Source organism: Pan troglodytes, chromosome 15, assembly GCF_028858775.2.
Source record: "Pan troglodytes isolate AG18354 chromosome 15, NHGRI_mPanTro3-v2.0_pri, whole genome shotgun sequence".
Taxonomy (NCBI): Eukaryota; Metazoa; Chordata; class Mammalia; order Primates; family Hominidae; genus Pan; species Pan troglodytes.
In genome coordinates, this window is record NC_072413.2 from 74,560,540 (window position 1) to 74,703,427 (window position 142,888).

The window sequence follows — 142,888 nt, forward strand, 5'->3', positions numbered from 1 at the left end:
AAAGCAACAGTGAGGATGCGTGGGCAGCTGGAGCAGATGCAATGCAAAGGTGGTAGGTCTGAGAGCTGCACAGCATGGGCCTCTCCTGGACGTCGCCTTGGCTCTGTTCACAACCATGCACTTGGCTCACAGCTTGGCCGGTGCTAAGTGTCTCCAGGCAGGAACTGAATGAATGAAACCGTGATAACAGCTACCATACACAGCATAGAGAGTGCCCTCGTAGGCACTGCACCAAGTTCTCTGCACACATTGCGTCACCCTTGCCATGGTGCTGAGAGTTAGGCACTGTTTTTATAGCCATGTCTCCCGGGAGGCTGCTGAGGCACACAGTGTGGACTGTGATGGAGGTGGGTGTGGCCTTGAGGTCTGATTCTAGATTTCTCACTTGCTCACCCCTCTCTGCTTTGGCTGGAACTTCCATAACGACTCCAGAGAGTCACTGTTAAATGAGAACATATTTTAATGACCATTTGAAAGATGAAAACCTGAGGTGGAAAGTGAGTGATCACTATGATCACATAGCTAATTAGTGACAGAGAGGAGAACTGCCCACAAGATTTTCCCACCCCTCTCTTCTTGTTCCACTGGGTTACTGGGTGGGGAAACAAGTCAGGGGGCTAAGGCATCTGGCCAGCAAGCTTGGAGATGCCTAGCGTAAGGTCCTTGCCCTGGTGGCATCTATAGTGAAAGAGGAAAGGGCATGGAACCAGCCCTACAGCTCCTGCTGTGTGCTCAGCAGTAGGTTAATTCCTTTACCTCTCTCTCTCTCTTACTTACATTTACTAGTTTATTATAAAAGATACAACTCAGGAACAGCCACATGGAAGAGATGTGTAGAGCAAGGTATAGGGAGGAGGAGATGGTGCACGAAGCATCCGTGCCCTCTCCAGGCACACCACCCTTCCAGCATCTTGATGTGTTCACCACCCGGCTCCGCCTCAATCCTCTTATTTAAAACCTGCAGTAGCTCCAGAATTATGTTTTCTCACCCTTGTTTTACAAAGGAAGAAGCCAAGGCAAGGAGAGGTCCACCCATGGTCCTGCAGCTGGTTTGGGCACTAGCAGCCCAGTCTGACTCTGGAGCCGTGTCTTTGGGGACATCAAGACTCCTTCTTCTCCCAGTTCAGATGGGGCTTGGGTGGGAGGTGGGGCTTGGGAGGAGTAGGGAGCACACAGACCTCTTGTGTGCACCCACAGTTTCAGATGGTGCATTTAATTTTGGGCAAGTATGATTTGGGGAGAGGTGAGCAGAGGTAGAACACCTGGGTGCACCTGTCCCAGCTCCAGCGGTGTAGACTGGAGAAGAACCTGGCAGTGCTGGGCCCTGGCCCTCCAGACAGTGCCTGGAGGTGGAAGGTAAGTGGTGAAACAATCGCTCCCTGCACCACCTGGTTCAAGGAAGACAGGCTGGAGAGTGGCACAGCTCTGGGCGAAGCAGAATTCTCTGAATTTTTTTCCTCCCATTTTTCTATCCCCTCTTCTAAGACCATTTTCTTGCTCGGGCCGCATCTCTCTCATCCCTTCCTGCTGACCTTGGACTTATTCTACCGTTAATGCTGCAGCCCTGTCCCCGAGAAATCAGAAGCAGCCATCTTCCCATTGGTAAATGGTAAAACGAGGAGAGTGCGGACCCTGCCTGGCTCTGACCTGCAAAGCCCAGGAACTGTGGGCAGGAGCCAGTGGCCGGCTTTGGCCATGACTGCCTGGGTGGCCCGGGAGGAGTTACTCACGCTCTGGAACCCCAGCTTGCTTAGGTGTAAAATGTACATAATCCCAGCAAGCCCCTCCAGGAATGAATGTGAGGATGAGTGATAGATTCTGCGTCCGTGGGGCTGGCCGAGCTTAAGCGCTCTCTAAACCCTGCTCTGTGCTCCTGATAGTCCTCACGCCAAGGGATAAAGCCTAAGGAGTGACTTCTTCCAGAGCTGTGTAGACACAAGACTGAATCTCTAACTGTGAAATTTCAGGAATCAGTAAGCAGATGACACCTGTATTTTAAGAAGCAAGAAGAGCTTTTTGTTGCTACTCAATTAATGCTACCTACCAGCCCTGGTCAGGAGAGTCCCAAGTATGTAGAATAATAATAATGATCAATGCTTAAGAAGCACTTAATGATATGCTGGGTTCAAGCCAAGGCTCAGCAAATGTCAGCCTGGGGGCAAATAAGGCCTGCTGCCTGTGTTTGTAATTTGAGTTTCGCTGGGACACAACCACACTCACTGGTTTACATTTTGTCTCCAGCTACTGTCCCACTAACTTTGGCAGAGTTAGGTAGTTGCAACAGGGACCGTGACCCCTGTTCTAAGGACTTGGTGCATTTAATTTTATTTAATCCTCATCATATTCCTAGAAGTAGGTAATATTGTTACTATTGTTATCCCCATTTAAGAGATGAAGAAACTGAGGTCGGAGAGGTAATGGTAACTAGTAGCTCAAGATCTAAGCGTAGGCAAAGCAATGCCGGAATCTGGAATCATAATAACTACACTGGGTGAGGACTTTCTCTCGGATAGAGTTGCCAAATTTAGCAAATAAAAATACAGGACACTCCGTTAAACTTAATTTCAAATCAACTATGAAGAATTTTTTTTAGTATAAGTAAGTTCCATGCAATATTTGGGACATATTTATACAAGTATCTATTCATTGCTGACCTGAAATTGAAATGTAACTGGATATCCTGTATTTTAACTGGAAACCCTTTTTTAGGCAGATGGAGGACTCACAGGTCAAGTGGATACCGTAGCTTTCAGGAGAAGCCAGTGTCCCTGGGAAGGTCTCTTCCCACAGCCAGATCTCTTCCTGGGAGGCAAGGGGATGGGTCCACCCATGCGTCTCTATCCCTTTATTCCCCCATAAGTTCTCAGGGGTTCTTGGGACCCACTACTCTGTTACCTATAGGCCTAAGCAGACAAGAGCAGAGGGAAGGCCTCAGGGGAAGCACAAATCCCCTCTCTCCTGTCCAAGGTTTAGTGCCCATCTCCCTTCCCCTAGCAACCTCTGGCATCTGCTTCTCCTTCTTTCTCCCATCCTCCCCATGGATGGCCCCATCGATAGATTCTCTCTCCCTGAGATTGCACAGGAGTTGTTTAAGGAAGAGGGAAAAAATAAGGCAAGCCAGAGTGATAGAAATCTAGGGTCGGGGTTTGGGGGTGGAGGCTGGGGGAAAGAGAGAGAGAGGGGAGAGATGGGAGATGGGAGAGAGCCGTCTAATTTTTTTTTTTTTTGGAGACAGTCTCGCTCTGTTGCCCAGGCTGGAGAGGAATGGCACGATCTCAGCTCACTGCAACCTCCGCCTCCCTGGTTCAAGAGATTCTCCTGCCTCAGCCTCCTGAGTAGCTGGGATTACAGGCGTGCACCACCACACCCGGCTAATTTTTGTATTTTTAGTAGAGATGGGGTTTCACCATGTTGGTCAGGCTGGTCTCAAATTCCTGAGCTCGTGATCCACCCGCCTCGGCCTCCCAAAGTGCTGGGATTACAGGCGTGAGCCACCGCGCCTGGCCCCTGGGGCCATCTAATTTTTAATAGACTGAGACATAAATGCAGCACGATTCACTTTGAACAGGCCACCTGGATTAGATGGAAGTTAATTAAAACAATCCCTCATTTCTCAGCCTTTAAAACTTCTTAAGTCTCACTTGGGGAAGGGTGCGTGCGGCAGGACTTTTTATTACTCTTAGATGGTGTTCAGAAGGCCCATAAATACATCTCCTCTTCCTGTGATCCCATTAATCTTGCCGCCTCTCCTGCTCCTCTCTGCCAACAATCAGATCCCAGTAAACAACCTCAAGTGAAATTTGCAACTGTCAGATAAACATTAAAAATGCTTCTCTTGTCCTTTCCCATTGATAGTCCCATTAATATTGTAATGGAACAAAAAGTTATGAAAATGAATGCATGCTGGTTTTGGAAATGAATGATGCTGGGATATAGACACACATGCATATGGATGGGCTAGGAAGATCGCAGATGCTGCCCACATCAACAGGAGGCTGCGTGCCGACAGGACTAGCCACGTGCACGCCAGGGACCAAGGACACCCTCACACAAAGCTGGGTACACGTGTGCACACACATGTCAGGGTGGAGAGGCTTGTAAATGGAATAAAGGAATTTCACCCCAGAAAGGAATTCCACACTCACCACCTGGCTTTAAGCAGAGTAAAATATTGCAGGCTTTTCTATTTTATCATTACGTTTCTCTTCCCTTATCTATCTGCAGTCAGTGGCTGGGATTCTCTCTAAAGATACTAAGATACCCCATTTGATACGGCTCCCTTGACATTTCTTCCTCATTTATTTTCCATGAAGAGACCTTTTGAATACACATGCATGCTTTCACGTGTGTGTTTATCTATCTGACGAATGAGCCCTTAAAATCTGAGGGTACAATACATAGGAACTTTATAAGAAAAAACTTCTTAAGGAGTATTTTGGGTCGAAGAGTCACATTTGATGCAGGAAATGAGTACAAGTGTACGTGTATTTAAGTTCAGTAGGAGAGGAGACAGTGAAACAAACAAACAAAAATACCCTTTAACTGAAGTCTTTAGTAGAGGGATTTGAATAACCATCTCATCAAGGCCTTGCCTTAGTCTCCAGGTGGACAGGGAACACTTTGTATCTGCTTCTGATTGTAACCAGCCCTTGGCATAACATCTGACACTTAGTAGAGGCTCAAGAAATGTGACGCTAGACACAGTGACTCACGCCTGTAATCCTAGCACTTTGGGAGGTCAAGGCAGGAAGACTGTTTGAGACAGTCTTTTTGAGGCCAGGAGTTTGAGACCTGCCAGGGCAACATAGGGAGACCCCCATCTCTACAAAAAAAAAAAAAAAATTAAAAAAATTTAAAAATTAGCTGAGCATGGTGGTGTGTGCCTGTAGTCCCAACTATTCAGGAGCTGAGGGTGGGAGAATCTCCTGAGGCCAGGAGTTCAAGACTAACCTCGGCAACACAAGGAGACCCCATCTCAACAAAAAATAACTAAATAAATTAGCCAGGTGTGGTGGCATGCCTGTAGTGCTAGCTACTCAGGAGGCTGAAGTGGGAGGATCACTTGAGCCCAGGAAGTCAGGGCTAGAATAAGCTATGATCTTACCACTGCACTCCAGCCTGGGTGACAGAGTAAGACCCCGTCTGGAAAAAAAAAAACAAAAAAAACAAAAAAAACACATGACCTTGCCCATGCCTATGTCCTGAATGGTATTGCCTAGGTTTTCTTCTAGGGTTTTTATGGTTTTAGGTCTAACATTTAAGTCTTTAATCCATCTTGAACTAATTTTTGTATAAGGTGTAAGGAAAGGATCCAGTTTCAGCTTTCTACATATGGCTAGCCAGTTTTCCCAGCACCATTTGTTAAATAGGGAATCCCTTCCCAATTTCTTGGTTTTGTCAGGTTTGTCAAAGATCAGATAGTTGTAGATGTGTGGTATTATTTCTGAGGGCTCTGTTCTGTTCCATTGGTCTATATGGGATCTAGAACTAGAAATACCATTTGACCCAGCCATCCCATTACTGGGTATATACCCAAAGGAATATAAATCATGCTGCTAAAAAGACACATGCACACGTATGTTTACTGCGGCACTACTCACAATAGCAAAGACTTGGAACCAACCCAAATGTCCAACTATGATAGACTGGATTAAGAAAATGTGGCACATATACAACATGGAATACTATGCAGCCATAAAAAATGATGAGTTCATGTCCTTTGTAGGGACATGGATGAAGCTGGAAACCATAATTCTCAGCAAACTATCACAAGGACAAAAAACCAAACATCGCATGTTCTCACTCATAGGTGGGAACTGAACAATGAGAACACTTGGACACAGGAAGGGGAGCATCACACACCGGGGCCTGTTGTGGGGTGGGTGGTTGGGGAAGGATAGCATTACGAGAAATACCTAATGTAAATGATGAGTTAACGGGTACAGCACACCAACATGGCACATGTATACATATGTAACAAACCTGCATGTTGTGCACATGTACCCTAGAACTTATATATATAAATATATATAAAACATATATAAATATATAAATATATATAAATATATAAGTATATATAAAATATATAAATATATAAATACATATAAATATATATAAAATATATAAATATATATAAATATATATAAAATATATAAATATATATAAAAATATATAAATATATAAAAAATATATAAATATATATATAAAAAAGAGAGCGAGAGAGGAAGGATATAAAATGAATACAGAATTACATTAAGTTCTTGCCTAGGAAAGAAGATATACACAAAACTTGAAAGAAAACAAGGTGCAATCCTGTAACACGTAATTGGAAGCTGCAGGTTTCCCTGAAATCCACGTGATGTGGATATACAGGTAACAGACTTCATCACCAACCCTTTTGAATTGCGGAAGCATAAACATTATAGCAACCATCAAAAGATTTAGTGTATCCCAAAAAGGGCATGGACCTGGTGATAACTTCATTGTCAGTAACCTTAGCTAACCGGATGTCATTGCCTTCCAAGAGATACATCGTTCAACTACAGGAAAATTTACAATTAAATAGAGATACATTTAAGGGAATCAAAACTATATTTTTGCATTAATGAATCTGTAAAATTTTGTTTTGTTTTGTTTTGAGACAGAGTTTCACCCTTGTCCCTGAGGCTGGAGTGCAATGGCGTGATCTCGGCTCACTGCAACCTCTGCCTCCTGGGTTCAAACGATTCTCCTGCCTCAGCCTCCTGAGTAGCTGGGATTACAGGCACATGACAGTGTGCCCAGCTAATCTTTGTATTTGTAGTAGAGATGGGGTTTCACCATGTTGGCCAGGCTGGTCTTGAACTCCTGACCTCAAGTGATCCGCCCATCTCAGCCTCCCAAAGTGCTAGGATTACAGGCATGAGCCACTGCACCCAGCCTGAATCTGTAAAATTTTCAAGTGCTACATACTTGGAAAGTTTAAGGGATTTTGGCCTTTAAGAGTAATAGCTTTCAACTCTAATTTGCAATGTGAAATTAAAGAATTAAGATTTGGGATTTTACATTGTATGGTGTTGGAACATTTAAGAGAACTTTATGCTCACTTTATTACTTTAATTTCATAAATTTTTGATAATTATTTCAGTACTTGAAAAGGTTTTATTTATTAAGTCAGGATATCGAAGTACTTAAGAAGGAAATAAAATATGTTACATTTATAAATAGAGTTTAAAATACTTGAAAGTATTTAATGAGCTGAATTTTTAAGTGGGACAAAATAGAATTCAAGGGCCCCTTAAAATGATTGCTAAAATGAGGGTAACAAGATTTATCAACTGACTTATAAATAGAATAATGTAAGCTGATCTTAAAAGCCTACCAAAAGATTCCAACACATGTTATGACATGGATGAACACTGAGGACATTACATTAAGTGAAATAAGCCAGTCACAAAAAGACAAAGACTGGATGATTCCACTTTAATGACATCTCTAAGGTAGTCAGATTCATAGAGGCAGAAAGTAGAATGGTGGTTAGCAGAAGCTGGAGGGAAGGAGAACTGGGAGTTGAATGGGTCGGGGTTGCAGTTGACTGGGTGCAGGGTTGCAGTTTTGCAAAATAAAAAAGTGCTGGTGTTTTGCTGCATGACGATGTGAATATGCTTAACACTACTGAACCGCACACTTGAAAATGGTTAGGATGGTAAATGGATTGTGTGGGTGTTTTTTTAATGACAATTTTTTAAATGAAAAAAATCCTACAAAGAATTATAACTTTTAAAGTACAATGTTGGTTTATGGCACATTAATACTGAAAACCCTAAATAACTATTTCCTGCATTAAAAAACCACCCTCAAAAACATAAAAAGCCTCACACCAAACATCTATACGGTGGGGCTAAGCAGGCATGGCTGCGGGATCACTACGAGGATGAACGGGGACAGAAGTGAGAACACAGCTCCTCTGCAGTGTCTGGCTCAGACGAGGTGCCCAGCAGAGGTAGCCCCTATTCGTCCTCTTCCTAGAAGGAGCTCTTCCAGGAAGGGTTGGGAAACACACATGAATGCACCCTTGGGGAACACACATGAATCTCCCAGACGTCTACAGAGAAGTCTTCCCACTGCCCCAGTGACTAGCCAAGCCTGGGTGGCCAGCGAGGTTTTGTGGAGCAAACTCCCCTAGTCCCCAGATCTGAACTGTGCGTCCCTGCACAGCAGAAAAGGAGAGGAAAGAAGCAAGGGGCACAGCCACCGCTCAGACGCCGAACTGGACGCCAGAATGGAGAGGTGAAGTCAGGCTGCCTAGGGAGGCTGATTCTACTGTGTACGGTACTGTGCATGGGGAGACGTGGAAAATGCTGGGCTGCAGGGAGAGGAAAAAGAATTAGCACTAAGAAGGAAGCAGAGAGAGAGAGAGAGAGAGAGAGAGAGAGAGAGAGTGTGTGTGTGTGTGTGTGTGTGTGTGTGTGTGTGTGTGTGTGTGTAGAATCTCTAGAGAACATGGCTGCTTTGATTCCCATCAGCATTCTACTTGCCAGCTCCAGTATCTCAGAAGGTCCAGCTGCACTCCCTGCTGTTGGTTCATTAGTTCATTCCACAAATATTTATTGAGGACCCACTACGTGCCGGGCAGTGTACTGGATGAGGGAGACAAAGTAGCAGACACAAAGAGACAAGGTTGCCATCACATGAGGTTATGTTCCAATGTGTAAGACAGACCACTGATAGGTACAAAATAAATGGACTAGGTCATTTTAGATTATGAGAAGTGATAAAAAGAAAAGAAACAGGGAAATGTGATGGTGAGTAATCAGAGGCAGGCATGAGGATGGCCTGCATTGGATAGGGGTTAGGGTACTCACTGAAAAGAAGACAATCTTTCCTGGGACATTAGCGGTATGAATGAGTCAGTTATGTCAAGAGCTGGCAGGAAAAGTCTTCTAGGCAAAGCAAACAGTAAATGCAAAGCCTCTGTGGCAGAAAAGGGCTTAGGTGTTGTGAAATTTCACTGTATTCTCTCAGGGCTCTCTCTCTCTCAAGAAAATGTGAGTGAGTTTCTGTTGCTTGTTGCCAAATGAGGGCCTAAAAACACAATTGCTAAATGAACAAACAAGGGTTGCATTTAAAGTTTTCTATCAGCTTCATCCCTTCCTGGTCTTCAGCCTTCTGGACCCTATTTGTGTGCACTTTCCAATCACCCACCGTAGCTCTTCCTTTGTGAGGTACCTTAGTAATCACAACTCTTTCAGTTGCAAATGACGGAAATCCAACTCAAGCAGTTCAAGCCCAAAGGAAATTTATTGGCTTATTGACAAAGCATTCAGGCACAGCTGGATCCGGGACTGTAGACTCATCGTCAGCATTCTGCCCATCCATTTTCAAATCTTTCCTCTGGTTTCCCTGTGTTGACTGTATTTTTATAGCTGACTTTCCCCACATTGTGGCAAAAATGGCCACCCGGAGTTCAGGTTTACATTAAACCAGCGCAGCAACCACTGGGACAAGAGAGGTTCTTACAAACCAAACTAAACCAAATGAAAATGAGTTTCCTTGGATGAACTTGAGTCATGTGCCCACACTTGAGCCAGTCACTGTGATAGGCAAGATGAAATATTCTGATTACCAATTGTGGTTTATTCATGTCTCCTTCCTCTGGAGCTGGGGTGGGGGGTGGGGGTGGTTTTCCAGAGGAAAATCAGGGTGTTGTTACCAGAATAATGGAGGAAGTATTCAGGAAAGCAACTGTAACCAATCCCATGACAACACTCGTCTCTGTCTCTCTTGTACTCATCCTTTCTAACACTGGATTCATCAGAGCTGTCATCCTTGTAGCTTTTAGGTAGCTCCTAGTATTCTTCCCCTGTAGTAGCCTCTTCAGCTTCCCCATATGAAAGAGGAAATGAAGAGGTGCATTTGTTGGGAAGCGCATTTGAAGGGAAACACCTACAAAATGCCTCCAGGGTTGGCAGCACCCATTCTCAGATGGCAGGCTGTTTGTTCACCACCGTCACTATTAAGGCAAAACAACCAATACTCTGAGAATATGTGGTGATCTTCCAAGGCCAACTGAGCAAGTATTTCCATAGCCATAACTTTTAATTTGTAAATATATATTTATTGCCTATTTGAAAAACTAGACAAATAAATTATTGGAATCCAGAGAAAGGAAGTGCTCTCTACCCAAACATGTTGGGACATAGAGGGAGGGAGATGCATCCGGGTAGTTCTAGCAGGAATCAGGAAATTATGACTGACTGGCTAACATCTGATATGTGCCAGTTACTATTCTAAGTGCTTTATGTAAAGTAATCTACTTACTCCTATGACAACACTTTGAGTTTTATTATCCTCATTTCACAGGTGAGAAAAACATAGTCTCAGAGTGGTTAAGGGATTTGCCCAGGTTACATGGCTTATAAGTGTCAGGACAACCTGGCTACAGAATCCACACCCTCTTGCCTCCTTGGCTGGACCATTCCTTTATTCTCTCTTTGATGCTGAAAGTAAAGCTCAGAGAGATTAAGTGACTTGACCAGGCTACACAGCTGACAAGTGAAAGAGCTAAGGCTTCAACCCGGGTCCCCCTGTGCTAAGCTCTTGGCAGGAATGTAAACCCAGGAGTTTGGGGTACCTCAGCCATAAATATGCCTTCTTTCCACTCATTCTTGATTTGCAAGTCACCCTCCTCCACTCAAAAATCTACATTTCGCCACTAAGGTCCAGTCGTGACTGATTTTCAGAATCCATAGTGACAAAAGAAAACCATGTTACTATTTAGTGCAGTGATTCTCAACAATGGCTACATTTAGAATCACCTGGGTGTTTTATAAAATATGGACGCCAAAGCTCCATCTCAGACCAACAAATCAGAATATTTGGAGGATATGAGTATTTTATAAAAGATAACCAGGTGAATTAAATGTATGATCAAGGTTAAGAACCACTGATTTAACTAATTCCAAACACACACTCAGAGGATGCTGCCAAATGTTTATTCCCTTTCCCCATTAGCTTGTCTTTCATCTCACACAAACTCTACCTTAGATGGGCCCCTGGGTGTCTCTTATTCCTGGCTCCTGTGTTTGTTCCCTTGTCTTATCCACTCCACCCCATCACTTCCCACCAGAGTTCCTTGCTCCATCTGGAAGGCGAAAGTGGAACCTCACAACAGGAGATGAATTTGCCTTTTACAGTCTTCAGTGTGAATCAACTATAAGACAGAGTGTTTGCCTTTTAGAGTCTTCAGTGTGAATCAACTATAAGACAGAGCTTTCTCTTGCTAATACTCACAAGTGAGGATGGGATGAATGCTAATACTCACAGGGATGAAGAGGTACAGGAGAAGAGAACATCATCCTGCTACAATTACAAACTGAAAAGTGCTACGAAGGGAAAGTGGAGAGCAACACATGCAATGACAAGTCCAGCCAGGGCCGAAAGGCCTTCAGTGCCTCCTCTGGGTTCATATTCTTAACTATTAAACCAGACTGCAACAACACCTAGTCACATGTCTTCACTCGATGGACGCAAACAAAACCACTGAAAATGTCACCAGCTCCTTTCTTCTGCCCCATCCTTCACAAGCACTTTGCCATGTGCTGGTGCTGGTTTTCTTCAATGTGGAGATGTTTTCATACTATCTGTAAAAGGCTATGATGTGGGCAGAAAGTTTTAGAACACAGTCATCTTTTTATTTTGTTTTATTTTATTATTATTATACTTTAAGTTTTAGGGTACATGTGCACAATGTGCAGGTTTGTTACATACGTATACATGTGCCATGTTGGTGTGCTGCACCCATTAACTCGTCATTTAGCATTAGGTATATCTCCTAATGCTATCCTTCCCCGCTCCCCCCACCCCACAACAGTCCCCGGAGTGTGATGTTCCCCTTCCTGTGTCCATGAGAACACAGTCATCTTTAAGATAAAGTAGGCAAGGGTGGGGACACTTGAGAGAGCTGCAGAAGCATGATTCATAATTCCACAGGCATTTTCTGACCCTCTACTTGGAGGCAGATACTATGATGGAAGAAAGAGGCTAAATCTGTGCCCTAAAACATACCATATAGAGGAAGAATTCTCGAATACTGTCTTAGGGGCTGCTGTGAGGGTCTTCTAGACAGACTGGTCCTTTGAAGTGGCAAGGACTATAAAACAATAGTACCACCCTTCTGTTTCTGGAATGGATGATAAAGGAAAACACTGTTTTTCTACACTGTCAACACTTCTGACACCAAATGTATGAGTTATCTACACCAAGCAATTCTCCAGTTCTTTGCAGACACCAACTGGGTATCCTACAATTTAACTCTATTCTTACACTAACTACCTGGAGTTAGCACAGACCTCACAGGCAAGGGCTTAGTCCCACAAGACTGCCTCCACTTCAAAGGCTAATTGCAAGCAGCAAGTCTTCAGGGTTCCCACACTTCTGCCTAAGTTGAATATAAATCAGGGGTTCCCATGATCCTCTCCTCACATTTGATAATTTGCTGTAACAGCTCACAGGATTCAGGGAAACACTACTTAGTACCAGTTTAGTATAAAGGATACAACTCAGGAACAGCCTAATGGAAGAGATGCATAGGGCACGGCATGGGGAAGGGGCACAGAGCTTCCATGCCCTCTCCAGGCATGCCATCCTCCCAGCATCTCACTTCAGCAACATGGAAGTTCTCTGAACCCCATTATTCAGGGTTTTTGTGGAGGCCTTATTATATAGGAATGATTGATTAAATCATTGATAATTGGTGATTATCAATCTTCAGCCCCTCTCTTCTCCCTGGAGGTCAACGGAGTGGACCTGAAAGTTCCAGCCCTTTAATCACACGGTTGGTTCCCCTGGCAACCAGTCCTCATCCTCCAACACAGTCACCTCATTAGCATAAACTCAACATGATTGAAAGGGTCTTATTATGAAAACAAAAGACATTCCTCTTACCTCTATCACTTAGGAACTCTGCACCAGGAACCAGAGACAAAGACAGAAATATATATTTCTTATTATAGCACAGATGATAACAAGACATTTCATATGAGGCAGTGTCTTTCTTCCCAGCTTTCCTTTTATATTCCCTTAGCAGTAACTGGAAATTTGGATAGAGTAGACAGATGGGTCATGTAATCTCTTGTCAACTGAAGCAATGTGGACCCTGAAGTTTAAGAGACATTTCTGCATTAGAGCCCAAGTTGAGGCCCTCAAAAGTCCTCATGGAAACTACAATGCTTTCTGCCACATTGCAAGTTTCTCACTTCCAGTCCCTGAAGAAGCAGAGCTAGAGATGTGGGGCTAACTATGGACAGCTTTAGGAAGTCATGAGGTTAAAGAGCATTCATGTAGCAATTGTTCATAGAGGGGGTTCTAAGCTTCACAACAACTCTCCAAAGTCAGTGGTGATCATTATACCCATTTTACAGATGACAAAAGTAGGTTCAGTGACTTAGATGACCACAATGAATTAACTTATATGCAACTTATCCTCTTGCCAAAAACCAGTTAAAAAATTAAAAATATATGAAATAGCTAATTTCAGGCTTTAGATAACAGACTCACAGGAATCAGAAAGAAAACAATCACTCCAGTTTTCTGCTTGGATTTATTTTCCAGATTGTAGTGCAGAGACAGAGTATCCAAGCAAAAAAGAACAATATTGCTGAATTCAGGAAACTGAGATTTGAGTTTAAGGAGGCTGAGGTGGCTGGAATTTGAAGGGCAGAGTATCAAAGATAAGGGAATATGCAGAGAAAGAACTCCAGAAATATGCTTTAGAGTCCTCCTTAAGACTGTTCATCACATAGTACAGGGAGTTGTCAATTCCCAACTAGCCAGAACAGGGAGACCTCACTGTCTCCCTAAAGACCCTATGGGGTAATCCCTTAATAATATGGGTAAACCAGTCTCAAGTAAAGGCTACTCTACACCCATCCTAACAAAGCTTAAAAAGAAGCCTAAAAAGGATCAAGATGATTCAAAGAAACGTGACAATCAACTAAAACAAACTTTTTTTCTCTTTAAAGGAAGACAACAAAATCTAGACATTCAATAATGTAACATCGAAAATGCCTAGCACCCATCCAAAAATTACAAGACATTCAATGAAGCAAGAATGAGACCAATAACCGGAAGGAGAGAAAAAGTCAAGAGAAAGAGACAAAGAAATGAAGAAACAAACCATTAACAGACAAAACTTTTAACGTTTAAACAGCTAAAAACATATATTATAAATATCCTCAAATATTTAAAGGAAAACATGAATATAATGAGAAGAGAAATGAAAGATATGAAAAAGAATTAAATGGAACATTTGGAACTAAAAAATATAATATTTGAAATAAAAAATCTATTGAATGGCTTTTTAGCATATTAGACACTGAAAAATAAAAAATTGAAAATATATAGCAATTAAGTAATTAAACATATAGCATTAGAAACTACACAAATTGAAGCAGATAAAGAACAAAGGTTCTAGAGACTTCTGGTTCTAAAATGGCAGTGTAGACACAGGCTGACTTCACTCCCCACAACAGAAAAACCGAAACAAATATACAGTGCTGAGATTATTACCAGCAATATCCCAGAACTATGAGTCATTTCTGGGGGGCTACAGAGAAGTGAAAAAAAAACTCAGAGCAGACTGTAAGAGAATGGAATTTCCCATATCTTGATGCCCCTCCCCACATTCTGTGTGGCACTAAGCCTGTGAAAAATCTTCCCCAAATCATGGTTTCTACATTGGAAACGTGAGGGGAAGGTGGCAACCAGCTTCCTTACCATCCTGAGTTTCCTGGCAAAAGGCTTATTCATGCCTCAACCCACAGGAGGCATCATGAGTGGCTCAGAGACAAAGCAGGGAGGCAGGATTAACATCCCCAGCCCTGGAAACTGTGCTCTGTAACTCAGTCAAAAAAGATACTAAATCAGAGTAGCTGTTCTGCGGCATCATGTTGTAGGAGGTATGTTTCACATGTCTCCTGGGCGTGAACTCAGGAGGCAGGCAGATCACCTAAGGTCAGGAGTTCAAGACCAGCCTGGTCAACATGGTGAAACCCCATCTCTACTAAAAAATACAAAAATGTGCCGGGTATGGTGATGTGTGCCTGTAATCCCAGCTATGCCGTAGCCTGAGGCAGAAGAATCACTTGAACTCAGGAGGCAGAGGTTGCAGTAAGCCAAGATCATGCTACTGCACTCCAGCCTAAGCGACAGAGTGAGACTCCATTTCGAAAAATAAATAAGTAAATAAATTTAAGAATTAAAAAAGAATAAAAGTCCTAATATACATTTTATATATAATATATATATACACACACACACATACACATACAGAGTTTAATGATCTGCGGGAAAATACCAGCTACAGTCTAATATGCAAATACTTGAAATCCCAGAAATTGGGAGGGGAAAACATATTTGAAGAAAATTTCCAAATGTGATGGAAATTATATGCCCACAAATCCAAGAAGCTAAGTAAACCCCAAGCGGGGCAAACACAATGAATAGCACAATGAATAGCACTAAAGCACATTATAATCAAATATCTGAAAATCAGGAGTAAAGAGAAAAATGTTAAAAGCAGCCAGACAAAAAAGATCTATTACATACAGGAGGACAAAGATAAGAATGATGATAGACTTCCTGTTCAAAACACTGCAAGTCAGAAGACAATGGTGTGACATATTTAAGTGCTGAAAGAAAACAAAAATTGCCAGCCTAGAATTCAAATTCTACATCCAGTGAAAATAGCTTTCAAAAACAAAGAACAAATAAAGATTTTTTTCAGCCAAACAAAGCTTACCTATACTGCAAGGACAGTCAAAGGAATTTTACAGGCTAAAGGAAAATGATACCAGAAGGAAACTCAGAACTATAGAGAGAAATTGAAGATTGCTGGAAATGGTAGGTATTTAGGTAAATATAAAGCTGTTTTATTTATTTAAAAGACAATTAATGGTTTACAGGAAGAATAATTCCTGCTTGGGAAATGAAGAGAGGAGGAAATATTGCAAGCATGGGCAATTTAACCATCTCTTTTATTTCTGTCATATTACTTTCTGCTTATCGTAGCCTACTGGGTAGTACCCTTCTTTGCTCCTACCTACTCACCATAGATGTGATCAATAAATAATCTTCCTGAAGCTCAGCCCTCAACCCCAAGCAGTATTCAATCTTTACAACCTTCCCATTACATATGTGGTAAAGTCTATAGTCCCTAACCCAGCATTCTAAGCCTACTGTAATCTGGACTAAACCCACCCACTGGCCGGACACAGTGGCTCACGCCTATAATCCCAGCACTTTGGGAGACTGAGTCAGGTGGATCACTTGAGCCCAGGAGGTAGAGACCAACCTAGGCAACATGGCAAAACCCCGTCTCTAAAAAAAACTTAGCCAGGTATGGTGGTGCACACCTGTGGTCCCAGCTACTCAGGAGGCTGAGGTGGGAAGATCACTTGAGCCTGAGAGGTTGAGGTTTCAGTGAGCCAAGATCACACCACTGCACTTCAGCCTGGGTGACAGAGCAATACTCTATCTCAAAAAACAAAACCAAAAACTTGCCCACCCTTATCTACTGCCTCTACCATGCACAAATAATGTGAGTCTTCTTACCTCCTCCTAGATTCTTTTTTTTTTTTTTTAATTTGAGATGGAGTCTTGCCCTGTCACCCAGGCTGGAGTGCAATGGCGTGATCTCTGCTCACTGCAACCTCCACTACCCGGGTTCAAGCAATTGTCCTGTCTCGGCCTCCCGAGTAGCTGGGATTACAGGTGCATGCTACCACACCCAGCTAATTTCTTGTATCTTTAGTAGAGACAGGATTTCTCCATGTTGGTCAGGCTGGTCTCAAACCCCTGACTTCATGATCCACCTGCCTCAGCCTCCCAAAATGCTGGGATTATAGGTGTGAGCCACCACACCTGGCCCTAGATTCTTATCTCTAAGCCTCTACTCACTTTCCTTTCTCCCTGCTATGTCCTGCTCCTCCCCACTCCCCACCCTCCCCCCACACACTTTTTCCTGTCTTCCCTCACCTTTAAGACCAGGCTGAAGTCTGACATCCCTCCCACCTTGTTCACATTCCCAAGGCCATGATTATCTACAGAAAGACCATGGGCTCTGGAGTCAGGTGAACCTGAATTCCAGTCCTGCCTCCACCACCAAATAGGTAAGAGACCTTGAGGACTGGCTTAATTTCAATTTCCCCATCTTTTAAATGGGGAGGGGTGAAGGGATAATTGTCTTAGGTTATTGCATTGTTGTTAGGCTTAAAATGAAATAATGGTTGTTAAGTGCCAAATACTTGTATTAAGACACCTAATTGTTAACTCACAGCCCACCCTTTTCTTTTAAAACCTGAGATTCAGAAATGAAGATAATATTCTAGGAACTGCATAGGAGATCAAATGACCCTCATTTTCTTCATCTAGGACACTGTTTCTGTTAGTGCAGGTTAAGATCTTAATGGCTTCATACTGCAGCAGCCCCTAAATGTTTTTCACATAAGGTTTTGCTGAATTGTATCTTCTCTGGTCTGCTCAGTTGATTTTGTTGAAGCTGAGAACTAATTTGTCCCCAAGTTCACCTCATACACAGAGTTCCCTCTTGTGTGCCTATCCCTCACCTCTGAGGAAAGGGGCTGCCTGCCTGATTCAGGGAGCTCATCCCCAGGTGGAGAAGTCACTGCTTTGTCTGGATGCAATTGAAGGTTTTTGCCAAAAGCCTCTGCTGTTCCCAAATGACCACTATCTGCCTATAGCTCTAACCAGCAGAGATGTGGGTGTTGGATGAGACACTAGGTCTTCAGTCTGCTTTTCAGATGTAGAGTTTTGAATTTAGATATGGAAAGAAACGTGGGAAGTAATCTAGCTCAACCTCATTTTACAGATGATGAAACTGACACCAGACAAGTGCATTGTCCAGGCAGTGGAATTTCTGATTCCAGGTAAGTGGTCTCACCAAGTCAGGAATGGCCCAAAAAGTTTACTCCAGACTACAGGGTGATCTGTGTTGTTCACCACTATATCTCCGGTGCCTGGCACCAAGGTTGTCACTAGTAATCACTCCCCAAACATTTACTGAGTGAATGAATGAATCTTGAAGTACTAACACTAATCAATTAGCGTCCAGAACTTTGAGGCCACTCACAGGCTTAACAGAAAGCTTGTGAGACCTCTTAGTGATGTCTGCCATGAGTGCAGCAGGGGAAAGGAGTGGAACCCCTAAAGTAAACTCTGCAGCTTCTCATATGTAATGGTAGACTCAGGGAGCCACTGACACCTTAGTAAGAATTAGTTTACAAGCCATAGAGAATTTATGTACATCCCAAGGGTCTGAGAAAAAAGTAGATAGGACTCTGAAATTATTGGCCCAGGAAAAAGACTCACAGGTTTGGGATCTAGATGTTCAAGCAATAGGGTCAGGGGTGCAGGACACGCTGTCCAAGGCAAGCTTGGATCAAGGTTGGCACTCACCCAAGACGTGCCAGGCACCTCGCACTCTCTTTCCAATTATCTGTAAAGAACAGACAACAACCTAAAGAACATTTTCTGCTTTTTTTAAAAGAAGAGACAGGGTCTGACTCTGTGGGCCAGGTTGTAGAGCAGGGACACAATCATAGCTCACTACAGCCTTGACTTCCTGGGCTCAAGCAATCCTCCTGCCTCAGCCTCCTGAGTGGCTGGGACCACAGGCACATGCCATCATACCTGGGTAATTTTTCATTTTTTGTAGAGATGTGGTCTCACTATGGTGCCCAGACTGGTCTCAAACTCCTGGCCTCAAGTGAACCTCCTGCCTCGGACTCCCAGAGTGCTGGGGTAACAGGCGTGAGCCCCCATGTCCAGTTGTTTGCTGCATTTTAATAGGGATCAAAACCTAAGCTAAAGAAGCACCAGTCAGCAAGTAAAGGAGTTTCAGACCCAGTGAAGCCTTTGCAGGTGTATTCGTTTCCTAGGGCTCCTGTAACAAAGTACCACAAACCACATGGCTTAAAATGACAGGAATGTATTCTCTCACACTTCCAGAAGCTAGAAGTCCAAAATCAAGGTGTCAGTAGGGCTATGTTCTTTGAACTCTCTAGTAAGGGAGCCTTCTCTTATCTCTTCCAGCCTCTTGTAGCCCCAGGCATTCCTTGGCTTGTAGCATCATCACTCCAATCTCTGCCTCCCTCTTCACATGGTTGTCTTTCCTCTGTTGCCCAGGCTGGAGTGCCGTGGCACGATCTTGGCTTACTGTAACCTCTGCCTCCCGGGTTCAAGCAATTCTTCTGCCTCAGTCTCCCGAGTAGCTGGGATTACAGGCACCCGCCACCACACCTGGGTAATTTCTTGTATTTTTAGTAGAGACGGGGTTTCACCATATTGGCCAGGCTGTTCTTGAATTCCTGACCTCAGGTGATCTGCTCATCTCAGCCTCCCAAAATGCTGGGATTACAGGCATAAGCCACCGAGCCCAGCCTTTTCTCCTCTTCTTATAAGGACACCAGTCATATTGGATTAGGGCCACTCTAATTCAGTATGACTTTAACTTGATTACACCTGCAAAGACCCTGTTTTCAGATAAAGTCACACAGGTACCAGGGGTTAGGACTTCAGCATATCTTTTTGGAAGAACACAATTCAACCCACAACAGCAGGAATTCTCATCCCCAAGACAACTTGGAAGATGAGGAGAGAGGCACTCGTCACTGGGGTGAGGCCAGCTCTGGAAACCTCAACCTGGCAAGAGCTGTGCTGCCACGTCGGCTGCTCCCTCCTCCCTTCTTCTCCACATGAAGGTCCTTTCCAATGGGTCCCATGCCAGGATGTCACAGTTCCTCTCTAGAACTGATGGCATTGTGATCAGATAGAGGTGACTCCTGGTCTCAAAGTTTTCTCCCAACCGTAGAAGCCAATTGCGGGGACACTGGCTTCCAGAGTTGGGAGAAAAGGCTCACGGTCATTATCAACCTCACTGACATGGGAGTCAGGGCCTGGTGGGAATCCTGGAGCCACGGCTCTCAAGCTGTGAAGCCTGGGACAAGTGACCAAACATCTCTGAGCCTCAGCTTCCTCCTCTGGAAAGGGGACCTCACAGAGATAGGTGTGGTTTTTGTCCTTAATAGTGTCAAGTTGAGGCCCTGGAACCATCTACCTGCTTCTTCTGAGCCAAATAAAGAGAGCCCAGAAATGCAAAAGACCTCAGAGGTGATGGGCCCAGGTTCATCCCCCACCACCAGGAAAAAAAAAAAAGGAAGACAAATAAAATGGCCATTTTAACTTATATCCTCTGCATTAATTTTCACAGTTAACTGCTGAACTGACTAAATTCTTTTCTTTTCTTAAGGACCTTTATAAATTCTATCATTAATAAAATCAGACATTCAATTAGAAGGAAACTCTGATTGGTAACTGATCATTTCCTCGATACCTTTCTCTCCCTCTCATTCTCTGCAAAATCCCTGAATTTTCCCGGACTTTTCCCTGCCGGTGCTCCATTTCCCATTTGTCCCTCTTCTTCCCCCAACGCCTGTCAGCACCCCCAACAAAAGCCAGAGAAGAACAGGAGCTGATTCCATTAACCTCTGTCAATGCTTAAATCTCTCTCTTAATTAACATGAGTTAATATGATTAATCAAAATAATGAGACAAACCTATTAAATTAGGGGACTCAAATGACAGAACTCAGCAGGAGTGGTAAAGGCAGGAGGAGGTGATCAGAAAGGCCAGGTTGGGGGTGGCGAGTGCAGAGGTGAGGAGGGCAGGGCTTTGGGCAGCCAGCCCAGTCCAGCCCAGCCCAGCTCTGGGCTGGTGGAAGATGTGGGCAGTAGCCTGGATAAATCGCCTCTGAGGAGGTGGTTCAGTGTTTGTGCCATTCTTGTCTAGTTACAACCAGTCCTTGTACTTTCCTGGGGCCTGCCCAGCTCCTTTCTAGGCACCCCCAGGTTCTGAATTATTCATTTTTTTAGAGAAGAGGTCTCTCCAGGTTGCACAGGCTGTTCTTGAACTCCTGGGCTCAAGCGATCCTCCCATACAGCTGGGATTGCTGGCACACACCACAGTACCCAACCCTCTCCTATGTTGCCCACGCAGATCTCAAACTCCTGGGCTCAAGCAATCCTCCCGCCTTGGCCTCCTGAGTAGCTAGGATTATAGGCACACACCCCTACACCTAGCTTTGAATTCTTTTTTTTTTTTTTTTTTACCCTTCTAAGACAGGGTCTCACTCTGTAGCCCAGGCTGGAGTGCAGTGGTGTGATGATAGCTCACTGCAGCCTCAAACTCCCAGGCTCAGGTGACCCTCCCAACTCAGCCTCCCAAGTAGCTAGGACTATAGGCATGCGCCACCATGTCCAGCTAATTTTTGAATTTTTTTTGTAGAAATGGGTTTCACCATGTTGCCCAGACTGGTCTGGAACTCCTGACCTCAAGTGATCCACCCACCTCGGTCTCCCAAAGTGCTGGGATTATAGGTGTAAGCTACCGCACCCTGCCTCAGGCAGCCTTCGAATTCTTGATATCTCTGCCTGGGTGATCTCTATCTCCAATGGCTATATCATCTCCCTCTTGAAGCCAGGCTCTTGGAAATAGCCGCGTGTCCTAAAGCAGAATGACTCAAACCCCAGCTCTGACCCCTCACAGGATATGAAACCTGGAGAGAATTATTTTACCTTTGAGGCTCAGTGGACCCACCTGCAGGAATGGGAATAATCATCCTGAGTTTGAATAACTGCTGGAAGAATTCAGAGAAACACTGTGTAGGAATACCTGCCCCAGCACCACGGTGGATCCCCAGGAAATGTTCCTTCCTTCCTTCTTCCCCCGGTATGACTATGCTAACACCTTAAGATTCCACAGTGCTTTTTATTTCTAAGCATTTCCATATATATCATTCCACCGAAACTCTTAGATAAGCAGACAGACATTATTTACAGATCAGTGAGGTTTTGCAAACATAACTGAGCACCTATTGTGTGTTGGCCACTGAGCAAAATCACCGAGATCCCACAAAGGTGAAATGGCTTATCTGGGGTCTCTTCCGGACAGACCCGGGTCTCCTAACTCCTAGGACAATGGGATTTCCATTGCCTCAACCCCAAGTAACCAGGAACTCCCATGGTGCCCCAGGGCTCCTTATTTTCACCCTGGATTATTCTCAAGCTGTGGTAGCTTCCACCACATGCAAGTGGTTCCGTGGCCTCCAGCAGCTGAGTTGCTCAATCGGAAGTCCATTCAAAGGAGTACAATGTCTCCCCAACGCAGGACATCTGACATCTCACAGATGACCTGGGCTCATCCTCAGAATTTTGAATTCTAGGAAATCTAGGCCCTTGGAGCCTCTTCTGTGCTACCTCAAGTGCTCCCCAGGCAGCAGGGTGGCCCACAGTTACACACCTCTGCAGGCACAGTGCTCAGGTGGAGAAGCTCTTAGGAAAATCCCTGGGGAGAATCCTATTCTGGGCCTGGGACCACCTGACACCGCTATGGAATGATTTTCTCTTTTCACTAGAAGCAGATAAGAGTCACACTAAGATCTAAGGGTACCTTCCCAGAGATGGGCTGAATATTGGCAACGAAGGAGAAAGCGTATCTAAACATCTCCTGCTAAAAGCCCCACTTTCTTTAGATTCATGTTCACATCTTTTTATGTTTCTGTAAAAGAATAAATAGAATCATGCCCCTCATGTCCCAAACGAGGTAAGAGGAGTGACTGGATGACACCACAAGCTCCCAACCCTGTCCTGCCCCTCCCCCACACACAGAGGGTCAAAGCAACCACTCCCCACCTTCCTCTCCAGCCCTAACACTGAGTGGTTTCCCGGTTGTTCTTGAAGAGCTTGGCTGTGCAAAAAACTTTTCCTCACATACCCATCACTGAATGAGCCAGTCCAGCTCCCAGGACCCCCCTTCAGACAGCTCAACAACCCACCTTCAGACACAGGGCTGCAGACCGTCATTCCTGAGCAGCAACCCTTGGCATTGCACCTCAAAGGGAACAAAGAGGGAGTGGGTGAGACCCCGGAACTCGTTTTGTCTCCTGGCGTCCTGTGATATCCACTTCACGATGAGGAAAATGATAACAACAATAATATGTAACAAAAACAGCAATAGCAGCCAGGCACAGTGGCTCACACCCGTAATCTCAGCACTTTGGGAGGCCGAGGTGGGAGGGTCACTTGAGGTCAGGATTTCGACACCAGCCTGGCCGACATGGTGAAACCCCATCTCTACTCAAAATACAAAAAATTAGCCTGGTGTGGTGGTGGGCATTGGTAATCCCAGCTAATTGGAAGGCTGAGGCAGGAGAATCACTTGACCCTGGGAGGCAGAGATTGCAGTGAGCCGAGATCACACCACTGCACTCCAGCCTGGGCAACAGAGCAAGACTCCATCTCAAAAACAAAAAAATAGCAATAGCTATTTGTATTGTATATTTACTGCTATTTAATATATAGCAATAGCTATATATATATCTATTAATATGTAGCAATAGCTATATATATATCTATATATCTATATATATATAGCTCTGTTGCCCAGGCTGGAGTGCAGTGGTGCGATCTCAGCTCACTGCAACCTCTGCCTCTCCTGCCTCAGCCTCCTGAGTAGCTAGAATTACAGGTGCCTGACACCATGCCCGGCTAATTTTTTTATTTTTAGTAGAGACAGGGTTTTGCCATGCTGGCCAGCTGATCTCGAACTCCTGACCTCAAGTGATCCAGCCACCTTGGCCTCCCAAAGTGCTGGGATTACAGGCATGAGCCAGCACACGCAGCCTCCCACTTTTTGGAATTGGATCCATCAACTCTCCCGTTTCTCCTCTTTGTCCATTTTGTGTCTTTAATCTCTTTCTCTTCTCTGGAATCTCCCCCCTTAACCCTGAGTATCCATCATCCCTAAAATAAAATCCACAGCTGCATGTAACAAAAAACCCAACCAAAATGCTTTAAACAATCATAAACTGTATTGTCTCATTAGTGAGAAGCCTGGGTCTCAGGCAGTCTCCAGTGGCTGTCAGGAGCAGGGTCAGCATTCTGTCCTCACATGGCTTCCCTCGTGATGGTTATACGGTGGCCAGCAGCATCACGGCCACACATTTCCTTATTCAGAAAAACTGTTCCCTCGATCAGTCTGATTGGACCATGAAGTCAAGTGCCCATTCCTGGACAATAAATCAGTGGCCAGGGGAACACCCCGCACTGATGGACCTAAGCCAGTGTTCCTAAGCCAATCAATGGCAAAGAGGCATAGAATTGCTGAGATTGGCTTAATCAGCATCCATCCCGGCAACTCTGAGTCAAAAAGGTTTCATTGGAGTGGGACAAAAACCTTAACAAAACTGGGGTTCTGTTAGGAGGTAAGAAGTGAGAGAACAGGGGCTTGGAAGATAAGAAACAGCTGTACCACTCCACTTTCTTCTACTCCCTCTACTGCCCTCTCTCCTCCTCCTAACACCCACCCTCCTTCAAGAGCCACTGCATTGGCTGTCATTGCTAACCAGTGCACTGCTTCAGATCCCCACCCTTCCACTCTACTAGAAGTGCACTTGCAAATATCAGTGGTGTCCTAATTTGGACTCTGTGGGCTTTGACACCTCCAATTCCCTTCTTTACCCTCTCCATCCATCACCCTACTCATGACCTTCAGATGATCAAGACATCCTCTTCCATAACATGCTCCCCATCACTCATCAATGTTTATTCCACAAACACGTTTTGAGCATCTACCATTCTGCACCTAATACTTTGCAAATTCCTCTGGAATGCACAGTTTAGTTGTGTCATTGTTCACTGCAACAATTGCAATAACTTCCTAACCAGCCACTCTGCCTCCAGTCTCTCTCCACCCACAATCTGTCTTCCTTGGTCACAAGGGTAATCTTTCCAAATGCAAGTCTGATTATCATACTACCCCGCTTGCATTTCTCCTACAGGAGAAAGCCTAAAGTCCCCAGCATGGCATTTAAGCACGGCCATGGCACCCAGGCCCCACCAGCCTCTCCTAGGGTGTAGCCCATCCTTTCTACTCTTATAATGTCAGCTCTGAGAATAATGAACTACTATTTTCCAAGCAGATCATGAGCTTTCTTAATTTGGAGTTTTGCTCATACTTTCTTCTTAACTAAAATGCCTTCCCTTGATTTTTCTGTTAGGAAAAACCCTACATTTTTCAAAACCCAGGCTTCATGAGACCTTCTCAGTAAATTCTTCTCCAAGGCTGAATGAAGCATGTCCTCTGTGGTTCCATGTCAATCATAAGCAATTCTCATGGCTTACTACTATTAGGTTTATACTCGTGAATTCTTACAGGGGAAGGACAGGATCTAATTCACCATTCTGTACGAAGCACAAATACCCGGCAATGCACACTCAATATATGTTTGAAGAACTAAAGTAAGCCGAGCGCGGTGGCTCACGCCTGTAATCCCAGCACTTTGGGAGGCAGAGGCTGGTGGGTCACGAGGTCAGGAGTTTGAGACCAGCCTGGCCAACATGGTGAAACCCCATCTCTACTAAAAATACAAAAATTAGCTGCACGTTGTGGCCCATGCCTGTAGTCCCGGCTACTCAGGAGGCAGAAGAATCGCTTGAACCTGGGAGGCGGAGGTTGCAATGAGCCGAGATCGCGCCACTGCACTCCAGCCTGGGTGACAGAGTGACACTCTGTCTCAAAAAAAAAAAAAAAACTAAAGTGAGCTACTTATTTCAACCTCCTCTCTTCTCAGACGGGGAACCTGAGGGTAAAAGAGGAAGTGACTGACAATGGTTACTCTGTGTGTTTAATCAGTGTTCTGTCAGTTCAAGTAGGAAAAAAAAAGTCTTAAACAAAAAAGGAATTTATTTGGTGCACTGAATTTAACTGTCTCTCCTCAGGCACAATTTCAATCTGAAGATTCGAGAAGTATCATCGAGACCTAATTCTCAGCTCCACTTTCCTCTTTATCAGCTTCATTCTCTGGTTCTGTATCAGAACAAAATGGCTGCCAAGAGCTCCAGCCTAAATTCCCCCACCTCCCTACCCCAGTTCATATCAGTGGAAAGAGAATGTCTTTTTGTGGTCCTGTAAGCAAAAGTCCCAACGTTTGTTCTGATTGTGACTTGAGTCACATGCAATGGCCTGATTGGCAAGTTGCAGGTCACATGTTCATCCATGCATCTTTGGGCAGTCAACACCATCAAGCATGTGAACTGAGAATGGGAGAGCAATGATTCCCTCTAGATTAATGCTGTCCAATAGAATGTTCTGTGGTGAGTTCATGGAAAGTTCACAGAGTGCAGCTTGGGTGGCATCTCTGTGGCCATATTATTATTCTGAGTCTCAGAGTTTCTAAAGCTACAGAATACAGGAGATGTCTACCTTTCTCTTTCCCTCCCTCTCTCCCTGCCTCCCTTTCTGTCTTCCTTCCTTCTTTCCTTCCATCCTTCCATTAGCCATACCATGAGCACCTCCTAGGTATAATTTTCTACGCTAGATACCTTACATTATTGATTCATGTATTCATTCACACATTCATTAAATATCTTTTATACACCAAGCGTTCAGCTCTAGGAATTAAAATCTGAACAAGAAAGACAGGTTCCCTCCTGGAAAGTAAGACAACACTGAGTAACTATTTACCAATACTACAGGCATTAGAAAGGGAGAGGACAAGACAGTGGTCTTCGGCATGTCTAGAGGAAGCCTCGGTGACATTAACCTGAGACTAGAGGAGGAAGAGTGAGGGGCTGGGTGAGGGGGTGTGGTCCGGGCAGAGGGACAGCAAGGGGCAATAAAGGGTTGGAAGCAGAGGTGTGACGTGCTCAGATTTGCATCTTAAAAAGATCCCTCTGGGAATTATGCTAGTAAAAAAAAGCCAGTCCCCAAAGATTCCATACCGTATGATTCCATTTATATAACATTCTTGAAGTGACAAAATTACAGAAATGGAGAACAGATTAGTGGTTGCCGGGGTCAAAGATGGGGTGAGATAGAAGGAGAAGAGTTTGGCTATAAAAGGGCAGCATGAGTTGTTATGGACTGAATGCTTGTGCCCCCAACCCCCGAAATTCATATGCAGAAGCCCTAACCCCCAATATGACTCTATTGGAGACAGGGTCTGTGAGCAGGTGACAAAGGTTAAAAGGGGTCATAATAGTGGGGCCCTAATCCAATGGGGCTGTTGCCTTTATTAAAGAGGCACACCAGCGTTCTCCCTCTCCATCATGTGAGAACACAGCGAGAAGGTGGCCATCTGCAAGCCAGAAAAGGGTCCTCACCAGGAACTGAATTAGCCAACACCTTGAACTTGAACTCCTAGCCTCCAGAACTATGAGAAATAAATATCTACTGTTTAAGACACTCAGTCTGTGGTATTTTGTTATGGCAGCCCGGGCCAACAAATGTACTAGTGTCATGGGTTGAATAGTATCCTCCCAAAATTCACGTCCACCTAGAACCTCAGATATGAGCTTGCTTGCAGATGTAGTTAACACAAGGATCTCAAGATGAGATCTTTCTAGATTAAGATGAGCCCTAAATCCAATGACTGATATCCTTATAGAAAGAGAAGGGAACATGCACAGAGAGACAGGGAGAAGAAAGGAGGTGAAGATGCCGGCAGAGATTGGAGTTATGCTGGTATGAACAAAGGAATGCCGGGAGCCACCCAAAGCTGGAAGGGATAGGAAAGGTTCTCCCCGAGAGCCTTCAGAGAGAGGATGGCCCTGCCAACACTTTGATTTCAGACTTCTGGCTTCCAAAACGGTGAGAATAAATGTCTATTGTTTTAAGCCACCACGTTTATGGTCATTTCTTACAGCAGGCCTAGAAAACTCATACAACAAAGGACCAATGTGGCACCAGAACTGTTTTTTATTTTATCCATGTTGATATCCTGGCAGTGATATTATACTGTAGTTTTGCAAGACATTACTATTGAGGGAAACAGGGTGAAGGGTACATGGGAGCTCTTTGTATCATTTCTCACAACTGCATGTGAATCTACAATTATCTCAAAATAAAAAGTTTAATTAAAAAAATTTCCTCTGAGAGCCATGTGGTAAAAGGAGAGGAAGCTGAGAGACCAGTTGGTGCCATTGAAGTCATTCATGGGCAAGATAATAGCAGGTAGGCCAGGTGGTTACCAAGGAGACAGAGAGAAGAGGATGGGTTGGGGAGAAAGTTAGAAGGTTGAAGTGATAGCACTTGGGGACCAACTTGGTGATGGGAGTGGAGGAGTAAGAGGTGTCCACGATGACTCTGGCTCGTACAGCAAAAGTATGATGGTGGCTTTAACAGAGGCCTCTGGGCAAAGAGCAGATTTGGGGAGAAAAGAATGGGAACCACAGCATGTTTCAGACAGAACAGTTCAAATAACCAGGCTATCCAGCTTCCTCTCAGAAATGGCCATCTGACCTCATTCTGTCTTTATCTCACATTTTTACTCCACAAAAGAGATTCTAATTGAGTCAGCTTCCTACATTCCAACACGGAACAGGGCAGCCATGCGCCAGGCTACCTCCTGGGCCCCTCTTGTGATCACTGTATACTTGTCTTCTTTTCCTTGGAAACTGATCCTTGGTCTCAAGGCACAAGACATGGCCACTTCATTCAGATAGACTGAGACTGTGGTATGGCAAGAACTTAGAGTTTCAGGTGTCTCCAATACAGCCAGTGGAGCTTAGCAGAGATGGTCGAGGATGGAGGAAGATTGCTCCTAAAAAAATCTCTCAACTCAATGCCCAAGCAAAGAAGGAAGACCAAGCCGGGCACAGTGGCTCATGCCTGTAATCCCAGCACTTTGGGAGGCTGAGGCAGGTGGATCACGCGGTCAGGAGTTCAAGACCATCCTGGCCAAGATGGTGAAACCCCGTCTCTACTAAAAATACAAAAAATTAGCCACCTGTGGTGGCAGGCGCCTGTAATCCCAGCTACTCGGGAGACTGAGGCACAGTATTGCTTGAACCCAAGATGCGGAGCTTCCAGTGAGCCGAGATCGTGCCACTGCACTCCAGCCTGAGCGACAGAGTGAGACTCCGTCTCAAAAAAAAAAAAGGAAAACCAGAACTCTTCACATCAACTCTAGCTTTGTTTTCTGAGGAGAGGGAAGGTTGGAGGAATCTTTCAGAACAAAGTTGGAGGACTAACACAGCCTGATCTCATAGCTCATCATAAAGCTACAGTAATCAGAATAGTATGAGATTGGCATCAATACAGACAAATAAATTTGCGAAGTAGAATAGAGAATCCAGAAATAGACCCACACACATGATCAGCTGATTTTTGAAAAAGATGTAAAGGCAACTCAGCGGAAAGAGTATAGTCTTTTCAACAAATGCTGCTGGAACAACTGAATATTCATATGGAAAAAGTTGAACTTCGACAAATACCTTACACCATATACAAAAACAAACTCAAAATTGATCATAGAATGAAATGTTAAACCTAAATCTATAAAACTTTAAAAGAATGCATAAGTGAAAAACTTTTGTGATCTTGGGTTAGGCAAAGATTTTTTAGGTAAGACATTAAAAGCACAATCCATAAAAGATTATGTTGCAATCTGTCAAAATTTAAAACTTCTGGGCTGGGTGCCATGGCTCACGCCTATAATCCCAGCACTTTGGGAGGCCGAGGTGGGTGGATCACGAGGTCAGGAGATCGAGACCATCCTGGCGAACACGGTGAAACGCCGTCTCTACTAAAAAATACAAAAAATTAACCGGGAGTAGTGGCGGGCACCTGTGGTCCCAGCTACTCAGGAGGGTGAGGCAGGAGAATGGCATGAACCTGGGAGGCGGAGCCTGCAGTGAGCCCAGATCGCGCCACTGCATCCAGCCTGGGCAAGAGAGCGAGACTCCGTCTCAAAAAAAAAAAAAAAAAAAAAAAAATTCTGGTCTTTGAAAGTCTTTTTTTTTTTTTTTTAATTATTATACTTTCAGTTTTAGGGTACATGTGCACAATATGCAGGTTAGTTACATATGAAAGTCGTTTAAGAGAGTGAAGAGGCAAGCCACATGCTGGGAAAAAATATTTGTGATCTTAATATCTGATAAAAGATATGTATCTAGAGAGTGGGACGTCCGGCTTCAGAACGGGAACCTTTGTTGCCCCAGCGATGAAACAGAGAATTAAATATAGGTGATGCTGAGAAAGGCAAGATTTTTGTTCAGAAGTGTGCCCAGTGCCACACTGTGGAAAAGTGAGGCCAGCACAAGACTAGGCCTAATCTCCATGGTCTCTTCGGGCGGAAGACAGGTCAGGCTGCTGTATTCTCTTACACAGATGCCAGTAAGAACAAAGGCATCACGTGGGGAGAGGATACCCTGATGGAGTATTTGGAGACTCCCAAGAAGCACATCTCTGGAACAAAAATGATCTTTGCCGGCATTAAGAAGAAGACAGAAAGGGCAGACTTGATAGCTTATCTCAAAAAGGCTACTATTGAGTAATAATGGGTCACTGCCTTATTAATTACAAAACAGAAATGTTTCATGACTTTTTTATGTGGACTATAATAGATCTCATACACCAGAATTCAGATCATGAATGACTGACAGAATATTCTGTTGGGCAGTCCTGACTTAAAACTAAGGCTGGCTTGTGGTTAAATGAGTATGTTCAGTTTTTGAATTTTAATAGTAATTCCAATTCAGTAAATGCTATCACTGTTTACCCCTTCTAAAGATATGATTAGACTTCATTAGTAGTGTTCAACTTTTCACAAAGATGTTGAATGCCATCTTAAAACTTACTGGAGATTGGTTTTATATTTAGATTTATATAACTGGTTATGTGAATATATTTAAATACTGGGGAAATTCCTTCACTGTCTCAGAACCAAGCAAGATTCACCTGTGTTTTGTGTTCATTTGCCTCTTAAAGGCAAGGGTTGAAGATAAATAAGGGAGCAATGTCTACTTTATATTTTTGGCCTTAACTGTGCCAATCTAATTAGAATTCTCTGTATTTAAAATGGTTCTTTTTACTTATTGAAAGGCATTTAAGTGTGGTTTATGTGTAATATCAAAGATTATTTAACACTTCTCACATTTTATAGATGCTCTACAAGGTCACATGCTTTTAAAATAGTAGCAAGTTAAACTTCACTTTTTTTTTTTTTTTTTTAGAAACTGATGTTTATTTTCCATTAACCATTTTTCCATGTTGCTTAAGAGCCTATGCAAGAACAGCTTAAGACCATTCAGTGGTTGCTCCTACCCATTCAGTGGCCTGAGCAGTGGGAGCTGCAGACCAGTCTTCCATGGCAGGCTGAGTGCCCCAGTCTTCAGTAGGGAACTGCTGAATAGGCACAGAGGGCACCTGCACACCTTCAGACCAGTCTGCAACCTCAGGCTGAGTAGCAGTGAACTCAGGAGCTGGAGCAGGCCATTCACCCTGAAATTCCTCCTCGGTCACTGCCTTTTCAGCAGCAGCGTGCTCTTCTTTTTCAATCTCTTCAGGATCTCTGTAGAAGTAGAGAGATCAGGCATGACCTCCCATGGGTGTTCACGGGAAACAGTGCCACGCATGCGCAGAACTTCCCGAGCCAGCATCCACCACATCAAACCCACTGAGTGAGCTCCCTTGCTGTTGCATGGGATGGCAATGTCCACATAGCGCAGAGGAGAATCTGTGTTACACAGAGCAATGGTAGGTAGGTTAACTTAAGATGCCTCTGTGAGAGGCTGGTGGTCAGCCCTGGGATCGGTAACCACAAGAAGCCGTGGCTCCCGGAAGGCTGCCTGGATCTCGTTAGTGAAGGTTCCAGGAGTGAAGCGGCCAGCAATTGGAGTGGCTCCAGTGCCAGCAGCAAACTTCAGCACAACCCTCTGGCCAGTATTCCTGGAGGATATAACACTGACATCAGCAGGGTTTTCAATGGCAACAATAGCACGAGCTGCCAGCAGAAGCTTCTCCCAGGTCCTCTTCAGATTTATGATATAGATGCCATCACTTTTCCTTTTATAGATGTACTGTTCCATCTGGAAGTCAAGATTGGTGCTACCTAAGTGGGTTCCTGCTGCAAGGAACTTAAGGACATCCTCCTCCTTCATCTGCAGGACATCAAGGGCTCCGGACATTGTGAAAGTTTCCCTTTAAGTTACGACGGGAATCCAGAACAACGCCGTATGGATCCCTCTGTAGGTAGTGTGGAAAGGAAACTTCACTCTTTAATTTTTTACAATCTAAGTCAAACTAAGTTATAATTTAGGATTGTCGGGGGGTTTTTTATTTGTTTTTTTTGTTTTTGAGACAGAGTTTTGCTCTTGCTGCCCAGGCTGGAGTGCAATGGCACGACCTCGGCTCACCGCAACCTCCACCTCCTGGATTCAAACTATTCTCCTGCCTCAGACTCCTGAATAGCTGGAATTACAAGCATATGCCACCATGCCAAGCTAATTTTGTATTTTTAGTAGAGATGGGGTTTCTCCAGGTTGGTCAGGCTGGTCTTGAATTCCCGACCTCAGGTGATCCACCCACCTCGGCCTCCCAAAGTGCTGAGATTACAGGCGTGAGCCACTGCACCCATTCAGAAACATAAAACTGTAGAACTGCTGTATATTTGTGATTGGGAATGGTGCTTTTGCCAACTTAAAAGGATTAAAGTAGAGGAGATACACACAAATTTTAAAATTATGTGTGATCATAAGCTTAAGATAATTAAAAAGAAAACCACAGATTAAAAAAAGGATACGTATCTAGAACAAAGACCTTTCAAAACTCAATAAAAAGAAAACAACACAATTTTTCAAATGGGCAAAAGATTTGAACAGATGTTTCAGTAAAGAAGATATAAAAATGGCAAATACACACATGAGAAGATGCTTAACATTATCAGTCATCAGAAAATGCTAGTTAAAGCCACATATGTATTAGAATATCTAAATGTGAAGGGCTGACCACATCAAATGTTCACAAAAATGTGGAACAAGTGTGGAACAAGTAGAACTCCCACACACTGTTGGTGGGCATATATAATGGTAGAACCAGTTTGAAAAAGAGTTTGGCACTTTCTAAAATAAAAAACAAAAAAAAAAAACTTGATATATGATCCAGCCATTCTACTCCTAGATATTTGCACAAAAGAAATAAAAACATGTGTTAATACAAAAATGTATATGTGAATGCTCATAGACACTTTATTTGTAATAACCAAAAACTGGAAAAACCCCAAATGTCATCAACAGGTGAATTGATAAACATTTGGTATATCCATATAGTGGAATACTACACAGCAATGAAAAGGAATTGGTTATTGATGCATACTAAGATGAATCACAAAGTAATTATGCTGGATGAAAGAATAAGACAAAAAAGAATATGTATGGTATGATTTCAATGATCAAAAAATTCTGGAAAAGGCAAACTAGTATTTAGTGATGAGAAGCAGATGAACAGTTGCCAGGAGATGGAGTGAGGAGGGGAAGGGGTGAGGAGTGATTACAAAGGGGCACTAGGGAGTGACAATGCATATGTTTATTATCTAGATTGTGGTGTTTAAATATGTCAAAACTTGTCAAATTGTACATTTTAAATGTGTTATTTTTGTATGTCAATTATACCTCAATAAAATCATCTTTTTAAAAAGGAATCCAGGACAGGTGCTGTGGCTCATGCCTGTAATCCCAGCATTTTGGGAGGCCAAGGCAAGTGGATCACGAGGTCAGGAGTTCAAGACCAGCCTGGCCAAGATGGTCAAACCCCGTCTCCACTAAAAATACAAAAATTAGCCAGGTGTGGTGGCGGGTGCCTGCAATCCCAGCTACTCAGGAGGCTGAGGCAGAGAATTGCTTGAACCTGGGAGGCAGAGGTTGCAGTGAGCCAAGACTGCACCACTGCACTCCAGCCTGGGCAACAGAGCGAGGCTCCGTTTCAAAAAAAAAAAAAATGGAATCCAGGGGAAAAGCAGTGCCTTTCTTCCCTTGTGTGTTCCCTGCCCTCTCCTCATCTTTCACAGAGCCCATCTGCTTCTGAAAAGTAGGGGCTATGCTTTCTTCTCCCACAAGCCATTCACTTATAAAAAGCAGTCTTGTGGGGGATGAGCTCAGCTGGGTAAGAGGAAGAAGACTGGCAAAAGAGTCATCATCAAAGTCAAGGCAATTCTTTTTTTTTTTTTTTTTTTTTTTTTTTGAGACAAGGTCTTGTTCTGTCACCCAGACTGGAGTGCAGTGGTTCACTCCGGGCTCCAGCGATCCTCCCACCTCAGCCTCCTGAATAGTTGGCACCACAGGTACATGCCACCACGCCCAGCTAATTTTATGTGTGCGTGTATGGAGAGAGACAGGGGTCTTGCTATGTTGCCTAGGCTGGTCTTAAACTCCTGGGCTCAAGCAGTCTTCCTGCCTCAGCCTCTCAAAAGTGCTGAGATTACAGGCATGAGGCACCATGCCTGGCCAAGGCAATTCCTTAGCAGTCATTGTTCCAATGTGACCAAGTGCCCAAAGAAACAGGAAGGGACTACACAATTATAATGCAGACAGTAAGTCTCTGCAATCAGACAGATCTGGGTATAAATTCTGGCTCCATGACTTAGCAAGTTTTTGATTCCTAACCTCTTTAAACCTCTGTTTCCTCATCTGCAAAATGGGATCATATGCCACACAAAGGATGCCAGGAGATTAAGTGAGGTTCTATTTACAAAGAGATTAAGTGAGGTTCTATCTACATCAGCCAGGCACAGAGTAAAGGCTTCCTCTACCTGGGAGACAGCATCTAGACAGGGAAGAGCACAGAATCCAAAAAAGAAAATTCTGAGTTCTAGTCCTAACTCTGCTGCCAATCGCTTGTATGGCCTTGCCACCAGTCTGTATAAGCCCTTCAGCACTGGGGATGGAGAGAGGAGAACAGTGTTAAGAACACATTCATTCTCCATTCCACTAGCTTCTCTGAGTCCTGACTGAGGATTCAGTAAAATCTGGCCCAGGGGCCAAAGGCAGCCCACTACCTGTTTGTGCAAAGTCCATGAGCTAAAGCTGGTTTTTACATTATTAAATGGTTGAAAATATCAAAAGAGAATAATATTTTGTACTGTGAAAATTATATGAAATTCCAATGTCATCGTCCATAAATTAAGTTTTATTGAAACACAGGCCAGGTGCGGTGGCTCACACCTGTAATCTCAGCACTTTGGGAGGCAGAGATGGGCGGATCATCTGAGGTCAGGAGTTTGAGACCAACCTGGCCAACATGGTGAAACCCCGTCTCTACTAAAAATACAAAAATTAGCCAGGTGTGGTGGTGGGCAGCTGTAATCCTAGCTACTCAGGAGGCTGAGGCAGGAGAATCATTTGAACCCGGGAGACAGAGGTTGCAGTGAGCCGAGATCACACCACTGCACTCCAGCCTGGATGACAAGAGTGAGACTCCATCTCAGAAAAAAAGAAAGCCCTACCCATTTGTTTATGTATTGCCTGTGGCTGCTTTCCCGATATAGTCAGAATAGAGTTGTTGCAACTAAGACCATATGGCCTGCAAAGGATAAATTACTTAATATCTGGCCCTTTAACAGAAAAAGTTTGCAGACTCCTGGGTTAGATCATCAGAAGAAACATAATTGTCTGCTGTTCTCTTAGCTGCCCACAGAAAAGTATTCAGTGTGTTAAGATTAAATCTTATGTCCTTAACTTTTATAGGGGTTCATAAGAAACATCCATTTGATTGGAATTTGTGTCTTTTGCAATAAATGTTTCCTTGAATTTTATGCCAGGAAATAAGATGGTCTTCAATTGACCTTATATGCATTATTTTATTATTCCACTATGTAACTGGCATATTGTAAGTAGCCTATAGACTAATTTTACTTATTTTAGTGATATTAACAGACAAGAATTCTTAATTTTAATGATATGTACTTATCTGTGTCATTATCCTCTATTTGTGGTTAGTGATGGTGGTTTTCCGTTTACAAAAATATCAAGTTAAGATTTTTAAATTAAATTTAATAATTGTATTGATTTTTTAAAATGTCAAGTAAGTAACAATTTTGCTAGAACCACAGGAAAGGCAAAAATGTTACAGTTGTTCAAGAACGATGGAAGTTTAGGAATAACATATTGGACAATAGGAACATGTTTTCCTCTTTACCATGGTTGCTGGGAAGCTCAGGATTAAAGGCAGTGGCATTTTACAATAGTATCCACAGTTCTGTAATTTACCTCATTGGACTTCTTTGCAGCTGCCTTTAATAGAGCACTGACCACATCGTGTGGTTTCTGTTGGCTCATGTGACTATCTGCCAAAGGAAACAGGAGCCGGACTCACCAGGCCAGAACTTGGGAGACCCATTGGGTTGACCTGTTCCATTTCTTCTCTGCCTGTTCCTCTTGAACCCACCAACATCTGGCTCTCACTTCTTTCCAAAAACTATTCCCACAAAGGTCATTAATTACCTCATAGGGCCAAATACAATGGCTTCCTTCCAGTTCTCAATCCATGGGGCCTCTGCTCAGCACTTGACTATGTTTATATATGGGTTATTACACAGCTCATTTATGAATTATTACATAGGCTACTATAGTAAGCTAGTGATATCCCCATCCACTCAAGTGCTCAAGCCACAAGTTGCTACCTCCTTCCTCTGCCCCCACCCTTCCTGCCAAGCTCTTGACCAGCGCTGTCCTTCCTTCCACTGACATATTTCTCAGCCTTCTCTGCCCCTCTTAGGGCTTTATGGCCCTTGAGACCTTTCCGTTGCTTCCCTAGGTGTGACATTCATGTCCCTGTCTTCACTTGCACCCACACCAGTTAACGTGGTTAACTTTCTAAACCATGAGTGGGCAGGTTAAGGTCAAACTAAAATGGGCCAAGTCCAGCCCCCTCCACCACCTGTTTTTATAAGTGGTTATGTTTAGCATGTATCCTCAATTTTCCTCTTTGTACACAAAGCCTAAAATCTTTACTGTCTGGTCCTGTCCAGCAAAAGCTTGCCAACTCTGTTATGAACCCACAACTGGCTGCTGTCCTGCTTCTCCTTGCGTACCCCAGACTTCCCTACACATTAGCATACCCTGAAGGGACTGAGGAAATGCAGATTTCTGGGCCCCAGCAGCTAGAGATTCTGATTCAGTGGGTCTGGGGTGAAGCCTGCAATGTTCCCACACCCCAGATGGTTCTAATGCAGGTGGCCCAAGGTCCACACTTTGGGAAATTCTGCTGTAATCGCAGAGCCAGCCTGAAGTCCCTGAAACATTATGGGTACTGGCCAGCGAGGGCCAGTGCTCTGTGCTCCCTGTTCTGTCTGCCTGGAAAGCCTTGGAAAACGCCTTTCTCCTCTGCAAAAGTCATGTCCTCTTCCCAGACCTCCCACTCCCATACCAGACAAGCACTGTCACCTTCTCCTCTCCTGCTCCATAAAGCACCTGTCCCTCTACAACCCTGATGATGTGCTTGTGTGTCCGTCTCAGTAGCCAGACTGGGAGCTCTTCCAAGATGACATCATTTCACTGCCCCCAGCCCTTGCATAGAAGGCCTTAAATCAATATTTGGTGAATCAATGAATGAACAGATGGACTTGCTCCAAATTGCTGCATAAAGCAATGCAAAGTCAGGACTGAGTCCAAACACTGGGATCCCCTGTCGGGTAACCTCCAGGCTGAGCCATCAGTTGCTGGAGCACAGTGGTTCAGAGCAGAGCTGGCCTGGGTGTGAATCCAGCTCTGTACTTTGCTAGCTCTGTGACCTTGGGCAGCTTATACAAGCCTGATTACATCACCTCTAAAATGAGAAAGATGATGTTAATAGCACTTACCTCACAGAGTTGCCCTGAGGTTTAAATGAAGTAATCCATGGAAAGCTCTTCAGCACATAGGAAGCATTTAATACATGTTAATTATGGTTTTATTCTGTCATATCTCTTTGTCCACGCCAGGCATTTGCCAAGGTGGATCCTGACAGGAAGCCTCAGCCTTTCTATAGTGAGGGCACAGCAGGGACTACTCACACTCAAGTCTCAGGGTCAGCCAACCCCATCTCTCTTGTCACTGGGATTCTACTGGAAATCGCCAGCTGTGGGAAGTCCTGCCAGGTGGCCCAGGACCCTGGAAATAGGCAGATCTTAGAGTTCAGCTACTAAAGCTCCTGCTCCCTCCTCCCAGCCCAACTCAAGAAACCTACCCCGCAGCACCTTATTCTCTGGTCACCAGCCAGGAGGGTCAAGGTAGAATTGCTTCAGGAGACGGATGACACTGAGTAGGCTGGAGGATGTGGCAAGGGCTGGGCTACACGGAGGATGCTGGCAGCAATGAGTAGCACCAATACTGAATGTTAATTGAGCCCTAATCAATAAGTACTCTCCTGGGGCAAATGTGACCAACCCCAGGGAGAGAGTTTGATGAGATACAGCAGGAACCCCAGTGGACCACAGAGTGGACCTGCCACACACAGAGAGCAACAGCGCCCGCATCCTTATGTGGCAAATCCAGGACAGGGGCTTCCAAAGCAGGAAGTCCTCTGGGGTTGTGGAGATAAGATTACAGACCCATCTGCAACAGCTGAGGTGAGGTGATGGGGTCACTGTCTCAGAGCCCATGGGACTACAGAATCAGAAAGAAGAGTGATGTTTGGTCTAATACGCTTTTTCTTTCTTTTCTTTTCTTTTTTTTTTTTGGGGGGGGGGGGGACAGACTTTCATTCTTGTTGTCCAGGCTGGATGGAGTGCAGTGGCTGATCTCGACTCACTGCAACCTCTGCCTCCCAGGTTCAAGTGATTCTCATGCCTCAGCCTCCCGAGTAGCTGGGATTACAGATGCCCGCCATGATGCGTGGCTAAATTTTTTTGTATTTTTAGTAGAGACAGGGTTTCACCATGTTGGCCAGGCTGGTCTCAAACTTCTGACCTCAGGCAATCTGCCCACCTCGACCTCCCAAAGTGCTAGGATTATAGGCATGAGCCACCACGCCTGGCCAACTCTTTTTAAACCATTCCTCAATTGCACAAACCAAAAACCTAGGAATTGGCCTTGACAACTGTCTCTCACTTAATCCCCCCAACCTGATCCTTCATCATAGAGCACCGCCATTTTTATCTTCTAAGGATCTCTGCCATCAAGCCATCCCGATTCCCGATCTTGCTTACCCTCTTCAATTTCTTTTTCTTTTTCCATTGCACATAATACTTTGCAATGTATTTACTTATTTATTATACTTACTGTCTATCTCCCTTCTCACTAAACCTGGCATGTAGTAGATGCTCAATAAAGATTCGAGGACTGATTCTGCATGACCACCTTCTCCCGTCTGAATGATAGCACTAGCCTCCTGTCTGGCCTACTGCTGCCTACTCCGGTTCATCTTCAATCCATTGCCCAGAACGGTGCTTTCTCAAAATGCAAATCTGGTCATGTGTCAGCTTTGTGCCACCGACCCCTGCACGCACAGACATCAGACACATCAATGGCTTTCCACAGATTCAGGGTAAAGCCTAATCCCCCTCATGTGGCCCACAAGGTCCTCCTTTGCCTTCTCCTGCCCTCCTCTCTGGCTTCTGCTGCTCCCCACCTCCTCACTGTCTCTGCCCCAGACCACTGGCATCCTTTTGCCACAGTCACGCCCACCAAACTGCCTGAGCCCATGAAGTTCCTGTGCAGTTTCCTGTGCATGGGTGGCTCTTCCCTGCCTTCGGATTCCAGCTCCAGCAGCCTTCCCTGACATGGCTCTCCACCCTCATGAGGTCAACTCTTCCCATCCCAGGATCTCAGATGCCATTTGTGACTTCTCCATAGAGCTCGTCATGGTTGCATCTTTAGACTGGTACATGGGCTGTTTGGAAGCGTCTTTCTTCCTGACCACACTGAGAGCTCCATGAAGGAAGGACTGTCTTTGTTGCTCACTATTTTAGCCCCAGTTCCTAGTGGCGTGCCAAGCACCTAACAGGCACTCAATAAACACGTGTTGATTAAATGAAATAAGTGAGGAAACCCAGGCCCAAAGAGCCCAGGTGACTTGCTCACCGTGACACAGCTTGGAGATGGCCACTGCAACACAGAGTTCAGGGCTCTGCCAGAATTCATGCCACTTCTCTTTGGCAGGGCAGAGACAAGGGTCCCCCAGCCAGTGGGGAGCCCTCGCTGGCCAGTACAACCAGACAGGGGGATGGAACCTGGGCCTGCCTTGCGTCTTCTCTGGGAAAACAGCTCCAAGCCGGGAAGACAGAAGGTTGATTCCACGCTAAATTCCCCTCGTGGCCATTATAATTCACATCCTGCATATTGAAGGCTCTGAAAAGTCCCCAGGTCAAAAAGAAATTTTCACAGTACCAAACAGAAGATTTCCTTTTCCCAGAGGGAAATGTTTCTGCACAAACAGAAGCAGGTCTCCCTGAAGGTCAGCTCCAGGCACAACCAAGCAGACACTCATTTTTCCTAAGAACATTTATCAAAGACCTACTCAGTGCTAGACATTACAAAGCACGAGGGAAGCTGCAGAGAGGAGGATGGGCAAGGCCTCACCCTCAGAGGGTTGCATATAAAAGGCACTGTTCCCCCAGGAACATCCCAGGAGGGAAAATGCCAAACGTGAAACCAAGGAAACACTGAAACAACCATCTAGCCACAGAGGGACCTCACAGTGAGTGCAATGAAAAGCAGATGCAGGCTGTGGCTGTTTGGGCTGGGCTCTCTGAGGACGTGACTACACGGCTGACAGCTTGTGGCAATGGGGCCGGTGTGACCAGAAGGCCAGGGTCTGATGGTCCAAGCTCCTAGCAAGCCCACCCTTCTGTTGCGAATCTGCTCAAGAAAAACTCGAGTCCCCTCCGACGCACTTCCACGTGCCTCTCGGCAACCATCCGTGTAGAGAAACCGCAGGTGTGCCAGGTGATGACCTAGGGACGGTGACATGGGGACTCCTTGTTGTAAAATGTCAAGCACTTTGGTCCTGAATGCCAAAGCACACACACAAAACACTGTCCCCCTTCCTTGGCCTAATCTCAAAAGCCAAGCAAGATCCGTGTCTAAACTCTCATTGAACGCGCTAAAATGTTTCTGAAGAGCACAGGAATTACTTAAATGAAAAATAATTGTTGAGGAGCCATTATTATTATTCAAAATGTGTCAAATGACATTGAAGTGTTCTATTTAATGTGTGGTCATTACTATCATCTTTTAGAGAACATGAAAATAAGCGTTCGTCTGATTACCTGAATGCCCACACCTATTTTCCTCCTAATGTCTTATGACCATCCACCTGGAATTCTCCAACCTTGGGAGCTTTCAAGAACACAGCCCTCACAGCTGAGGCAGGGGAGGCCACCAGCACGCAGGTCCTGGATGGGTCGGAGGCTGCTGAAATATCTAAGTTCCTGCAATGATTTCAGAGCGTGCTGCTCAAATGGAGGTGCTTTCTTAGCAAGCAATCTCTCTATTTCTTGTGGAAAGATGAGGAGAAAATCGGCTGTTGGGTCCGCGATCCCAGCTGACAGCTCACCCAGATTGACCCCCGCCAGTGGAGCATGGAGCATTTCCCAACAGGGAAAGGACTGCGGGGCGCCGAAGGCCCCAAGCCGCAGAAACATGAGGCTTGCCTGACCCCTTGTGGTGTGAGGCTCTCAAAGCCCGCTCCTTGCTGTTCAGACAGAAGGGGCAAAGACTGGATTCATTGTGACTGTGAGTGCTTGTCGTGGATTGAATGACACCCCTCAAAAGGTATGTTCCCCCAATGTGACCTTATCTGGAAAAAGGGCCTTTGCAGATGTAATTAAGGATCGTAAAATGAGAGCATCCTGGATTACCCAGGTGGGCCCTAAATCCAATGACAATTGCCCCTTATAATCCACAGAAAAAGAAAAGCCACAAACATACAGAGCAGAAGTCCACGTGAAGACAGGCAGAAAAGGGAGTTATACAGCTACAAGCCAAGGAGTGCCGAGGCCCCGGCAGCCAAAAGAGGCTGGGAGAGAAGACATATCTGCTGTTTGAAGGCACTAGGTTTGGGGTCATTTGTTATGGCATGCTAGGAAACTTCAATATGGGACCAGGGGCTTCCAAAGCCTGGTCTGTGGAGAGAGTGCATCAGAACCACCTGGTGCACTTGATTCCTTGATTCTGATTCAGAGTCCCTACGTTGGGGCTCTGGAATTGTACATTTTACAAGCTAGCCCTAGTCAATTTTTCTGCACACCCAGTTCTGGGAGCTGCTGTTCCAACCAACTCAGTGATAACCTTTGTAGCAGTTATTAGTGCTGTTCACCAAATAGCTCTCTCTCTTTACCTTCTAAGCACAGGATACGATTGCGCTTCCTGCCCTGCTGTGGGCAGATGGGGTCAAGGGACTAGTTTTGACCAATGGGTTGTGGGAGAAGTGCTGTGTGTTAAATATGAGCTGAACTGTAATTGCCAGTGCAAGACCCCCCACCCCACAGCTCTCTTCGCTGCAGTATTTGGGGTGGTGGCTGCTCTACTAGCCTGGACCCCTGAGGGACTGAGTAGAATCCACCTGCCCACCTGTGATGCACACACACCCGGTGCTTTTAAAGCCTCTGAAATGCCAGGTTGGTTGTTACTGCAGCATAACCTAGTCTATCCTGACTGATTGAAATATGGAAATGTTTTGTTTCAACTTCAAGTCATCCGCTAGAACCTAACTTGGATACAGACACATTTTTTAAGCTTTGCAAACAATTTGCTTAACAAGATTCAGTCTCATCATAGCAGCCACTTTTCATATTATGGGGGTCACTGAATTGAACAAAATCAGTATTAACACCCAAGCAACTCCAGAGCTTGTTTTTCTTGCTATTTTATTAATTCGCTAAAACTAATCATTTTCTAACTAATATCAGACTTTACTGTGCATACAAATTACCTCAAGATCTTGTTAAAATGCACAGTGTTACAATTCAGAAGGTCTAGGATGAGGTTCTGCCTTAGTCAGTTTGGGCTACTAAAACAGATACCACAGACTGTGTGGCTGAAACAACACTTATTTCTAATGGTTCTGGAAGCTGGGAAGTCCAAGATCAAGGTGCTAGCAGATTCCGTATCTGGAGAGGGCCTGCTTCCTGGCTTATAGGCAGCCACCCTCTTGCTGTATCCTCATGTGGCAGAGAACAGAGATCATCTCTCTCATGTCTCCTCTTATAAGGGAACTAATCCCATTCTGAGGATCCCACCCTCATGACCTAATCACCTCCCAAAGACCCCAACTTCAAACACCATCATATTGGGGATTCAGGCTTCAACACAGAAATCCTGGCTGGAGGCAGGGGGTGGGGCACAAACTTTCAGTCCACAGCAGACTCATTCTATAGCTCTAACCAATTCTGGGGTGATGCCAGTTCTGCTGGTCTGTGGACCACACTTTGAATAGCAAGATTTTAGGTAATGCTTTTCTACAAAATAAATTATTGAACTAATGGGTAAGTTAATTTCATAACATCCATAATTATAATAAACTACATCTGTAAAGCCATCTCTAGTTTCACATGTATTCAACTTAAGCCTCATAATGGCCCTGTCTGTGAGTGAAAGCAAGCAGATTTTTTTTTTTAATTTTGTTTTTTGAGATGGAGTCTCATTCTGTCACCCAGGCTGGAATGCAGTGGCGTGATCTCGGTTCACTACTGCCTCCACCTCCCAGGTTCAAGCGATTCTCCTGCTTCTGAGTAGCTGGGACTACAGGTGCCTGCCACCACACCCGGCTAATTTTTGTGTTTTGGGGGTTTTTTGGGGTTTTTGTTTGAGATAGAGTCTCACTCTGTCACCAGGCTGGAGTGCAGTGGTGTGATCTCGGCTCATTGCAACCTCTGCCTCCCAGATTCAAGCGATTCTCCTGTCTCAGCCTCCTGAGTAGTTGGGACTACTGGTGTGCGCCACCATGCCCAGCTAATTTTTTTGTGTTTTTAGTAGAAACAGGGTTTCGCCATGTTGGCCAGGCTGGTCTCGAACTCCTGACCTCAAGTGATCCACCTGCCTTGGCCTCCCAAATTGCTGGGATTACAGGCATGAGACACCATGCCTAGCCGAAGGCAAGCATATATTCTTATCCCTACTTTGCAGATGATAAAAATAAAAGCTGAGAGAGCTTGAGACTCCCTGAGGGTCATCTTGTTCGGTAATGTCAAAGATTAGACTAGAAAACAAATCTTGTCTTTGCTCTACCACTGCCTAATAACAGTCCCCAAGATTTCATCAGTGTTTGAATGCCCAGCAAGATTCTAAACATGGTGTGTGTGTGTCTCATTGGAAACCACCTCAAATCCAAATGCTGTGGTCACTTTCAACCTAGCCTCTCAGTAGCACCCTGCACTTTGGCTTTGGGATGGCCTCCTACATGGAGGAAACATTGCCACCTAGTGGACTTCCAGAGCATCAACTCTTAGGACGCTGAGTCTGGGTTACATCTTGGGTTACATCTTTCCAACTTTGGCCTTCATAGCTCTGGTTCTTCCAGTCAACACAAATGCTAGACTCTACATAAGAGATGCAGATGTAGCACTGTCATGGCCTTTGCTTCTAGGAGCTCTTGAGGTAGGTGAAGAGACAAGATTTTTTTACACAAAATAATTAGTTCCTTGTTCAAATTTCGTGATCAGAGGACATGGTTAAGTTTTAACCTTTAGTAGTTGTGTGATCTTGGGCAAGGCGCGTGACCTCTTTCATCCTCCATTTCTTCATCTACAAAGAGAAGATACAATAGTCTTGCCTCACTGGGTCATTGGGATGAAGACGAGAGATTCGTATTAAAAACCAGCAGGGCCTGGGAATGGAGATGTTATGGGGAATGGAGGTTATGATTTCTAGATGGCACCAAGATTTTGAGCCTGGTTGACAGGAACAATGATGATTCCATGGGGAGAGATAAGGTGGACAGCTATTTGAGGTAAAAGATGGCAAGTTTAGATTTACCTATGAGTCTAAAATGTCACTGGGACAGATGTGGGACAATATCCAAAGCAGTTGGAAGGGGCTGTGGAATGAAGACCCAGGTTTGGAAAGGCAGGAGAGTACAGTGGTCAGGTGCATGGGTGTGGGGCCCAACAGCGCGGGTTTCACTCTCAACTTCACTGCTTCCCAGCTGTGTGACCTCCAGCAAGTTGTTTAACCTCTCTGTGTCTTGGACTGGTCACCTATAAAATGCAAACAACATGGCCGGGTGTGGTGGCTCATGCCTGTAACCCCAGCACTTCGGGAGGCTGAGGTGGGTAGATCACTTGAGGTCAGGAGTTCGAGACCAGCCTGGCCAACATGGTGAAACCCCGTCTCTACTAAAAATACAAAAATTAGCCAGGTACGGAGGCACACACCTATAGCCCCAGCTACTCAGGAGGCTAAGGCTGGAGAATCACTTGAACCCAGGAGACGGAGGTTGCAGGGAGCGGAGATCATGCCATTGCACTCCAGGCTGAGTGACAGCAAGACTCTGTCTCAAAAAAAAAAAAAAAAAAGCAAATAACAATGGTTGCTGTGAGAATGACATGAGTTAGCATAGCTACATTAATATCTATTAGGTACTTTCTGTAACTTTTGCCTGAGTCAGGCTTGAGTGCACAGGTTGGAGGGGAGGCGGTCAAGTGTATGAGTTGATTATGAACTGTTTATATATTCACTGGAATATAGGCTCCAGGAGGGCAGGAGCTTCTATGGTTTATTTCTATCTCCTGGTGCAGCACAGATGCTTCGTAAGTAGTCATTGAATAAATGAGTGAATGAATGAATGAAGTAATTGACACAGGCCTGGTGAAGAGTGGAGTCAGGAGAGGCTGAAAGGGAAACCAGTAGACTGGGCCTTGCATGTGACCCAGAGGTAGGGGCTGAAGGCCACTCTCAAACCGTGCTCTTTTTAGAAGTGTGAGATGGAAAGGACTAGGTTAGTGGTTCTCAACCCAGGCAATGTCTGGAGAGAGACATCTCTGGTTTTCGCAATTGGTGGGTATAGGGAAAGTAATCCTGGCATCTAGCAGATGGGGGACATGGTTGTTGTTAAACATCCTACAATGCCCAGGACACCCCACAAAACAGAAAATGATCTATCCCCAAATATCAACAGTGCTGAGCCTTAGGTGTCCAAAAGATCATTCTTTTATAACTTTTTAAACTGTTACATAATAGTTGTGCAAATTTTGGAAGTACATGTGATATTTTGATACATGTACACAAATGTAATGGTCAAATCAGAGTAATTGGGCTATTACCTCAAACATTCATCTTTTTTGTGTTAGGGACATTGCAATTATTCTAGCCATTTTGAAAATACAATAAATTAGTGTTAACTGTAATTTCCCTACCGTACTATGGAATACTAGGTCTTATTTTTATGATCTAACTGTATTTCCAAAAGATGATTCTAATCCCTGCTGTGTTTCTTAATAGTTCTGTGGCCTTATCAGCCAAGTCCTTGATTTCCCTGAGTTTGTTTCCTTATCTGTAAAATGGGAACATGACTACCAGCGCTATTCATATTGTGGATACGTGGTGAAGAACAGAATACTGTGTTCATGGCACCTGCCACATGGTGAGTCCATGTTCAATCCTACTATTACTCTAGTTATTGCTCTCATGCTAAGATGCACAACAAAATAAAGCCTCATCTTCTGGGACTATGGATTCTACTAAGGAGCTTGACAGTGTCACTTTGAAAAGATTAAATGCACTCACTCTGAGCTCCCACCATCCTACACACAAAAGCAATTCTGCTAATAGTGGTCTTGCACCTCCTTTCATCTGTCCTGAGGAGATGGACGTTGGTGTAGTGTTGAGAATGACCCTGGACTTGCCACTAGCACTAAAACAGGCTGAGGCTGCTCTACTTATAATCAGTCCATAATCAACTCATAAACTTGACCCCTCCCCTCCACCCATGCACTCAGGCCTGACCCAGGCAAAAGTTACAGGGCTGAGTCTTCCATCAACTACACGCCATGCAGTTCCCAATAAAGTGCACACTTATGGGGATTACGGTGAGGAAGAAAGCAGTCACCATCCTTGCTGGACCTCTATCACTCCATTAGCAGAATTTAAGTAGCCGTTATGCCCCAGGCCTCCCCTGGTCACATGTCTTCCCCCCTTCCCCACACACCACAGGAGTGCTACCAATTTTAACCTAAACCCATCTGGGTAAAGATGCTTGGGGAGAGGGAAATTGGAGTGAGAGGCAGCACATGTTGTGATGGGCTTGAACAGGTTCTAGAAGAGGCATGACATGAATATTGCCAAACATGGCCAAAGGCTTATAGAAGACCTGGCTTTGCAGCAAAGAAAACAAAAGTCTGGGTAAAAGATTGTGAAGGCTGCATCTACTTAGACATTGCTGTTCATGAGTGTGCAGATGGATGGCCTGGCATGCACATGTTGTGCACACTGAGCTTCCAGCTCCCCTGAACACACCCACACAACACTCGCTAACACTCAGGGCTGAATCCCAGCTGTCAGCATGGCATCTCTACCCAACATGTGGCCTTTTTTCCTCTCTGGACTGCTCCAGCCTCAGCTGAGAGATGATTCTGGCCTGATAACTACAGCTTTGTTTTGTGAAAACAGAGACGCAAGCATCAGTTCCTTCTTCTGCCCAGAGGTCTAAAGGAGTTTGGACAGGGGTATCATGGGGGCAGGGAACACAGGGAAAAAGAGAGAGCGGGGAGGAAATGAGGAACAGGTAAGAAATGCATTGCTGTTGAAAAAAAGAGCTCTCTTCAGCCAATAATAACAGCTGAGGTTGTCTGAGCACTTACTTTCTCCCAGGCACTGTGCTAAACACGTGTTACTCAGTCCTCAGACACTCCCGTGAGTTCAGTTTAAGAATTCCCATTCCACAGAACGTGGGAAGGGTGCTCCAACAATTATGTTGCTGCAGATTAGCTCATTCTCAATCTAACCAATAAACATGACCCTAGGGTAGAATGTAAAGTGATTTAAATGGAACACCTGCCTTACAGAAGATCCTTTCCACTCAGCATTTGGGAGGGGAGAGGATTTTTTTATCCAATTTGGATGGCTAATTAGTTATCACAATGACTGAGGAATGGGAAGGTGCCACTGGCATTTAGCGGAAGAAGTCCAGGATGCTAAAACATCCTATGCTCTAGAGAACGATGCTCTAGTCAAGAAACATGAGAACTGTATGCCCCTTGGCTCCCCTATCTCTATAGTGTGGACATCACCTGCCTCATCAGCTTATAATGAGGATTGAATGACTCACCATCTGAAAGGTACCAGTTCCCACAATTTAGCAGAAGCTGTCAGTGCCCCAACCATACCCTTTGGCTATGTACTGTTTCTGAGCAGGCTGGCCTGACCTCCACCAGCCAGCATCTGTATCTCCCTTTCCACAAGTTTTTCTGGCCATGAAAGCACATCAGAACCTCCCATCACGAGACAAACTCAAGGCAGCCTGGGGCCCTCCACCAGTGGCTGGTGGGAGTTGGTGTATAAACACGCAGCTACCTCACTCTTTGGAGAGACAGAGCTGAGACTCATGTTCTGCACTGTTTACAGAGTTCCCCAGTAGGATTAAACTCCAGTTTCCTACAGTGGTAACCAGCTTCCTTTCCTTCTCTCTCAAGCTCACCACTCTCTATGGTGCTCTCTGGGACCATTTCCCAGTTAAACCATTTGCTTACAAATCCCTGTCTCCAAGTTGCTCCTCAGGAAGCTGAATCTAAGACACACAGTGAACAGTGAACTGTGACCCCCTTACTTCTGTGCCCTGGTTAGTTTGTATGTTTTTTTCAACCTAGAGCGCCCATTATGTGTGTGTCTTCTTGTGCAGGTCTGCTCATTTTAATAACTGTGTACTGTGAATTATGTTGGTTCCTCTCTCTGGCTCGTTAGCAACATTATTGAAAATTGGGTAGGGAGGGCAGCCCAAGAAACCTCACAAACAGGAGGTGATTCTTTCCCAGACAATGCAGGCACTGCCATTTCTGCTTTGGGACTGAGAAACTCCCCCACCCCCAGCCCCCACCAGCCAGGAAGAAGAGTGGATCCTTGTGGTACAACAGCGAAAGGGACGTGCAGGTCCCAGGAAGCTCAGAGAGCTATGTTTGGGGAGGCCTCTGTCTGACCTCACATAAGCAACAGAGCTGTACTGCCCAAATAGTCCCTCCTGAACACAGCAGGGCTAGAAGCTGGCTTGGGAGAACATCAGAAGAGGATGAGGGCCCTGCCCTTGAGAAAGGAACCAAAGCACTAACTAAAGGGACAATCAAGCAACTGTGCAACCCAAAACCCACGATTCCCCATAGTTCACAATGAACAGCACAGCTGCATTTAGGCAGTGCTTGTTTCAAAGCTGGTCCTTTGCCTCTTCTTTTTTTTTTTTTTTTTTTTTTTGAGAAAGGGTATGGCTCTGTCACCCAGGCTGGAGTGCAGTGGTGCAATCTCATCTCCCTGCAACCTCTGCCTGCCAGACTCAAACGATCCTCCCACCTCAGACTCCTGAGTGGCTGGGACTACAGGCGGACACCACCATGCCCAGCTAATTTTTTGTCGAGATGCGGTTTCGCTGTGTTGCTCAGGCTGGTCTCAAACTCCTAGGCTCAAGCAATCCTCCTACCTCGGCCTGCCAAACTGCTGCAATGGTCCTTTGCCTCTCGAATTTGTGCCTAATTTACTTTCATTCCCACCCCTAGAGCTGTTTTATGTCTTCCAAGTTTATGCCCTTCATGGGGAAGTGAAGCCACATCCAAATGGTTGGGGAAATGTCCTGAAGAGCTGAATATCTGCCACCTCACCTGCATGGCTCTCATGCTCGCAGCCAGGCCACAGGACTCCAAAGCCACCCCTGGGAACCTCTGAGCCCTTGTTGCCTATGATGTGCGGTGGACACTTAAGGAAATTGCCAATGGACAAATCTAGTCATCTCACATTGACCTGCTTTGCTATATAATCCATCGGCTCCAGGCCTGCCCTGCACTTACACTCAACGAGTCCGTGAGCAAGACACCTCAACTGCTAAAGTCTCACATTCTGCAAGTGCAAAGTAGGATTCTTTTTTTTTTTTTTTGAGATGGAGTTTTGCTTTTGTTTCCCGGGCTGGAGTGCAGTGGCATGATCACTGCTTACTGCAACCTCTGCCTCCCAGGCTCATGCAATTCTCCTACCTCAGCCTCCCAAGTAGCTGGGATTACAGGCGTGTGCCACCACACCTGGCTAATTTTTTTTTTTTTTTTTTTTTTTTTTAGTAGAGATGGGGTTTCACCATGTTGGCCAGGCTGGTCTCGAACTCCTGACCTCACGTGATCCACCCACCTCGGCCTCCCAAAGTAAGATTCTAATCATAACCACTCCTTAGCGTCATTTTGAGGATTAAATGAGATAATATACAGAAGCAGCAGACATGAGTTCCTGATGTGTAGGATCCAACTAATAAACATTAGCCAGGAGTAAGAAATAGCTTGAGCAGCAATGGTCACAGCAGCAACAGAATGGTAGGGGTAGTTAAGAGCTTGGAATCGGCTGCTTTCCTGTATCCTCTCTAGCAGCTGGCACAAACTCTGCACAAAGTGCACACTCAATAAATATTTGCATGAAAGCATTGAGTAAACCAAGCCAGGCTGAAGATGTTTAAAGCTACTATTTACTGTGTCCTTATCAGATACCAGGCCCTGGGGTGAGCACATCATTTAGATTTCCTCACATGATCTTTTAAAATCACTCCCCGGCTTCTGTGGTTTCCTTCCATGGGGAGCGAGCTCAGCCTGCTGAGACACTCCCGGCTCTTCACCTCAGCACATCTTTAGTGGGAGAAGCATCTGAGTGGGGAATTGGGAGGAGAAACTGGGCATACACGGCCCTCCCTCTTCCCACCACCTCCTCCCCTTTGGGGGCTTCATTGTCTCACTCTATGAGCTTTACAGGGGCTGTGAAGATCCAGGGATCCTGGCGGCCAGGTAGGTCTGTGAACTCTGGGGCTACACGTCAGGGAATCCCCTGGCCTGTAGAGGTAAGCTACGTGTTATACAACCTGGCCTTTGTTGTAAGGAAGGTGATTTGGGACCTCCATATGCTGGCTCTTTTATCTTATTCAAGAATTGGTTCAGACCCAGGTGGGGAAGGGTGGTACTATCTTTCGACTCCCTATAACGTAATTCCTATACCAACTCCACAGGTGAGTAACAGCATCCCGTATTTCCCCATGTAGTAGGTTAAATGACTTGCCCAAGGTCACACAGGTGAGCTACCATTCAGACCTGGGTGTGTTTAACGCCAAAGAATGGCTCACACCTGTGCTGTCCCTGGAATGTTGCTGTGCCCACAAATCACCAGCTGAAGCACGCATTGCCAGTCTCATGAGAAGAGGCAAAGAGGGCCATTTACCTAGGAGACCTAGACCTGAGCCTGCCGGATGTGCTTCCCGTTAGCCCTCGACGACAGTCATTCCAGCTGGCTCCCTTCATGGGCGGGGTCTTGCTGGAAGCTTTCCTCCCACTCTCAGGACTTTCGCCCATCTTCCTGTTTGCTTCTCCTCTCCACTTTTCTCGTTATTTGGCAAAAAATATCCCAAGCCCTGAAAGACATGTAATTCCCAGAGCTTCTTCCCTGAGCATGTTCAAGTCTCTCCTGGTTGGCTCTTTTATTATTTCTTTCATTTATTCCTGGAAGCCCTCATGATGACATGGGTTTCAGACTCTACTTATTTCCCAAATGACTTGTTGGCACTGCTGTGTGGCACTGGGGTCAGTAAGGGAATGCACCCTCACCTCTTCTCTATAAAATGCCTCCTTTGGTATCTTGGCAGATATTCTCACATGCCACATTCCACCAGGTGTCTGTAGAGGCAAGGAAGTTAGAGTCTGGAAGGGTCTCTACCTCCTCCTCCTTTTCCTCTCCCTCCTCCTGGTTATTCTTCTACTTCTCTCTCAAACAACTGCCTAGTTGTCTGCATTTGAAATACAGTACCTGGTTGTAAACTCCAGAGATTTGGAACTCAAGGGGACCCTGCTTTTCTAATATTATAGATGAGGAATTAAGGCACAGAGAGGTTAAGGGACTTGCCTGAGGTCACACAGCAAAATAGTGGCTGAACTAGACTAGACTGTCAGTTTCTTGACTCAGTCCAGTGCTCATCTCAGAATGCCGTTTGGTTAAATTGGTCCACTGGGTTTATAGTGCTAAGAACCACATAGTTAAGTGAAGCAAGCACATCCATTCCCTACCTTACTGAAAGCCAGTTCTATCAGATCTGTTCTGTTAGAGTCTGACCGTGTCAACTCCCTCTCTGCCCTTCATTCACTTTTCTTACCATTGTGCAAAGCTAGTTCCCGCCCTGGGACCTTGGCACTTGCTGTCCCCTTGAGGTGAACACTCCTCTCAGATCTTCCAAAGCTCTCTCCAGATTGTTCAGGTCTCCGCTCAAGTGTCCCCATCTGACCTAAAACTGTCCCCTCCTCTATCATTCTCTGCCTCCTTCCCTGCTTTGAAATTTAGAGCACTTACCACTCTCTGAAATATTGTTTGTGCTTGTCCTCTTGTCTTGCCTGCCTCCCACACAGAAATCTAAATTCCACACAGGCAGGGACTTTGCTTTGCTCACCACTGTATCCTCAGCACCTGGCACTTGGTAGATGATTGATAAGAATGAATTTGTTTGCTATTAAGATATTATGGATTAATAGTGGTTAGGACCAAAATATACCACAGAGGACAGGGTGACAGGCAACCCAGATGGCTGCCATGGAACCCAGGAGGAGATTACACATCCTGAATCTAGACGTGGCAACACTGTTCTGAGTGTATTGGATTTTCAACTTCACAAAACCAAACACTCTGCAGAGCACAGCATACCTGGCTCCTGAGGGAAAAGAGCAGGGTAACATCTCCTCCAATTCAAGGTCAACAGGCTAAAATGCAGGCACCGGTTTTGGTCGTCTCTCTTGCAAGGAACTGCTCTCCTCTCTCCTTTTTTCTGTCTATTAAACTTTCAGCTCCTTAACCCACTCACATCTGTCCAAGTTCTGAATTCTTTCTTGGCAAGAGACTACGATCCCCATGGTATATACCCCAGACAATGTAGCTGTTTCAGTTGGGTGTTCTCATCAGGGATCGAGATGAGAATGGAAGGTAGAATCATTGGTGTGAGTCAAGGAAACTTATTTTGAACTAATTATGGCCTTTAATAATTGAGTAAGGTATACTCCTGTGAACAAAATTTGGAGCATGTTTGTTTCTCTCTACCTGGTTCCTCCAGAATTTGGAAACCATCTACTCACCGTTCTTATTCCTGTGAATCAAGTGGTGATCTGCAGCTTGGAAGAAACAAAAAGTGATGCAACATCTGGTGGAGGCAAACCAGTGTTACAAGCCATTGGAATGGCTGACAGCAATCAAACTCCAAACAGTGCTGCAGACCAAACCACGCATGGACACGCCTTTCTTCCGAGGACCCTTAGATCAACCCCAGGAGGAGCCCCAAGTGCTGTTCCCCACATTACGCCCCTTTTCAGTAGGAAGTAGCCAGGAAGAGTCATCACCGAACACCCCCTAACACCAGTTAGTGTTACCACTCCAGAGGGGGGAATGATATAGGAGTTAAGAAGAAATCACTTAGGCAAATAGTAAGGGTATGTGAGTCCTCAGTAAGGCTTTTCTGTTTAATGAAAAGCAGCTGCAAACCATTTTCTAACACAGAACCGCCTGTAAAGTCTAGCTGCAGACATAGCTGGGAGCTTGCACAGGTGAATGCCAGCAAGAACTAGGAACTAGACATGTTCAAGATGGTGGCCCCACCTTCCCTTCTCTGTCAGCCACGTGTAAAGAGCAAACAAGATGGTGGCGATCAACTGGAAAGCCCATTTGCATAATAAGATTAGGATGGGGCAACCTGCCTTCCCCATGTGCTATGTAAATGTCATACCTGATCGAACCAATCTGTGAGCCCAACATAAATCAGACACTGCCTTCTCCAGCCTGCCTATAAAATCTGCCCTGGCACACTGCCTTTTCCTTTGCAGACCTTTCTCTCTCTCTCTCTCTCTCTCTCTCTCTGGCAAGGAGAGAGAGAGAGACTGTCTAATAAACTTCCACTGTTTAACCCAAAAAAATAAAATAAAATAAAATGCAGGAACCTGGCAGACCTCAGAGGAGCCCAGGCCTGATCAAGGTGCTCCTTCCTGCCTCCTGTTCTTACCAGATAACTGATTCTCTCCGTGATGAGATGCACACTTCCTGGGATCCCATCCCCTCACAAGGATTCCACAACTTATCAGAACACATGGTTGCCCTTTTCTCCCACTCACCATCTGAGAACCACATGTTGTTGGCAATCCATCTTCCACCTACAAAAATAAGAAAGTAACTGACACCCTCAGGTGTGGAGCCCTGTTAACCCAGAAGTCAGCAAAGAAAAATGATTTGCCTTCTGATCATGGAATGTGGGATATCAGTAAGCAAGGGGTATAGTTTCAGGTCTAGTGGTCTCCTTTTCTTAACCTCTAGCCTCACAAGCCAATAAAAGTCACAGAAATCCTTCCCCTGCCTCATTAACCCCTCGGTCAAGTGAGGAGGCAGTCGCCCCCAACACCAAGGTAGCCTTATGCTTTCCTGTCCTGCACTAGCACTGAGATACTCAGATGGTACCCAGACCTCATCCTGCCATTAGCCCAAGCCAGGAACAGCTCTGTCTGTGGAGAGAGTAGAAGGCAGTCAAGTGCTTGGGATACACCGTCTCTATTCTACAGTGTAACCTGAGAACCCCAAAATGCCCTGAGGCAGCCCAATCCTGCCCATCCCTCAAAGATGGCTTCAATATTCATGTTTTATCATATTATATAATTTTTTAATTAATAGAAAAGGAATGTTAACACAGGTCATCTGGATCCAGAGCTCCATGCTCTTAAGTTTTTAAGGCTATGAATTTTCCTCTTAATATAGCTTTGACTACATCCCTTAGTTTGCAGTTTGTACTACTTTCATGTTAATGATTTTCTAAACATTCTGTAACTTCAGCTTTGACTTAATTCTTGACCTAAGGGTTGTTTAAAAGAGAATTTTAAAATCTTCAAATGGTTTGAAGTTTGTTTATTCTTATGAGTCAGAATTCTCTGATTGCAAGGAAAATAACCCCAATTGACTTAAGTGAAAGATGGGAATTGTTATAAGGATATAAGGACCTTGTGTACTCCAAGAGCAAAAATGCATTGAGACTCTTAAAAGGGCATAAATCAGCAACTGGTAAATCATCGGGAGCTTCTCTCTGATCTCTGCTCGCTCCTACGTATCTATTTCATTGTTTCTGGGTTTGTTTGTTTGAGACGGAGTCTAGCTCTGTCACCCAAGCTGCAGCGCAGTGGCACGATCTTGGCTCACTGCAACCTCCACCTCCTGGGTTCAAGCGATTCTCCTGCCTCAGCCTCCCAAGTAGCAGGAGCTACAGGTGCCCGCCACCATGCCTGGCTAATATTTGTATTTTTAGTAGAGACAGGGTTTCACCATGTTGGCCAGGCTGGTCTTGAACTCCTGACCTTAGGTGATCCACGTGCCTCAGCCTCCCAAAGTGCTGGGATTACAGATGTGAGCCACCATGCCTGGCCTATTTCATTGTTTCTATAGTGGTTTGGGGTTTTGTTTTGTTTTTTGCCAACCAGTTTCTTCTTTCTTGAATTCACATGGCAGATCACAATCACTGATAGTTCTCAAATATAGTTCTCAAATTTGTAGGTCCAGCGACCTGAGAGATGATATTCCTATCTCTGTGCCTCAAATTCCAGATTTTCAGGGAAGCAGGTCTGGCCCATCTGGATCAGGTGTCCAATCTTAAGTCAATCAGTCAAGGCCAGGGAAGTGGGATCATTTTGTACTAAGTTGTTGCTGAAAACCAAAATGTGGGAGGAGTTATGGAAGAGAAGGGACAGGGATTCGTTACTGTGAACAGATTGGACACATGAAAAGGTATCCACTACTGTTTAGTTTTGCTTATTTATGTCTGGGTTTATTACATTGTGGACAGAAGATGTAGTCTGTTGTATTTCAACCTATAAGAATGTATAGAAATTTTCTCAATTATAGTTATGTTCTCATTTGCTTTTATAGAAAAAGAAATGTGGTAAAGTTTCCCACTACTGTTGTTTCTGTCAGTTTCTTCACATGTTAATACTATATTGTTTGGCACATGAAGTTTCAAGTATATCACATTCAACTTGAGTATATTACAATTTTCTGGAATGCTTAGTTAAATCATAGCCTCCTCAGGGTTGCAAGAGACCATAAAGGTCACTTAGTTAATTCCTCCTTCAGAAGCTTCACTGCTGTCTAACAATCCCTCAAGCGGCCATTAGCCATGTTTGAGCTCTGCATTCCATTATTAGACTGCTCTGACAGCCAGGGAGTTCTTTCTCAAATTGAACTGGACTCTGCCTTTCTGTCACTCTGTCACTTCTAACCATTGGTATCCCAGTCCTAACACTGAGTATCCTCTCCCCATATATCACCCCTTCACATTTCTCAGGTCAATTTCCAGAAACACAAAACCAGAGCCCCTCTTTCTGAATGCCTTTTCTGATAGCTTTGAATATACTAAACATTTCACAAACTTCAAAATGCCAGTTGGGAAAGAAATACCTTAATCCCAAAAGTCTTCCTGTTTCTGCCCCTCACTTTTTAAGGGATCCTTGAAAAACTTAGTGATGGGGGATTTTGCCTCAGTTTCTCTCAACTTCATCAGAGGGTCTAGAAACAAGTTTGCAAACAATTCTGATGAGGCAGGAGGAAAGAGAGGGAGGGAAGAATGATGTTTATGTGTAGGAGGATCCCTTCAGAGCCCTGGTGGGGTGGACTCTATGCTGGGAAACAGCCATTTGGTAAGAGCATTGATCATTGGTTAAAAATTGCTTGTGTCTTGTCCATGGGTGAAGCTTTTGGAGGCAAAAGGAAATGTCATAGGGAGAACTGCTGCTGCCCAAGCTGCCACTGTCACGGGTGAACATTCGTTTTGCTTGTGTGTGCCTGTATCTCCCAACTAGGATGTAAGCTCCATATGTCAGGAGCTTTTCTTCCCCTGTCTTGCTCACTTCTGCATCCTCGAGGCCTAGAACAGTGTCTGGCACATAGTAGGTATTCAATAAATATCAGTTGAATGAATAAATCAATTCATGCAGCTCAGCTTTCTTAATTTAAGTATCACCCTCCCCTTTAGTTAACAAGTCATCTGGTTGTTTCTCTTCTCTTTAATGCATGAGAGAGAATCCACTTCAACTATCCATGCCCTCTGGATTCTTATTTGAGCCATATTGTTGGACTTTGTCAGCAGCTTCCCAGAGGGAGGGCACTATCTATAGGAGAAAAAAATGGAAACATAGAATTAAAGAATTTTTGAGCTTCCTTGGTTCTACCCTCGAAAATGTAAGGCTCTCTAGTCCCTGGAATTCCCATGTTACTAACTTCTTTGGGTAAAGACACTTGCATTAGTTTTTTAGGGCTGCCGTAACAAATAACCACAAACTTGGTGGCTTAAAATAACAGAAGTGTATCCTCCCACTGCCCTGGAAACCAAAAGTATGAAGTCAAGGTGTCAGTAGGGCCATGATCCCTCCAGAGACTCTAGGGGAGAATCCAACTTCTGGTGGCTGTCAGCACTCCTTGGCTTATAGTCACATCACTCTATTGCTTGAAGGCCAGCGTCTTCAAATTTCTCTCAGCTCTGTCTTCAGATCACCTTTTCCTCTCACATGTATTCCAGTCTCCCTCTGCTTCCCTCTTATAAGGATACACGATTGCATTGAAGGTTCATCCAGATAATCCAGGATAACCTCCCTGTCTCAAGATCCTTAATGCTCATTACGTCTGCAAAGACCCCTTTTCTTTATGAGATAACATTTACAGGTTTTAGAAATCAGGACCTGATGTCTTTGGGACCCCTTATTCAGCCCACTACAACACTGAAGGCCACCAGTTGAATATTTGTCCATTCAACAGACATCCACTGGGTATCTATTCTATGCCAGGCACTGAGCTGGTCTCTGGAGACACATAGTGGAAACAAGAGTGATGTGTGTCCTCCCCGAGCCCACACTCTAGTGAAAGATACACACAGCAGGCAAGCCATAGACCCCCAGTGCTCATCAGCCAGTCACCTAGCAAGGTCTTCCCTGAATAAAACCCAGGATAGATAAATGTGGACATTTTCAGAGGACCAATGCCTTAGGGATTTTGCTGGGGGATGGAGGAGGAGAGGCCTAAATAATAACTACAATCTACTCAGCACTTATTACACACTAGGCCCTGTGCCAAATGCTCTAATACATTATCTAATCTAGTCCTTAGAATAAGCTCAGGACATAGATCTGATTATCCCCATTTTACAGACTGAGAAAACTGAGGCTCGGAGTAAAAATAATTTGTCTAGGATCTCACAAGTAGTGAATGGCTGAGCTGAGATTTGGGCCTAGGTCTGTTACACTCTAGTGTTCTTAATCAGGCATGACCCTGCCTGAGCCATCTGAGGACACTGGGGACCAGGTAGACTGTGGGCTGAAAGAGCGGGAGAGGCAGTATTGGGCCGTGGGAAGAGCTGAATTCTGCGTAAGGTCTGTGTGTCCTTGGGTAAGTCCCTTCACCACTCCAGCCTGTTTTCCCATCTGTAACATGAGAGAATGGGAACAACTGAGTTCAAAGTCCCCATTTTCTGTATCTGCATCTGAAAGGGCTGACAAAAAATTTCGTTATCCTCATGCTTTTGCTTGGAACAAGGGCTCATATCAGGCACCCAGGAACCCCCAAGGCTAAAAACAAGTAGGCACAGTGGAGCTAGTGGGCCATAGAGCCCCAGATTGGAGCTGCATCAAGATTATCAATCACAGGCTGGGCACAGTGGCTCACGCCTGTAATCCTAGCACTTTGGGAGGCTGAGGCGGGTGGATCCCTTGAAGTTAGGAGTTCAAAACCAGCCTGGTCAACATGGTGAAACCCCATCTCTACTAAAAATACAAAAGTTAGTCGGGTGTGGTGGCACTCACCTGTAATCCCAGCTACTTGGGAGGCTGAGGCAGGAGAATCTCTTGAACCTGGGAGGCAGAGGTTGCAGTGAGCCGAGATTGCGCCACTGTACTCCAGCCTGGGCGACAGAGTGAGACTCTCTCTTAAAAAAAAAAATATATATATATATATATATATATGGATTACACAAGGCCAGTAGCCCAGGAGACCAGCATAAGGAGTTTGGAGATGACTCTGCAGGCCATTCTCTTGCTCCAGCCTGGGTTCTGAGCTCACAGGCTCTTATGATTTCACTGAGCACACAGGTGACAGGCAGATGGCTTCTCTTCCTGGCTCTCCATGGGGAAAAGGTCTCTTGGGGAAGTTGCATGAGACCCTCCAGCAACAGAGGGGAAATGGAGACCCAGACACACTGCGCTAACCTTCCCTGCTTGTAGGATGTGGACAGGTGGTTGGACCCTATGAAGGGTCACAGACCTCTTTGGCAATGTATTAAATCTCAGAATTCTGTCCCCAGAAAATTTCTTGCAGACATGTACACCGCCAGCAACACTGCCGACATGCTATGAAGCCCATTCATGGACAGCAGTTTCAGAACCCCGGTGTAGAGGGTGTGCCCTCTCTCCGAGAGAACTTCTTCTGGGAATAACTCACCCTCGAGGGATGAGGAGAGTCAAGGCCACTCAGAAGTCACTTTGTTTTCAAGTCATCTCATGTGATTCAAAAGCTGAGGTTTATGTTTGGAGGGAGGGGGTCTAAGAGAGAGAACGAGTGAGATTTGAAACCCACCTGCATACCATTCTCAACCAGCTACGTTCTTCCCTTTACATCTATCTTTCTTAATGTTGAATTTAACATTATTTCTATGTCCTTGGTGATCTGGAAAATCATCTTAAATCACAGATCTGGCTAGGCACGGTGGCTCACACCTGTAATCCCAGCACTTGGGGAGGCCGAGGTGGTTGGATTGCTTGAGCTCAGGAGTTCAAGACCAGCCTGGGCAACATGAGTGAAACCCCATCTCTACTAAAAATACACAACTTAGCCCGGCATGGTGGCGTGAGCCTGTAGTCCTAGCTACTTGGGAGGCCCAGGCGGCAAGATCACTTAAGCCCAGGAGGCAGAGGTTGCAGTGAGCCAAGATCGTGCCACTGCACTCCAGCCTAGGTGACAGAGTGAGACCTTGTCAAAAAAAAAAAAAAAAAACAGATTCTAGGAATGATATTGGTCTGCCAATGGCAAGAAATGTCCCCTCTCGCCTGCGATGGCTTTCCTTGCATTCCAGTAACTCCTGGGATGTCCCTCCCATTCTTCTGGAAACCGTGTTTTCTGACCCACATACACAGGGGTTAGAAAACCCCTGTGTTCGTACACAAAGTACATACTCCATACTCAGAGCCAGCCAGGAGTATTGGAAATTGGTGAACAGGGTACCCCACCCAGCACAGCAAGGTCAAGTTTGGGATATCACAAGATTTGGCACTGAGAAATTTGAAATTTTTCCATTCAATCAGTGGATCTTAATCCTTGGGGGGTCACTGATGCCTTTGAAAATCTAATAAAGCTACACACACCCACCCACCCACACACACACAATGCACATAGAAACAAAAACTTGCCACCAATTTCAAGGTGTTCACAGCCTTCCTGAAGCTTCCCCAAGGATTCTTTAGAGCTGCCCTATCCAAGATGATGGCTACAAGCTACTTGTGGCTACTGGGCCCTTGAAATGCGGCTACTCAGGATGGAGATTTACCATAGACATAAAATACAAGCTACATTTCAAAGACTTCATTTGAAAAAGTAAAGAATGTAAAAATATTTCAATAATTTTATATGATTACAAGTTGAAATGATAATTATTTGGATATATTGAGTTACAAAAAATATATGATTAAAGTTAATTTCACCTATTTCAGGATGGGTGTGTTGGCTCATGCCTGTAATCCCAGCACTTTGGGAGGCCTAGGCCAGTGGATCACCTGGAATCAGGAGTTCAAGACCAGCCTGGCCAACATGGTAAAATCTTTTCTCTACTAAAAATACAAAAATTAGCCAAGCATGGTGGTATGAGGCTGCAGTCCCAGCTACTCCAGAGGCTGAGGCACAAGAATCACTTGAACCCAGGAGGCAGAAGTTGCTGAGTGAAGATTGCACCACTGTACCCTACACCCTGGGCAACAAAGCAAGACTCTCTCTCAAAAAAAAGAAAAAAAAAAGGTTAATTTCACATGTTTCATAAGCCTCAGGAAAGGCTTCCCAGGATTCTCAAATTATAAATGTTCGCTTTAGGTCCTGCCACACCCTACTCCCCACTGGCCATTTCCTGATACAGTCAGGATGGCTGTGTTAGGCCGGGCTCCCAGTGCCACACTTCTCCTTCCTTAGCATCAGCCCTCATCCCCCTGCGACCGAGGAGGTGCCTTCCCAAGGGAAAAGGGCCCCTGATCAGGCAAGATGTGGCAGTCTCTTGGCAGAGGCAAAGCAATGAGCCCTCACCAGCCCACTACCCTCAAATGGAAATCCTTAGGCCCAGTCCCTGGGTCTGCAGCTCTTAAGGACCTGGGCCCAGCTGTCCATACAAAGAGTGATCTGCTTTCCTGAAAATATAAGAATGTGCAGTGGTTTCCACTATAGCCCCCTACGTGAATTCTAGTTCTGGGCAACATCAGCTAAGAAGAATCAGAAATACCATCTAGTCCCTCATCTTACAGGTGGAGAAACTGACGTCTAAATAGGTCAAATAACCTGTCTGGCCACACAGTTGGTTAGTGATATCACCAGGGTCTAGCTCAGAGCATGGCTCAGAAAACACGTGCAGCATAAATGATCCAGAGAAGAAATCGATTGATCCAGGGAAGGAAGCCAGATCTCTCACTGTAGTCCAGTGTCCCTCTTACAACCCCCACTGACGTACCCTCATCCCTATTCAGAAAATGGGGAATTTACTTACCAGCTGATAACAGCAAGGGGACCAATGCAGAAGAAAAACAGAAGAAGCAGAACAGAATTCCAAAGGAGAGCTTTGACTCGAGAGTGACTGTTTAATCATTCGACCCTCCTCCGTGGCAGATTGTGGGTCTTTGCAAGCCCGAGGCATTCTCACCCCACTCCACTGCCTAGCAACCATATTCAAAGACTCACTTATCCTACATTAAGTCAAATTTATACCTAACTACTTAAGAGTTTAGTTGCAATTAGCTAGTTGACATGTTGTGATTTAGAGACATTTAATTAAAACATTATTAACATTCATATTTCCTTTTGTTTTGTTGAGTCTTAGGCATTTTCATAGGACCTTGTAAAACTCTGAACCCAAAGACAGAGCAAATGGTCAGCTGGTGCACCCTAGTATAATTGTACTTTTTGTTTACCTCTGGTATCCATTTTAATTGGTCAGGGTCTGTGCTTACCAGATAAGTCTCTTGATCATTATCCCTGCCCAAAGGGTAAAATGGCCCTGCCTCCCAAGGGCTTACTTTGTCATCTTAGTTAAGCAACAGCCTTAATTAACAGCCTCCATTTGATCTTTTGCAGAAAAAAAGAACAAGTCATAGAGGATCCTAAATAGTAACAGCAACGAATTCCAGAAATCCGAGGGCCAGTTGGGTCCCACCTTCGCTGTGTTGGGATCCCACAGTCATTGACTACACAGTTGTTGACACTGCTCGCTAAAAATGATCATCAATGGATACACATAGAACACATAGAGTTCACGGCCGGGCGCGGTGGCTCACGCCTGTAATCCCAGCACTTTGGGAGGCTGAGGCAGGCGGATCACAAGGTCAGGAGATCGAGACCATCCTGGCTAACATGGTGAAACCCCGTCTCTACTAAAAAAATACAAAAAGAACAGCCGAGCATGGTGGCGGGCGCCTGTAGTCCCAGCTACTCGGGAGGCTGGGGCAGGAGAATGGCATGAACCTGGGAGACAGAGCTTGCACTGAGCCAAGATTGCACCACTGCACTCCAGCCTGGGTGACAGCGAGACTCTGTCTCGGAGAAAAGAAAAACAAAACACATAGAGTTCACAATTTCACAAACAAACTTTTGTTAATAGGGGATGGAGAATATGATTGTGCAACTGCTGTCACCCACCTCTTCTAAGACCCAGAAACTAAAGTCCTGGTGCAAACATCTGGGTCCCTCATCAGGGGCTGGGAAGGTCACACAGCCCCTCCCTCAGGCAGGTGAAACATCTGGTTCATCTAGCATGTGGGGCTGTGAGCAGGAGTGTGCCCTGAGAGGACAAATTCTTGAAGACTCCATCCCTGTAAAGAATGTCACACTGCTGTTGCGTATGGCTGTGGTGTAGTTTGGATGTTTGTCTCCTCCAAATATCGTGCTGAAATCTGATCCACAGTGTTGGAGATGGGGCCTAACGGGAGCCATTTTGGTCACAGGGGTTAATCCTTCATGAATAGATTAATGCCCTCCCTGGGTGGGGGATAAGTGAGTTCTCACTCTGTTCGTTCTTGTGGGAGCTGGTTGCTGAAAAGAGCCTAGCGCCTCCCCTCTCTCTCTTGCTTCCTCTCTCACCATGTGATCTCTGCACATGCCAGCTCCCCTTCACCTGCTGTCATGAGTGGAAGCAGCCTGAGGCTTTCACCAGATACCCAATCTTTTAGACACCAGAACTGTGAGCCAAATAAATTCTTTTTTTAATAAATTACCCAGCCTCAGGTATTCCTACTATATAGCAACACAAATAGACCTAGACAAGCTGGTAATAAAGCCCTCAAGGGCTAATGAGAGAAGTATGTGCTTTGGAGTCAGAAACTCCTGAGTTTTAGGCTTGGCTATGTCACTTGCTAACTGTGAGACTTGGGGAAGGTTATTAGATCACTCTCCCATTTCCTCATCTCTAAAATGGGAGACTCCTCCTACCTCAAAGTGTTGTTGTAAGAATTGAGTGGGATATTGTTTGTAAAGCACCAGCCCTATAGTGGCCAAATTACTTGCATTCCTGTTCAATGTTGCATGTTTCTCTGAATACTCCCAGTTCATCCCAGAAGTGGAGGTACACACAGAGTTAAGCAGGTAGAGTCAGTAGGGGAGAGGACTGGATTTGAATTCATGCTCTGCCATCTATTATCTGTGCGACTTTGGGCCAGTTACATACATTAAGGGTGGATAGCAAGATTAAATGAACACAAAAGTGTTTGAAACTGAGCCAGGCACATAAGAAACCCTCATTAGCTACTGGCTATTGTTATTTTTATAGTAGATGTTCAATAAATGTTAATTGAATCTAAATTGATCCACAGGTGACTTGGGGATGAGATGGAGGCTCATTCATTAGAGGTAAGTGCCCTTTCCTCCAATAAAGTTCCCAGTGTATTTTCATTACTTCAAAATGTACACTTTTCTGATAGAAAACTCAAAGGAGTATCGAGGCCAGAATGCTGCTGGTTTGTCCTCAGCTGGGCACTTTTTATGTGATTTACTGACTTGTATTTCTTATCTTCATGACCCTAAAAGGAACTTAAAAGGTAGTATATTATTTCATTTCCATTTTTCAGAAAAAGAAATGTCATCAAACAAGACATTGAATCTCTTTTCCTTTCATAATTCTTTTTCATGAAGCTCCCAACTCTACCCTACTGAAAAAGAAGCCCCCACACAAGATGACAAAGGAAAAAGCAAGGAGGGGCCTTGAAGAAGTGTGACCTGGTGAGGATTTTCAGCCTGATGGGGATGATCAGTGCCCAGACCAAGGCACCATAGTCTAGAACTTCACTGCTTAAAGTGTGGTCTGTGGGCCAGCAGCATTGGCATCATCTGAGAGTTTCTTAGAAATGCAAAATCTGCCCGGGTGCAGTGGCTCACACCTGTAATCCCAACACTTTGGGAGGCCAAGGCAGGTAGATCACCTGAGGTTAGGAGTTCGAGACCAGCCTGTCCAACATGGTGAAACCCCATCTCTACTAAAAATATAAATATTAGCTGGGTGTGGTGGTGTGTGCCTGTAGTCCCAGCTACTAGGAAGGCTGAGGTACGAGAATTGCTTAAACCTGGGAGGCAGACGTTGAGGTGAACCGAAATTGCACCACTGAACTCCAGCCTGGGTGACAGAACAAGACCGTGTCTCAAAAAAAAAAAAAAAAAAAAGAAAGAAAGAAAGAAAAATGCAAAATCTCTGGCCCCATCCTAGGCCTCCTAAATCGAAATCTGCATTTAAACAAGATCTCCAAGTGATATGTTTACACATTAAAGTTTTGAAAAGCACTGTTGGTAGGTGTGAGATCTGGAGAATTGTGTTTTCATCCTGGTTCAGCCACTCACTAGTTACATTACCTTGAAAATTTACTAATCATTTCTGAGTCTCCATGTCCTCATCTAAACAATTACAGAAAATTATAATGCCCTCCTCCAACCTACCTGCTATTGGAGCATGTGTGTTGAGACATAAATTTGGAGCATATATGTGGAAGTGTTTTGTAATGTATTAAGCGCTAAATAAATATAAGATTTCATTCTTTCCACCATATGCATTTTCTTCAAGTAGATCCAGTGGTCTATGGGCTAAGAGGTCTCCATCCTATTCCTCTTTTGACTTAGAGCAGCAGAGTCTGCCCAAATATGAGCCTACTCTCTTTGAAATTATGACAACTGCACCCAAAGCTGCTCCTGTTTTGGTGAGAATTCTCACTATTTCCCAAGGCTTCCGTGTAGGCTAAGACCAGGCAGTTTCAATGATTCAAGCTGTCCACAAAATTCCTGGGAGACCTGCCACAGTGATAGTTAGGCCATAAAGAACTCCCTAGGATAGTCCCCCCCCAAAAAAAACCATGGGCTTTGGACACACATATCTGGCTCTGCCACTCCCTAGTTGTGACCCTGAACAAGTCAGCCTGGTTTTCTAAGCCTCAGTTTCTTCATCCATACACTAAAGATTAAAAACACGTACTTTGCCAGACTTTTGTAAGGATGTTGTAAGATGACGTGTGTAGGCTGGGCATGGTGGCTCACGCCTGTAATCCCAGCACTTTGGGAAGCCGAGGTAGGTGGATCACCTGAGGTTGGGAGTTCAAGACCAGCCTGGCCAACATGGTGAAACCCTGTCTCTACTAAAAATACAAAAATTAGCCAGGCATGGTGGCACACACCTGTAGTTCCAGCTACTCAGGAGGCTGAGGCAGGAGAATCACTTGAACCCGGGAGGCAGAGGTTGCAGTGAGCTGAGATTGCGCCACTGCACTCCAGCCTGGGTGACAGAGTGAGAGTCCATCTCAAAAAAAAAAAGATGATGTCTGTAAAGCATCTAATATAGCACCTGGCACATAGATGCTCAATAAATGATGCTAGTATCCACAGTTACTGTTATAGTAAATGAGAATGATTAAAATTTGTCTTATAGATGTCTAGTTTCCCAGTGATCATGAAGAGCTTGTCCTAGGCAAATATTTTGAGCCTGGAATAGCCTGGGAGAAGTATTCAGTCACTGACTCATATATTCAAGCATTTAAACTCTATCTATATGCAAGGAAGCTTTATATAATAGAAAGAGCATAGACAGTTTTAATCTCCAGGGTTTTAATCTGAAGAGCTAACTTTTAATCTCCAGGGTTCCTCAGTGCTCTAGGATTCTAGAATGCGCCATGTTTCAGTGTAGAAGGGGAGAGAAGAATACCCCAGAGCAGGATCAACCTTGAGTGTCACCAAATCAGGGAAGATTGTTCCCTGCTTAGGGAAAAAGCCAGAATTGGAGGCAAAAAGAATGGAAGAAAAGGGAGCACCAGAGAGCCCCACTTCACAGAGAGTCAAGGATAACTCAATCTCTAGGACAGAGCCCATAACATAGTCCCTCACCCCAAACCAGGGTAATGTTTGATGTATATTCTTCGAGCAGCCTGAAACCTACCAGAAGTTGGGATAAGGCCTTCAGCAGTAATTCTCAGAGTTACCTAGAGAGATTGTAAAATAAACAGATTACTAGGTTCTAGCTCTGGAGAATCTGATTCAGTAGGTTTGGGAATTTGCATACTTAACAAATGTTTCTGATGCAGGTGGAAGAAAGTCTGCAATGGAGACTGAAATCCAGTTCTTCCTCTGACTCCACATCCTTTTTTTTAATTTATTTTTTATTTTTATTTTTATTTTTTTGCGACAGGGTCTTGCTCTGTCACCCAGGCTGGAGTTTTGCAGTGGTACAATCATAGTTCCCTGCAGCCTTGCCTTTCAGGCTCAAGCAATCACGCCCAACTAATTTTTGTTTTTTGTTTTTTTTATAGAGACAGGGTTTTGCCACGTTGCTCAGGCTGGTCTCGAACTCCCAAAGTGCTGGATACTGGCATGAGCCACCACGCCCAGCCTCAAATCCTATTATTTTTCTATCATATTAAAGAACCCTAGATGATGGATGGATGGATGGATGAATTTACAACAAATATATGACAGTTTGCCTCACATAAGTCCACAGGGCTATAAATAGGCAATAGATGCTGGGGCCCTCAATTTGTTTGTCTCTACTGTCTCATTATCACAATTCCTGAGAAGGGGCTGAGCTTTAGAGTGCTGACTGGATAATTCTGGGACACTGATTAAAGCCAGCTTAGCATGGTAGAAAGGGCAAGAGCTATGCAGTCAGAAGACATGAGCTTGGGTCTAAGTATTAGTACTCCCTTGTTGTGTGACCATGCGCAATTCTTGACTTTATTAAACTTTTATTTTCTCGTTTGTATAAAGAAGATAAAAGTGTCCAACGTACAAGATTGTTAACTACTAAAGTATAATAAATGCTATCTTATTTCTCCAGCTAAGGACACATCCCCAGTCTCACTCCATTTCCCCTCATGATCAGAAATCCTTAAGGGGGATCTACTAACTCCTCACATTTATGTACACATTGCTTTTGGGTACATAGTCCCATTTGAGTCTTTTTTGTGGTAAGTGGGGGTGTGATTCCTAACTGACCACAGAAAGCTGAAGCAATCGGAACACAGAGAAGTGGGGTTACTTATCCAAAGTGACCCTGCCAGCAGTTGAGGAACGACAGAACGCCAAGGCATCTTGTGGTTCTAAGTCCAGTGATCTTTCAACTGCCCCTCTTACCCCTTCCTGATGACGGTCATCTCACATTAAACCCTAAAATCACATTTGACAAGTCAGTAGTGGGGAGGAGGGATCAGTTAAAATTAAATTAGTCCCTGATATTAAAACTAAAAGATTATAATGGGAAACATTTTAATTTTTAACTCGCATGTCTATATCTTGCTGTTTAAGACTGGTCGGACCGAAGCCATTCCTTGGAACACTCTTTCCTTTTGAATTTATCTCTTCAGTCCACTTCAGGGACTCTTTACCCCTCTGGCCTTCAGAAGGCATTTGCATCCTGGTTTCTGATAGAGGAGGCTCTGTGAGGGAACAGAGTCTATTTATTCTAACTTGCTGTCGTCCCTAATGTACTGTCACACAAGTGACTTGCTGTACAATGCTAGAAAGGAAACAATAAAATGCACGATTAAGAGTGTGGCTAATGCCTCCCAGTCAGGTTCTCTGGAGGTCACATTTCCAGTGAATTCATTGCCCACGGACGGTTTCCCCATGGCCTTCAGAGGAGCTTAGCTGTGGGACTGCCTACCTTGCCCGTTTCCACATTTCCATGAAGATTTGAAAATTAGGTGGGAAATGGGGAAGGGGTAATAGAGAAAGTAGCTGGAGTCCGCTCTACCTGGAGCCCCTCCAAGGTGAGAATGAACCTACCCTGCCCTTTCTGTGAGAGCTGTCTCTCCTTGTCCTGTGGTCCAACCCTTGCTTTCAGGAGCCTGTCCAGCTCCAGTTTCTATGACTCAGAATGACCTGGAACAAATATATTCCATTGTGCTATGATTTTTCTGATTTTTAAAGTAAGTCCAAGTCTTCCTGGTTCTCTCCTTTTTGGAGACACTGAAAAATTAGGGTCTGTTTTTGTTTTTTTTTGAGATGGAGTTTCACTCTTGTCACCTAGACTGGAGTACAGTGGCGTGATCTCAGCTCACTGCAACCTCCGCCTCCTGGGTTCAAGCGATTCTCCTGCCTCAGTCTCCTGAGTAGCTGGGATTACAGGCGCCTGCCACCATGCCCAGCCAATTTTTGTATTTTTAGTAGAGATGGGGTTTCACCATGTTGGCCAGGCTGGTCTCGAACTCCTGACCTCAAGTGATCTACCCACCTTGACCTCCCAAAGTGCTGGGATTACAGGACACACCCAGCTTTTCTGAGATTATTTTAACAAAGCCATTTGACTTGACAAGAATGTCACTTCCCTCCAACCACACAGTCTGAGAATCAGGGCAATATTAACCCCATATTGTCAACAGATGGTGACAGAAATGCAGACATAACAGAGTACTCCAGAGAAACAGAAACAGTAGGCAATAGACAGATAGATAGATAGAAAGATAGATGATTGATAGATAGATAGATAGATAGATAGATAGATAGATAGACAGACAGACAGACAGACAGACAGACAGAGACAGACAGACAGACAGGCTGTTTTACTCTAAGGCATTAGCTCACATGATTATGGAGGCTGACAAGTCCGAAATGCTGTTGAACAGGATAATTCTCACTGTGGGAGGGCCACCTTTTTGTTCTTCTCAGGACTTCAACTGATTGAATGAAGCCCCCACACTGAGGAGGACAATCTGCTTTACTCCGTCTACAGATTCCAACATTAATCTCATCCAAAAACACCCTCACAGATAAACCAGAGTAACATTTGGCCATCATCTGGGTACCTTGGGGCCCAGTCAAGTTAACACATAAGTCACCCTCTCCATGGAAAAAACCTAGGAAAAGAACCAATATGCACTTAATGTAATCATGTGCTTGGCATTATACATGGCTGTCTCCAATGGCACACAGCCGAATGTGGTAGGTGCCTAGTCTGGTTGACTCTACACGCAGTGGTTTTTCCACGGTGCCTGCCTTGGATGATTCCAAATGCGGCCTTCTCCCAGGAAGCCTATGAGGTAAGACGATGTCCAATGGCAGCAGATACCCAGGGCACCATTTGAAACAGGAGTGTGTGACACAGACCTGCTGGAGACTGTAGTGCCAGCATCAGACCTCACTCAAGAAGTTGCATCCAAGTGCCTGCCTGGTTGTCCTGATTGCTTCCTCTTTTCAGGGAGCTTATATGCAGAATCCCACATCAAAGGCACACAAGGAAAAGGCAGATACTGGGTAATTTGTCAAGTGGAAAAGTCAGGTTTTAGCTCCTTTGCCCTCTCAAGCTGAGAAGGCTCACACTTCCTCTTGACCCACTTGTACCCTGTTGGCATGCCTGTCCTGTTCCTCAGGCCTTTAAGGTACCAGGTGTCACATGGCTTATCTAACAAACTCACCTGAGTTCCTGGAGCTCAGCGAGAACCAGGGAAGCAGCATTAAATGAGGTTTTCTAGAGCCAAGATCAGCACCTGGCATGCAACCTTCAAGTGATTCCTACCCTGAGAACTTCAAGCCAAGGGGCATGGGACCAGCCCATAGGAAGAAGGGACCATTTGGTATCCTTCAGATCACATTCTGGCAGCACTGGGAACCACACTTCAGGCTCCTGTGACTCCAACCTGTTGGCTTTTGCCTTAAAGGAATTCCCTTACTATCACTTACCCTCAAACACAGGCTCCTCCCAGGCTTGAACAGAGAGGTGGAATCTTTACTCCCTCATGCAGCCAGTGACAGCTGTACGAGTGGCCCCTGGATAAGTGCCTCTAAGATTTCACTTCTTTGGAGCCTCCCACTTTATCTCATCCCCTACCCTTGCTACGACCACCATATCCAGATGTGAGGAGGTAAGAACTTAACCCTGTTTACAGGAAAGACAAAGAAGGTATTTTTCAGGAGCTCACCTGGCCTCACTCCTTGAATGCTGGTTATAAAGAACTCACCCTTGAGGCTGATGTTGAGCAGAGCCAAGGCCGGCCTAACTGTGGGATAGAAGCAGCTTGGATCTAGGGGTAGGAAGAGTTCTAGCAGAGCAGCTGCTCAGCCCTGAGCTGGAGAAGTGTTCAGAAAGAAGAGGGAGGGAGCTTTAGAACAGTGGTCCAGTCTGCATGGACATCACAGGTATCCCTTGCATTATGACAGAGATCAATTAGGAACTGTCTAATGCATCATAAAAGAAATCTTCACTTGATAAAAAGGAGAATGACCAGAACGTTCCCTGAATAACGGCCACCACCACTCTCTCCAAACCCCCACCCACTTAAAGCACATTCCAGCTTTGGGACAACCCTCAAGACAGCATTTTCACGACCACGCACCCATCCTGTTGGATCTCTCAGGAATCTGCGGACACCAAGAACGTTTTAGGATAAGCCAGCCTGGGTGGATCTCAAGAAATGGGCTCTGCTAAACAAACCCAGAAGGCACTTTCCATAAGTAACAGCAGAAATGCCATAATGCAAATTGTGACAAATCGGACCAGCTACTGTGAGACTGGGAGGAGTGTTTTATTCTTTCCTTTATGTATTTCATTTTTGAGCATCTCAGTCAGCCTAGGATGGAGCTGAGCTGACAGTGGGGTAGAAGAGATGGTGGGCAAACAACTCAGAGCCAAGGATAGAAAGTCGAGAGGAGGGAGCTGAAGGAGAAACAGCTAGGGGGAAACAAAAAAGCCAGGGACTGTGTGGGGCTTGCTGCTCAGGAGCTGAACTTGCAGCTTTGACAAAGCTGACTTTAAGCCGACCTTCAGCGGCGCTTCTTAGCAATGTACACCGGGCAATCGCTGGTAAATCTTTATTAATTTTAATTGGCGGCACCCATTTATAAGAACCATTAAAAAGGATAAATTGAGCCCATCCGGCGTAATGTCTTTTGTTAATTAGTTTGTCAGCACTGTTTTAATATCCCCTAATGACTTCATATTTCAGACCTGACATTAAAGGAGACGCTGTGAGAAAGGAAATGGTCTTATCACAGTGTACTGTACCGTTTTTCTTTTTTGAACAAAAAGTGTCCTTCCAAATGCTGACCAAGGTTAGATGTCATTTAATTCTCAAAGGTAGGTGCTTGAGGACTTCTGAAGCCCCCAATTCTCTCTCCAAGTCCTGCCATCCCATCATTTCTCAATTTTCCTCTTTCTCTTAACCATCTCAGGCATCCCCAACACACTCCTTCATTTCTTCTTTCCTCCTTCATTTACTCTACAAACATCTATTGATCTATTGAACCCCTCAGAATCAGGGAGATGGGAGGGGAGGAAGTCAAGCAACATGCAGATATTTCTAGAAAAAAAGACCTAAAAGCTTTACATTTTCTATTCCACTGAAGGGCTTTTATTTATGTACTTATTTATTTTTTTATTTTTTCAAATTCAAAGCCAGCATATTTCTTTTGGCAGGGAACAAAATATGAAAAGGAAGAGAAAGAAAGACAAAAGCGATAAGGTGGGCCTTAACTCCTGGTTCCAAACATTTTTGCTCTAATGAAAACCAAAACTGACACCAAGGCAGTCTACCATGGTAGGAGCACAGGTCTTAGGGTGGTGGGGAGAGAAAGGGAGTGGGGGAAGAGAGAGAGAGAAAATGCCCTGTGTTTGGATCTTAGGACCACCGCCATGGGCCTCAAAAAAGGGGGCACAAGATGATGCACTGGAATGCTGGAAGCCTTTTTTTTTCCCCGAGATGGAGTCTTGCTCTGTCACCCAGGCTGGAGTGCAGTGGTGCAATCTCAGCTCACTACAACCTCCGCCTCCCCGGTTCAAGCAATTCTCCTGCCTCAGCCTGGCTAGGATTACAGGCATGTGCCACCATGCCTGGCTAATTTTTTTATATTTTTAGTAGAGATGGGGTTTCCCCATGTTGATCAGGATGGTCTCGAACTCCTAACCTTGTGATCTGCCCACTTCAGCCTCCCAAAGTACTGGGATTACAGGTGTGAGCCACTGCACCCGGCCCCCTGGAAGCTTTTAGAACTATTCACCACTTGTCAAATCTAAACAAAAAGAAGGAAATTAAGTTTGTCTCTCATTGTCCCAGGGCCACTGAGACTTGGGGTAAGGAGCAAGGGAGGGGCCTTAAAGAGCGAGCTGCAGTACCTGCGCTGGCATGTTGGCCAATTGCAGTTATCTTTGGCTGGTTAAGTGAATTTACAGGCAGTATTATCTAGTTTTAACTGAATTGCCCTCACAAAGAGGACAATTAGAAATTGTAGCTCAAACTGCAAGTTGACATGAAAAATGACGGAGCTGAAACTTCTCCCACTCCCACTACAAGCTCTTTGTCAGCCATCTGATGAGGTAAAAATAATGTTGATCTAATCACATCTGACAAGCAATTGCCACCCACTCCCCCCAAAAAGAGTAAAAAATTATCAAGAAGTCTATTTGAAATGTGGATTTACATCCACTATTATTCACAGTAAACTTTGCCCTGGGCACATTCTGTGTCTTGAGATATTAACTAACAGTCACGGTACTAATTTATGCTTTATGGATAAATAGACGGAAAAGGAGGCACATGCATGCTCAAAAAAATTCTTATCGATAGAGGAATTATGTGACTGTAAAAGTGTGTCTGGAGACCTCCCAAGTGTGGGGCTCTTGACGTACGTAACTCCCTGGATCCTCAATTTTCTCTACTGTAAAATGGTAATAATTCCACCTACTTTGTAAGGTTGTTCTTTTTTTTTTTTTTTTTTTTTTTTTTTTGAGACAGAGTCTCGCTCAGTCGCCCAGGCTGGAGTGCAGTGGCGCGATCTCGGCTCACTGCAAGCTCCGCCTCCCGGGTTCACGCCATTCTCCTGCCTCAGCCTCCCGAGTAGCTGGGACTACAGGCGCCCGCTACCACGCCCGGCTAATTTTTTGTATTTTTAGTAGAGACGGGGTTTCACCGTGTTAGCCAGGATGGTCTCGATCTCCTGACCTTGTGATCCGCCTGCCTCGGCCTCCCAAAGTGCTGGGATTACAGGCGTGAGCCACCGCGCCCGGCCAAGGTTGTTCTAACGACTAGAGACGAAGCATCTAAAGTGCCCATCACAGAGCCTGGTACTGGATGTAGCTGTCATCATCATCACAGCCATCGTCATCATCATTCTCATCATTACACCATCCTCATCACCAGCATCATCATCATCACCACTGATATAGTTTGGAATATGTATCTGTGTCTCTTCCCAAATCTCATGTTGAATTGTAACCCCCCGTATTGCAGGTGGGGCCTGGTGGGAGGTGACTGGACTATGGGGGTGAATTTCTCATGAATGGTTTAGCGCCATTTCTCTGGTGCTGTCTGCCAGGTAGTGAGTGAGTTCTCCTGAGATCTGGTTGTTTAAAAGTGTGTGGTGTCTCATTCTCTCACTCTCTTGCTCTGTCTCTCACTCCTGCTTTCACCATGAGACTTCCACCATATTTGAAAGCTTCCTGAGGCCTCCCCAGAAGTGGATGCCAGCACTATGCTTCCTGTATAGCCTGCAGGACCGTGAGCCAATTAAACCTCTTTTCTTATAAATAATCCAGTCTCAGGGATTTCTTTATAGCAATGCAAGGACAGCCTTCACCATCAACACATCATCATCACCACCATCATCACCATTAACATCTTTATTACCACACCCACAAGCAATCTTCTGTGATCCCTTTCAACAGTGTACAGCAATCAGTGAATCACTGAAGTTGTTTTTTAATTACAAGTCTCCTTAAGAAAATCTGTAAGAGCTTCTTGCATGGCACAGAGCTCTCTTGGATGCACTTTCTCCTTTTTCATCCCTCCTACACTTCATGCATGCTGTAGAGCAAGGCCTCACCAACTCCAACAGACAGATGATACATTTGAATGAAGCGAGTCACAGGGACCGGGAAGAGCTTCAGAATGACAGCCTGTTTAAAGGACCAGCCTGAGAAACAGAGGGAGACCATGTCTCAAAAAACTAAAATAAAAATAAAAAATGAAAAACAAACCAAAAAAATTAAGAGTGGCTGCTTCCCAGCACCATGCAATTGTTGCCATATAGGAAGATGGGCACAGTGAGGCCATAGCATCCAATCTCCAAGAAAATCCAGAAATGGGCCAGGCGCGGTGGCTCACGCCTGTAATGACAGCACTTTGGGAGGCCGAGGTGGGAGGGATCACCTGAGGTCAGGAGTTCAAGACCAGCCTGGCCAACATGGTGAAACCCCATCACCACTAAAAATACAAAAAAAAGGAAAAAAAAAAAAAAAGAAAGGAAAGGAAAATAACCGGGCATAGTGGCGGGCGCCTGTAATCCCAATTACTTAGGAGGCTGAGGCAGGAGAATGGCTTAAAGCCAGGAGGCGGAGGTTGCAGTGAGCCAAGATTGCACCATTGCACTCTAGCTTGGGCGACAAAAGTGAGGCTATGTCCCAAAAAAAGAAAGAAAGAAAAAGAAAAACCAGAAACGGAGACACTTTTCAGTGAAATCTTTTTTTTTTTTTCTGCATCAATCTGTTACAGTGCCTAAAATAGCACTTTGGAGTTGTGTTTCTTGAGTTTTACAAGCTTTTCCACCTTAGGGGGTCCCCTGTTGAAAAGAAAATGTCCATGAGGGAGGAGTACATTAGGTCTCAACTGACATCTAAAAAGAAATTTACATGTCAGTCTTTTGAGAGTGAGATACAAGACAAGAGAGGTGGGGGTGGGGAGCAGGGCTAGATAGAGTAGGCGGCAGGAAGGGACCAAAAAACAAACTGAGGGGAATTCCAAGGGTCTGTTTAACATTACCTACACCCCGGCTTTGCTAAGACTGGCTTTTACTCTGGAAAACGGGATTATTTGCTTTTGAATATCTACACCTTCTCCTTTTCCTCTGTACACTCTCCCCACTCATCCCCTCCAATCTCCTTTCCTCAGCCTTTGTGTGCATGCATGCAGGTGTATACACACACACACGTGCACACACACACACACACACACACCAGAAAACTCTGAATTTAAGAAAATATTAGGATAAAAACAAGAGTTGAGGCCAGGCATGGTGGCTCATACCTGTAATCCCAGCACTTTGGGAGGCCAACGTGGGCGGATCACTTGAGGTCAGGAGTTAGAGACCAGCCTGACCAACATGGTGAAACCCCATCTCTACTAAAAATATAAAATTAGCTGGGTGTGGTGATGGAGGCCTGTAATCCTAATGTTAGAGGTGTTTGAACCACAGCGACTCCATCTTGAGTGAGGGCTAGGAAAATGAGACTGGGACTTGCTGAGCCGCATTCCCAGAAAGTTAGGTATTCCTAGACTCTAGATGCTTACAGTTAAAGGAACAAATTGATCATGTTTACTAAACAGACTCAGACTTGAGAGTATCCTAATATTCTGATACCTTGGGAACAAAGACATTCCTAATTTTGCTTTAAAGATATGATAACATCGATTCTTGCAAAATACTGTCATTAAGAAAATTAATCCTCTATCACAAACCCTTGTAGCAGAGCACATCTCCCCAGGATCTTTTTTATCCTATATATACAAGCATTGTACCTAGGGTGGACGTGTTCCTCCTCTTACTTTCAGGAATGCCCTACTCTGTCTATGGAGTAGCTGTTCTTTGGTCAGAGGTGTGTGAACCAGAGCAACTCCATCTTGAATAGGAGCTGGGTAAAATAAGGCTGAAACCTATTGGGCTGCATTCCCAGATGGGTAAGGCATTCTAAGTCACAGGATGAGATAGGAGGTCAGCACAAAATAGAGGTCCATACAGACCTTGCTGATAATACAGTTTGCAGTAAAGGAGCCGGCCAAAACCCACCAAACCAAAATGGCCACGAGAGTGACCTCTGTATGTCCTCACTGCTACACTCCCATCAGCACCATGACAGTTTACAAATGCCATGGCAACATCAGGAAGTTACCTTGTATTGTCTAAAAAGGGGAGGCATGAACAATCCACCCCTTGTTTAGCATATCATCAAGAAATAATCATAAAAATGGGCAACCAGCAGCCCTCGGGCCTGCTCTGTCTATGGAGTAGCCATTCTTTTATTCCTTTACTTTCTTAATAAACTTGCTTTCACTTCGCACTGCAGACTCACCCTGAATTCTTTCTTGTGCGAGATCCAAGAACCCTTTCTTGGGATGTAGATTGGGACTCCTTTCCTGTAACACTTTCACCATTTTACTTTCTTAATAAACTCACTTTTGCTTTGCACTGTGGACTCGCCCTGAATTCTTTCTTGTGCGTGATTGAAGAACCCTCTCTTGTGGTCTGGATTGAGACCCCTTTCCTGTAATATCAGCTATTCCGGAGGCTGAGGCACGACAATCTCCTGAACCTGGGAGGCAGAGGCTGCAGTAAGCTGAAACCGCACCACTGCACTCCATCTTGGGTAACAGAGGGAAACTCCATCTCAAAAAAAAAAAAAAAAAACCAAGATTTGGAAAATTACTAGACTGTAATATAAGACAAATCTGAAAGGAAAATAAGCTGTGTATATGCATGTGCATGAGGATATGTATGGTTTACTACTTTTCAACAACAATTAATCCCCTCATCACCCTAAAAGAAATCTTTATTAGCACATACTATTAACCAGACCATGTGCTAAGTGCCAAGGATACTAAGATAAATAAGAAGATTGTTAGACATGAGTTCTAAATTTCTCTTCAAAGAATCAATGTCAGTGTGTTCAATTCTTTGCCTTCTACTTTTAAACTTAACTTCCTCGTAAAGCAACCTTTTCAATCACCTGCTCCACCCTGACTCATTCCGATTACCTGCTCATTCTCCACCCTGACTCATTCCGATTTCCTGCTCTGCCATAATCATTTTTCCTGTCAAACCACTCACCCCGTCACTCTCTTTAAATTAGCCAATCGGAATTAGTTTAGCCTATGCGGTCTAACCCTAACCAACAGGGGAATGACACAGCAGCAGGGGCCACGTGTGTCAGGAATAAGACCCCCCTTCCCCTCCCTTGTTCGGGTGTGCACTCACCACTGCTCCATCTGTGAGGGCACACCCTTCTATAGAAGTAATTTGCCTTGCTGAGAAGAAAAAAAGAAAATTTTATATTCAAGTGCTATTTCTTTTGCAGCACCAAAACTTTATTTATAACAAAAGCAATTCCTGTCTTCAAGGATCTCGCCATTTAGGTGGGAACACCAACAAATATACAGTGATGGATAACTTGCTAGAAGTTTTAAAAGAGGTGAATCTGTGGGAACATAAATAAAAGGCGTACCCACCTGTTCCTATGGAAAGTCAGTTTTGTGAAAGCTTCATAGGGGAAATGTCCCATAGACTAAATATTTCTTAAAGCTTTTAAATTATGCGATGTACCATACAGAAAATAATATAAATGATGTATATGTACCATTTAAAAATAGTAAACACCTGTGAACCCACCACCCAGCCTAAGAAATAGAACAGCTTCCACATCTTTGAAGTACCTCTCTGACCTCAAATGTTTTGTTTTTCATTCCTTTGTTTTTACTTTTAATTTTCTTCCTGTATATGTGTCACTAAACTATTAATACATACTTTTTTGGTTTGTCTGGTTTTGAATTTTATGTAAATGGGATAATACAGTATTATTATTCTGAGACATGATTTTTTTACTTGACCATATGTTTTTGAGAATGATCTCTGTTCATATACACAGTTACAGTTTATTCGTTTTTAGTGGTATGTAGTTTTCTGTTGTATGAACACATCCTAATGTATAGAGCTATTTTACCATCGATAACTATTCCATTCTTTTCCATTTTTTTATTATAAACAAAGACACAATGAAAATTCTTCTATAAGACTCCTGGTAAATATGTCTCCTGCAAGAGGAATTCTTGGATTGTTGCTGAATGCAATTGGCTTGAATATTGATTTTGTGTCCATTAACTGTGCTAAATACTCTTATTAATTCTAAATTTGTATCTGTAAAAAGTTTGGTATTTTTTATAGCCATCGGTATCATTTGAAAATGGTGGTAACTTTTTTCAAATTTTGTATACATGTTTTTCTTATCTTACCACAATTACGAAGACTTCTAATATGATATTGTATGTAAGTGATGGTAACTAACATTTACGTCTAATTCCTGACCTTAAACAGAATGCTTTCAACATTTTACCACTAAGTATGCTTTGTACTTTTCCGAAAACATATAATTAATTTCCCTCTGTTAGGTTAAAGATGATTTCTTCTATCCATCATTTGCTAAAAGTTTTTTATCATGATCTAATTTTTAATATTGCCAACAGTTCTTCACTTAAAAAAATTGTATGTTTACTCCACCTTTAATCTGTTAATATAACGCATTACCTTATTCAGTGGTCTAACATTAAACCAACTTTGCATTCTTACGATAAGCCTAACTGGTCATTATCTGTGTTAATGCATATAGCTAGAATTAGTTTGTATTAAAGTATAGTATTTCAAATTGTCTCAAAGCCTTTTAGTCCTAGCCAGCAGTGCTTTTGCCAATGTAGTTCTCATAAAGACTTTGTGGGTTTCCAGTTTATCTGATTCTGGTCAGCTTCATGCCATAGAGCCACATTTAAAATTCTTTCCTAGATAGCCTCTTGCTAATTTTGGCAAACTAAATCCCTTTTATCTAGTTGAGAGGATCTACTAGGAGCCACCATAAATCTTATCAAGGTCTTATCTAAGGATCCCACAGTTACGCTCTTAACTAATTCTTTACCCTGAGGCCACTACTTACTTTGAAAATAATTTACTGGCTTGAAACACCAGAATTAAGAAGTAGTTTTGGTTTTCAACCCATTACTTTATGACTTCTCTATAGTTACTCAACTCTTGTTGCAAACTGAACAATTCTTTCTGTAACTGATCTCTCTCTTCCCATACCTTATCACAGGCAGCTAAAACATTCTAAAACACTTTCAACATTCTTCCCAGAAATCACCTTGTCAATGTCCACAAGTTTATTAGATTTATTTTCTATTATACAGTTACCATGGGCAACAACAGCTTTGTCAAATGTTACTACTATTCAACACAGATCCTCAATTTCCCAGCCTTCTAGAGCAGTTTCCTCATTACATTCCAGCCTCCACACTGTTTATTTGCAAATTTTCCAAGCTTTGGAAATAGTTCCCTCGCTGCTTTTCTATCCTCTGTCACTCAGTCCTAAAGACAATGGCTCATGTTTTAGGTTTTTAGGTTCAGCAGCACCCCACTTATAGGTGTCAATTTCTCCATCAATCAGCTCCTGTTGTATAACAAACCACCTCAAAATTTAGTGGCTTAAAACAACAATCATTTGTTCAGCTCAGAATTTTGTGGATCCACAATCTGGGCTGTATTTAGCCAGTAGGTTCATCTGCTGGTGTGGGCTGGGCTCACTCATGCTTCTACAGCCAGCTGCTGGTCAGCTGGATGGCTTGTTTCCAATGCTTACCTGGCTGGCCCTTTGGGCATAGAGACAATTGAGCCCTACATCTATCATTGAAAGACAAGCCAACAGAGGCTTCTTCACACGGCAGCCATGGCAAGGGTCTCTAGAACAATAAGAAAGACTGAATGCACAGGTGCTGTTCACATTTCTGCTTATGTCTTATTTGCTAATGTCCTACTGACAATAAGGATTACAACATGCTTTCTTGATTCATCCCTTTTCTATTTATTTTCCTTTTTTCAGCTTTAGAGGTATGATTGACAAAAATTGTATATATTTAAGTAAAATGTTAGTATTAATTATAGTCACTATGCTATATGTTAGGTATCTAGAACTAATTCATCTTATAACTGCAAATTTGCACCTTTTGACCAGCATTTCCCATTTCCCCCACCTCTTTCCTGGAAACCATCATTGTACTCTGTGTCTCTGAGTTCTACTTTTTTATGTGTAAGTGAAATCATGCAACGTTTGTCTTCCTGTGCCTAGCTTATTTCATCTAAATGTGATATATTTCATTTAAAATGTGATATGTATGTATATATGTACATGTATATACATATATATATCACATTTTAAAAATCCATTCATCCCTTGATGGATACTTGGTTTGTTTCCATATCTTGGCTATTATAAATAATGCTGCAGTGAACATAGGAGTGCAAATATTTCTTTGATATAGTGATTTTATTTTCCATGAATATATATCCAGAGGTAGAAATGCTAGATCATATGATAATTATATTAACTTTTTAAGGAACCTCTGTACTGTTTTCCATATGACTGTACCAATTTACATTCTCACAAGAATGGAGAAGGGTTCCCTTTCCTCCACATCCTCACCAACATTTGTTATCCTTTGACTTTTTAATAGTAGCCATCCTAACAAGTTTGAGGCAGTATCTCCTTGTGGTTCTGATTTGTATTTCCCTGATAATTAGAAACACTGAACACCTTTTTTATGTATCTGTTAGCCATTTGTATGTCATTTTCAGAAAAATATCAATTGCCCATTTTTTTTAATTTTTCTTTTTTTTTTTTTTAAACAGGGTCTCACTCTTGTCACCCAGGCTGAAGTGCAGTGATCCTTCCACCTAAGCCTCCCAAGTAGCTGGGACCACAGGTGTGCACCACTATGCCCAGCTAATTTTTGTGTTTTTGTACAAACAGGTTTTCACCATGTTTCCCAGGCTGGTCTTTGCCCATTTTAAAATGCAGTTATTTGAGGGTTTTTTCTACTGAGTTGAATAAGTTCTTTATATGTTTTGGATATTAACCCCTTATCAGATATATGGTTTGCAAATATTTTCTCCCATTATGTGAGCTGTCATGTCACTTCGCTGACTGGTTCTTTTGCTGTGTAGAAACTTTTAGTTCAATGTAGTCCCATTTGTTTATTTTTGTTTTTATTGCCTGCTTTTGGTATCTTATCCAAAAATCATTGCCAAGACCACTGGAGATTTTCTCCTATGTTTTCTTTTAAGGATCTTATATTTTTAGGTCTTAAGTCTATACCTTTAATCTATTTATAGTTGATTTTTGGTGTATGGTGTGAGATAAGGATCTGATTCCATTGTTTTTGGTTTGTTTGGTTTGTTTGATTTCTCAAGTGGATATCCAGTTTCCCCAAAGCCATGTATTGAAGAGACTATCCTCTCTCCATTATATATTCTTGCTACCTTTGTCACAGATTAGTTGATCACATATGCATGTGTTTATTCCTGAACTTTCTATCCTGTTTCATTGATCTATGTGTCTCTTTTTATGCCAGTGCCAAACTGTTTGATTGCTATAAGCTTTGCAATATGATTTGAAATCAGAAAGTGTGAAGCCTCCAGCTTTGTTTCTGCTCAAGATTACTTTGGCTATTTGGTGTCTTTTGTGGTTTCATACCAATTTTAAGATTATTTTTTCTATTTCTGTAAAAAAAAATGCCATTGGAATTTTGATGAGATTGCATTGAATCTGTACATCACCTGAGTAGTATGAACATTTTGACAATATTGATTCTCCTATGAATTTGTCTGTTATTATTAACTGTTATATTTGTCTCTTCTTGGATAAATGCAAGAACCTCAGAACCTTTTAAATCCATTCCCCCTCCTGATTTATAGGCCATTGTTGTAATATATTTTAATTCCATATATATTTCAAAATGAGTAAGTTCTATTATTATGATGTCAATATTTATTTAGATTTACCCACTAGTTATCATTTTCATTGTTCTTTATTCCTTCTGACATCTCTGAGCTTCTTCTGGAAAAATACCTTTTGCTTTGTTTCAGGTTTTGTGGTAACACATTCTCTGAAGTTTACTTGTTTGTTTGTTCTTTAAGTTTACTGAGCTATAGCTGACTTATAATAAACTCCTAATATGTGGGGGGAGGGGGGGAGGGATAGCATTAGGAGATATACCTAATGCTAAATGATGAGTTAATGGGTGCAGCACACCAACATGGCACATGTACACATATGTAACAAACCTGCATGTTGTGCACATGTACCCTAGAACTTAAAGTGTAATAATAAAATTTAAAAAAAACACTTATAAAGAGAAAAAAATGAATAAATACTGTTTCACAAATTTAAAATATATATATAACCTTAACTTGATTTTACCCTAATGTCTCACTATATATTCTTATATATAGCACAAGCTAACTGCAACTAAAATATAGGAAGAGTAATATCTAAACTGTTACATGACAAATAAATTTCATTTGTTTACCTAGGTTCCTGTTTGAGAATAATCCATTTATTTTTGCAAAACTGTTGAGGAAGACCAAGCATACTTATATAAAATAGAAAGATTCTTCATTTGGGAGAAAATATGTTTTATCTTTTACTTCTTCAATAAAATTTGTAAAAGACCAGATATTAAATTACTATCTCTTTCATAAAAAGACAAAAAAGATAAACTGCTAATATGTAAAGAGTTTGATATGTTTTGACACATCTACACATCTGAGAACCTATCACTGCAATCAAGATAATCAACACAGTCATCACCTCCAAAGCTTCCTCATACCCCTTTGTGATCTTTTTCTCCTTTTATTGCTGAGTAGTAGTCTATCATAAATATGCCCCAGGTTTTTTTATCCACTCACACTTGTTTGTGGCCATTTGAATTTTTTCCAATTTTAAGCTATTATAAACAAAGCAGCAATGAACATTTATGTGCAAATTTTTGAATGCACATAGGCTTTCATTTCCCTTGAATAAATAGGAGGGAAATGGGGCTGGATTATATTCTATGTGTATGTGTAATGTTTTAGAAACTGCACAGCTGCTTTCCAAAGTGGTTGTACCATTTTACATTCCTCACAAGGTCTGAGAGTTCCAGTTGCTCCACATTCTTATCAATACTTTCTAATTTTAGCCACTCTAAGAGGTGTGGTGGTATATTGACATTTTAATTCACATTTCCTGAATAACTAATGACGTTGACAATCTCATCATGTGTTTGTCATCTGTATATCTTTGGTGAAATATATGCCCAATTTTCTACCCATATTTTTATTGTTTGTTTTGTTACCACTGAGTTGATTTTTTGTTTTGTTTTGCTTTTTTCAGAGATAGGGTCTTGTTATGTTGCTCAGCCTGGACTGGAACTCCCAGGCTCAAGTGATCCTCCCACCTCAGCCTCCCACATAGCTGGGGATTGCCCATGCACACCACCATGCCTGACTTGTTATTACTGAGTTTTGAGAGTTCATTAAGTAATCTAGCTACAGGCTTTTATCAGATACGTGATTTGCAAATGTTTTCTCCCAGTCTGGCTTTATTTTTCATTTCCTTTACAGTATATTTTGAAAAGCAGAAATTTTTTGGATAAAGTTTAGTTTATCAATATATTGTTTTGGGTCATATTTTCTTGCTTCTTTGCACGCTTAGTAAATTTTGCTTGGATGCCAGACATTTTCAGTAAATAATGCCACTTTATACTAAGCTTTAAATCAAGTCATAAGTCCTCCAACATTATTCTTCTGTTTCAAAATTATCTGAGCTGTTCTAGCTATGTTACACTTCCATATGGAGTTTAGAATCAGCTGATTGTCTCCAGGTTTGGCTATAAAAATAAAGGAACCATGAATAATCATATACAGGTTTTTGTGTGGACATGTTACAGTAGGTAGCTAGTCAGACATAAACAAGGCAGGAAAGGGTTCCCCCATCACACACACACCAGGAATGTCAGGCATCCATCAGGTGATGATTAGGCAGTTGCCAGCTGTCTCTCTAAAATAATATTTGGTCACAGCTTGCCCCAGGGAAAGGCAGTGTCCGAATAGATAGAAAAAACCTGAAACTGGTGATCAGCAGCTTCCTGATAAGATCTCCAGAATTGGGCGAGTGGGCTCAAGCATGTGCACTAAGAGGCAAAATGGCAGAGTTTAACTCTAGGAATGCTAGACTGATAAGGGAAGAACACCTCAAGTGAGCATGCGTACAACACCAGCAAACACACTTCGCACGCGCCCCCTCCCAAGTGCTACCAGGCCACTACACATGCTTACAGCTCACCGCAGGGGAAAAATCAGGAAAAAAGCCAGGCAAGACCCTGAACGTATGCCAAGGTATACAACTCCAAGTCAAAGGTCAAACAGTGCACTGGATCTCTCTACTCGCCTGCTTGGCCCTCTTCCAAGTGTACTTTACTTCGTTTCATTCCTGCTCTAAAGCTGTTCAGTAAATTTTCACTCCTGCTCTAAAACTTGCCTCAGTCTCTCCCTCCTTATGCCTCTCCATTGAATTCTTTCTTCTGAGGAGGCAAGAATTGAGGTTGCTGCAGACTTCTATGGATTTGTGGTTGGTAACATACTTTGGTGCCACATGACTCAGTTACATTCTGCTGCTAACAGACTTAAGTTTTTATTTCTCTGGGATAAATGCCCAGGAGTGCTATTTCTGGGTCATATGGTAAGTATATGTTTGGTTTTTTAAAAAACTGATCAAGTATTTTCGAGAGTGGCTATACAATTTCACATTCCCACCAGCCATATATAGAAGATCCAGTTTCTGTGCATCCTCACCAGGATTTGATATTGTCACTTATTTGCATTTGAGCTGTTCCGATAGATGTGTAGTAATTTCTCATTGTGGCCTTAATTTGCATTTCCCTGAGGCCAGTGCTATTGAACATCTTTTCATGTGCTTATTTTCCATCTGCATATCTTTTTCAGTGAAATGTCTCTTCATGTCTTTTGCTCATTTTCTGATTAAATTGATGACTTTTTTACTGTTACAGTTTGAGGGTTTTAAAATACATACTAGAGATACTAGTCCTACATGTAGTTTGCAAATATTTTCTCTCAATCTGTGGCCTGTTTTTTATTATTATTTTTTTAACAGGGTCTTTTGCAAATTTTTTTTATTTTGAAGGAGTCCAATTTATTAACCATTTCTTACATGAATCATGCTTTTAGCGTCATATCTAAGAATTCGTGACCAAGCAAGTAGAATATCAAACTAGAATATATTCCTTTCTTAAATCAGACCAACAAAACTGTTGGGTCGATTCAAGTTTGAGTGAGTGAAGTCACGAGAACCAAAAATCCCAGAATTAACTGTCACCGTTGTATATTAACGTTTGTTTTCCATGAACCCATGTATTGCTGTAAGCAATGTAATTTGCCAGAAAAAAAAAATGATACACTGCTGAAACCTTAGGGAGACAAAACCAGAAAACCAAAGCAAAAACTGAAACAATGTATGAACTGAGTACATAATAGGCTCAGAAAAAGTCATCAAAGATATTGCAAAAAAAAAAAAAGAATAAAGCAAAATGTTGTTTCTTGATTAGATGGGGCCACAGAGAAAGGAGTAGCAGACAGAAAAAAGCTGCACAATAGCATTTTGATCTGGTTTGATCTTGATCAACATCAAAAAAAATGATTAGGTGCAGAAAAGTTTAGTTACCACATGGACTTGGAAAAAGGAAGGACAAAGTTGCAGATGGCCTGAAACTAAGTAAGTAGCAAAGAAAATTCATTTCAATGGGCTGAGGCCCTGCAAACAGACGATCTTAGGGAATCTCAGTCAAGTCATTGCCTGTAACTGCAAACTTGACAACTGTGTATGGAATATTATTACAGTCACAGGGATGGCAATTTCAGATACATTCCACATTGTCCTCAGAATGATGCTTTCCAGTAAAAATTCTTGTCCCTAATCGATGGATAATGAAACTGGGGCCAAAAATCACATCGTAAGAGTGGCACAACTGGAGCTGAAATGCTGGATCTTAGTGCATTTTTCCGGAACACATCTGTGTCTTCCCAGATGGGGAGGTGGAGTGAGAAAGAGAGACAAAAACACCTTTCAGGATAGCAGGCACCGGAGGTCTGCTGACAGACACAGAGACACCTGACCCAAGAAGACAAAGAAGAAAGTACACTGGGCCACGAATCAGAATTAGATCCTGCCCCAACTGCAGCTTACTAGCTGTGTGACCTTGGGGATAGCTACTCTCCTGCCCTGGGCTTCTTTCTGGGGGCAAGGGGTGGGAAAAAAAAAAAGTCTTTATTGATAAATTGCTTACAATTAAATAAACAGAGCAGTGGGTTTGTTGGGGAATAAAAACTAGGGCAGAGGCTCAATCTCTCTCCATTTCCACCCCGGCGCTAGGCCTCAGCCCTCTGATTGAACACTTTGGATGATGAGGCCTTGATGGACAACCCAGGCTTTCTCAGGCCCTTGGAGGCCTCTGTCTTCCTGGTCAGGTGTGCAGGCACCACCTTGGACCCACTGCCCCTAGCAGGAGAAGCTGCCTTGGTGTTTGGCTCCTGCCCAGCACCCTGGGCAGCTGCCCTTTTAGGGGCCTCGGCCTTGGCCACCACCTTCTTTTTGGTGGGGGAAGCAGCACCGTTCTTGACCTTGCTAGCCGTGGGTTTTGAACTGTTACTCCCTGCTTTGATATGCCTGTGAGCCTCAGCGTCTCCTTAGCTGCTCCTGCTGCCTTTGGCCTTTGACTTCTTGCTGAGCCCACTGGCACAGGAAGAGGCCTACATGGCTTTGGCTTTGTGGGGGGCATTGCCCAGCTTTGCCTTTGTGTCCTCAGCCTCACTGCCTTGCTGGGGGGAGCTTCTCCTTGGCTGTATCTAATTTGGGAGATGTCAGCAGCTCTGCTGGCTTCTTGGCTGGCTTCTTGGCTTTTTTCACCTTGCCCAAGTTGGGAGGGTCCTTCTTTGCCTCACCTGGTTTCTTGGGGCCCTTTCCCCTGGCCTCATTAGCTGTCCTGGGGGCTGTCCAGGGGGGCCATCTTCCTAGACTGAATTTTCATCTTGTACTTGGGAATGAATTTGAAGCTGCCAGCAGCCCCCAAGCCTTGGAGTTGAGGGGCCTGGCGAGGAGGCTGAGTACAACGCTGGTGGCCAGGGCCTGCTTCAGTAGGTACTTGAAGTGGAGGATGTCCCCAGGAGAGCCAGTCCTTCCAGCCCTTCCAGACAGAGTGTCTGTGTCCCAGCCTGCTAGGCTGGAGTAGAGGAGGTCAGAAGAGGAGGCGGCTTGGCCTGCTCTGGGGATTCAGAAGCTAGCCACCCTCCCCAGTCCAGACCCTGGGCCCGATTCAGGGTAGCAGATGCTGGAGGGTAGGTATCGTGCTAACCGCTGATGGGGACAGAGAAGCTGAAAGAGCACTTGGCCATGAATTGGAACTAGATTCTGCCCCAGCTCTGCAGCTTACTAGCTGTGCGGCCTTAGGCAAAGTTAATCTCCTGCCTTGGGCCTCGGTTTCCTAGTAAAATGAGGGGATTGGACCAGATGACCTTTGCTATTACTTCACATTCTAACAATCTATGATCCTGGCTATTATTTGAAAACTCAGAGGGATTCTAGCAAAGCTTATGGAAGACTACAGTGTTCTTTTTTTTTCTTTTCTTTCCTTTTCTTTTTTTTTTTTTTTTGAGACAGAGTCTTTCTCTGTCGCCCAGGCTAGAGTGCAGTGGCAGCGATCTCAGCTCACTGCAACCTTTGCCTCCCAGGTTCAAGCAATCTTCTTGCCTCAGCCTCCCGAGTAGCTGGGATTACAGGCATGCACCATCACACCCGGCTAATTTTTGTGTTTTTAGTAGAGATGTCATGTTGGTCAGGCTGGTCTTAAACTCCTGGCCTCAGGTGATCCACCCGCCTCGGCCTCCCAAAGTGCTGGGATTACAGGTGTGAGCCACCGTGCCCAGCCCAGTGTTCTGTTTATAGAGCAAATACAGATTTTTCACTATTTCTGCTGCTTTGCCCAACATCCCTTTCATCTGCTCTTTTGGGGGTGATGTCCTTCTCAGAGTCCATGGGATTCTGTTGAGGCTGCCAATCAGAGTGCTGGGCCCTAGCCCTGGACACACTCATTGGCCTAAGAGTTGATTACTAGACCCAAGAAGAACAATCAGAATCTTTCCCTGAATGCGTATGTGTGGATACAAGGAAAAAAAAGAGAACTCACTTCTCGGGTTGCAGAACCAATACAAACCTGGAGATGTGTGCTCCCTACCCTCCTCCCTACCATCCCGTCCCTCCCGGTGTAGACACCTCTTCATCTTTGCCCCTCATCATGGTGGCTCATCTAGGGCAGGAGAGAGAAGCAGAGGCAGGAACCGGCAGGAAGGAGGGAGGTCGGGCACTGGCCTTACTACAGGAACATGTCAGATGTCAGATTCCCCGTATTTGGAGGGGGTGTTTATTTCCTGTGGCTGTCTTCACAAATTACCACAGCTTGGTGGCTTAAAACAGCAGTCATCTGACCAGGTGCGGTGGCTCACACCTGTAATCCCAGCACCTTGGGAGGCCGAGGCGGATGGATCACCTGAGGTCAGGAGTTCGAGACCAGCCTGGCCAACATGGTGAAACCCCGTCTCTACTAAAAATACAAAACTTACCCGGGCATGGTGGCACATGCCTGTAATCCCAGCTACTCGGGGGGCCAAGGTAGGAGAATCACTTGAACCCGGGAGGTGGAGATTGCAGTGAGCTGAGATGGTGCCATTGCACTCCAGCCTGCGGGACAAGAGCGAGACTTCGTCTCAAAAAAAAAAAAAAAAAAAAAAAACACACACAGCAGTCATCTCTTCTCTCACAGCCCTGGAGGCCAGGAGTCTGAAATCCTTATCACTGGGCCAAATTCAAGGTGTGACAGGGCGGAGCATTCTCCAGAGGCTGGAAGGGAGAATCTGTCCTTCACCTCTTCTAGCTTCTGGGGTTGGCTGCATCCTCAGCTTACGGCCACATCACTCCAATCTCTTCCTCTGTGCTCACATTGCCGCCTCCTCCTCTGTCTATGTCAAATCTCCCTCTGCCTCCCTCTTTGAAGAACACTTTGATGGCATTTAGGGCCCACTCAAATAATCCAGGATAATCTTCCTGTCACAAGAATCTTAATTTAATCACATCTGTAAGACCCTGTTTCTTTTTGTGTGTGTGTGTGATGGAGTTTTGTTCTTGTTGCCCAGCTGGCAACGCCATCTCGGCTCACTGCAACCTCCGCCTTCCAGGTTCAAGCGATTCCCCTGCCTCAGCCTCCTGAGTAGCTGGGATTACAGGCACCCGCCACCACGCCCAGCTAATTTTTGGTATTTTTAGTAGAGATGGGGTTTTACCATGTTGGCCAAGCTGATCTCAAACTCCTGACCTCAGGTGATCCACCCGCCTCGGCCTCCCAAAGTGCTGGGATTACAGGCGTGTGCCACCGCGCCCGGCCCTACTTTTGATTTTTTTGCTGTCATAGACAATCCCATGATGAACATCCTCACTTGAGTGGCTAATTGTTTCCTTAGGAAAGATTCTGAGACTTGGAGTTACTAGGCTGATGTGGAGACCCTTTAAAAAGCTCTAGATAAGGCTGGCTGTGGTGGCAAAATGCTATAATCCCAGCTCCTCAGGAGTCCCAGGCGAAAGGATCACTTGAGGCCGGGAGTTTGAGATCAGCCTGGGCCTTGTCCCCATACAAAAATTGGCCAGGCATGGTGGTACCTACCTATAGTCCTGGCTACCTGGGACGCTGACGCAAGAGGATCTCGAGCCCAGGTGTTTGAGTTTACATGATTGCGCCACTGCACTCCACCAGCTTAGGTGACAGAGACCCTGTCTCTAAAATAAATAAAATTAAGAGCTCTAGATAGATAAATATTGCCAGGTATCTTTCCAGAAAGATAATACCAGTTCACATTCTGACAAAATTGTCTGAGTACTTTTGTCACTGTACATACTACATTTTATTTATAAACATTTGTCAATTTGATTGATAAAAATTATGTCTTATTTTAATATGTATTTCTCTGATTACTAGAGAGGGTGAATCTTTTTTGTAGCTGAATGGCATTTTTATTTCTTCTATAAATTACAGTCCACTGCTGTTTTTCCCCATTCAATTTTAGTGCTGCCCTCATGGATTGATAACCATTTTGTCATATTTATGCAGACAGCTTTTTCTTGTTTGCCATTTGTCTTTTAATTCTGTTTATGAGGATTTAGAGTTTTTCAAAAGGAAAATATCCCTGCAAACTGATGAGTCCCGAATGTTATTTTTTTACCTGGACGAGTTTCTGCTTTGCTTCCAGGAATTGCTTCTGGGCCTGAGGCAGGGGGCTGGCAGGGGTTGGAGGGGCAGGGTCAGGGCTCAGCTCTCCTGGTGCAGGAGCAGGCCCATACTCCTGGGATCCCAATTCAGCCTCACAAACCCGAAGCTAAAGAACTGCAAATGGTTCTTTAGACTGGCTGCCACCTCCATTTTATGATCTCTATCTTTTTCTATCTCTCTTTCTCTCTCTCTCTCTCTCTTTCCTTCTTTCTTCTGGGGGCTGTGAAGGTGGTTCATTCCCGGGATTTACAAGGTCTAAAAATCAGTTTTGAAAAACCAGCTCCAGGCGCAGTGACTCACGTTTGTAATTCCCGCACTTTGGAAGGCTAAGAGGCAGGTGGATCACTTGAGGTCAGGAGTTTGAAATGAGCCTGGCCAACATGATAAAACCCCATCTCTAGTAAAAATACAAACATTAGCCAGGCGTGGTGGCACGTGCCTGTAGTCCCAGCTACTCTGGAGGCTGAGGCATGAGAATCACTTGAACCTAGGAGGCAGAGGTTGCAGTGAGCCAAGACTGCGCCACTGCACTCCAGTCTGGGCGACAGAGCGAGACTCCATATAAAACGAAACAAAACAAAACAAAAAACAGTTCTGGCCAGGCACGGTGGCTCATGCCTGTAATCCTTGTAATCCTAGCACGTTGGGAAGCTGAGGTAGGAGGATCCCTTGACCCCAGGAGCTCAAGACCAGCCTGGGCCACATAGGGAGACCCTGTCTCTATTTTAAAAAATAAAATAAAAGCCAATTCCCGGAAACACACACACGTTTCCCCTTCCCTTTAAATTGAAGCATTTCTGGAAAAGGCATCCCACGTGGGAAGGAAGATCCTGCACATCGGCATGCAGAACCCCACCGGGAGCACACACAGATGTACCACAGTCGGGCCTACTCCACAGCCCTGCCCTGGGGGCAGAGCCTGTGGGGTTTGCTGTCACTATTGTTGTTCATTTGCTTTTTGGTACTTTGGTAAATTGTGTCCTATATACGTGTCTGAGTATACAAAGATAGTCCCTAACCTGCATTCTAAAGTGATGGGGCCGACGAACAATTGGGCTTTTGATCTAACAAGTTCGGTCCCCAAGCTGAGAGCCAGAGTTTAATCGCTCAGGGCATGAAGAAAGATTTTAAAAGCCATAAAGGCAGAAAGAGGGAAATAAAGGAAACGGGTGCCTGGCACCTGAAGAGAAACTGAGGAAAGAATGACGAAGTTAGAAGGAGATTCTAAGGAATTTTACCGTGAGGTGTGCAATGCAGACCTTCTCCCTCATCTGGATGAAAACCAGGGAAGTCCCCATTCCCCACAGGTGAGCTTAGAGCTGGGCCATCAGATCAGATGAAGAGGTAAGAAGAGTCTTGCAGTGGACGCAGGGTTAGCACCAAGGGAGGGGGTGGAAGGCCAGCCAAGTCCAGGCTGCAGAGCCATGGGGCACTGGCAGCAGTGAGACAGCTGCTCTGTGTGACCAGGCTTGGGAGGCAGTGCTCTGGGTCACCTGCCTGCGCTGGGCTGGACGGTGAGATGACACCTTCATCCCTCTTTCAGCCACACTGTCCAGAGTGAGCTCACACCCTCATTATATCTCACCTGGAACATTCCAGCAGCCCTTCACTTGTCCTCCCCTACACACCAACATGATCTGTCTGAATCACAAATCTGATCCCACTTCTCCTTGATGATAACATTCGATGTCTCCCCATATGTGCCAGCCTTTCCTGTGTATTCAAGGCCCAGAGACAAGGCCCCATCCCAGTTCCCCTCCTCAGGGTTTCTTCCCTGTTCACCTCTGCTCAGCCACACAGGGTCAGCCCTTGACAACCTTCATATCCTTATACACGCCCTTCCCCTTTTGCTGCCTCAGGAACTCTTACTCATGTCCCATCTTAAATGCCTAATGCCTGGATCTCCCTGGGAAGTTTATGCACTCCCTTCTCTGGGCTCCCAAAGCACATCAAACCTACATGGATTCTTGTAAAGGGAACAGGTAAAGCCTCTGAGTACTTCCCACACACCAGGAACTCAGCTAAGCCCTTTCATATATTAGCTCATTGAATCCACAGCCCTAAGAGATCAGTCCCACTGTTAATCCGTTTATGAATGAGGAGATTGAAGCCCAGAGAAGTTATACGCCTGGCCCAAGGGCACACAGCTACAGCAGCCGACCTGGGATTTAAGGTGTCTCACATTGTAACTGGGCAGTTTCACTTCAAAATGCATTTTAAAACCTTTCTCCCCATTTGTCTTTCTTCCCTAGTCTCGAGACGTAACCTTGAAGCAAATGGTAGAAGACTTTTCCCTTAACCTTAAATTAAGACTCCACAACCCTCCCTTTCCCACCATATACTCTCTTCACATTTATCTAACTGTATGCTAGTATCTAATTACGTGCTTACTTAGAAGTTCCAGGGGTTAATCTTGAGACAGACAGACCAAGCCTGGAGACCCAGCTGCAAAATTCCAGCAATTACCTCCAGGCAGCTAATCAACAACCCAGCTATTGTTGAGATGATGTCAACCCACGTTCCAGGTGGACCAAGACCCAAGACAGCCACCGAAACAAGACACACAGACCTTGTACTCAACATACGTCCTTGCCTGCCTCCCAGATCAAGTTTCCCTTTTTAAGCTCTTGCCTTCTCCCCAGAAACTCAAAATGGTTACTTTGGATATGACTCTGGTCATTTCCCCATTGCTAGTTTTGATAAATAAAGTCATTTCCTTTCCTCGCCCTTGTTACTGGACTTTGCAAGCAGACCTGTATTCCATTACAAAACCATCCCATTATGTCTCTCGAAGTACTTCCCATGTGTGTCTTAAATGTGACCACATCAGTAACTCCCAAACCCGTTTAGCCTCAGGGTGACCTGTGGGCCCTGCTCAGATGTAGGGAAACAGAAGCTCTTGTGGTAGGGCCCAGAGTCTGTCACTTTTAAAAGCTGTTCAGGTGAGACAGAGGCTCAGCTAGGCTTAGGGTGACTATCCTGGTTTGTTTGGGACTGTGGGGTTTCTTGGGAGGTAGCAAAGCCCTGGGCAAACTGGAACGAGCTGGTCTCCCAGGTAGGAGGTTCAGACATGACTTGAGCATCAGGCTCTTCTCAGGACGTTCAGCTCCCTGTGCCTGGGAACCTTTCAGCACCCAACAGTGTCTGACACACGAGGTGCTCAGTAAGTAGAGAGAAATGTGCCTTGCACCCGGAGCTCAACAAACGAACAATTTTCTTCAGCTTTAGGCTCAACTGGAAAATAGTCTTCAGGGGCCTTGAACAAGGGGTGGAGGTGAGAGTGTCAGTGGGCACAGCCCTGATCTTGCTCTGCCCTACCCCACACCCCTCATCCTCAGAAACCAGTCTGGATTAGGGACAACCCGGTGGCTGGGGTCAGCTGGCAGGCAGCCGGGCAGGGTGCTGCTCCCCAGAGACCGGTAAGTGATCCCTGCTCTTCCCAGCCATGCCTAAGCCATATGTACCCCCAAGAAGCCTCAAAGAGTGGACAATGTCCATGAAGTCTGGGCTCTTGGTGAACGCTGGTCACCAAGCATTCACCAAGATGTTCATACAGATGGGGAAATGAGTCCCATCGAAGACAATTCGCATATGTTTGTAAAAGGAGGAAATAACATCTTTGCCCAATGAATATGCTGCAGATATATTTTCCCAGGCGGTCCTTGGTCTTTGGACTATGTATGGTATTTTTTTCCCACAGTGATGTTTAAAATTTTTTATGAGTCATGTACTATCAATCTCCTTTCTTTGGGGTTTTATGCCCTGCTGAGAAAGCTTCCCCAACTTCTTGATTTCTTCTAGAACTTTCACAAATTTTGGGGGGTACAAAAGATAGGTTAGGGATCTAGTATTTCTTTCCCCCCAGTTAGGCCCAGATAGGAGAGATGACTTCTCCAAAGTCAGAGTGGGTCTGGTGTCTGCTAGGATGAGGGTGCCCCATCCAGAGCTCACCTCCCTGTCACTATCTCAAGTCTGCATAAAGATCTCTTCTTTAACCAGTCTCTTCAGAAGGCCTTAAAAGAGTAACTGTTTTCACAACTTGCCTTCATGTATCCTTTCTTGAGTTACAGTCACTCATGCGTGAGGCTTTCCTCGTCCTTACTGAGACTGTGTTCATCTTTGAGGCTCCCACCTACCCACAATACCCTGCGCAGTGCTCTGTATATCATTCATATTTGGGAATTAGACTGAGATATATGCCCCCAGCTGGCAGTGTGAAGGCCCTTGGATTTCCTAAATGCAGAGGCAAGAGATTTGGTGGGCTAAGTGAGTGTAGGCCCCTCTGTTCCTTAAGATCCCATGTCATGGCAGGGACTGGGGGACCCACTCAAGTGTGCCCTCGGTGTTCCCTTCCCTTCTCGCACTGGGTGGTATGAAGCAGCTGCTGGGTTCACAGGATACGGGGCGCGATCTGTGGAGGAACACAGAGGAGGGAGTAGATAGGAAGGGAAATTCAGCTCCTGTGCCTGATCTTGGGCCTTCTCCCATCAGCCCACCTCTTGGGTGTATTTCTTGGACCACAGGACCAGAATGGCCGAAACTGAAGAAAAGCAATTGATATGGTTTGGCTCTATATCCCCATCCAAATCTCATGTCAAACTGTAATCCCCAAAGTTGGGGGAAGGACATGGTGGGAGGTGATTGGATCATTGGGGTGAATTTCTCCCTTGCTGTTCTCATGATAGTGAGTTCTCACAAGGTCTGGTTGTATAAAAGTGTGTAGCACTTCCCCCTTCGCTCTCTCTCTCCTGCCAGCCATGTGAAGACCACGCCTGCTTTCCCTTTGCCTTCTACCATGATTGTGAGTTTCCTAAGGCCTCCCCAGCCATGCTTCCTGTACAGCCTGTGGAACTGTGAGTCAATTAAACCTCTTCTCTTTATACATTACCCACTCACAGGTAGTTCTTGATAGCAATGTGAGAACGGACTAACACAGCAGTAGAAGAGCTGAATAAGGAAGGGCTCTTTCCATTTTGTGAGCCTTTAGAAACTAGAATCTGCCTTGTTCTTTGGGGTATAAACTTGAAATCCTAAGCCCCCCCCCCCCATTGACTGAATGGATCCCCTTGTGGCCAAGGGGACCCCATTAAAACCTTAAAACTGACTTCCTGGCCATGACGGGACAGAAGATCAGACACCTCGTTACACCCCCTCCCTCTTCTGGTTTAGACACAACAACTGACAAGCCTTAATGTTAAAACAGAGATTCTAAAACTGACGGAACAGATTCTTTGTGGCAATAAGGTATCAAATTATAAACAGAACCTAAGGCTATGCCAGGCAAAGGTTAAGTCACCCACTCCTACACTTATAGAATAAACTATGTCCTAACTGCCACAAGGTTTTTTTTTTTCTCTAGCAGCTAAACTAGAGCGCTGGCCTTGAGATAAGCAATATTAAAACAATTACAGTTCATCCAGCTCACAGAGGCTAACTACCTGACCCTTGTTCCACAAGCCGTAACTACAGCTTTGACTGGACAAGAGACTGATTTCAGTAACTTTCTCCAGATAAGACCACCAACCATGGACTGGTTCTGGCCAGTTTACAGAGACTGCACACTTGCATGTTTCTGGATCCTGAAAAGACCTTCTGATGTATAGGGCCTAATCATAATACGTTTAAAAGTTATGTCCCCACCCCATAGTGGGTCATATATGCATGTTTGTTCAATGCACATGCATCAGGATTGCCTCATGAATATTCACAGCTCCTCCTGTAACCTGCTGAATATGTATGTTTAGCCAACCTGTTCAGCATAAAGCTCCTACCCCAACTCTTCCTCCTTCGAAGTGCCTGTCTCTGGTCTTGTCCAGAGGCACCCTTTCCAGCCTGCTGTTTATAAGAAATAAACTCTTCTCTCCTTTCTGCATTTATAAATCTTGTGTGTGGTTTTCTTCTTAAAGTTAACAGGGATAATTATATCCCAGCCCTCAAGGCCAACACAAGCAGCTGCCAACATTTCAGAATGCTTGGGGAATGCAATGTCCTGGCAAATTGAAGATCTGTATGAATGGAGTGGCCCAGCTTACTCAGAGTGACTTGCTCACTTATCCACTCAACAAAGCATTGGAGGATGCCTGCCGGGTGCCAGACTCCATGTACTGTTCTAGGTGCTGAAATGCAGCAGTAAAAGAGGGAGATTGTTGGCTGCTTTGGTGGAACCTACTTTCTAATAGAGGGAGAGAGAAGACAAATCAATCAAGAATGCACATGAAAATATCAGACACTGATAAATGCCACTGAGGAAGTAAACGGAAGGCCGCACCTGGGGAGCCACACTGCTGGGTGGTCAGGAAGGAAGGGACATTTTAACAGAGATGGAGTGATGAGGACTCACCTTGTGAAGACCTGGAGGAAGAGCAAGTGGAGCAGCCGACACAGCTGGGGCAAAAACCCTACAGCAGGGATGAGCTCAGTATCTCAGAGGCGCTGCCTCCGACAGAAAAGAATAACAGCACATCCCCCGAGTTTCTAGAGGTTTCAACCAAATTTTGTTCTTTTGAAGACTCAGGTTTTATCTTTAAAATGAAACCAAATTTTGGGTTCCAGTCTTTGAGACAACCATATTTATTTTTGTGTTAAACCGAACTGTCTTTAAAAAAAAAAAGAGAGAGAATATACTTGGATTGAGGTAAGCCAAGATTAAACTTCTAAAAGATAACATCCCATAGTCCAGAGAAATCTGAGACAAGGTAGCTAGATGCCATTTCATCCTCGTGTTTATCGTTCACCTGGCAGTGACAGAATCTGGGCCTCCAGTAAGTCCAAGTCCAATTCTGAAGAACACATGACAAGATCTGACTTGGGTGGGACAGGAAACCTCCTTGGTGGGTTATTTCCTCCATTCCCCCAACCTTAGATCCTGCACAACACACATTATCAGCAGGTTTGTTCCTGAACCCCAGGACCATGACTCAAGGCCATGAACAACTTAACCCAAGCAATCTAGGAATCCTGGCCTGTGCGGTGTGCCACATCACCTAGTCAGATCATCTCATCAGATGACTGGTATGGCCTGAATTGTGTCACCCTCGCATTTATACACTGAAGTCCTAATCCCCAGTACCTTAGAATATGACTGAATTTGGAAGGAGGGCCTTTAAAGAGATGATTAAGATTAAATGAGATCATGTGGTGGGCCCTACTCCAGTATGACTGGTGTCCTTATAAGAAAGGAAGAGCGACCAGGGATGTTCACTCACAGAGGAAAGGCCATCTACAAGCCAAGGACAGAGGCCTTGGAAAAAACCAAACCTGCTGACACCTCGATCTTGGACTTCTAGCCTCCAGAACTGTGAGTAAATTTCTGTTGTTTAAGTCATCCAGTCTGTGGTATCGTGTTACAGCAGCCCTGCCAGATTAATAACCCAACAAGAGCCCAAGGTGAGGGGACTCCAGGGAATGGGCACCCCAAAAGTAAAGTTTTAGAGTTTCCTTTCCCAAAGTTTTCTCCACCCCAGATAGAGTGGTCACTGGTTGGCTTCCTTCCTTCCCTCATTCCTTCCTCATACCTTTAGAACTCACCACGGGCCAGCTCCATGTCCCCAGCTGGGCACTGTGTCTCTGACTCAATCCATTCCTTTCCCAGCCCTCAGGATCCTGTGCTAATGAAGGCATCATCAGCTTCAGCCACGCTTTTGTTCTCTACACCATCCCTTCAAAGATGGAGGTTGGGGCAAGGACCCCTCCCTGGAACCAGGCCAAAGGTTCAGTATTGGAAAAGCATTGATTCTTCCCCCATAGTCCTTAAATATTCTTTTTACAAAGACTACACCAGATTAAAACAGTTCCGTGGCACAATCTCTACAGGTCTGTTAATTCAGGACAGAGCTCTGGAATTAATGGCCAAGAACAAGAACCAGGTTTATTATAACTGCATCAATTCCAACAACATGTGCTGGGTAAATATTACCTCCAACAAGGTCCAAACTAGCCTATAGCCAAATGCAGCTTATAACCATGATTTTCCCTATACTTCTTCCTCCTAGCAAGATTTGGACTTCTCTCTTGATGAATCAGGCCTCTAGGTCATACATCCAACTGGAGAAGCCAGAAGTAACATCATCTTGGCCAAAACCAACAAGTCCACCTCCCAATTGTCCCTCCTCTGGGAAACCAGCCCATTTGGCTCTGCAGCCAGCACTGCCTTTGTGGCATGTGGTGTAATGGATGTAACCAGGACAGTGTGTACCAAAGCTGAGAAAATAGTCTCCATGTATGACACCAAGGCCAAAAAGGAAAAGTATGCCAGCGTCTGGTTCAAAAGTGGAGAAATGAGACAAACCTGTCTGATGACCCAACTGTACATCCCATCCAATCTATGAGTCCAGCTATGGTGACTGAAGCCACTATGATGTTTATTCTTATAGCGACATGTGAGGAAGGTAACAGGAATATCAGGCGAGGGAAAGGGTGAGGCTCCTTGGGACTAAGCACACTCATATTTGTTGGTTTGTTTGCTGAGTGTGTGTTTGCTTGTGTCTTTATTTTACGCAGAGGGCATTCCTCAAATGCTGGGTGACCTTGGCTGTCTGTTCATATTTAAGAGTGAGACATCAAAAGTTGATTGCCACCTGCAACCCAGCAACTCCACTCCTAGGTTAATGCCCAGGAGACACGCATACAAATATGCACCAAAGGATACACACAAGAATTCCCATAGCAGCTCTGTAATAGCCCACCACTCAAAACTACCCACAAGTCCATCAACAGTAGATGGGATAAATAAATTGTAGCATATAAACACAATGGGATTCAATACAGCACTGAGAATGAACAATCTATAACTACATGCAACAATATGAATGAGTCTTACAAAAATTACGCTGAATAAAATAAGTCAGAACCAAAAAGCATACATGCTATGTGATTCCATTTATTCAAAGACAAAACATGCAAATCATTAATCTGCAAGATGAGAAGTCAAGATAGTGGTTGTCCTTCGGTGGAGATAGTACACATTACACTTATATAAAGCAGATGCTAGAGGGAAAGCAAAGAAAAATAGAGAAAAATACCTATAGGAAGAATTAAACACACCATTCTCAGTAGGAGACAGGTCAAATGGACAAAAATTAAGCATATATGTCAAAATCTAAACAATCTAATCAACAAGATGAGTGCTTAAAATATTTTTTTAATTTATTTTTTGAGACACAGTCTCGCTCTGTTGCCCAAGCTGGAGTGCAGTGGTGCGATCTTGGCTCACTGCAACCTCCGCCTCCCGGGTTCAAGTGATTCTCCTGCCTCAGCCTCCTGAGTAGCTGGGGTTACAGGCACCTACCACCACACCTGGCTAATTTTTGTATTATTAGTAGAGACAGGGTTTCACCATGTTAGTCAGGCTGGCCTCAAACTCCTGACCTCAAGTGATCTGCCCACCTTGGCCTCCCAAATTAAAATCATTGCATCCTGATTTAAGCACGCGAAAACACATACACGTTGGGATTCTGATTGGAAGGGTATTACATTTATACGTTAACTTTAGAAGGGTTTATATTTTTATGTCATTTCATCCATGAGTATGGAATGTCTCTCCATTTGTTAGTATAGAAAAAAGCTATTGATTTTTGTACATTTATCTTACACATAGCCACTTTACAAAATTCTATTATTAATTTTAATCGTTATTAATTCTACTAATTTGCTATTAGACTGGGTTTTCAATTCTACCAGACCAGAAAAAGAAAATATGATTTTTCCTTCTTTGGTAATACTCATACAGATTATTTCATTTCTTTTCTTATTTCATTCGTAAGGACTTCCAAAAAATGTTCAACATTAGCAGTGATAACAGGCAAACTTGTCTTATTCTTGATATTAAAAGAATGATTCTCTCAGGCACTGCTCAGAACCAAAGGAGCCTGTCTCCCTTAGCCACCATGCACAGGCATTTACCAAGGTCCTGACAATCACAGCCCCTCATTCCAGGAGCCTGCAGATACCCTGGAGATGGGGTCACTAGGCGGGCTTGAAAACCCCAGGCTCTCTCCACTCTTTCTTTTCTTTCCTTTGCTTCCCTTTTCTCTTTTTCTTTTCCTTTCTTTTCTTTTTCCTCCCTCCTTTCTTTTTTTTCTTTCTTTCTTCCTTTTCATTTTTTTTTTATTTTTAAGAGACAAGGTCTTGCTCTGTCACCCACAGGCTGCAGTGCAGAGGCACCATCACAGCTCACTGCAGCTTTGAACATCTCCCAGGCTCAAGCAATCCTTCTGTCTCAGCCTCCCACGTAGCTGGGACTGGCTGGGCACCATGGCTCGTGCCTGTAATCCCAGCACTTTGGGAGGCCGAGGAGGGCGGATCACTTGAGGTCAGGAATTCAGATCAGCCTGACTAACATGGTGAAACCCCGTCTCTACTAAAAATACAAACAATTAGCCAGGCATGGTGGCGCAGGTCTGTAATCTTAGCTACTCGGGAGGCTGAGGCGGGAGACTTGCTTGAGCTTGAGAGGCGGAGGTTGCAGTGAGCTGAGATTGCACCACTGCCCTCCGGCCTGAGGCGACAAAGCGAAAAAGCAAGACACTGTCTCAGAAAAACAAAAAACAAGTAGCTGGGACTACAGGAACCACCATACCCAGCTAATTTTTTATTTACTTTTTGTAGAGATCAGGATCTCTGCGTTGCCCACACCAGTCTCGAACTCCTGGCATCAAGTGATCCTCTCCCCTCAGCCTCCCAAAGTGCTGGGATTACAGGCGGGAGCCACCGTGCCCAGCCTCTCTACTCCTCGTCACTTCTCTCTGGCTGCCACCACCTTGCCCTGGAGTTATTTCAGCACTCTCCTAACTGGCTTCCCCTTGTCTCCTCTGGCCCCTCCTTGTCCCTTGTGCAGCCTGTCCAGCACACTGCCGCCAGGGTGAGATTTCAAAATGCAAATTTTTTTTTTTTTTTTTTTTTTTTTTTTGGAGACAGAGTCTCACTCTGTTGCCCAGGCTGGAATGAAGCGGCAAGATCTCGGCTCACTGCAACCTCCGTCTCCCGGGTTCAAGTGATTCTCCTGCCTCAGCCTCCCGAGTAGCTGTGACTATAGGCACCCGCCACCATGCCTGGCCAATTTTTATATTTTTAGTAGAGATGGGGTTTTGCCATGTTGGCCAGGCTGGTCTCGAACTCCTGACCTCAAGTGATCTGCCTGGCTCAGCCTCCCAAAGTGCTGGGATTACAGGCATGAACACTGCGCCCGGCCTCAAAATGCAAATCTGATCGTGCACCTCTTCTTGCCTCCCACCCTTCTAGGATGTAGGTTATACAAGGCTGTGAACTGGCCCCTTCCTGACCCTCCAGCTTCATCTCATCCACTCTCCCTCCCTCTCAGGAAGAACTAACTGGTCCTCTTTCGTTCCCTGGATACACCCTGCTCCTGCTGTCTCAGCACTATGCACCTGCTTTTATTTCTGCCTGGAACACCCAACCATACGTGGATGGGTACACACACACACACCTTCCCTGCTAACTCACATGGATCACCAGTGTCACTGACTCCCTAGATGTATATGACATAATCATGTATCACTTGATGTGTATATGACAGTCATGTATCACTTCATGTTCTGAGAAATATGTTAAGCAATTTTGTCATCGTGTGAGCATCATGGAGTGCACTTACACAAACCTACAGCCTACAACACACCTCAGCTATACGGTCCTATTGCTCCTAGGCTGCAAACCTGTACAGCATGTTACTGTACTGAATACTGTAGGCATTTGTGTATCTAAACATATCTAAACATAGGACGAGTACAATAAAAACAGTATAAAAGAGAAAAAATGGTTCATCTGTATAGGGCACTTACTATGAAGGTGTGTCTGGAATTGGTGGGTTCTTGGTCTCACTGACTTCAAGAATGAAGCCGCGGACCCTCGCGGTGAGTGTTACAGTTCTTCCAGAGTTTGTTCCTTCTGATGTTCAGATGTGTTCAGAGTTTCTTTCTTCTGGTGGGTTCAGGGTCTCGCTGGCTCAGGAGTGAAGCTGCAGACCTTCGCGGTGAGTGTTACAGCTCTTAAGGCGGCGGGTCCGGAGTTGTTCTTTTCTCCCAGTGGGTTAGTGGTCTCCCTGGCTTCAGGAGTGAAGCTGCAGACCTTTACGGTGAGTGTTATAACTCATAAATGCAGTGTGAACCCAAAGAGTGAACAGTAGCAAGATTTATATGCGAAAAGCAAAACAACAAAGCGCCCACAGAACGAAAAGCGAGCAGAGCCTGCTGCTGCTGCTGTCTCAGGCAGCCTGCTTTTATTCTCTTATCTGGCCCACCCGCATCCTGCTGATTGGTCCATTTTACAGAGAGCTGATTGGTCCATTTTGACAGGGTGCTGATTGGTGCGTTTACAGTTCCTGAGCTAGACAGAAAAGTTCTGCACGTCTCCAACAGATTAGCTAGATACAGAGTGTCCATTGGTGTATTTACAAACCCTGAGCTAGATACAGAGTGCTGATTGGTGCATTCACAATCCCTTAGCTAGACATAAAGATTCTCCAAGTCCCCACAAGATTAGCTAGACACAGAGCGCTGATTGGTGCATTCAAAAACCCTGAGCTAGACACAAGGTGCTGATTGGTGTGTTTACAAACCTTGAGCTAGATACAGAGTGCTAATTTGTGTATTTACAATCCCTTAGCTAGACATAAAGATTCTTCAAGTCCCCACTAGACTCAGGAGCCCAGCTGGTTTCACCTAGTCAATCAGCTGAGGCCTAGTGAGAATTTGAGCGCAGTGCCGGCAGGCCGGCACTGCTGGGGAACCCAGCGCACCCTCCGCAGCTGCTAGCCCGGGTGCTAAGCCCCTCACTGCCCCGGGCTGGCGGCACCAGCTGGCCGCTCCGAGTGCAGGGCCCGCCAAACCCACGCCTACCTGGAACTCGCGCTGGCCCGCCAGCGCCGCATGCAGCCCTGGTTCCCCCCCCCCCAACGGCGCCTCTCCCTCCACACCTCCGGGCAAGCAAAGGGTGCCGGCTCCGGCCTCAGCCAAGCCCAAAGAGGGGCTCTCACAGTGCAACGGTGAGCTGACGGGCTCCTCAAGCGCCCCGAGGCTGAGGAGGCACCGAGAGCGAGTGAGGGCTGCTAGTACCGTTGTCACCTCTCAAAGGGAGCTTGCGGGCCTGGAAATTGCTCTGGGTGAGTCTGTGAGTGAGTGGTGGGTGAATGCGAAGGCCTAAGACATGACTCCTGAAGACTTTATAAGCACTGTACACTTAGGCTACACTAAATCTGTTTTTAGAAACATTTTTCTTTCTTCAATAATAAATTAACCTCGGCCGGGCGCGGTGGCTCACGCCTGTAATCCTAGCACTTTGGGAGGCTGAAGCGGGGGGGGGGATCACCTGAGGTCAGGAGTTCGAGACCAGCCTGGCCAACATGGTGAAACCCCATCTCTACTAAAAATACAAAAATTAGCCAGGCATGGTGGCAGATGCCTATAATCCCAGCTACTTGGGAGGCTGAGGCAGGAGAATCACTTGAACCCGGGGGTGGAGGTTGCAGTGAGCCGAGATCACACCACTTCACTTCAGCCTGGGCAAAAGAGCGAAACTCTATCTCAAAATAATAAACCCAGCTTACTGTAACTTTTTTTTTACCACATAAACTTTTTTTATTTTTTTAACTTTTTGACTCTTGAAATAACACTTAGCTTAAAACTCAAACACACTGTACATCTGTACAAAACATTTTCTTAGAATGAAGACACGAACACACACATTACACACGTTAGGGTCAGGATCACCAGTATCACTGTCTTCTACCTCCACATCTTGTCCCACTGTCTTCAGGGGCAATAACACACATGGAGCTGTCCTCTCCTATGGTAACAGTGACTTCTGGAATACCTCCTGAAGGACCTGCCTAAGGCTATTTTACAGTTAACTTTTTTATTTTGTAAGTAGAAGAAATACATTCTAAAATGACAATGAAAATTATAGTATAGTAAATACACAAAGGAGCCATATAGTCATTTGTTATTAAGTATATTATGCACTGTATGTAATTGTATGTGCTAGACGTTTATAAGCCTGGCAGCGCAGTAGGTTAGTTTCCATCAGCATCACCGCAAACCTGTGAGTAATGCATTGAGCTATGACGTTGCCACAGCTATGACCTCACTAGGCTATGTAATTCAGCTCCATTGCAATCTTATGAGATCACTGTTGTATCTGCAGGCTGTGGTTGACCAAAACATTGCTATGCAATGCACGGCTGTATAATTATTTGTTCAATGTCTTCATCGCTAGACTGTAAATTCCACCAGGGTAGGGACTGTGTTCCTACCACCTCTAGTCCCAGCACCCAGCACAGGGCCTGGCCTCTGGGAAATGTTCAATAATTACTTTTTATTTTATTTTATTTGAGACCAAGTCTCGCTCTGTTACCCAGGCTGGAGTGCAGTGGTGCGATCTTGGCTCACAAGCGCTCTGCCTCCTGGGTTCAAGTGATTCTCCTGCCTCAGCCTCCTGAGTAGCTGGGATTACAGGCACATGCCACCACGCCTGGCTAATTTTTTTGTATTTTTAGTAGAGACGGGGTTTCACCAAGTTGGCCAAGCTGGTCATGAACTCCTGGCCTCAGGTGATCTGCCCACTTTGGCCTCCCAAAGTGCTGGGATTACAGGCATGAACCACAGTGCCCAGTCAATTATTTTAAATTAATAATCAGTTAACAAACCAGTAATTATCAGCCTTTTATATTTTATAATCCACCAATTTCTATTTTATTCCCCTAAGCTGTAGGTGCCTTTTATTCTTATTTTTCAAGAAGGAGTTTTGGCTGGGCACATAGCATTGTACACTGGTTCCTGGGCTCAAGGTTGGGTGCTACCACTTGGCTCAAGGCTGGGTGCTACCACTCTTATGCATCCCCTGCCAAAGCCTCTGTCATGTTGTGCAGTTTCCCATACGCTTTGCCAGCCAGGACTGGACTGTCTATTGACATTTTTCTCTCTCCCTGATTCACCACCACGAGGCTCTGGGTGGGGAACCATGAAAGGGATGCGACTTTGAAGAGCCCTCAGAATGCCACATTGGTTCCCCTGTCGCCGTACACACTCGCCTCCAGCGGTGCCTCCAGACCACCCTGCCACTTCTTTTTTTCTTCTTTTTTTTTTTTTTTTTGAGATGGAGTCTTGCTCTGTCGCCCAGACTGGAGTGCAGTGGCACGATCTCAGCTCACTGCGACCTCCATCTCCTGGGTTCAAGCAATTTTCCTGCCACAGCCTCCCAAGTAGCTGGGACTACAGGCGCATGCCACCATGTCTGGCTAGTTTTTGTATTTTTAGTAGAGACAAGGTTTCACCATGTTGGCCAGGCTGGTCTCGAACTCCTGACCTCAGGTGATCTGCCCACCTTGGCCTCCCAAAGTGCTGGGATTACAGGCGTGAGCCACTGTGCCCGGCCACCCTGCCACTTCTTCCATCGAAGCCCAGCCCACGATGCTGCTTCCCCTCCCTGCCCCACTCCATGTCCAGAGCCTCTGCCCATCTCACCAGTAAACACCCAAGAATCAGTGGGCTGCAGGGAGAGCTCCATCAATCCCCCTTGGTGCGGTGGCTCACGCCTGTAATCCCTGCACTTTGGGAGGCCGAGGTGGGCAGATCACCTGAGGTCAGGAGCTCAAGACCAGCCTGGCCAACATCGCGAAACCCCATCTCTACTAAAAATACAAAAATTAGCTGGGCGTGATGGCGCACGCCTGTAGTCCCAGCTACTCGGGAGGCTGAGGCAGGAGAATCGCTTGAACCCGGGAGGTGGAGATTGCAGTGAGCGGAGATGGCGCCACTGCACTCCAGCCTGTGCGACAGAGTGAGACTCCATCTGAAAAATAAATAAATAAGCTGTCAGAAAAAAACTCCAGCTGGCGTCCCCCTCCCTGCAGCCTGAAGTCTGGAGGCAGAGACAGTATCTAATGGATCCTTATAATTTTAGCCCAAAGTGCGAATGAGGGCATGGCAAAGCCGCAGGCAGAGTGTTGAAGCAATTAACTGTGAATGCAAGGGGCCTCCTCTCTCCTGCGTTCAGCCAAATCACAAGTGTATTCCCTTCACTCATTACAATGTAGCTAAGACAATTAAGTATTGTCTAACTGTGGCGCAATTAAAACCCCTGTAATTAAGGAAGGTGGGGGCCAGAAGAAAAGGACTCTGGTTCTGAAAACTCAGCCCAAGAGGCTAAGCAAAAGAGCAATGTACACATTTGCCACTAGATGGCAGGCTTCCTGCTTTATTCGCTAGCTCTCCCAATTTTATTAAATACAGAAATGATCCTGACCAGTACTCTAGCAATCCAATCTTCCAAAGCTTCCAAACACATTAAAACTCATAGAATGTTAAAGGTGGACAAAAGTTTAATGAATTTTTTTGCCGAACCTTACATTTACAGAAGAAAGAGAGAGAGAGTCCTAAAAGTAAACCCCAGGTTGTTTTTCTATTATTCTACTCTGCCTCTAAACAAAAGCCACCCAAAAACCTCCTTAAAAAGAGACATAATATAGGTGTGTTCCATTTCTGAAAAATGCAAACAGCGCTGTTATGATTTTTTACACCTTTCTGCATGTACGTAATGCTGACAGAGAGATGAACTCTTCCATAAACATGGTTGGATGTTTACCTCGTTTCTGTCTTCTTTGTGAGCTTGGCGAGTGCTGGGGCTAGTCAGTAACTTGAAGTCCAAGATCCCTCATTCAGCTCTGTGCTCTCACAGCCTTACCAAAGCCTGGTAAAAGGACAAATGAGACATCCGAGTTGGTTGTAAGGAAGTAAAGTGGAGTCCCTACAACCAGCTGGGTGACTTTAGCCAAGGGACTTGCTTCTTGGGACCTTGATTTCAAAAAAAGGGGATGTTGGATTCATTCTATCATCTAAATCTGTAAGTGCAAAATGTAATACAAGAGAAGTGTCCTGTAGAGCACGAGGAATGTTGCAGGACATAGGTTCTCAAAGTGTGGTCGGACCCCTAAGTGTACCCTCTCCCTTCTCCAATTATGTATCTATTCAAGGACAGGTTTTTTTCATAGACTTCAGTTAAAACAACATGTCAGCGAGGCGTGGTGGCTCACACCTGTAATCCCAGCACTTTGGGAGGCTGAGGTGGGAGGATCACCTGAGATCAGGAGTTCGAGACTAGCCTGACCAATATAGTGAAACCTTGTCTCTACTAAAAATACAAAAAGTAGCTGGGCGTGGTGGCAGGCGCCTGTAATCCCACCTACTCAGGAGGCTGAGGCAGGAGAATCGCTTGAATCCAGGAGGCAGAGGTTGCAGTGAGCCAAGATCGCGCCATCGCACTCCAGCCTGGGTGACAAAGCAAGACTCCATCTCAAAAAAAAAAAAAAAAAAAAAAAAAATCACAAGAGATGGAATGAAGGAGATATGAGAATCTGTAGACCAAACATTTAAAAGATTTGCAAAAATATAAAACAATACCACTCTGCAAATGTCTTTGTTTTAGGAAATATAGCTATTGTTGGTAAAAATGTGTAATTTATGTTAACATGCAATGGATTTTTACAGTTATTGTTACATGTATTAATAAATATTTGAATTTTCTCAGCTATAATTTCTAATATAGCAAGGCAAATATAAAAATGTCTCACATGAACAAAAGCTCTTGGAGGCTGTCAATCATTTTTAAGAGCATAAAGGGGTCCTGAGACCAAAAATTTGAGACCTGCTGTTGTAAATTTCATCAGTCCCTTTCTTAGCTCTGTTATTTATCTTTTCATTCTTCAGAAGCAGAGAATTGTATATCCAAAGATGTTAATTTCAGCATTATCTACAATAGCAAAGAAAAAAGAGACTAAAAGACAATGTCTAACACCAGAGGAAAGGTTCAACCATAATAAATATGCTCCATTGACCCAATAGAATTAGATATTATAGTATTATAAGAAAATGATTATGGGCCGGGCACAGTGGCTCATGCTTGTAATCTCAGCACTTTGGGAGGCCAAGGTGGGTGAATCACTTGAGGTCGGGAATTCGAGACCAGCCTGACCAACGTGGAGAAACCCCATCTCCACTAAAAATACAAAAAAATTAGCCGGGCGTGGTGGCCCATGCTTGTAATCCCAGCTACTCGGGAGGCTGAGGCAAGAGAATCGCTTGAACCCAGGAGGCTAAACGGAAAAGGACAATGGCCTCTTTGTCCCTAGTGTAAGACAGCTGAGGGGAGCCCTAGGAACCCACCAATGGTAACTTTAAAATGCTGCCTTAAAGGTATTGAACAAGTCTGGGTGTGATGGCTCATGCCTGTAATCCCAGCACTTGGGGAGCCCGAGGCGGGAGGATCACTTTAGCCCAGGAGTTCAAGATCAGCCTGGGCAACATGGTGAGACCCCATCTCTACAAAAAATATAAAAAGTAGCCAGGCGTGGTGGTACAGGTTGTGGTGAGCCGAGATCAAGCCATTGCACTCCAGCCTGGGCAACGAAAGCGAAACTCTGCCTCAAAAAAAAAAAGAAAAGAAAATGATTATATGGCATAATGTTAAGTGAAAAGACATAAATTGGCACTACCCCAAATGTAAAATGTGAGATTGGAACCTAATATATAAAAATGGAAACATTAATCAGTTACTATACTGTATTTCAATGTCACAATTATGGGTAGTGTTTTTCTTTAAACTAGTGGCTATTATTATTTTGTTATCTTTTTTTTTTAATTTTATTTTCTCTTTTTTTTTTTTTTTTTTTTTTTTTTGAGACAGGGTGTCTCTCTGTCACCCAGGCTGGAGTACACTGGTGCAATCACCAGCTCACTGCAGCTTCAACCTCCTAGGCTCAAGTGATCCTCCCACCTCAGCCTCCTGAGTAGCTGGGATTACAGGTGTGCACCACCACGCCTGGCTACTTTTTATATTTTTTGTAGAGATGGGGTCTCACCATGTTGCCCAGGCTGATCTTGAACTCCTGGGCTAAAGTGATCCTCCCGCCTCGGGCTCCCCAAGTGCTGGGATTACAGGCATGAGCCATCACACCCAGACTTGTTCAATACCTTTAAGGCAGCATTTTAAAGTTACCATTGGTGGGTTCCTAGGGCTCCCCCCAGCTGTCTTACACTAGGGACAAAGAGGCCATTGTCCTTTTCCGTTTAGCAAGCCGAAAAGGTTCCCAATTTTGAAAAGCTACCTTCCTCCAGCATACCCCCACAAAAGTCATTGTCCTGAAGACCTCTGGGAACATGACAAATGGCAGATCTGTGCAAATATACAACCGCCCTAACCGAGGCCACAGTCACCCGGCCCACTTAGGAGAGCTGGCGTTGAATGGGAAGTGGCCGGCGCTTTCAGCCTGGCCAGCGGGCTGACAAGGGGTCTTTGTAACGGGAACAAAACTGCATCCCCCTTCACCTGGAGATTCTCCAGCACCCCCTCCTCTCCTGCACTGCCCCCCAGCACACATCCGTGCACACACGCACACAGAAGGGGGTTTATGTTTGCTTCGTAGGTGTGTTAATAAAAATCTCCTTAGGGTCACCGCTTCTGAGGTTTTGAAGTGAAACACTGCCCAAAAGGAGGGTTCATCTTCAAGGCAGCCTCACCTTCACCCCATTAAGTAGCTCCTGCTCACATCTTTCCTGAAACCACTTAAGGTAATTCCCTGTCTTAACGCTGAAGGTGCTTATGGTTCTATTTCAGACTCCTGGTGTGGGCAGCACAGGGTGAAAGAAATGCCCCGGATAATTAAGGAGATTATTTTATTCAGGCTATTAGGGAGAATATTCATGAATACAGAGAAAGTTCTCAGCAAAAAGGAAGTGGGGGAAGCTGGGGTGGTACAGAGGCAAGGCTTTGGGGGAAGAATGGACATGGCTTATTTGAAGCATGCGATGGGAATCTACAGAATATGCAAGGGCAGGGGGTCCTTTGCAATTTCTACCTCCCTTTGGAGCACCAAATAAAGTTCAATATGAGCAACAGAGGACCAGAAAGCTGGCCTCCCCTGTAGCTGAGGAAGGAGGAAATGAGTAGTGAGAACGATGTCCCAGATGCCTCCAGGGGAGGCGGTTCTGGGGACTGGGGTAAGTAGGGGCTGTGGGGAGAGAAAGAGGGTGTGGGAGGAGGAAACACATCTCCAGGTGCTCTTTGGCAGCTGAAATTTCATTCCTCAAATTCAGAAATCATCAGGCCAGGCATGGTGGCTCACGCCTGTAATCCCAGCACTTTGGGAGGCTGAGGTGGGTGGATCACCTGAGGTCAGACGTTCAAGACCAGCCTGGCCAACATGGTGAAACTCCGTCTCTACTAATAATACAAAAATTAGCCAGGTGTGGTGGTGCACACCTGTAATTCCAGCTACTTGGGAGGCTGAGGCAGGAGAATCGCTTGAACCCGGGAGGCAGAGGTTCCAGTGAGCCAAGATCACACCATTGCACTCCAGCCTGGGCAACAAGAGTGAAACTCAAAAAAAAAAAATTTTTTTTCAGAAATTATCTCCTCCCATCCTGTCCTCCCCCCGTCTTCCTCAAATGGCAGGAGGGTGAGGCTATGGTTGAAAGAAAACCACTCAATTCCTTGTATCCCCCCAAACACATGTACACACATGCAGCTCTGTTCCAACCTCCTGGAAGGAAACTGGCTGTCACCAAAGGATTCCAGCCAAATACTTCGGGTTCCTCAAGGATATCTTTTGAAAACAACAACAACAAAAATGTAGTTTTTTTTTTTTTTTTTTTTTTTTTGAGACAGTCTCGCTCTTGTTGCCCAGGCTGGAGTGCAATGGCACGATCTCGGCTACTGCAACCTCCACCTCCCGGGTTCAAGCGATTCTCCTGCCTCAGCCTCCTGAGTAGCTGGGATTACAGGCGCCTGCCACCATGACCGGCTAATTTTTGGACTTTTAGTAGAGACGGGGTTGCACCATGTTGGCCAGGTTGGTCTCAAACTCCTGACCTCAGGTGATCCGTCCGCCTCGACCTCCCAAAGTGCTGGGATTACAGGTGTGAGCCACCGTGCCCAGCCAAATGTAGATGGTTGAACAGCTCCAGTCACAATGTAAAGTTTTAATTTTCCTCTGCAATAAAAGCAGCCTTTTTCTTAATGTTTTCTTTGATAGAGGGAAGCCCCCACCACCACTCCCGGCTTCTTTGCCCCAGCCCTCCTCTTTATCTAACCCAGCCAGATGTGTGCATTTTTTTTTCCATTCACATGGCACAGGGTTTGAAGATGAGCTGTTTCCCCCATTAGCCACTCTTTCCACCCCCGGAGAGACTCTGATTGTGGAGGATTCGTGCTGCTGACTGTAGATAAAACAATCAAGATGGGGGGCTGCTTTGGAAACGGGGAGGGGGTGGGGATTTTTCCATCTGGAATCACAAGGCTTTTGGTGGTAGGCCCAGATGGAACCACGATCTGTCTGTGGAGACAAAGCTTCTTTTGGAACTGGTCATGGCCACAGGAATATGAGGTTTTTGATAATACGGTGGCCAAGAGATAGGAAACGAAGTGGGTTATGAAATGCCAAGGACAGATCACTCTGACTCTGGTGAAGTAAGCCCATTAGTAAGCTGAACTCATGTAATTCATCAAGGAGCTTCCTTGAGCCGGTGAAAACAAGGATTGTAGAACTGTGAGTTCAGACCTGGACATTAGAAAAACAACTCCCAAGTCAGCCAGTCTCCACCCTCTTAGCTTAAGTCATCTTTCAGCTGGGAGCGAACATGCTTCCTTACCACACCAGAACAATGCTAGGTCTTCAATTATTGTAAAGAATTTTACAAATGCTGAGTGTCCCTGTCGACACTATTAATGAACATCCTCTAAGCTGCACTTAAGCCAAATCCCAAGGTATAATTAGGGATACGGAACAATGATACAATGTAGATTGCCAGTTTGCTTGAAGCTCCCAACATCCAATTAGAGGGTGGTAGCGATTTCCCAGAGCACAGGAGATGAAAACCATCTGTCACAGCCTGCTTCCTAAATCCTCCCTTCCAGGAGCTCTTTCTGTCACCTAATAATGCCAAAAAGGAGCACCTTCTTGGCCCTGAAAGCCCATCTTCCGACCAGACATGAGTTAACAAGCTGTGCGCCCCAGGGCAGACCACATTTCCTCTCTGAGCCTTCATTTTCTCTTCTATAAAATGAACCTGCTGGACATGGGTTGGTGGCTTTCAAACTTTTGAAAGCAGTGGAAACTTTTGTTTTTCTCAAGAGGAAAGCTTGATGATGGAACTCCATTTGGAGTATCTTTATGTCACTGGGAGGAAGTATAATAAACACTCCACTAATCAGACTGCTGGAGGGAGACGGCTCAGCTCTTTTGTGTCTTAAATCTCCAAGCAGACTATCAGTTCCCATGGATTGGATCACTGCCTGCAAGTATTAACTGCTTAATAAATGTCACGTAGGAAAAAATGTGTGCTTCATTGGAAAACTGTGTATCCTTTAGAGTATACCCTTCCAGGTTATCTGAGTGCGATGCTTTAGGGTCTCTGGGCCATTCATTGCCTTTGAGCTATTTTTCAAATCTGTAAATTGTAGATAACTGATAGCAATGTAAATAATTCCTGTTTGCAGGCATGCAAATACATTCTGTCCCGAGGTGGTTCAATTTACTTCCTATTTTCCAAAGGAAAGCCAGTTTCCTTCTATTTGAAATATGTTTCCTTCTATTCGTAAATATATTTCCTTCTATTCGTAAATACACTTCAACATTGCTTTTCTCCATATAAATTTGTGCCTCTTTTGACTTCTCATTTGAACCGGTTGTCACATCTTACCAGCCTTCATTAATGATGCACTAAATACAATTTTAACATGTCCATTTTATGTTTGTAGGAGTGTCATGATTTTAGCTTTCTTTGAAAATTACCTTAGTTAAAAAGTTTATCAATAAAAATGAACATTTGTTTTTTTTTTCCGAGTTCTCCCCTGATGTGCAATAGCATTTATACTCACACACAGTTGACTTTAAAAGTATAATGTTATGGAAATGCCTTTAGGAAAGCAACACATGCTCATTGGGAATAAGAAATGAGAGAAAGAGCCACATGGAGGAGCTAGGCTCCCTTAGGCATAAAAGGGCAAGTCGGGGAGCAGTTACCCCAACTCAAGAGAGAAGCTATTGAGAAGGCTGGTGATAGGAGCTGAGGGCTGAAACAGGCGGAGGCAACCAACCCAGGGCAACCCAGTGTAATCACACCAGACCAATCTGGTTCAACTCTTTTTTTTTTGAGACAGAGTCTCGCTCTGTTGCCCAGGCTAGAGTGCAGTGGCGCAATCTTGGCTCACTGCAAGCACCGCCTCCCGGGTTCACACCATTCTCCTGCCTCAGCCTCCTGAGTAGCTGGGACTACAGGCACCTGCCACCACACCTGGCTAATTTTTTTTACTTTTAGTAGAGACGGGGTTTCACCGTGTTAGCCAGGATGGTCTCGATCTCCTGACTTCGTGATCTGCCCGCCTCGGCCTCCCAAAGAGCTGGGATTACAGGCGTGAGCCACCGTGCCCGGCCCTGGTTCAACTTTTATGTAACAAAGTCGTGAGTTGTTTTTCGGTTGCCATGGATCCCCAAGTTGAAAGTCAAGTAACCTGAACATGCCCAGATGAACCAAGTGTGCAACCACAAGTGGAACCTAAGTGCTGGAAGCCGGGAGCAAGGACTGCTTTCAGAGGTGGACTGCACATGGCAGGATCCAGGATCCAATCAGATTGAGCTCTAGTGTCACCCCGTGGCAGGATCCAGTCAGATCATGCCTCCCCAGCATCACCTCATTGCAAGATCCAATCAGATCATGGTTCATTACCCTTCGCCTATAAAACCTGCCCCAGCCCACCAGCTAGGGGACATAGATTTCAGCCTTGCCTCCTGTCTTGCCAGTCAATTCCCAATAAAGGTTTTCAGTGCCATGGTATTGGCTTGTGTGTGCATCAGGCAGTGAGCCCATTGCTTGCTGGGTAATACCAGCAGAAAGAGAACAGAAATGAATATTCCAGCCTCACTCTGCTCCCTGCCTTCATGGGCCAAATCCAGCTGGACCAAGAGGGGAAGGGAGTACACATGTTCATAGGCGTCAGCCTTCTTGGTGGAGGGGACATCACAGTCATTCAAACAGCCAACCAAGACATCTTGGGATGAGAATCAAACCACTCATAGCTCACTGTCTATATTAACATGACTTTACTATTCCACTGTCCTCATCAAAGTAACTTCACTATTATTCCAGAAAATGCTTGCCCAGGAAGATAAAAGCTGTAAATAACTCTACTGTTCATCCCAGGAACTTCCTGAAGGACACACCATGTCTTCAACAGGAAGCATCAGTTTATAGGTTCAATAGGAAGACAGTTTATACCCCAAGATTCTTTGAACGTCTCAGCCAGAAATCCTCACTTTGCTGTGTCTACCAATCATGATCTTAGCAACCCTCATCAAGCATGCCACCTCTGCACTGAAAGAGCCACCTTAAACCAGGCCTCAAAGTCTCAATAAAAATCACTTTGCCCTCCCACTTCGGGAAGCTACTGAGGCTTTGTGGAGGGGGTACTCTACCTTACCACAGTGAACAATCAACTCAGCCTTGCCTTCTCCGCAGGTTGCTCTGGTGATATTTAGGAGATGGCATTTGACAGAAGGGAAGCATATTTGGAGATGATTGTGTATGTGAGCCTGAATCATCCAGGCAGGTTTCTTCCCTGCTCCAGTTCAGTGGGACGACTGCATAAATATTCTTTCTTTTTCCTATGTGGATACAAAATCTTGAGTTTGGGGGCTGGAAGGAATCCCAGCGATGAACTCATCCCTCCCCTCCTTTATGGATTAGGTCAGTAGAACTTACACAGGGAGGTCAGCCAGGGGGCTGGGATCTGAATTCAAGTCCTGTGGCTCTGAGCCAGGTGGCCTGCATTTATTCATTCTCTTGCTGTCATGTTTCTCTTTTCTTTTCTTTTCTTTTCTTTTTTTTTTTTTTTTTTTGAGATGGAGTTTCACTCTTGTTCCCCAGGCTGGAGTGCAATGGCATGATCTCCGCTCACTGCAACCTCCACCTCCTGGGTTCAAGTGATTCTCTTGCCTCAGCCTCCTGAGTAGCTGAGATTACAAGCATGAGCCACCACACCCAGCTAATTTTGTATTTTTAGTAGAGACAGGGTTTCTCTATGTTGGTCAAGCTGGTCTCGAACTCCTGACCTCAGGTGATCCACCCATCTCGGCCTCCCAAAGTGCTGGGATTACAGGCATGAGCCACCGTGCCCAGCTTTTTTTTTTTTTTTTTTTTTTTGGTTTAACAATTGTTTGCTATGTACCAGGTATTGTGCCAGGTGACGAGCACTCAGAAGTGGGGCCACGTTTTTGAGATTCTTGCCCCGTTTTTCCTTCCGCCCCTTTAAAGCAGATCCTGGGCTCTGTGCTCCTTTACTGAAGAAAGTGGTGGAAGGAAAGAAAGTCGATAGCAGTCTAAGAACTCCCAGCTTCCAATCCCTAAAGTCTAAACATTTGGGAAGAACAGAGGAGATTACAGGTAAGGACCCAAAATGTAGGAAAGGTTTTTCCTGGGCTGGTGTTAGAGGGGAGAGGATGAGAACAGAGAAGGGATGGGTCTCAGGAGGAGCAACCCAAGAGAGAAGGCCTGCGTGGACAGGACTCCACGGGGCATGGAGGGCTCTGTGACATGAAGCAGCAGAGTGACCCCCATACCTCCCCAGAGCCATGTGGACAAGACTGAGGGCCAGCCCAGGAGTGACCTGTGGAACCAATAACCAGCACCAATGCCCTGGCACCATTACGATCTCAACATCATTAAGACCCTGAAACTCTAAAACAACCAGTGGAGAGCTGGTGCTGCAGACACTCAAAGAGGCAGACGCACAGAGCCAAGGAGGCTCTTGGATTTCGCCCCAAAACTGGGTCAAGGGGACAGAGTCTCCTCCCTCCCATTCCCGACCAGTGCGCTGGGAGTGGCCACACTAGGCATGGAGCAGCCTGTTTGCCAACACACTCTGGTCATAGGAGAAAGAAGAAAATGCCTCCTGAGTTTGGTTTTAAGGAGCTCCTTAACAAAAGGCAGCCCTGAGCAAAGTGATGCTGGGTGAGGGATGCTGCTTTTGCTTTTAAAATAAGCCACCATCTTCCCAGCAAACAAAGAGTGTCTTCTGAGTAACTCAAAGAATGTTTCTTTTCTCCTGGTACAGGGAGGGCATCTTTCAAATGAAAGTCCGTATCTCCTGTTTTCAGGAAGAAACTAGATTAGAATGCCCTTCTTGCATCTGCTGTTTTTCAAGTGCCTTTAGCTCAAAATAATCCTTATGCCAAAGTGGTATGTTTTGGGGTGGCATATCCTGGCACCTTTCAGCAGGAACAGGGGTGCAGAGAGGGGCCATGTGGAGTAAGCCTGTCCCTGAGGGCCAGGAAGCCCAGGCAGCCTCACTTCCTCTCTCTCTCAGCAGCTGATGTGACCCTGGTCTGACCTTGCAGCTGCTCCTCCTGGCTCCCTGCTGGCTGCAGGCCAGGGCTCAGATTCCAGTCTTTTCCACATCTCTAGAGGACCAGACTTTCAAAGGAGGGAAGGAAGGGAGGAAGGGGAGGGCAGGAAGAGGTCAGAAAAGAGGATGGAGAATTTAGGAGGGGAGAAAGGGAAGTGAGAGGAGCGCAGGAGGCTGGTGGGGAAGGGAAAATCAGACCGGAGGAGAGGAAGGAAATGAGTAACTAATTGTGAAATTGTGGCACCTGAGGCCTCAGTCCTTTTGGGCCTTAACTCTTGCCCTGGGGCCTATCACAGGGGACCCAGGAGCACTGTTTGCTGTGACCATCCTGGGCAACATGGCAAAACCCTGTCTCTACTAAAAATACAAAATATATTCGATTCATGAAGCACCTCAAATTTAGATTTGCAAAGACCTCCAAACAAAACACCTGCATTTTAAGAAGACTGCCTGCTAGGCACAGTGGCTCACGCCTGTAATCCTAACACTTTGGGAGGCCGAGGTGGGTGGATCATTTGAGGTCAGGAGTTCGAGACCCACCTGGCTAACATGGTGAAACCCTGTCTCTACTAAAAATACAAAAATTAGCCAGGCGGGGTGGCAAGCGCCTGTAGTCCTAGCTACTTGGGAGGCTGAGGAAGGAGAATCACTTGAACCCAGGAGACAGAGGCTGCAGTGAGTGCAGATTGCATCACTGCACTCCGGCCTGAGCAATAGAGCAAGATTCCGTTGCAAAAAAAAAAAAAAAAGATTGCTCAACCTTCAACTTTGAACTTGTTCCCATCCTGGGTCACACCAGCTACACTACACTGAGTCAGTATTTTTCATAAATTTAAAGACCATGGTGTCCAATTTTATTGCAGTGTTTTCTTTGTATTAAGGAATGAATCTGTTAGAGGCAAACATTTAAAATATATTGCCAACTTTATTTAATTGATTTATTTATTTTTGAGATGGAGTTTTTGCTCTGTTGCCCAGGCTGGAGTGCAGTGGCAAGATCTCGGTCACTGCAACCTCTGACTCCAGGGTTCAAGCGATTCTTCCGCCTCAGCCTCCCGAGTAGCTGGGATTACAGGCGCCTGCCACCCCACCCAGCTAATTTTTGTATTTTTAGTAGAGACGAGGTCTCACCATGTTGGCCAGGCTAGTCTCAAACTCTTGACCTCAGGTGATCCACCCGCCTTGGCCTCCCAAAGTGCTCGATTACAGGTATGAGGCACCGGGCCGGGCCAAACTGCAAACTTTATAATGCTGTTAGGGTTCTTCTCCTGTATTTTTAATTTATAGGGAGCTTGAAAAACGGGTGTGGCCCAAGTCTCTCTCAGTTGCTGAGATGCCCTGACGGCACCTCCCACAGCCCTGGGCCCCCTGTAGGACCAGTCTCCCCTGGAGGACACCCACAAGAACAGGAAAGCCCCACCAAAACGCTAAGGAGGGAGGCAGAATTGGTGACACTGGGTCCCCAGAGATCCCATGGCTGGTGACACCATAAAAACTCGTTTTCTTCCCTGAGAGATGAAGAGGAGTGGGGGCAGGAGATGATCTACCTGCCAACTCTGGGAATATGTTCAGTCCTATCACTGGGCCCCATTTTTGTTGGTGGCCAACGCAACAGCCTTTCCCTGACTCCTTCCCATGAGCTTGCCTTTCATCATAGGGGATGAAAGGCCAAAGATACCTTCCCAGCCTCTTCTGCGCTAGAAGTAGCCTAGTCAATAAGATACAAAAAAAATTTTCCTGGGTTGTTTTTAGAAAATCTTTTCCTCTCTGATAAAAACAGAGGGGCAAGTCCAGGCACAGTGGCTCACGCCTGTAATCCTAGTACTTTGGGAGGCCAAGGTGGGCGGATTGCCTGAGCTCAGGATTCAAGACCAGCCTGGGCAACATGGCAAAATCCCGTCTGTACTAAAAATACAAAAAATTACCCAGGCGTGGTGGCGCGTGCCTGTAATCCCAGCTACTCAGGAGGCTGAGGCGGGAGAATCGCTTGAACCTGGGAGGCGGAGGTTGCAGTGAGCTGAGATCACACCACTGCACTTCAGCCTGGGCGACAGGGCAAGACTCTGTCTCAAAAAAAAAAAAAGAGGGGCAAGAGGAGAGCTCCTTTGCCCACCTCCTTGTTTCTAGATTGGGTTGGGGGTGCCGAGTGAAGACAATGTGCTGGCGCTCAGGCAGGGCAGGAAGTGTGCTAAAGCCAAAATGGTGGAAGGACCTCGCTGAGCTGCTGCACGAACCCCTGAACTGTCTACACCCAGGCTTCTTAATTATGGGCGATGATTAAGTGGCTTTTTGATTCAAGCTACTCTTGCACAGGTGTTCCATGATTTGCAGTCAAAAGCATTTCCAACACCCAGAGCTGTGCTAGGACTTGTAGAGGATACAGAGACTTCCAAGATTTGATTTCTTCCTTCTATTCTAGAAGCTTATATTCAAAGTAGGGAAACTAGACATAAGTACAGGTGTTCAACATCCTTAAAAATCAAACAACTTGGAGGATAATCAAATTTTAAACTGAAAGTAACAGCAATTTCACTCTTGAGAACTTTTCCCAAGAATGTATGTTCAGAGATATTTGCTGAATTGCAGCATATAGTAGAGAAAATGTGGACATACCCTAAATATTTAGCAATAGGGATTGAAATTACAGCACATACATAAATGGAATACTATGAAGTCAGTAAAGATGGTGATGTTGATATATACTTAATGATAGGAATTCTATAGACAATACTCAGAAAAAAAAACAGGTTATCAACTGTGTACTATATAAATCCACTCATGCACAAAAACATCTGAGTCTGGTATATGTGAAACTGTCAGCAGTGATTATTGCTATACAGTGGAATCATGATGGATTTTTATTTTCCTTACACTTTTCTGTACTTTTTCCACTTGTTGCAATGAACACATATTGCATTTGTAATAGTTGCACTAACAGCATTTAGAAATGCAACTGAATAGTAAGACTATCTGTGCTAATAGAGTACAGTGAAGAGCTTTTAAAAATCTACCAAAATTCACTGTGCATCAACTATTTGCAAAACAACATGGTATATAGGAAGGGGATGGAGAACATGAAAAATAGATCCACAGTCATACACACAGTCCATGGCTTTGAAGGGTGGCAGAATATGCCATCCCCAAAATATGCCAGTTGCCTTGATTATTTTGAACTAAAGGCACTTGCAAAAGGGGTGCTCTGACCTCCCCTTTTCTTCCTAAAAACAGGAGATAAATCTCCCATGTGAAAGGTCCCCTCCCTATACCAGGAGAAAAGAAACATTCTTATCATCAGAGATAGGAAGTTGAGACCAAGAGAAATCTGTACATACAGACCTTGTTAAAATAATTCTTACGTTCTTTTAGTCCTCATGTATATTTTAGTTACTCTTCCACAATTGCCTCTCTTTGTTCAACCTAGTATATAAGCACTTAGGTTTTGCCAGTTCTTTAGATCTTCATTTTCCTTTGGGGGATCCCATGTACATATCAAAATCTGTGTGCTTTTCTCCTGTTCATCTGCCTATGTCATCTTAATTATCAGTCCCAACCAGTAACCCTAAGATGGTTGAGGTAAAGTTTTTCTTCCCCTACAGCTTTAAAGAACCAAGTTTCTACCTGGGCAGCTAAGACACAGACAGGTGACATAGTTCCATCCATTCTTAGGAGCTTAGAATATTTGTTACATATCCTAACCTGCCCAATGATATGATAGATATTGAAATAAAACATCGAGTTTTAAGTATTTGGCTTTTATGAAAAAAAATTGAAACAACAGTTTTACATTATAATTTTATATACAGAGTATTTAAGTCAGGCATTGTGAATAGCTTCTGGGAAATGCTTTCAGACCTTGTAAGTTTTGCCTAGGATTGTTTGCAAAGTCTGATTTAACACCCTGTATATAATAGAAAAACCTAATTCACACCCAAACCTTTTGTATTTCTTAGAGTTACAAATGCAGCAAAGCATCTCTTAATTTCTAGAACCTTTCCAAATCATAAATGGTAGTATCAGTTTAAACCCTGTGATGTTCTGATAGGCTTATCACGTATGTGGTGTGACCCTGATATTACCAGCAGCATAGCTTAATTCTTGAATTTGACCCTGTGTTAGTCCGTTCTCTCGCTACTAATAAAGACATACCCCAGACTGGGTAATTTATATAGGAAAGAGGTTTAATTGACTCACAGTTCATATGGCTGGGGAGTCCTCAGGAAACTTACAATGACAATGGAAGGGGAAGCAAACACATCTTTCTTCAAATGGTGGCAGGAAGAAGTGCCAAGCAAAAGGGGGGAAAGCCCCTTATAAATCAGCTCTTGTAAGAACTCACTATCACGAGAACAGCATAAGGATAAGTCCCCCCATGATTCAATTATCTCCCACCAAGTCCCTCTCATGACACGTGGGGATTATGGGAACTACAATTTTAGATGAGATTTGGGCGGGGACACAGCCAAACCATATCAACCCTCTTCCCCTGTTTCTGGGTATATTCTAGCAAACTAGGTAGCATTCTAGCTTTCCTTAGACTAGAACGATGTTTAAACAATTGTCCTTACATTTAACATTTGAGTACAGAAAAAGATCGTCTAGGTTTATTTACTAAAACTGTCAGCTGGGTTCACCAAGCCACCCAAAATCCAGACAACATGGATTCATCCCAAATTCTTGTGCTCACCACTGGCTCTGAGCTGCATCTGCAGAATCACATCACTTTAGGAATCACCTTGCCATCCTGCTGTTGTTGCTGTTGGCACACATACCATTGACCCATCCGTGGCACTCAAACCACTCCCTAATTTGCACAGGGGCAGGTGCATGTGTGTGTGCACATGTGTTTGCGGGCATGCATGTGTGTGTGCATGTGTTTTGAAGGTCTTACCAAATATTGGTGCATGGCCCTCTCACCTCTTTCCTCCCACCTTAATGCAGGAACTGGTTTGTCTCTCTTTTGTTGCTTAAAGTTCTGCTGGCCGGTACCCTTAGTATCTTCTTTATTCATTTTCAGTCAGCAAATAGTTATTGAAGACCAACTATGTGCCATGCACTGTACTAAGTGCTGGGGGAAAACAGTAATAGTCCTTAACTTCAGAGAGTTTACAGTCCACAGTCTCCTGTCAAAGACAAACCTTACTCAAAGAATCATACTACCAAATATAGTTTCCCTAAGTGCTTTTTAACTTTGTATTTTTAAAATAATTTTAGACTCATGTAGAAGTGCACATAGATATACTATATAGTTCCCGTGTACCCTTAATCCAGCTTCCTCCAATGGTAACATCCTGCATATTCATAGTACAATCATCACAACTGAAATGGGAAAAGTTCCCTTGTCCCCCTTGCAGGGCGTGCGATGGGGATGTGGCTTGCTTTTTCAGTGCCCCGCTGCTCAAACCTGTAGGGGAGCATACAGACAGGCACGCTATGGGCCTCCGACCCCATGGCAGTGTCTAGGGGTGAATGTTTACAGCTGAAGCCCTAGTGGGCGTGTTACTGTGTGTGTGTGTGTGTGTGTGTGTGTGTGTGTGTGTGTGTGTGTGTTTTGAGACCGAGTCTCGCTTTGTTGCCCAGGCTGGAGTGCAGCGGTGTGATCTTGGCTCACTGCAACCTCTGCCTCCCGGGTTTAAGCAATTTTCTGCCTCAGCCTCCCGAGTAGCTGGGATTACAGGCACCCGCCACCGCGCCCGGCTAATTTTTGTATTTTTAGTAGAGACGGGGTTTCCCCATCTTGGCCAAGCTGGTCTGAAACTCCTGACCTCATGAGGCCTCCCAAAGTGCTGGGATTACAGGCGTGAGCCACCGCACCTAGCCCAGTGTGCTCTTTCAGTTTTGCTTTTAGTTTGGCCGGCTATAGGTGGCTTGTTTTGGTCCGCTCAATTAGACCCCTGCCTTATTGCAAGGACAGAGGGCTTTCTATATGCCCAGGTTCTTGCCTTGGTGCACCAAAGAATCGGATCATATGTGGGCTTGGAGAATGAGCGCAAGGTTTTACTGAGTGGAAGTACCTCTTAGCAGATGGGGGAGCCAGAAGGGAGATGGTTTTCCCCTGGAGTCGGTCTGCTTGGCGGCCCGAGCGCTCCTCCGACTGCCCCAGCCAAACACCGCGTGGTTCTGCCAGTCAGTGGCCTGCCGGCATGCTGGTGCCTGTGGGTGCGTTCCTCCACAGAGCACTCCTCTTGACTTCCAGCTGCTTCTGTTTCTGCCTTGCTAGGGTCTCGGGTTTTTATAGGCACAGGATGGGGGCATGGCAGGCCAGGGTGGTCTTGGAAAATGCAACACTTGGGCAGTAAATTCCTGTCCTCACCTAGGTCGGTGGGGGTGGAGCCCTAGCCACAGACCACGCCCTCCTCTACCCAGCACTTCCCTTCTCCCTTCCCTATCATTTAAAAGAGCTACATCCTTCCTTTCCCAGCACTCCTGTATCTAACCAGGAAATGTACATGAATGCAATACTATTAACTAAACTACAGCCCTTATTGGATTAGCATTTCGCCATCTCTAAGTGCTTTTTTGTTGTTGTTGTTGTTGTTGTTTTGTTGTTTTATTTTGAGACAGGGTCTTACTCTGTTATCCAGGCTGGCGTGCAGCGGCACAATTACGACTCACTGCAGCCTTATCCTCCCGGGTTCAAACGATCCTCCCACCTTAGCCTCCTGAGTAGCTGGGATTACAGGTGTGCAGCACCATATCCGGCTAAGTTTTGTATTTTTTGTAGAGACTTAGTCTCACCATGTTGCCCAGGCTGGTCTCAAATTCCTGACCTCAAGCAATTCTCCTGCCTTCACCTCCCAAAGTTTTGGGATTACAGGCATGAGCCACCATGCCTAGCCTCTGGGCTAGCCTCTAAGTGCTTTTTAATACACTAATTAATAATTATAACAATCATAGGCAGTAAATACTACCATCACCCCTATTTTGTAGATGCAGGAACTGAGACCAGAACAGTTACATAACTTGCAGAAGAGTCAGCTTGCAGTGGCATGACGAGGATTGCAAATCCAGGCAGCCCAGCTGTAAGGGATTTGCTCCCCACCACTATACTATCCCTCCTCTTAACATTGCCCAACCTAGCCAGAACATGTTTTCTTGTTCAAACCCAAACAACCTATCATAGCTCTACAATACATGGCCAGGGAGCTATTAGAAAAAGTTGTAACACTTGGATGACATCTTTAAAGCCAAAATTTTGCTTCCAAAATCAAAGTTTGTTTCAATGGCAGAGGCTTCCCAAAGGAAATGACTATTTTGATCACTGTTCATGAAACAATATTCTTTGGGCTAACAAAGGCTGACATTTCAAACATTTCCCTCTGGTTGAAAATAACTTCAGCTGAAATATTTTGATTCTCAAAAGGAAGTTTCTTTGTAAGAAACGGCAAGAAATGCAGGTGCACTTAAGGCACACCCAAAACAAAGGCCTCTGAAAATGCAGGGCTTCCTCTCCAAATCATACAATGTTTTCAACTGTCTCATTCCCACTGAAGGAGATAAGAACATGCCTTCCCCAAAATATGCTGCCCTGGCATATTGACTATTTTGAGTTAAAGGCATTTGAAAAACAGCAGGTGCAAGAAGATCATTCTGACATTCCTTCTGTTTCTTAAAAGCAGGAGATGAAACTGCCATGTGAAAGATGCTTTCTTTCCCACAGTATAGGGAAAGTATACTTTCCCTATACTACAAGGAAAGTAACAGTCTTATTATCAAGAATGGAAGCTTTAGAGGAGAGAATTCTGTACAGACCTTGTTAAAATAACTTACCTTTTTTAGCCTCCCCACTGAATTTAGTTACTTTTTCACAGCTCTACTATTCTGTCTAATTCAGTATGTAAGTGTTCGACTCTAGCGTGTCTTTGGGTCTTCAATTCTTTATGAAGGCCCCCGTGCCATGGAAAACTTGTACTAAATATACTAGTATTCTTTTATCCTGTGGATCTGTCTTATGTCACTTTAATTCTCAGGCCCAGCTGAAAAACCTTAAAAAGGTAGGGGTAAAATTCTGCCTCCCCTATACCACACAACTCTAAGCCACATGAAATCTGCAACATATGCACATTGATCTGCTTAATGTTGGAAAATACCAATCCCAGAGGAGAGAGAAATAGAAAAGAAAAATTAAACAAGAAAAAACACCTTTTTGCCTAACTGTGCATTTATGGCATGTAAACGTGTTACCACAGTGCAGAAGTGACCTAAATGACCAAAGAGCCCCACTTCTCCCTTCTCCACGGCAAGATGTATCACTACCGTGGGCATCCTAAAGCCAGCTCAATCACCACAATGAGGATTCTCTTTTCTGAGGCATTACCGCCCTCTTTAACATTTTATGAATCCATTTGCAGCACAATCATTTGAGATTATAGTTTGGTCTTGCTCTCCCATAGATTCATCCCTGCTCTGATTTTAAGTGGGTAGCCAGACCCTTTAGAATTGCTTGCCTTTGAGATTTCGCAGCACAGAAAGCTAAAGAGCTTCAAGTCCATGTCTCCTTCGTTGCTGGTGGCAGTAGGGTAAGGGGAAATGGGATAAATGCAGTAAAGAGATGTGTTCTACATGAAGAGGGGAACAAGAGTAGCAAGGGGTGTTGCTGAACCAAACTGAGTCTGTTTGCTCATGCACAATGGAAAGCCACACCCTGGAGCATTTTTGCAGAGATTTCTGTAGAGAAAGGTACACTGCAAGACCAGCCTTGAAGCAGTATATTTAAGGGAGAGATTCTGAGGAGGAGCTTTGGGGTAGTTAGTGATTGGCAGCAAAGGAGAGGAATTTTGGAAAGGCCCTTGAACGTGTATAGTTGTGTCTTCAAGCTTCTTCATGAGTCACACATGCAAATTCAGGGTGAGTTGGTATGAAATATGCAGTGGAAATTTTGGCTGTGATGTCAAAAGTCACCCATTGGGCAAGTAAGTCTATTCTGGGAAGACTCTAGTCAGCCATATTGGTTCCAGTTTCAGCCAGTGAGCCAGTTATTGTTGGAACTGGAGGGGATTGTATCAAGCTGTTTCCTTATCTGCCATCCTGTAAGTCAAGCTCAAGGTTTCTGGTCAGTGACCAATTTCTTTTCTTTTCTTTTCTTTTCTTTTTTTTGAGATGGAGTCTTGCTCTGTCACCCAGACTGGAGAGCAGTGGCACGATCTTGGCTCACTGCAACCTCCGCCTCCTGGGTTCTAGCAATTCTCCTGCCTCAGCCTCCCGAGTAGCTGGGATTACAGGATGCACCACCACACCCGGATAATTTTTGTATTTTTAGTAGAGATGGGGTTTCACCACATTGGCCAGGCTGGTCTCGAACTCCTGACCTCAAGTGATCCATCCGCCTTGGCCTCCCAAAGTGTTGGGATTACCACCATGCTCAGCCCGTGACCAATTTCCTTAAGCCTGTGGGGTACAGCTCCAGGGGCAGAAGATGTTACTGAAATGCCAGGCATCCCATTGCTTGCTGCACAGAATGCCAGGTGTCCCATTCCTTGCTGCACAGAAAGCCAATCACTGAGACTACAAGTATTACCAGAGCAGAATGCTTGATTTGGGTGCTGTGGCCAAGGAGAATGGGAGGTCAGTCTCAAATCTGTCTCTTCAATCAACTAAAATTAGGAGTTTATATAGCAAGGAAGGAATGTAACTATGTGTGGGAAAACAGGAATTAGGGAGGGTAAAAAAGAGTTGGTCAACAGACAGCAGGTGGTCTGTGAGGCAATCATGACTGGTGAGAGATCTCACTGTCCAGATGTGATCTGGTAAGTTTCAGTTCTTTGATACTGTCTGGGAGGCTTGATGGTTGGTTTCCTGAGAAAGGAACTTGAATAAGACAAATGTAAATTCCTCATGTTTTAAGACTGGGAGGGTCCATTCCTATGTTTATTCCAAAGAAACCATAAACATCAGTTCCATGGAACAATTGGTCTGGTTTCAAAGAGAGAATCCCCTAGCCTGCAATGGGGAGCCATGCATCTCTTTCTGGAAAGATCTAAAGAGACAGATGGCTATTGGCACACCTAAGGGTGCTGAACTCCAGGCACTAAGGGCCTCAAGTTTTCCCAAGAGTCCCTTGCCCCAAGTGTGGCATGGATGCAGCAGGGGCAGGAGCTGAAAGGGACTGTTCAAGCTGAGACACAGAGGTCTCAGAGTGACCAGTGGGACAGGGGACTGGCAGCAAATCCCAGATGAGTCCTTAGTGCTTAAGGTTTTAAGAACATTGAATGACCTGGGGCAGGTGGAACACTGTCAGAGAGACTCAGTAATTACTGAAATTTAACTTCCCACCAATTTCACAGGTGGGATTAATCCACGTTGACTTGAGGAGTACACAGAAATGTATTCTTGAATATCTGCATTTGTGGACCAATAGTCATACTGAGTCTGTATTCATTTATTTGTTCATTTGGCAAATAATGACTGAGCTTATACTATGTGTTGTACACAGTGGTCCCCCAAGCTTCCAGTGATCACACTGGAAGGTGTCCTTCCTAAACCAAGGAGAGGCCACTGCAGTACTGCTGATATAGGAGAAGGCCCCAGGACATCTTATGGGTAGCATCACAAATGACCCACGTTGCACTGATGCTCTTACACTGTTAAGTGCAGCATAATGTGATGTAGGGGAGTAAAATTTTACCTCTACCTTCCTTAGGGCTTATCAACTGAGCTTGCAAATTAAATGACATAATAAGAGAAAATCAAGAGGAGCAAAGCATACAACTTCATTCAATACAAGTTTACATGACCCAGGGGCACTCATAAGGAAATGAAGACTCAAAGACACATAGTTGAACATTTATATACTAAATTGGGCAAACAGTAGTAAAATGTAACAAGACAAAGGGGCTTGGGCTAGGGTAGTTAATTGGGTAGAGGAGTGACTAGGAAGATAAGAATTAGTCTACCAAGTACAGATTTCCCCTGCCTCTACTTCCTATTCTTGATGACAAGAATGATTCTTTCTTTCTGGTATAAGGAAGATATCTTTCACATGACAATTTCATCTCCTGCTTTTAAGAAACAAAAGGGAGGTCAGAGGGATCTTCTAAGAGTACCTCCTGTTTTTTAAGTGCCTTTAACTCAAAACAGTCAATATGCCAGGACAGTATATTTGGGGGTTGGCATGTTTGTACTCCTTTAGTGTCAAATTTCAAAACTGTACATCTAGAAATTTATTCCAAGGAAATAATCATGGATGCAATGATTTTGCTGGAAGAATGTTCATCTTGGTCTCATTCATCTTAGCAAAATCCTGGAAACACCCAAAATAGGTTAAATATCTTACATCTGTTCACTGGAGCACTATGCAGCCATCAAGAATGATGTTGTACAGCTGGGCACAGTGGCTTATGCCTGTAATCCCAGCACTTTGGGAGGCCAAAGCAGGAGGATCACTTGAGGCCAGGAGTTCAAGACCAGCCTGGGCAATAAAGATAGATCCTATCTCTACAAAAACTAAAATAAAATAAATTACCCAGGCGTGGTGGTGCATCCCTGTAGTCCCAGCTACTTGAGAGGCTGAGGCAAGAGGATCACTCGAGACCAGGAGTTAGAGGTTACAGTGAGCTATGATCACATCACTGCACTCCAGCCAGGGTGACAAAGCAAGATTCTATCTCTTTTAAAAAAAAGTAAGTATGTCTGGGTGTGGTGGCTCACGCCTGTAATCCCAGCACTTTGGGAAGCCGAGGTGGGTGGATCATTTGAGGTCAGGAGTTCTAGACCAGCCTGGCCAACATGGTGAAATCCTACCTCTAATAAACACACACACACACACACACACCACACACACACCACACACACACACCACACACACACACACACACATACAAATTAGCCAGCAGGCACCTGTAATCCCAGCTACTCGGAAGGCTGAAGCAGGAGAATCGCTTGAACCTGGGAGGCCAGAAGTTACAGTGAGCCAAGATCGCGCCACTGCACTCCAGCCTGGGTGACAAGAGCGAGACTCCATTTCAAAAAATTGTATGTGTATGTGTTACTTTTACAATTAAAAATAAAACATTAAAGAAAAATACTTTAGAAGAACATTTGATAACATAGAAAGGCATGAACAGTATATTGTTAAGTTTTTAAAATCATAAAACTCTTTATATATCACATTTTTATATGGAAATACAAAGAGCAAATATCACATTTTTATAAAAATGATATAGATATGTGTGTGTACATAGGTGTATTGTATACATGAGATGCTGGGGGATTAGCATAATATACAAAAAAGAAAACAAAATGGTAATTTCTGCCAGGGTTACATCTGTTGGCCTTAACCACTTTTGCCTTCCTAGGTCCCTTCCTCCATAAAAAAATGTAGAAAGTTATATTTGATGACTGCTTTGGTATAAGGATGAACATAACACTGGCTAGGTTTACTATTATATATTCATTATTATTACATGCACTTTTTTCTTCTCAAGAGAAATTAAAATTAAAACATTTGTGGGCCCTGGGTGCTTCCTGTGCCTATTGGGTAGGTCAGCCCTGATTTCTGAGTGCTAAGATTGCCTGCTTTTTATGTCCTTCTATTTGCCTACCTGCATTTTCTAAATTTTCAATACCTAAGATTTATTCTTTTGCTACAAATGAAAAGCTATTTGAACAAAGAAATTTGTAAGCATAAATAAATGCTCCATTTTATGCAAACGCCAACACACAAAATTGAGAGCAAATGCAGCATCTAGGGTCAATGGCCTCTGGCGACTTTAAACATCCCATTGGACACAGTGCGGCATCCATGGCACTGCTGGCTAGACTATCAGATGACTTCCTGCTATAAACAACCAACAAGACAAAATCACTGGTTTACAGAACAAAGTAGCTCTCTGGCTTTACTAGAAAGAATGGGTCCATGCCCTGTCCTTCACATACAAAAATGATACCACCAACCCCCACTGGTGGATGTACAGTGGAAACTCAAATGCTTTCCACTCTCTCTGCCCCGTAGGGCTCAGCCTTCAGAGCCATGCAAATGAGTAAAACGTAAAAGAATTTCACACTGTCCTAGTACTATAGATTTATAATAAGTCTATTCATCTGGTATACATTTTCCAAATTTCTTTTTTCTTCTTCAAGGTTGTCTTTACTCTTCTCAGCTCTTTGTATTTCCATATGAGTTTCAGAAATTAGCTTGTCAATTTCAAAAATTTTAATAAAATCTGCTAGTACTTCGAAAAAGGTTGTATTGAATCTAAAGATGAATTTGGAGAGAACTGACATCTTTGTAGTTTTTTTTTTTTTTGAGATGGAGTCTTGCTCTGTTGCCCAGGCTAGAGTGCAGTGGCGCAATCTCAGCTCGTTGCAACCTCTGCCTCCCAGGTTCAAGCGATTCTCTCGCCTCAGCCTCCCAAGCAGCTGGGATTACAGGCATGCGTCACCACACCCGGCTAATTTTTGTATTTTTGGTAGAGACAGGGTTTCGCCATGTTGGTCAGGCTGGTCTTGAACTCCTGACCTCAGGTGATCCACCCACCTCGGCCTCCCAAAGTGCTGAGATTACAGGCATGAGCCACTGCACCCAGACTTCTTTGCAGTCTTAAGTCTTCCAATCCATGAACATGGTCTAGCCCTCAATTTATTTAGATTTTAATTTATTTCAATAATTATATGCCATTTTTAATGAAGAGGACTTGTACACGTTTTATTAGATTTATTCCTAGATATATGGTGTTTTTAGGCTATTGTAATTAGCAAACATTAAAGATATTAATTGAATGAGATAATGTCTAAGGAAAATACTTTGCAAAATGCAAAACTTTTTACAAATTTGAGGTATTCTTTCACACCAACAGCACTGAACACATCATTTTGGAAATCTATACACTCTTTTTTAAAAATTTTTTATTGATACATAATTTTTATACATATTTATGGGGTACATGTGATATTCAGTTACATGCATAGACTGTGTAATCATCAAATTAGAGTATCTGAGGTGTCCATCACCTCAAGTATTTACCATTTCTATGTGCTGGAAACATTTCAAGTCTTCTCTTCTAGCTATTTTGAAATATACAATACAGTGTTGTTAACTACAGCCACCCTATTCTACTATTGAATATTAGAACTTATTTCTTCTACTTAATTGTGTGTTTGTACCCATTAACCAACTTCTCTTTACCTCCCTGCACCACCTCCCACCACATACACCCCTCCTAGACACTGGGATCTATCATTTTTCTCTCTACCTCTATGAGATTAACTTTTTTTTTAGTCCCACACGTGAGTGACAACATGCAGTATTTGTCTTTCTGTGCCTGGCTTATTTCACTTAATATAATGATCTCCAGCTCCATCCATGTTGCTGCAATGACATGATTTCATTCTTCTTATGGCTAAATAGTATACACACACACACACACACACACACACACACACACACACACACAACATTTTCTTTATCCAATTGTCCAGTGATATCAACACAGGTTGATTCCATATCTCTGCTATTGTGAACAGTGCTGAAATAAACATCGGAATGTGGGTATCCCTCTGATATACTGATTTCTTTTCCTTTGGATAGATACCCAGTAGTGAGACTGCTGGATTGTGTGGTAGTTCTATTTTTAGTTTTTTGAGTCACGTCCATACTCTTTTCCATAGTGGCTGTACTAATTTACATTCCCACCAACAGTGTATGACAGTTCCCTTTTCTCTGCATTCTCATCAGCATGTTATTTTTTGTCTTTTTTATAACTTAAGGCATTCTAACTGGGGTAAAATGATATCTCACTGTGTGCATATCTCACTGATGTGCATTTCTCTGATGGTTGGTGATGTTGAGCATTTTTTCTTATACTTGATGGCCATTTTTGTGTTTTCTTTTGAAAAATGTCTATTTATGCCCTTTGCCCACTTTTTTTAGTAGTGAGATTTTTTTTTTACTGTTGAGTTTGAGTTTCTTGTATATTCTAGATATTATTTCCTTGTTAAATGAATACTTTCCAAATATTTTCTCCCATTCGGCAGGTTGCCTCTTCACTCTGTTGATTATTTCCTTTGCTGTGCAGAAGATTGTTAGTTTAAAACAGTCCCATTCGTCTGTTTTTTGATTTGTTGTCTGTGCTTTGGAGGCCTTAGCCATAAAATCTTTGCCTAGACTAATGTCCTGAAGTGTTTCCCCTATATTTTCTTTTAGTGGTTTTAGAGTTTTGGGGTCTACAATTTAAATCTTTATCTTGAGTTAGTTTTTGTATATGGTAATAGTTAGGGATCCAGTTTTATTTTTTTGCCTATGAATATACAATTTTCCCAGGACCATTTATTGAAAAGGGTGTCCTTTACCCAGTGTATGTTCTTGGCACTTTTGCTGAAAATCACTTGGCTGTAAATATGTGAATTTATTTCTGGGTTCTCTATTCTGTTTCCTCAGTCTATGTGTCTGTTTTTATACCAGTACCATGCTGTTTTGGTTACTATAGACTTGTAATATATTTTCAGGTCAGATAATGTAATACCTCCAGCTTTGTGCTTTTTGCTCAGAATCACCTTGGCTATTTTAGCTCTTTTTCTATTCCAATTCCATACAAATTGTAGTTGCTTTTTCTATTTCTGTGAACAATAACGTTGGTATTTTGATAGGGATTGCTTTGAATCTGTAGATTGCTTTGGGCAGTATGATCATTTTAACAATATTTATTCTTCTGATCCATGAGCATGGGATGTCTTTCCATTTGTTTGTGTCCTCATCTATTTCTTTCATCAATGTTTTATGGATTTTCTTAGGTCTTTCCCTTCCTTGGTTAAATTTATTCCTAGGTATTTTACTTTTTTGTAGCTATTATAAATGGTATTGCCTTCTTGATTTCTTTCTCAGCTGGTTCATTATTGGTATATAAGAATGCTACTGATTTTTGTATGTCAATATTGTATCTTGCGACTTTCCTGAATTTATTTATCAGCTCTAAGAGTTTTTTAGTGGAGTCTTTAGGTTTTTCTAGAATAAGATTATATCTGCAAAGAGGGACAATTTGACTTCCTATTTTCCAATTTGGAAACTTTTATTTCTTTCTCTTGCCTGACTGATCTGACTAGGACTTCCAGTACTATGTTGAATAAGAGTGGCGAAAATGGGCATCCTTGTCTTGTTCCAGTTCTTAGAGGAAAGGCTTTCAGCTTTTCTAGATTCAGTATGATGTTAGCTATGGGTTTGTCATATATGGCCTTTATTATATTGAGGTATGTTTCTTCTATGCCTAATTTGTTGAGAGTTTTTACCATAAAGGGATACTGAATTTTATCAAATGCTTTTTCTGCATCTATTGAGATGCTTATATGGTTTTTGTCCTTCATTTTGTTGATATGATGTATCATGTTTATTGATTTGGGTATGCTGAACCATCCTTGCCTCCTTAGGATAAATCCCATTTGGTCATAGCATATTATCTTTTTGATACGCTGTTAGATTCGATTTGCTGGTATTTTGTTGAGTATTTTTACATCTACATTCATTAGGGACATTCGTCTATAGCTTTCTTTTTTTGTTGTGCCTTTATCTGGTATTGGTATCAGGTTAACACTGGCCTCATAGAATGAGTTAAGGAGAATTTCCTCTTCTTCAATTTTTTGGAATATTTGAAGAGAGTTACCATTAGTTCTTTGAAAGTTTGGTGGAATTTGACAGTGAAGCCATGCAGTTCTGGACAGGAGATTTCTATTACTGATTCAATTTCATTACTCGTTATTGGTCTGCTCAGGTTTTCTATATCTTCCTTATTCAATCTTAGTATGTTGTGTGTATATAGGAATTTATCCATTTCCTCTAGGTTTTTCAGTTTTTAGTTTACAGTTGTTCATAATAGTCTCTGATAAGTTTTTGTGTCCCTGTTGTATCAGTTGTAATGTTTCCTTTTTCATTTCTGACTTTATTTGGGCCTTCTCTCTTCTTTTCTTGGTTAGCCTAGCTAGCAGTTTATCAATTTTGTTTGTCTTTTTGAAGAACCAAATTTCATTTCATTGATCTTTTGTATTGGTTTTTGGTCTCTATTTCATTTAGTTCTGCTCTGATCTTCATTATTTATTTTCTTATACTAATTTGGGGTCTGTGTTTTTCTTGATTTTCTAGTTCTTTGAGGTGCATTGTTACATTGTTAATTTTCAATCTCTCTACTTTTTTGATTTAGGCATTTATTGCTACAAACTTCCCTCTTTGCCTGCTTTTACTACATTTCATAGGTTTTTCTGTGTTATGTTTTGATTTTCATTTGTTTCAAGATTTTAAAAAATTTCCTCCTTAATTTCTTCCTTGACTCAGTGGCCATTCAAGAGCATGTTGTTTAATTTCCATGTGCTTGTACAGTTTCCAGAGTTCCTGTTGTTATTGATTTGTAGTTGTATTCCACTGTGGTCTGAGAAGATACTTTGTATTAACTTTGATTTCTAAAAATTTGTTGAGACTTGTTTTCTGTCCTAACATATGTCTATCCTAGAGAATGTTCCATATGTTGATGAGAAGAATGTATTCTATAGCTGTTGGATGAAATGTTCTGTGTTGGTTAGGCTTATTTGGTCTAAAGTGCAATTTAAATTCAACAATTTCTTGGTTAATTTTCTGTCCTAGATGATCCATCTAATGCTGAGAGTGAGGTACTGAAGTCTCCAACTATCATTGTAGTAGAGTCTATCACTCCATTTAGATTTAGTAATATTTGCTTTATATATCTGGGTGCTCTGGTGTTGGGTGCATATATTTTAAGAATTGTTGTAACCTCCTGCTGAATTGATACCTTTATCATCCAACAATGGTCTTGTCTCTTTTTACTGTTTTTCACTTAAATATATTTTATCTCATAGAAGTATAACTACTCCTGCTCACTTTTGGTTTCCATTTCCATGGAATATCTTTCTCCATTCCTTTACTTTCAATTTATATGTGTATTTACAGGTGAGATGTGTTTCTTATAAGCAGCATATAGTTGGGTCATGATTTTTATCCATTTGGCCAGTTTATATCTTTTAAGTAGAAAGTTTGATCCATTTACTTTCAAGATTATTATTGATATGTGAGGGCTCATTCTTGTCACTTATTTTTTAATTTTTTTTTTTTTTTGAAACGGAGTCTCACTCTGTCACTCAGGCTGGAGTGCAGCGGTGCCATCTTGGCTCACTGCAACCTCTGCCTCCCAGGTTGAAGCGATTCTCCTGCCTCAGCCTCCCGAGTAGCTGGGACTACGGGCATGCACCACCACATCCAGCTAATTTTTGTATTTTTAGTAGAGATGGAGTTTCATCATAGTGGTCAGGCTGGTCTTGAACTCCTGACTTCGTGATCTGCCTGCCTTAGCCTCCCAAAGTGCTGGGATTAGAGGCGTGAGCCACCATGCCCAGCCCTTGTCACTTACTAATTGATTTCTGGTAGTGTTGTATATCCTTTGTGCCTTTCTTTCTCTCTCATTTATTATTGTGGTTTGGTGGTTTGCTGTAGTAGTAATATTTTGGTCATTTTTCTCCTTTATTGGTATGTTTGCTCTACCAGTAGGTTTTATACTTTCACGTGTCTTATTCATGATGATACCTATCATTTCACTTCCAGGTATAGGACTCCGTCAAGCATTTCATTTCTTGTAGGGTCAATCTAGTGATGATTAATTCCCTCAGCTTTTGCTTGTCTGGGAAAGACTTTATTTCTCCTTGGTTTATGAAGGATAACTTTGCTGGGTATAGTATCATACATTTGAATTTTTTTTCTTTTATGAACTTTGGATGTATTATCCTATTCTCTCTTGGCCTATAAGGTTTCTACTAAGAAATTTGTTGTTAGTCTGATGAGGGTTCTCTTATAAGTGACTAGAAGCTTTCCTCTTGCTGGTTTTAAAACTCTCTCCTTGTCTTTGAGTTTTGACAGTTTGATTGTAATGTGCCACAGAGAAGAACTTGTTGCATTTTATCTCCTCGGGGACCTCTGAGCTTCCTGTATCTGGATATCTAAATCTCTTGCTATACTTGAGAAGTTTTCAGGTATTATTTTGTTAAATAGGTTTTCTATCCCTTTCATTTTCTCTTTACCTTCTGGGACACTGAAAATTTAAATATTTGGTCACTTTATGGTGTTCCATATGTCATGCATGCTTTGTTCATTCTTTTTTATTCCTTTTTTTAAAATTTTTGTCTGGGTTATTACAAAAGACCTATCTTCAGGTTCTGAAATTTTTTCTTCTGCTTAATCTAATGGATTGTTGAAGGTTTCTAATGTATTTTGTATTTTATTTAATGAATTCCTTAGTTCCAGAATTTCTGTTTGGTTATTTTTTTGATGTCTCCTTGGTAAATTTCTCATTCATATCCTGAACTGTTTTTCTGATTTCTTTGTATTGTTTTTCAGAATTATCTTGTATTTCACTCGGCTTCTTTAATATCATTAGTTTGAATTCTTTTTCCAGGATTCCATAAGTTTCTTTTTTTTTTCTTCTTTGAGACAGAGGCTTGCTCTATTACCCAGGCTGAAGTGCAGTGGCATGATCTTGGCTAACAGAAACCTCTGCCTCCCAGTCTCAAGCAATACTCCTGTCTCAGCCTTTCAAGTAACTGGAACCACAGGTGTGCACCACCACACTCTGCTAATTTTTTGTAGAGACAAGGCTTCACCATGTTGCCCAGGCTAGTCTCGAACTCTTGAGCTCGAGCAATCTGCCTGCCTCAAAGTGCTGGAATTTTAGGCATGAGCCATAGCCCCTGGCCTAGGATTTCATAAATTTCTTTTTGATTGGAATTTGTTACTGGAGAACTATCATATTCCTTTAAAGGTGTCATATTTCCTTACTTTTTTAATGTATCTCAGGTCCTTAAGTTGATATCTGCCTATCTGGTGTAACAGTCACTTTTTCAAATTTTTTGAATTTGTTTTGGTAGGGAAGATCTTTTTCCTGAAGATGTGTTCCTTGGGTAGGACATTTTGGCTTTGATTCTGGATACATGCAGTAGTATATTCTCCATGATTTATTTTTCTTTTGGCTATTAACAGCATCAGTGGTGTCTATGATTTCCTCAGTCACTTATGTTTCAGTTGTTAGTGGAGGCTATGGTAAAGTTTCCTGGAAATGGAGTCCCCAGGTGGGCCTCTCCATGGGCCAAGCATGCCTACCCTTAGACGTATGCTGCCACTACTATAAATGGGTCCAGGTAGGCCAATTCTTGGGCCTCCAGGTGATTTGCTCAGATGCCAGTAGCAGCAGCAGCAGTGGGCCAGGTGGGTCAGCGGGCTCTTTTACCTGGTCTTTGGGCATGATGTGGATGATGGCGGTAGCAGTGACAGGACAAACCTCTGGCCCCCAAGCAGTATGTGCTGGTGTTGGCAGTGGCTGTGACGGATAGGCCAGTCCTTAGGCCTGCAGCAGTCTACACACTCTTGTGGGGCATCCAGAGGTTGCAGTAAGCCAAGATCGCACCATTGCACTCCAGCCTGGGCAACAAAGCGAGACTCCATCTCAAAAAAAAAAAAGAGTTCTCCATCTGAGTTTTACCCAAGCTGCTAGATGGCCTCGAGGAAAAAAAAAAAACCACAGGATTCAATCAAAACCCATGGACTTGATACAAAGACTTACTCAATCTATGAACTTCCGTCTTTGTTTTTGTTTTTGTTTTGAGACAGAGTTTTGCTCTTGTTGCCCAGGCTGGAGTGAATGGCACCATCTCAGCTCACTGCAACCTCCGCCTCCCGGGTTCAAGCGATTCTCCTGCCTCAGCCTCCCAAGTAGCTGGGATTACAAGCATGCGCCACCATACCTGGCTAATTTTTGTATTTTTAGTAGGAGACAGGGTTTCACCACGTTGGCCAGGCTGGTCTCAAACTCCTGACCTCAGGTAATCTGCCTGTCTTGGCCTCCCGTAGTGCTGGGATTACAGGCGTGAGCCACCATGCCCAGCCTGAAACTGCCACTTGAAAATTCTCCCATATCTTGACCAGCCCTCCGTGTGGGCTAAGACCCTACTAAGCTTCTCTGCCTCCCTCCTATCTTCACAGGAATCCCCAGCTGCAGAACAGATGAAGGCGACACCTGGCTTCTTCCTGGGAATGGTTGCTGGCAATGGGACACTCTCACTTTCAGCTGCCTCTGAGTTTGAATGGTGACTCATACCCCCTGTCTGAGCCCAGCCTCGCTTTCACCCTCCTCCACCTGCCAAGCCCTGCCTGTCCCAGACACCATGGAGTTCTCATTTCCTTCCTCTTTCCACCAGTCTGAAGAAGAAAATGGCCAAGAATGAAGTCCTCAGGACATTAAGATGACATAGAAAACACAAAAAGGAGAAAGACTTTGCTGTTATTTACCCCACATCATTCCATTAAAGTTTCTTGGATCTCTTCTTCATCCATGTAGCAATAACCCTGGGGGTGGGAACCAGCAATCCAAGTCCTCCAAATGATTTAGCGGTTCTTCAAGGATTATCTGACTCCATAAGGACGGACATTTATGGTTGTCTTTCTATTGACTAGGCTATTTTATAACCCTATAAAGACAGAAGTTTAGTTACAGAAAAACTGACAATTATACAAATTATTCTTATCCATAGATATACAAATGAATTTTGTCTAGTAGAGATACATAGAGTTTCAGAAAAGATAACCCCACTCCAATTTATAGTATATGAACCAGTTTTTTATCCATTGGCAAATTCAGCATTACTGGTTATATGTGTCTCTTTAAATTAACTCTTAACTGGATTTAACCATTTTCTGGCTCCCTCATTAATTCAGGAGCTAAATAAATAAAATCTACAACACAAGTTCATTTTATACTTGTATGACAGCCATAATTTTACTTCTTTGAAAATTATACTTTCGCATAGCGATTCTCAGAGTGAAGTCCCAGACAGGCCACAGCATCACCTGGGAGCTTGTTAGAAATACAAGTTCTCGGCCAGGTGCAGTGGCTCATGCCTGTAATCCCAGCACTTTGGGAGGCTGAGGTGGGTGAATCACGAGGTCAGGAGTTCGAGACCAGCCTGACCAACATGGTGAAACCCCATCTCTACTAAAAATACAAAAATTAGCTGGGTGTTGTGGCGTGAGCCTGTAATCCCAGCTACTCGGGAGGCTGAGGCAAGAGAATCACTTGAATCCGGGAGTTGGAAGCTGCAGTGAGCTGAGATTGTGCCACTGTACTCCAGCCTGGGCAACAGAGTGAGACTTTGTCTCAAAAAAAAAAAAAAAAGGTTGAGACTCGCCAAGATGGCCGAATAGGAACAGCTCCAGTCTACAGCTCTCAGCGTGAGTGACGCAGAAGATGGATGATTTCTGCATTTCCAACTGAGGTACCGGGTTCATCTCACTGGGGATTGTTGGAAAGTGGGTGTAGGACAGTGGGTGCAGCACACTGAGCATGAGCCAAAGCAGGGCGAGGCATCGCCTCACCCAGGAAGCACAAGGGGTCAGGGAATTCCCTTTCCTAGCCAAGGAAAGGGGTGACAGACAGCACCTGGAAAATCGGGTCACTCCCACCCTAATACTGCGCTTTTCCGACGGTCTTAGCAAATGGCACACCAGGAGATTATATGCTGTGCATGGCTCGGAGGGTCCCACGCCCACGGAGCCTCGCTCATTGCTAGCACAGCAGTCTGAGATCAAACCACAAGGCGGCAGCAAGTCTTGGGGAGGGGCGCCCGCCATTGCTGAGGCTTGAGCAGGTAAACAAAGCAGCCCGGAAGCTCGAACTTGGTGGAGCCCACCGCAGCTCAAAGAGGTCTGCCTGCCTCTGTAGACTCCACCTCTGGGGGCAGGGCATAGCCAAACAAAAGGCAGCAGAAACCTCTGCAGACTTAAATGTCCCTGTCTGACAGCTTTGAAGAGAGTAGTGGTTCTCCCAGCACGCAGCTTGAGATCTGAGAACGGACAGACTGCCTCCTCAAGTGGGTCCCTGACCCCCGAGTAGCCTAACTGGGAGGCACCCCCCAGTAGGGGCAGACTGACACCTCACACGGCCGGGTACCCTCTGAGACAAAACTTCCAGAGGAACAATCAGGCAGCAACATTTGCTGTTCACCAGTATTCGCTGTTCTGCAGCCTCCGCTGCTGATACCCAGGCAAACAGGGTCTGGAGTGGACCTCTAGCAAACTCCAACAGACCTGCAGCTACATGTCCTGACTGTTAGAAGGAAAACTAACAAACAGAAAGGACATCCACACCAAAACCCCATCTGTATGTCACCATCATCAAAGACCAAAGGTAGATAAAACCACAAAGATGGGGAAAAAACAGAGCAGAAAAACTGAAAATTCTAAAAATCAGAGCGCCTCTCCTCCTCCAAAGGAATGCAGATCCTCACCAGCAACGGAAAAAAGCTGGATGGAGAATGACTTTGACGAGTTGAGAGAAGAAGGCTTCAGATGATCAAACTTCTCTGAGCCAAAGGAGGAAGTTCGAACCCATGGCAAAGAAGTTAAAAACCTTGAGAAAAGATTAGACGAATGGCTAACTAGAATAATCAATGCAGAGAAGTCCTTAAAGGAGCTGAAAACCATGGCACGAGAACTACGTGACAAATGCACAAGCTTCAGTAGCCGATTCGATCAACTGGAAGAAAGGGTATCAGTGATGGAAGATCAAATGAATGAAATGAAGTGAGAAGAGAAGTTTAGAGAAAAAAGAATAAAAAGAAATGAACAAAGCCTCCAAGAAATATGGAACTATGTGAAAAGACCAAATCTACGTCTGATTGGTGTACCTGAAAGCGACGGGGAGAATGGAACCAAGTTGGAAAACCCTCTGCAGGATATTATCCAGGAGAACTTCCCCAACCTAGCAAGGCAGGCCAACATTCAAATGCAGGAAATACAGAGAATGCCACAAAGATACTCCTCGAGAAGAGCAACTCCAAGACACATAATTGTCAGATTCACCAAAGTTGAAATGAAGGAAAAATTGTTAAGGGCAGCCAGAGAGAAAGGTCGGGTTACCCATAAAGGGAAGCCCATCAGACTAACAGCTGATCTCTTGGCAGAAACTCTACAAGCCAGAAGAGAGTGGGGGCCAATATTCAACATTCTTAAAGAAAAGAATTTTTCAACCCAGAATTTCATATCCAGCCAAACTAAGCTTCATAAGTGAAGGAGAAATAAAATACTTTATAGACAAGCAAATGCTGAGAGATTTTGTCACCACCAGGCCTGCCCTACAAGAGCTCCTGAAGGAAGCACTAAACATGGAAAGGAAAAACTGGTACCAGCCACTGCAAAAACGTGCCAAATTGTAAAGACCATCGAGGCTAGGAAGAAACTGCATCAACTGACGAGCAAAATAACCAGCTAACATCATAATGACAGGATCAAAATCACACATAACAATATTAACCTTAAATGTAAATGGGCTAAATGCTCCAATTAAAAGACACAGACTGGCAAATTGGATAAAGAGTCAAGACCCATCAGTGTGCTGTATTCAGGAAACCCATCTCACATGCAGAGACACACGTAGGCTCAAAATAAAGGGAGGGAGGAAGATCTACCAAGCAACTGGAAAACAAAAAAAGGCAGGGGTTGCAACCTTAGTCTCTGAAAAAACAGACTTTAAACGAACAAAGATCAAAAGAGACAAAGAAGCCCATTACATAATGGTAAAGGGATCAATTCAACAAGAAGAGCTAACTATCCTAAATATATATGCACCCAATACAGGAGCACCCAGATTCATAAAGCAAGTCCTTAGAGACCTACAAAGAGACTTAGACTCCCACACAATAATAATGGGAGACTTTAACACCCCACTGTCAACATTAGACAGGTCAACGAGACAGAAAGTTAACAAGGATATCCAGGAATTGAACTCAGCTCTGCACCAAGCAGACCTAATAGACATGTACAGAACTCTCCACCCCAAATCAACAGAATATACATTCTTCTCAGCACCACACCACACCTATTCCAAAATTGACCACATAGTTGGAAGTAAAGCACTCCTCAGCAAATGTAAAAGAACAGAAATTATAACAAACTGTCTCTCAGACCACAGTGCAATCAAACTAGAACTCAGGATTAAGAAAGTCACTCAAAACTGCTCAACTACATGGAAACTGAACAACCTGCTCCTGAATGACTACTGGATACATAACTAAATGAAGGCAGAAATAAAGATGTTCTTTGAAACCAACAAGAACAAAGACACAACATACCAGAATCTCTGGGATACATTTAAAGCAGTGTGTAGAGGGAAATTTATAGCACTAAATGCCCACAAGAGAAAGCCAGAAAGATCTAAAATTGACACCCTAACATCACAATTAAAAGAACTAGAGAAGCAAGAGCAAACACATTCAAAAGCTAGCAGAAGGCGAGAAATAACTAACATCAGAGCAGAACTGAAGGAGATAGACACAAAAAACCCTTCAAAAAATCAGTAAATCCAGGAGCTGGTTTTTTGAAAAGATCAACAAAATTGATAGACCGCTAGCAAGACTAATAAAGAAGAAAAGAGAAGAATCAAATAGACACAATAAAAAATGATAAAGGGGATATCACCACTGATCCCACAGAAATACAAACTACCATCAGAGAATACTATAAACGCCTCTATGCAAATAAACTGGAAAATCTAGAAGAAATGGATAAATTCCTCGACACATACACCCTCCCAAGACTAAACCAGGAAGAAGTTGAATCTCTGAATAGACCAATAACAGGCTCTGAAATTGAGGCAATAATTAATAGCTTACCAACCAAAAAAAGTCCAGGACCAGACAGATTCACAGCCGAATTCTACCAGAGGTACAAGGAGGAGCTGGTACCATTCCTTCTGAAACTATTCCAATCAATAGAAAAAGAGGGAATCCTCCCTAACTAATTTTATGAGGCCAGCATCATCCTGATACCAAAGCCTGGCAGAGACACAACAAAAAAAG

At 44.1% G+C, this 142,888-nt stretch overlaps 3 long non-coding RNA genes and 3 pseudogenes across 4 annotated transcripts in view; 1 reads left to right on the top strand and 5 right to left on the bottom strand.

Annotated features, from left to right (window-relative positions):
- Positions 1 to 10,957: 10,957 nt before the first annotated feature.
- LOC107968319 (uncharacterized) lies at positions 10,958 to 13,156 on the bottom strand. The gene is made up of 3 exons (XR_001709415.4): positions 12,537 to 13,156; positions 12,046 to 12,160; positions 10,958 to 11,631 (listed from the first exon to the last, which is right to left on the bottom strand). It is a non-coding gene; the product is annotated as an uncharacterized LOC107968319 (long non-coding RNA).
- Positions 13,157 to 22,633: 9,477 nt separating this feature from the next.
- On the top strand, positions 22,634 to 30,389 carry LOC107968283 (cytochrome c, somatic-like; annotated as a pseudogene).
- A 688-nt stretch (positions 30,390 to 31,077) lies between these two features.
- On the bottom strand, positions 31,078 to 32,099 carry LOC453057 (small ribosomal subunit protein uS2-like; annotated as a pseudogene).
- Positions 32,100 to 54,877: 22,778 nt separating this feature from the next.
- Positions 54,878 to 103,969, bottom strand: LOC129136992 (uncharacterized). Of its 2 annotated transcripts, none has more exons than XR_010150976.1 (3): positions 102,457 to 103,969; positions 58,820 to 58,941; positions 54,878 to 57,136 (listed from the first exon to the last, which is right to left on the bottom strand). It is a non-coding gene; the product is annotated as an uncharacterized LOC129136992 (long non-coding RNA). The 2 variants fall into 2 exon arrangements; XR_008539054.2 differs by lacking the exon at positions 102,457 to 103,969 and adding an exon at positions 70,637 to 71,219.
- Positions 86,666 to 87,618, bottom strand: LOC100609765 (histone H1.8-like; annotated as a pseudogene).
- A 34,330-nt stretch (positions 103,970 to 138,299) lies between the features above and the next one.
- LOC107968213 (uncharacterized) overlaps positions 138,300 to 142,888 on the bottom strand; it is an 11,830-nt gene continuing 7,241 nt past the window's right edge. Inside the window, exon 2 of the long non-coding RNA XR_008539055.1 lies at positions 138,300 to 138,505. This is a non-coding gene — a long non-coding RNA (uncharacterized LOC107968213). The remainder of the gene's footprint in view (positions 138,506 to 142,888) is intronic.